The sequence below is a fragment of the Grampus griseus genome, assembly GCF_964374135.1.
Source record: "Grampus griseus genome assembly, chromosome: 7".
NCBI classification, from domain to species: domain Eukaryota; kingdom Metazoa; phylum Chordata; class Mammalia; order Artiodactyla; family Delphinidae; genus Grampus; species Grampus griseus.
This window is the reverse complement of record NC_139001.1, coordinates 14,357,902-14,502,080: the sequence shown is the minus strand read 5'-3', so window position 1 is coordinate 14,502,080 and position 144,179 is coordinate 14,357,902. Positions and strand designations below refer to the sequence as shown.

The 144,179-nt window shown below is 40.2% G+C and overlaps 1 protein-coding gene and 1 pseudogene across 2 annotated transcripts; both read right to left on the bottom strand.

Annotated features, from left to right (window-relative positions):
* Nucleotides 1-48,933: 48,933 nt before the first annotated feature.
* LOC309824972 (proteasome subunit alpha type-2-like) lies at nucleotides 48,934-49,644 on the bottom strand (annotated as a pseudogene). Its single transcript has one exon. The product of its transcript is annotated as a proteasome subunit alpha type-2-like (transcript).
* A 40,234-nt stretch (nucleotides 49,645-89,878) lies between these two features.
* On the bottom strand, nucleotides 89,879-141,742 carry AP1S3 (adaptor related protein complex 1 subunit sigma 3). The gene is made up of 5 exons (XM_082658948.1): nucleotides 141,625-141,742; nucleotides 106,354-106,532; nucleotides 104,380-104,488; nucleotides 95,346-95,483; nucleotides 89,879-90,226 (listed from the first exon to the last, which is right to left on the bottom strand). Exons 1-5 carry the CDS (start codon nucleotides 141,625-141,627, stop codon nucleotides 90,191-90,193), a joined length of 465 nt encoding a protein of 154 aa, XP_082515074.1. The 5' UTR covers nucleotides 141,628-141,742; the 3' UTR covers nucleotides 89,879-90,190.
* Nucleotides 141,743-144,179: the final 2,437 nt, after the last annotated feature.

Below are 144,179 nucleotides of genomic sequence, written 5' to 3'. Positions count from 1 at the left end.
CAATGTTCTATGTAAATTACATCTCAATAAACATGGACAGGGAAATTATAGCTCTTGAGGCTACGGTTCACTTTGACATCATAACTGCAACTCTCATTCCCTCCTCCACCTCTCACTCCAGATTGCCCTCATCCTCAGCCAACACCTTTGTCAAGTGGCTCATGGTCGGGGGCGGGGGGGGGGGCGGGCGGGGAGGCGGGGGGACATGACCCAAACCCTCATATGTAAGGAATGAAGCAGCACAGTTTTCACTACAGGGTTTCTGCTTTGCTTCCTGAAGGAAACATTATTTTAATACTTTCCTGCCCTTCTCTGTCACTGCCCACTTTCCCTTGCCCACTTTGAGGAGTAAATAATAAAACTGGAGTCTGGGGAGAGCCTTACATTCACTGGACCGTGGTAGCCAGTGGGTTATCTGTGACTGCTGCATTGAACATCACTCAGTGCTGGGCCCTCTCTTATCTCTTTGACTCTCCCACCATCTTGGACTTGTCCACAGTTCGAGAAAGGTAAGTGTTAGCATGTCTAGTCTTATATCCATTTCAGTTATGCTCAGCTTTGTTGCGCTATGGTAAAAGGCAGCACCAAAATTTCAGTGGCTCAATGAAAGTTGATTGCTTTCGCACCCAAGTCTGCTGTGGGTGTGGGACACTCTCCAAGGTCACTGTTTTCCAAGTGGTGGCTCTGAATTCCAGGCTGCTTCAGTCTTGTGGCATCTCTACCCTGTACAAACTTCAAGGTTTATCACAACAGGGGCAGACAGTGCTAGAGAGCTGCCAGGCATCAAGATGGTCAGTGAAGACAACGACTCAAACTGAAAGTATCAAGCCTTTATTCACTTGCTGTGATACTATAAGCAAGAGGACTGACAGGAAAGGGGGAAAGGGCGTCAGCTTCCATGCCTATGATGGTCCATTTTTCCCCAGGGCACAGCACCAGGCTAAGGACAAATGACAGGCATCACAGATTGGAGGGAAGGAGAAGATCCCAGAACAAAAGTCTCCTGCTGTTTTTTGGACCCAGGGGCTGGGGGGAGGAAGAGAAGGAAGGGCTAGAAGAGGAGAAGTATTGAGTCGGAGTGGCTAAGATGTCCTGAAGCCCCAACTCTTTTTGGAGGCCTCCAAATGAGGTGCCTCAGCTTGGAATGCAGATATGCATAAAGAGCAGACCAGCTGGGGGTTGAGAACCTTAGTTCCTTCAGACACTGCCGTGCACCAAGTCTGATGTGAGGAGGGCAGCTTCCCCACATCCACAAGGCCTGCTGGGTAAAGCCTTTGCAGTTGTCTATATTTGTTCACCCTGCCCAAGGAGGTGCATTATGACTAAGGAAGAGCAGTTCAGATTTCTGAAAAGAAACTGAAACTACTTAATAGCAAACTATCATCTGTGTCCACTCATTCTGTCCCCATTATGCCTCCTGCACAGGAAGAACAGAAGTGTCGACACAGAACTCATCCAAACAGCCTCCAGATGTATAATCTTTTTACAAATTTTCTGGGGAAATAATCCATCTTCCAGTCTAATTAGACATGAAGCAAGAAATAATGAAACACAGATACAGAGGGTATTGAGTTGATGAGAAGGCCCCTTTGCTTAAAAGAATACCTGCATAGATCAATCAAATGGAAATGATCTTGTTACACTACACTGAGATCAACAGCGTCTTCTGAGGTTCTTATTTTCTCTCTCTACCCTTCTCTAAATTCTTTTGCTTTTAATTCTTCATTTTCCCCCCTTTTTACAGCAGAAGATAGCCATATTTCTAAGGTTTAGGGGAGAAAAAAAACATTTCCCATTTCAGAAGAAAGTGCTGCAGGTGGGGAAAAAAATGTTTACTGCAGTAACTCAGTTATGTTGTTCAGCAATTTATGTTCCTTTTGCAGAAAATCTTAGCTTTCCATGACACAAAATATTAGGGGTGTAACTATGTTAAAAATGGAACTACATGTAGAAAAATCCCTAGAGGCTATTTTACCAACATATTAACCAGCTTTGTCTTTGGATGATGAGATTTCAAGTGATTTCCTACGCTAATTGTGCCAGGTTCCTTAGAATGATTTACACTTTATTCTATTGGGACCCATCTGGTAAGATGTCTGAGAAATGAGTTTCTCTTCAAGCTTCCCCTTTGACCTTGAATTCTCTCTTCCTCTCTTTTTTTCTTTCAGCTTTATTGAGGTGTAATGGACAAATAAAATTGTAATATATTTAAAGTGCACAATATAATGATTTGATATACATATAACTTGTGAAAGGAGTCCCACTTTTGAGCTAATTAACACATCTGTCACTACACATATATATTCTTTTTATTTAATTTATTTAAGTAATAAAAAGCAGTTTACCCATTTCTCCCACCTCTGGCAACCACCAATCTATTCTCTGTATCTATGAACTTGGTTTCATTTGTTGTTAGATTCCACATATTAGAGAGATCATGCGGTATTTTTCTTACTCTGTCTGACTTAATTCACTTAGCATAGTACCCCCGAGGTCTGGCCATGTGTCGCACACAAATGGCAAGATTTCATTCTTTTTTGTGGCTGGGTAATATTCCATTATTATCCATTACTATTTCTTTATCTATTTGTCCACTGATGGACGCTTAGGTTATTTCCATATCTTAGCTATTTTAAATAATGCAGCAATGAACATGCAGATGCAGATATCTTACCAAGTTAGTGTTTTCATTTTCTTCGGATAAATACCCAGAAGTGGAATTGCTGGATCATACAGTAGTTCTACTTTTTATTTTTTGAGGACTTTCAATACTGTCTTTCATACTGGCTGAACACATTTACATTCCCACCTAGAGTGGAAGTCACAAATAGCAAAACACAAATAGCAAAACTCCTATTCAAAATGACATAAGCAGGTGTTCCCTTTTCTTCATGTCCTTGCCAACACTTACAATTCTCAGAGGGAAATGCTCCATACATAGCTGTACATTTGGTACATCTATGGGAGGAAGACAATTCAGGAGCCTCCTATGTTACATCTTGGTCTGAGGTCAACCAAATCCTCTCTTAATATCTGAGGAGTCCTCATTCTTTCAAACCAAAATAAATGTGTTTATTATAGTCGGGCCAGAATTTCAGTTATTGGTAGAAAGAAGAGTTTCTACAACTATTTAGCCCTCCTCGTTACTAAAATTGCAACTACCATATTTTTATTATGAACTGAATGTGTCCCCCCAAAACTGCATATGTTAAAGCACTAACCTCCATGTGACTCTCTTTGGAGATAGGGTTTTTAAGAGGTAAGCCATTTTAAATGAGGTCATAAATGCAGGGCCCTAATTTGATAGGACTAATACCCTTATCAGAAGAAACCCAAGAGAACTGCCCCCTCTGCCTCACCTCACAGGCACACTAAAGAAAGACCATGCGAGAGCACGTCAAGAAGGTGGCCATCTGCAAGCTGGGAACAGAGCTCTAGAGCCAGATCAGGCCATTTCTTGATCTCGGACTTCTCAGACTCCAGAATTGTAAGAAAATTAATTTCTGATATTTGAGCCACCCAGTATATGGTATTTTGTTATTGCTGCCTAAGCAGACTAAAACAAATTGTTTTTACTTTTATTTTTTCTTTTGTCTTTTTAAATTTTTCTTCAAGGAGTATGCATTTCTTCTGTGGAGGTTATTAGTTCTGTTCATTGAATACTTCTGGCTGTCTGCTTTCTGAGCCACAGAGCATCGCTCTCTTTTATCTCCTTTGACATTAAGCACAGCCATGAGAGTTTATATGGCCAACAAAAAGAGCCTGACCATGATATACTTCTTCATTCTCTTCCCCTAGCTGGGGTGACCCTGGAACCTGGAAGCACATGATGTTAACATAGTGTTTCTAACATCCAGGGTCTTTGAGTGACTATGACTAGTGGAGACTTTCTATACAATGGTCATTGATTGAGAAATAAATCTATGATTTCTGGTTATTTGTTTCTGCTGCATAGCATAGCCTATCCTGACTGATATAGCTTCTAAATAAATAAATAAATAAATAAATAAATAAAATAATAAATTAATAAATAAATAAAATAATAAATAAATAAATAAATAAAAAATAAATAAATAAATAAATAAAATAAACCTTTTATAATGTAAATAATATCTACTTCTTCATGGAATTAGACTTTACTTAGAACAAATTAAGCCATGTCAGTTGTCATCTACCTTGTGGGGTCAATGAACACTAACCTATCTCCCCAGCCCAAATACTTGATATATTGCTCTGTTGTCAATTATTAGTAATTTTATTCTTTTGAAGCCAGGTATTTCTATCACTTTATATCCCCTTGCTAAATGATCATACCCATAAGAATGATAACTCATTAAGAAATTTTTTATCAGGAGTAGCTTAACATGAATACAATCTGGGATCATTTATTGTAGATAACTAAATTCTTCAAGGACAGGAGACAGGTGAGGACATTAGGTAAGTTGCACAGTGGACAGTTTTGGACATTAAGGGCATGAATCTTCTGGAAATAAAAAGTGAAAGGTTTTTAAAAGACAGCTAGAACGTCTTCACAATATTACTCAGAGAAGACTCCAAGACACTCCAAGAGTGTAGTGAGTGCTTTTATCTGTGCGAAATTATTTTCTTATAAATTAGAAAAGGCTGGAGGAAGAAATGGAGTATGAAATGCACCGATTAAAAGAAGAAAGATGGACAGCAGTGGGAAAATGAAAGTGCTTCTATATGTCACAAGGTATAGTTACAGGGCCCTCGTCAGAAACACAACTTCCCTCTGAATTCAGCATTCCTTGTTATACACACAGTATGAATAAAATATCGGGCACTATTTCCAGAAGAATAATCTGTTATAAAAATGGTAACAGTGAAAGAAATGGGGACAGCAGGAGCAGTCAGGCAATTATACTATGAATGCTGTAACACATATTTTTCCATTAAAAGTCAACGTCCCACACAAATGCACTGCTTCACAGTAACTATTCTGTTTTGTAGTTTCTGTGAATCGAGCTTGGGCTATGAAGTGTGTAAGAGTGAACAACAGTGTGTCTTGCTAATTACCATCTTGTCCAGTTGGCTTGGAGTCTGGGTGGAAATATACTGTTTGTAGCTCCCTATTAAAAGCTCTTCTCCCCACCAATGTTTTCTAAAATATACCGTTTTCTTCTTTATTTCCAAAACATATGAAAGGTGACAAGATACTCTTGCCTCTCTCACTTCTGCTGACAAGATTCCATACTAAACCGTTTGTAGGGATACTCACAGTTACTAAAATAAAGAACCAAATGGATCTTCAAATATGACACTGTTAGGAAAATCCCAAAGTATCTGAATAAGTTCAGGTCCTCTCCTCTCTCCAGTTTCTCCATCTTTCTCACTCCACTACGCCTAAGGCATTATCTCTTTGACTTCTTTGTGACTTCCAGGCCAAGAGCCCTTCCATTCTCTCAGCCCTCTCCTGTCATCATTTCCTTCCCTCTCCATTTTAGACTGCAGGGTCCATCACCTCAAGCAGGATCTAGCCAATATCCTCAATGTCTTTTGTACCACTACCTTTCCAATGTGCTCATCTTGTGTATCAAATAGCAAAACTCCTATTCAAAATGACATAAGCAGTAAGGTAATTCTCTCACATAACAAGAAGGTCACTAGCTCAATTATGTTAACAAGGACCCAGTTCTACCTTTGAACCCTGCATCCTTATATGTCACCCTGCCTGCGGGCAAGACAGCATCCCAAGGTAGAAAAGTGACCATCTCTTCCTTCTCTCTCTTTTTAGAAGTAAGAAAACATTTTCCTGTCTGCGGAATCCACCTCATTGCTTAGAATTCATCACATGCTCATGCCTTTGCCCAAATCAGTCATTGACAAGGACCACCATGGTTGGTTGAGACTAATCAGGACCAGCCTCCCTTGAAGAATATGTCTAAAGTGAGGAGAGTGGTCACCTAAACAAAAACAGGGCTCTGTTAGCAAGGAGGAAGGGAGAATAGTGAGTATGATAGAAGCAGTTAATCATGTCTGAATTTTAGTGCAGTCTCACCGTTCACCTCTCCTATAGCCTGACCACTAGGCTCTGCTGACAGAACCATGCAGCACGTATAAGGAATGCTCATTCATGCCATTTTGACGGGTTGGGCACTCATACCTCCTGACAGTTCATTCAGTCATGTTTTCCCAGAGGGGATAGTGTAATCTTCCATGGCATTCCATACCCTAACGCTCACATCTCCCTCTCACTCTCTGAAAATTACAGGGGAAATTGGTACCATCAGACAAGAGCTCCATGAATTTTCTAAACCTATTCTGCAAACGTACTTACATCTGCCCCGAGCTGGTCTTCCTTCCTGTGACAATGGAAAAGTTGTTCCTGATCTTAAATACAGTGAACCCTTTTACCTCTATTACCGATCCTGTCCCTTCTCTCTTTAGCCTTCTGCCAGTATGCCCCCTTGCTACCCTATTTTCAATCTCCCCTTCACTACCAACTTAATCCTAATAATATGTGATTCCATCAGCATGCTCATCTCTAGCCATTTTCTTTAAAAGAAAAATTCCCCCTTTACCTTACATCCCTACCCACTTCCATGCTCTCTGTGTTCTCTCCGTCACAGGCAAACTTCCTGAAAGAGTAGTCTCCACTTCCTGTCTCTTCTTCCTTGTCTCCAATCACACCCCAAACCATTAAACCTGGCATCTATGCTCATCATGCCTCTAAAACAGCCTCACCGTGCTTACTAACAACCCCCTCATCACTTAACTCAAGTCACCCTCCAGGCCATTTCCCACTTGACATCTTGGCAGCATTCGCCACACTATTGTTCACTCCACTGTCGTTTCCTTTCTGCTTCACAGGTTGTTCCTACATCCTCTGTCCATCCCTGTGGTACTGGGGGATCTCAGGCTTCTTGCAGAGTTCTCTTGTTATATTATAGATAAACTTCCTGGGAGATACCACTTATTCTAATGCTCTCAGTGATCATCTGGGTGGTATGTAGCTGAGTGCATTATGGAATAGACTATCTGGGCTTAATTCTAGATTTTACCATTATTTATGGTAAGCATTATTTATGTAACTTAGGCAAGTTACTTAACCTCTGTAAGCCTCAATTTCTGTATTTGTTTGAAAGGGATAATAGTATTTACCTTGTAGAGCTGTTATGAAAAAAGAGATAATGAATATAAAGCACTTAACAATGCTTGTATGTAGTAAGCCCTCCAATGGTAATTTTTATTATTAATTTAATTATGCTGATGACTTTCAAACTGCTTGTTTGATCCAAATGTCTTCTAAAATTCAGGACCATTTATTCAATAGCGTATTCAGTAACTTGACAGTGTCTCATGGGCCACTCTAACTCAAGATATCAGAAACTAAAATGATCATAATTTTCTTTAATAGATTTTTATTGGAGTATAATTGCTTCACAACACTGTGTTAGTTTCTGTTGTACACCAAAGTGAATCAGCCATATGTATACACATGTCCCCATATCCCCTCCCCCTTGAGCCTCCCTCCCATCCTCCCTATCCCACCCCTCTAGGTCATCGCAAAGCACCGAGTTGATCTCCCTGTGCTCTGCTGCTTCCCACTAGCTATTTTACATTGGTAGTGTATATATGTCAATGCTACTCTCAGTTCACCACAGCCTCCCCCTTCCACCCCGTCTCCTCAAGTCCATTTTCTATGTCTATCTCTTTATTCCTGCCCTGCAACTAGGTTCATCGGTACCATTTTTTTTTTTAAGATTCCATATATATGCATTAGCATACGGTATTTGTTTTTCTCTTTCTGCTTTACTTCACTCTGTATGATGACTCTAGGTCCATCCACCTCACTACAAATAACTCAATTTCATTTCTTTTTATGGCTGAGTAATATTCCATTGTATATATGTGCCACATCTTCTTTATCCATTCATCTGTCGATCGACACTTAGGTTGGTTCCATGTCCTGGCTACTGCAAATAGTGCTGCAATGAACATTGTGGTACATGTCTCTTCTTGAATTATGGTTTTCTCAGGGTATATGCCCAGTAGTGGGATTGAAATCATAAGTTTTTGTATTTTAAAAAATAAAAACTATATAAATAAAATAAAAATAATTTTTAAAAAGCCTTAAAAAAATCATGTGGTTTAAAATAATCATCTTCCTTCCCATTGCCAAATATGTACCTCTTCACATTCCTTGAGAATGGCAACCTCATCCTTGGGATTGTCCAAGTCAGAGGTGTGAGATGCATCCCTGAGTCCTCCTACTCTTTGACCTATTCCAAATCCTCTGCCATCCACCTCCTGAGTCCCTCTCCACCTTTCCCATCATCACTGCCACCACCCTGGCTCAAACCATTATCTCTCACTTGGGTGCCTGCTGCAGAGCCTTGTAAACATCCATTCTTCACTTTGAAGTCCGAATGTTCATCTTATAACATCACTCTGATGTGAGTGTCTCACATCCCCTTCCTCCTTAGCCCTTCCCTGCTCTGCCCTCATCTTCCAGCCTTTACGAGGTTTTTTGTTTCTCAAGTATTCTGTGTTTGTTATGGCCTCCTCAACTCACATGACACTCTTTGTCTTCCTCAGCCCCTATCTTATGCCTACTCTTACTTCACATCTCCACTTAACTCCCATTTCCTCTGGATGTCCTCCCTCACCCCCACCCCCTGACTATACACACCCTGAGTCAGATGGTCCTGCCATTTGCCGCAAAATTACCAAGTATTCTTCCTTTTCAAGGCATGGATAATTTAACTTCCTTACTAGGAAACATCAGTGAGAGCAAAGTCCTTGTTCACCATGACATCCCCGCCATCTACTACTGGGTTGGGCAATTCAGAGAACTTGTTCAATGAGTGAGTGTATTTTCCTTCACCTTTTTTAAAATTTTCATCCTGCTTCCTTTTCATTCCTCAAACCCAGAATACTCAGTTCTTTTATGTTATTCCTACCCACATACTTCCTAGAAATGTTTCTTTCATCAAATTCTCTATCCTTTTAGTTCCCAAACCAGTCTAACACTAGAATCATCACAGAGCTGTTCACAAACAATCTTTCCTGGTCCTGCTCATAGACCTACCCAATCAGAACCTTCAGGATGTTAGAGTTTTAAAATATCCCAGGTGATTTTGATGACTACCCGGTATTGAGAACCCCTGCTGTATATAATTTCAATAAGGCCTGGCTTACGGATGAGTGTTTCTGGACATAGAATTGCTCAGTCAGACTAACTAATCCAAAGTGAGATACTAATGAATTAGTGTGATATCTTTCCCAGGGGATCTAAAACAACATAGTGCTTTATTCTAATTAAAGCCACTGTTTCTGAAAGCCCCTCAAAATCTAAATTTAATGGAGATATTTTGGGGCAGGTTGGTGGGTATTATTACACTCAACAATATTTATCTGAGCAACTCTGGTGTCTTTATTTCTGGGCCAGTCAGTCAGAAATAGAAATATACAAGGTGTGGAGTTTACATTGTAGGGGGAGGACAGTGACATGTACATGGGCAGGTATGCTATATGGTGAAAAGACCAGAGGAAGTATGAAACCTCCATGGAACATAGAAGTGCTATTTGGGCTGAGCCTTGAAAGGTAGGTAGTACTTAATATGTGGATTTAGGATAAAGAGTATTCGAGGCAATAATAAGGACATGAACAAAGGTCAGGGCAGTAGAAGAGCATGTTCAGGAAATAGGGAACTTCTAGATCTAATTGGAACATGGAGGAAGGAGTGGAAGTGACGTGGAATGCAGTCTATAACAGATGGGAAATGAGATGAGATAGTTAGATTGGAGTTAGGTTAGGGTGGGCCTTGAATGCTGAACCAAGGACTTAATTCTGTAAATGCAATGGGGAAACATTAAAATTTGGTGTTTTGAGGGGTAGGGGTAAATATGGGGCTATTGTAATCAGATATTTTTTTACTCAGCAAAACATGTTGAGTGCCAGCTATGTACGACATTACTCTGGGTGTTGGGCCAGTGGTGATGAACAAGACAAAATGTCTGTTACATTACAGAGTATATCAGGAACTCTAGCTTGGAGGAGGTAAACACTAGGATTACTGAGCAGATCACTGCAATGGTTTACCTACTAGACAGTCAAGATCTGAACTAGGGTTGAGAAAACAGATAAGAAAGTGAAATAACGGATTGGTGTTTTAAGAATTCTTAGAGAAATTTGCAATCAGTCAAAACCAAACTGTTCAATGTTTCCCTAAAGAGGACATTGGAATTGATTACTATAGACCTTAACTGTTGACGCTCCGAGCCAGAGACTATTATTCTAGTGGTAACAGATATAATTACTGAAGTTATGAACTTTCGTTCATATGTTTCATGTTCATATGTTTCGTTCGTATGTTTCAAACATAACTTTCGTTTTCTCTGAACAAAGACAAAAATTAATAACACTTCGCTTTCTTTTTGGAAGTTATGGAACTTATCCCTCTTTTAGGCTGCTCTAGTGGATGGGCACTAAGACACCTAAGAATAAAAATGCTCACTATAGCCTAGTTTTTTACACTAGGTAGGTGATTTTTTTTTTTTGCAATTAACAATGAAAGAATGTCTTTCATTATCATATACTCTAATCCTTAGAGTGAAAGTTCACACATGCTCACACACAAAATATGGAATATGGGTCATTTTTAAAGATCTGACTTTAGGTAGAGATGCTGATTACTTCAAAATGAATCATCTCAGTAGATCTGATTACAACTCTGCTACTAGTGTCTATGTAATCTCAGTAGAAAATTAGTAATGAACCTGAATAACTTGACCTGAGCATACTTTAAGTTTCCACTTTATGATTTATTTATTTATTATTGGCCACACCATGTGGCTTGAAGGATCTTAGTTCCCCAAACAGGGATCAAATCCACGCCCCCTGCAGTGGACATGAGGAGCTCTATCCACTGGACCACCAGGGAATTCTCTTAAATTTCCACTTTAAAATGTTTAAGCCAACTCATCAAAAAGACAAGAGATAACAAATGCTGGCAAATATGTGGAGAAAAGGGAATCCTTGTGCACCGTCGGTGGGATTGTAAATTGGTGCAGCCACTATGGAAAATAGTACGGAGGATCCTCAAAAAATTAAAAACAGAACTATCGTATGATCCAGCAATTCCACTTCCAGGAACATAGCCAAAGGAAACAAAAACACTATGTTGAAGAGATATCCACACCTCCATGTTCATAGCAGCATTATTTACAATAGCCAACACATGGAAATAAACTAAGAGTCCATGGACGAATAAATAGGTAAAGAAGTTGTGATATTTATACAATGGAGTATTATTCAACCATTAAAAAAGGACGCCCTGCGATTTGTCACTTGGGACAACACGGTTGGATCTTGAGAACATTATACTAAATGAAACAAGTCAGACAGAGAAAGACAAATACTCTATGATCTTACTTACACATGAGCTCCAAAAAACAAATAAGCAAACTCATAGAAAAAGAGAGCAGATTTGTGCTTACTGGAGGCAGGGGTGGGGTGGGGAAATTAAATGAAGGTGGTCAAAGGTACAAACTTCCAATTATAGCATAAATAATTGCTAGGGGTGTAACGTACAATGTGATAACTATAGTTAACATCATTGGATGGTACATTTGAAAGTTGTTAAGAGGCTCAATCCTAAGAGTTCTCATCACAAGGAAAAAAACTTTTTTTCTGTTTTTTGGCACCTAAATGAGATGATGGATGTTCACTAAACATATTGTGGCCATCATTTCATAATAAATGTTAGTCAAATCATTATACTGTACATCTTAAGCTTATACAGTGCTGTATGTTAATTATATCTCAATAAAACCAGAAAACTTAGATTGAGAAAAATAAAATAAAATGTTTGGGCCAAAATGTAAAAGGCGTAAGTGTATACAATTTGCTATATATGAATGATAAAGGTGAGAACTGTCTCAGAAACCCTATGCATGCTGATTTAATAACCAAATACATCAATATTCTGTAATAACTTAAATGGGAAAAGAACTTGAAAAAGAATAGATACATGTATATGTATAACTGAATCACTTTGCTGTACACCTGAAACTAACACAACATTGTTAATCAACTATATTCCAATATAAATTAAAAAATAAACAAATAACCAAATACAAATCCATCATATAATCAACCCTTGCTAAGTGGTTAGTAGGTACACAGCCCTGGGCTAGACTCTCATTCAGCAATGTCTCTGCAATGGGCAGAGAAGCCAATGACTCCATGAAGTCTCCACTTCAGCTCAGCATACATCTGTTGAGTGTCTCCTCTGCTCAAGTGCAAAAGTACACCTTCCTTTCCAACCATTTTAATAACAAAATCCATTCTGGCATTGATTAAAAGTTCCAGTCACTCTCTAGAAGAAGATTAGCATGACTCAACATTATTCCAAACATTTATCTAATTAACCTTTTTCCCAAGCAAGCTAGTTAAGAATATGGGGCACATTTGTTTGAACACAGGATTATCCAACATGTTCTAACAGGTCTTTGCAAAGCACTATAGCTTAATAAGATGGTCTTACAAGACAAATTTCCTAATAGTTTCAGAACAGTGTGAGCAAATCTCAGAGAACAATCTGGATTTTTCAGATAGATATAGCCGTTTTAAGCTGAATGAACATCTGAGTTAGGTACTATTTTTATCCCCATGTTACTGATGAGGAAACAGATGCAAGGAGGGTTAAGTATCTTTCCCAAAGTCATAACTTGCTTACTTTACATAAGATGTGACACCTTGAGAAAACTGTGTAGCCCTCCTCACCTTTAGGTGCATTTGCTATAAAAAAAAAATGTGATATAGTTGTAACTGAATAAAGGACCAAGAATGTAAAAGCCTTCAGGGGAAGTGAACCATCTTTCTCCCTCATTCAAGTAAGTGCAGATAATTCAGAGATCCATGGGAGAAAAGAGCAAAACTTGGAAAACACATTCAGCTAATCTTTCTCTGGTCTTTGAAAAACATCAGCAACACTTCACCCCTGTCACTGTACAGCTGGTTGAGACTGACTCAGAGTTCTTGGTTGCATTTATTGTGGGAATGGAATCACATTTCTTTAAAACAGAAAGTTGAGTGACTTTGAAGAAGAAATGCAATCTAACCTCTAATTAACAAAAGAAGATTTGCCTGCAATGCCAGGGATCTGAAGAACAAACAGAATAAATTTGCATATTGATTGAATGAGCACAACTCTACCAAATGGGAGAAAATATTCCCCAAAAAGGCAAAAACCATTTTTTTAATCATCCAAGCTCAGTGCATGGCATTGGTAGACTCTAAAAAGTTCATGTGCCACAGGGATCACAGACAACATACTCAATATTGCAGGCACTGAGTGTGGTCAAACAACCAGAATAAGAACATGATAGTATTAGAAAAGAGGGAGCCTGAGACAATGAGAAGAGAGATGAAGAAAATGTCAGTCCTGGAGGCTGTAGATATAAAGTACCACCAGCCTTTTCCTTTTCCAAGGACAGAAGACATCAGGGGACATTTCACCTGTAAAGATTCACACAGCAAAAAATGAAATGCATGGGGAAAAATATTTTAAAGAGTTTTTGTGTAAAGTACTTGCTACCATAATGGGGGGGGGGAGGGAAGGAAAATTAATGAAGAGGAGGAAATAATCTGATAAAAACAAACAGGGGCTTCCCTGGTGGCACAGTGGTTGAGAGTCCGCCTGCCGATGCAGGGGACACAGGTTTGTGCCCCAGTCTGGGAAGATCCCACATGCCGCGGAGCGGCTGGGCCCATGAGCCATGGCCGCTGAGCCTGCACGTCCGGAGCCTGTGCTCCGCAACGGGAGAGGCCACAACAGTGAGAGGCCCGTGAACTGCAAAACAAAACCAAAAACAAACAAACAAACAAAAAAAACACAGGTAATGTTGAGAGATATACCCCTGGAATTCTTTGGCTTGCAAAATGCTTCTCAGTTATTAGGCAAGACACCCCACAGAAATAATTAATTTGGTACACATGTAGTTCCCTTTGCTCTGTGTGTCCCTGGTCCCTTCTTTTGCTTGGCAAACTTCACTTTCTTCAAGACTCTGCTCAGACATTATTATTATTATATATTATAATATATATTATATATTATTATTATCAATTATTATTATTATTCTCTCAGCACACTGTTGGTTTGCACCCTCAAGAGTTCCGCAGGTGAAATTCAAAACTGGCCCCTGCACACAGAGGGCAAGGAGAGACCAAAGAAAGAGGCAGACAGCTCCCGACTGGTAGGTAGTAGATTTAATAAACAAAGGAACTTATATATGAATCTTGTCTTGGGCAGCTGCAACACAAGTAGATCTCTGCACCTGTTCTACAGAATCCTAGGACTTTAGAGAGAGGCCTTAATGGGGTTCAGCCAGGTATTCAGTCCAGATGGTAGTAACAGCACCTCTACTAATCTCCTGGTAGACTTGTATTTCAATATTCGTTTCTGTGGTTATCTGGCTGTGAGCTCGTTAAAAGCCAAGACTTGCCTTAGAAATGTTTGCATTCTCATTGCATACATATCATATTTCTTCTCACACAGTATGAGTTCAACAACTGTTTGTGAATTATGGTGGCAATTCTTTTAAGAACACAACATTTATTATAAGAAATGAGAGTATGGATTAGGAACCAAGATGGCAGAGTAGAAGGACGTGCTCTCACTCCCTCTTGTGAGAACACCAGAATCACAACTAGCTGCTGGACAATCATCAACAGGAAGACACTGGAACTCACCAAAAAAGATACCCCACATCCAAAGACAAAGGAGAAACCACAATGAGACGATACAAGGGGCGCAATCACAGTAAAATCAAATCCCATAAATGCTGGGTGGGTGACTCACAGACGGGAGAACACTTATACCACAGAAGTCCACCCACTGGAGTGAAGGTTCTAAGCCCCACGTCAGGTTCCCAACCTGGGGGTCCGGCAACGGGAGGAGGAATTCTAGAGAATCAGACTTTGAAGACTAGTGGGATTTGACTGCAGGACTTCAACAGGAATGGGGGAAACAGAGACTCCACTCTTGGAGGGCACACACAAAGTAGTGTGTACATCAGGACCCAGAGGAAGGAGCAGTGACCCCAGGGGAGACTGAACCAGACCTACCTGCTAGTGTTGGAGGGTCTCCACCTGCAGAGGCAGGTGGTGGATGTTGCTCACCGTAGGGACAAGGACACTGGCAGCAGAAGTTCTGGGAAGTACTCCTTGGCATGAGCCCTCCCAGAGTCTGCCATTAGCCCCACCAAAGAGACCTGGTAGGCTCCAGTGTTGGGTTGCCTCAGGCCAAACAACCAACAGGGAGGAAAACCAGTCCCACCCATCAACAGTCAAGTGGATTAAAGTTTTACTGAGCTCTGCCCACTAGAGCAACAGTCAGCTCTACCCACCACCAGTCCCTCCTATCAGGAAACTTGCACAAGCCTCTTAGATAGACTCATCCACCAGAGGTCAGATAACAGAAGCAAGAAGAATTACAATCCTGCAGCCTGTGGAACAAAGACCACATTCACAGAAAGATAGACAAGATGAAAAGGCAGAGGGCTATGTACCAGATGAAGGAACAAGATAAAACCCCAGAAAAACAACTAAATGAAGTGGAGATAGGCAACCTTCCAGAAAAAGAATTCAGAATAATGATAGTGAAGATGATCCAGGACCTCAGAAAAGAATGGAGGCAAAGATCAAGAAGATGCAAGAAATGTTTAACAAAGACCTAGAAGAATTAAAGAACAAACAAACAGAGATGAACAATACAATAACTGAAATGAAAACTACACTAGAAGGAATAAATAACAGAACAGCTGAGGCAGAAGAACGGATAAGTGACCTGGAAGACAGAATGGTGGAATTCACTGCTGCGGAACAGAATAAAGAAAAAGGAATGAAAAGAAATGCAGACAGCCTAAGAGACCACTGGGACAACATTAAACGCAACAACATTCACATTATAGGGGTCCCAAAAGGAGAAGAGAGAGAGAAAGGGCCTGAGAAAATACTTGAATAGATTAGAGTCGAAAATTTCCCTAACATGGGAAAGGAAATAGCCACCCAAGTCCAGGAAGTTCAGAGAGTCCCATACAGGATAAACCCAAAGAGAAACACACCAAGACACATAGTAATCAAACTGGCAAAAATTAAAGACAAAGAAAAATTATTGAAAGTAGCAAGGAAAAAATGACAAATAACATGCAAGAGGACTCCCATAATGTTAATTGCTGATTTCTCAGCAGAAAATCTACAAGTCAGAAGGGAGTGGCACGATATACTTAAAGTGATGAAAGGGAAGAACCTACAACCAAGATTACTCTACCCAGCAAGGATCTCATTCAGATTCAATGGAGAAATCAAAAGCTTTACATACAAGCAAAAGCTAAGAGAATTCAGCACCACCAAACCAGCTCTACAACAAATGCTAAAGGAACTTCTCTAAGTGGGAAACACAAGAGAAGAAAAGGACCTACAAAGCAAACCCAAAACAATTAAGAAAATGGTCATAGGAACATATATATCGATAATTACCTTAAACATGAATGGATTAAATGCTCCAACCAAAAGACACAGGCTTGCTGAACGGATACAAAAACAAGACCCATATATATGCTGTCTACAAGACACTCACTTCAGACCTAGGGACACATACAGACTGAAAGTGAGGGAATGGAAAAAGATATTCCATACAAACGGAAATCAAAAGAAAGCTAGAGTAGCAATACTCATATCAGATAAAATAGACTTTAAAATAAAGAATGTTAAAAGAGACAAGGAAGGACACTACATAATGATCAAGGGATCAATCCAAGAAGATATAACAATTATAAATATATATGCACCCAACATAGGAGCACCTCAATACATAAGGCAAGTGCTAACAGCTATAAAAGAGGAAATTGACAGTAACACAATAATAGTGGGGGACTTTAACACCTCTCTTACACCAATGGAGATCATCCAAAATGAAAATATATAAGACAACAGAAGCTTTAAATGACACAATAGACCAGACAGATTTAATTGATATTTATAGGACATTCCATCCCAAAACAGCAGATTACAATTTCTTCTCAAGTGCACACGGAACAGTCTCTAGGATAGATCACATCTTGGGTCACAAATCAAGCCTCAGTAAATTTAAGAAAATTGAAATCATATCCAGCATCTTTACTAACCACAGTGCTATGAGATTAGAGATGAATTACAGGGGGAAAAAACATAAAAAACATAAACACATGGAGGCTAAACAATACATTACTAAATAACCAAGACATCACTGAAGAAATCAAAGAGGAAATCAAAAAATACCTAGAGACAAATGACAATGAAAACACGACGATCCAAAACCTAAGGCATGCAGCAAAAGCAGTTCTAAGAGGGAAATTTATAGCTATACAAGCCTACCTCAAGAAACAAGAAAAATCTCAAGTAAACAATCTAACCTTACACCTAAGGGAACTAGAGAAAGAAGAACAAACAAAACACAAAGTTAGCAGAAGGAAAGAAATCATAAAGATCAGAGCAGAAATAAATGAAATAGAAACAAAGAAAACAATAGCAAAGATCACTAAAACTAAAAGCTGGTTCTTTGAGAAGATAAACAAAATTGATAAACCATTAGCCAGACTCATCAAGAAAAAGAGGGAGAGGACTCATGTCAATAAAATTAGAAATGAAAAAGGAGAAGTTAAAACAAACACCGCAGAAATACAAACCATCTTAATAGACTACTACAAGCAACTCTATGCCAGTAAAATGGACAACCTGGAAGAAATGGACAAATTCTTAGAAAGGTAAAACCTTCCAAGACTGAAACAGGAAGAAATAGAAAATATGAACAGACCAATCACAAATAATGAAATTGAAACTGTGATTAAAAATCTTCCAACAAACAAAAGTCCAGGATCAGATAGCTTCACAGGTGAATTCTATCAAACATTTAGAGAAGCACTAACACCCATCCTTCTCAAATGCTTCCAAAAAATTGCAGAGGAAGGAACACTCCTAAATTCATTCTATGAGGCCACAATCACCCTGATACCAAAACCAGACAAAGATACTACAAAAAAAGAAAATTACAGACCAATATCACTGATGAATATGGATGAAAAAATTCTCAACAAAATACTAGCAAACAGAAACCAGCAACACATTAAAAGGATCATACACCATGATCAAGTGGGATTTATCCCAGGGACACAAGGATTCTTCAATATATGCAAATCAACCAATGTGATACACCATATTAACAAATCGAAGAAGAAAAACCATATAATCATCTCAATAGATGCAGAAAAAGCTTTTGACAAAATTCAACATCTATTTACGATAAAAACTCTCCAGAACGTGGGCACAGAGGGGACCTACCTCAACATAAAAAAGGCTGTATATGACAAACCCACAGCAAACATCATTCTCAATGGTGAAAAACTGAAAGCATTTACACTAGAATCAGGAAAAGGCAAGGATGTCCACTCTCACCACTCTTATTCAACATAGTTTTGGACGTCCTAGACACAGCAATCAGGGAAGAAAAAGAAATAAAAGGAATACGAATTGCAAAAGAAGAAGTAAAACTGTCACTATTTGGCAATGACATGATACTATACATACAGAGTCCTAAAGATGCCACCAGAAAACTACTAGAACTAATCACTGTATTTCATAAGGTTGCAGGATGCAAAATTAATGCACAGAAATCCCTGGCATTCCTATACACCAACAATGAAAAGTCAGAAAGAGAAATTAAAGAAACACTCCCATTCACCATTGCAACAAAAAGAATAAAATACCTAGGAATAAATCTGCCTAAGGAGGTGAAAGACTTCTCCTCAGAAAACTATAAAACACTGATGAAAGAAATCAAAGATGACATAAACAGATGGAGAAATATACCACGTTCTTGGATTGGAAGAATCAATATTGCGAAAATGTCTATACTACCTACAGCAACCGACAGATTCAATGCAATCCCTATCAAACTACCAATGGCATTCTTCACAGAATTAGAACAGAAAATCTTACAATTCATATGGAAACAGAAAAGACCCCAAAGGGCCAAAGCAACCTTTAGAAAGAAAAACAAAGCTGGAGGAATCAGGCTCCCCGACTTCAAAGTATACCACAAAGCTACAGTAACCAAGACAGTATGGTACTAGAACAAAAACAGAAATATAGATCAATGATACAGGATAGAATTCCCAGAGATAAACTCATGCACATATGGGCACATAATTTATGACAACGGAGGCAAGAATATACAATGGAGAAAAGACAGCCTTTTCAGTAAGTGGTGCTGGGAAAACTGCACAGCTACATGTAAAAGAATGAAATTTGAATACTCCCTAACACAATACACAAAAATAAACTCAAAATGGATTAGAGACCTAAATGTAAGACCAGACACTATAAAACTCTTAGAGGAAAACATAGGCAGAACACTCTATGATATACATCACAGCAAGATCCTTTTTGACCCACCTCTTAGAGAAATGGAAATCAAAACAAAAATAAACAAATAGGACCTAACGAAACTTAAAACCTTTTGTACAGCAAAGGAAACCATAAACAAGACAAAAAGACAACCCTCAGAATGGGAGAAAATATTTGCAAATGAAGCAACTGACAAAGGATTAATGTCCAATATTTATAAGCCACTCATGCAGCTCAATTTCAAAAAAAACAAACAACCCAATCCAAAAATGGGCAGAAGACTTAAATAGACATTTCTCCAAAGAAGATATACAGATTTCCAACAAACACATGAAAGGATGCTCAACGTCACTAATCATTAGAGAAATGCAAATCAAAACTACAGTGAGGTATCACCTCACTCCAGTCAGAATGGCTACCCTCAAAAAATCTACAAACAATAAATGCTGGAGAGGGTGTGGAGAAAAGGGAACCCTCTTACACTGTTGGTGGGAATGTAAATTGATACAGCCACTATAGAGAACAGTATGAAGGTTCTGTAAAAAAATTAAAAATAGAGCTACCATATGACCCAGAAATCCCACTACTGGGCATACACCTTGAGAAAACCATAATTAAAAAGACTCATGTACCACAATGTTCATTGCAGCTCTTTTTACAATAGCCAGGACATGGAAGCAACCTAAGTGTCCATCGACAGATGAATGGATAAAGAAGATGTGGCACATATATACAATGGAATATTACTCAGCCATAAAAAGAAATGAAATTGAATTATTTGTAGTGAGGTGGATGGACCTAGAGACTGTCATACAAAGTGAAGTAAGTCAGAAAGAGAAAGACAAATACCGTATGCTAACACATATATATAGAATCTAAAAAAGAAAAAAAAGAATATTTCTGAAGAACCTAGGAGTAGGACAGGAATAAAGACACAGACGTAGAGAATGGACTTGAGGACACAAGGAAGGGGAAGTGTAAGCTGGGATAAAGTGAGACAGTGGCATGGACTTATATATAGTACCAAATGTAAAATAGATAGCTAGTGGGAAGCAGCCGCATAGCACAGGGAGATCAGTTTGGTGCTTTGTGACCATCTAGAGGGGTGGGATATGGAGGGTTGGAGGGAGACACAAGAGGGAGGAGATATGGGGATATATGTATATGTATAGCTGATTCATTTTGTTATAAAGCAGAAACTAACACACTATTGTAAAGCAATTATACTCCAATGAAGATGTTAAAATAAAGAATGAAATTAGGACACTACCTAACACCATACACAAAAATAAACTCCAAATGGATTGCAGACTTAAATGTAAGACCAGACACTATAAAACTTTGAGGAAAACATAGGAAAAGCACTCTTTGACATAAACCACAGCAAGATCTTTTTTGACCCACCTCCTAGAGTAACAGAAATAAAAACAAAAATAAACAAATGGGACTTAATTAAACTTAAAATCTTTTGCACAGCAAAGGAAACCATAAACATGACAAAAAGACAACCCTCAGAATCAGAGAAAATATTTACAAATGAAACAACAGACAACTGATTAATCTCCAAAATATAAAAACAGCTCATGGAACTGAATATCAAAAAAATAATCCAGTTAAACTATGGGCGGAAGACCTAAATAGACATTTAACCAAGGAAGACATACAGATGGCCAAGGGACACATGAAAAGATGCTCAGCATCACTGATCATTAAAGAAATGCAAATCAAATCTACAATGAGGTATCACCTCATGACAGTTAGAATGGCCATTATCAAAAAAGCTAGAAACAATAAATGCTGGAAAGGGTGTGGTGAAAAGGGAACCCTCCTATGCTATTGGTGGGAATGTTAATTTATACAAGCACTATGGAAAACAGTACGGAGGTTCCTTAAAAAACTAAAAATAGAACTACTATATGACCCAGAAATCCCACTACTGGGCATATATCCTAAGAAAACCATAATTCAAAAGGAGTCATGTACCACAATGTTCATTGCAGCTCTATTTACAATAGCCAGGACATGGAACCAGCCTAAATGTCCATCGACTGATGAATGGATAAAGAAGATGTGACACATATATACAATGGAATATTACTCAGCCATAAAAAGAAACAAAATTGAGTTATTTGTAGTGAGGTCGATGGACCTAGAGTCTGTCATACAGAGTGAAGTAAGTCAGAAAGAGAAAAATAAATGCCGTGTGCTAATGCATATATATGGAATCTAAAAAAAAAAAAGAAAAAAATGGTACTGATGAACCTAGTTGCAGGGCAGGAATAAAGAGGTAGACATAGAGAGTGGACTTGATGACATGGGGTGGGAGGGCAAAGCTGGGGCGAAGTGAGAGTAGCATCGACATATATACACTACCGAATGTAAAATAGTTGGCTGGTGGGAAGCAGCAGCATAGCACAGGGAGATCGGCTTGGTGCTTTGTGATGACCTAGAGGGGTGGGATAGGGAGGATGGGAGGGAGACTCAAGAGGGAGGGGATATGGGGACATGTGTATGCATATGGCTGATTCACTTTGTTGTACAACAGAAACTAACATGGCATTGTGAAGCAATTATACTCCAATAAAGAACTATTTTTTTAAAATGACCCAGATTATAGATTAAAATACAAATTCCTTGAGTCCATCAGGGAATCTACATATTTTAAAAGTGCCCCAGCTTTTAAAAATTAATGGAAAGTCAATTTGGAAACACTGACTTAGGAAGTAAAAATGTCACAAATCAACTTTTGGTAAACTAATCTGTAACTATTTAATGACTTTTCAGAAAAAAAAATCAAAGTCTGTGGACTCCATAATGACATATAAGGGTTAACGCTCTTCATTACGAACTAATTAGGCTAACTGCCTTCTCAGAAATCTAGATTTGAATATACTATAAACAGTTACAGTTTATTCCCACATGACTAATGCTACGGTTGGAGTTTAATCAGCACTTCCATTATGCTCTCAAATTCAACCTTCAAGTTCAGGCAATCTTTCTGGGCAAAAGCATTAGCAAAGTTGCAGATTGTAATCATGTCCTGCCCAAGAGTTTCTCAACTTTCAGTGACAACATGACCTAGTGCCAATAGTACTGGGAGAATTGAAGACATAGGTCAGTGATTCCCACTGGGCCCTTCTTTTTCTCCAGAATGGGAATCACCCAGGACCACCAGGGACAGCTTTGAAATCTGCATTTCCACAAACCACACAAGGTAATTCTGATGTGAGAACACTGCTCAAGATTCTATTTTCAACCTTGTCACTAAATGTATTGGCCAGCATATACAAAGTACATAATCTCTCATGTCTTGATTTGCCAATCTATATATCAGAATAGTGACATTTGAACCTTTCTGCTAGGAATACTGGAGAGATAACATTAGTGAATTACATTTAAAAATTGAAACTGAAGATTATGTTTAAAAGAGTAGCATAACCGGTTTAGCATTAGAAGAATCTGGATACAAAACTCAGTCTACTGCTTACTCACTGAACTTGCATCTCAAATTCATATCTGCAAAAAGGAGATAATAATGCCAACCTCATAGAATTATATGAGATTAAAGAAGATATTATATGCAAAGTGCTAGTCTCATGATTGTCACATTGTGGATACTAAAAAGAAAATGTAGATGTTACTAAGGAGGAGAAGAGCTACAAATCTGGTGGGTTTTTGTCAAGTAAGAGTAAGAAATAAAATTATGTTGTCATAGCCACTAATATTTTGGGAATGTTTGTTACCCACTGCATATAACTAGCCCCTCCTGATTGATACAAAAGTCAATTGATGGTAGAGTGTTTTGCTTTTAAACAAAGGAACCACGAAGTAGGTACAGCTTTCTTTATGAACTTTGGTCACTCTGTATAAAAAACTCTTTAAGCAATGAACCATCTGCAAGGAAGTTACACACTGATCTTCTGCTTATAAATATCACTTGCAGAGGCAAACATGAAGAGCCCCGGCAGGAATACACCTCTTGCCAGATGTTAAGTTTCACATTTAACCAGACGCCCTGTTTTTATTTTCCAGCTGCAATTCGTTTCTCACGCTCATGAGGATGAGATCTTGAGACACCACAGAAGCAAGCCTCTCTCAGTGGAGAGTTTGCCTCTACCCAGGGATCCCAGACTCTCTAGAAAGCATTCTATTTGCTCAGATCCATCAATGCTGCTACTGTGTGAGACACCAGCAGCCCACTCTCCACTTGTTTACCGCCCTGACAGCTCTCAACCGTTCCTCCCTGAGGTGGGGAGGACCCCTTGAGTCTTGTCAACATCTGTCACGGATGAGGAGTTTGCATGGGAAGACACTACCTGACGTGTGTCAGGAGAGAAAAGTAGTGATAAGAAACCACCAGGAGTGTAGCATAAAGCCTATCATTGTTACAGATGAACACCAGTTAGGAAAACAGAGCAGAGGGGTTGAAAGGACACAGAATTTGGAGTCAAAAATCCGAGATTTGAAACCCAGCTCCTCCAGTCCTACCAGTAATATACTTAACATTTGTCGAGCACTCTCTAAGCACATTACATGCATCATCTCACTTAACCTTCACAATTACACATGAGATGGATTCTATTGTATCATTACCCTGGTTTTCTAGACTGGGGAACTGAGAAAAAATGAGGTGTACTGAAAACGAAAGTGCTGCTTTCAGTTCATCAAACAATTCCTCTATTTTTAAACTCCTATAATGGTCAATTCTTCTGTACATCTGCCAACTATATTCACGGAGACAGGATTCTGAAATGTCTGTGTAATTAATTTCTGGTACAATCAAGGGACAGTGGGTCGGTTAGGAAATATCTCCTGCCAAGCAGAGCAGTGACATTTACTAAAGGTGAGATGTAAGACAGCAGTGTGTGAGTATTAGATAGAATTCGGCAGAACTGGACTACAGTTAATAAGGCTACATCATCTACAGGCTAAAGAGAGTTGGTCAGTTTCTTCACACTGGGTTAAATGAGCATTTCCTCAGATATTTTCCTCCAAAAATGTTCCATGTAGATTAAAAATAATTTAAATAGCTCTAGACATCTTACCCTACCCATTTGAAACCTTCAACAGCTCAGTACCCAAAGGAAAATGTCCATAACCCTAAACAAGGAACCACAGGTCTTCACAATCTTCCCCAAACATACCCCTCAGCCACCCTTTATCTTCCCCCCAAGCACACACACTGACCCTAGGTCACAGGACCTCGTACCTCTGTTACCAGAACATGCCTTTCCCTCCACGTCTTTGTTCATGCTGTTCCCTCTACCAATTATACCTTTTTCCTAACCATTGTCTGTCAAAACAATATCCATGTGCATTAGTGTGCTAGGACTGCTGTAACAAAGTGTCACGAACTGGGTGGCTAAAAGACCAGAAATTTATTGTCTCACGATTCTGGAAGCTAGGAGTCTAAGATCAAAGTGTTGGCTGGGTTTGTTCCTCCTGATGACTATGAGGGAGAATCTGGTCCATGCCTCTCCCCAGCTTCTGGTGGTGTTCTGGTCATTTTTGGCACTCCTTGCCTCGTAGATGACTCATTCCAATCCCTGCCTTCATGTTCCCATTACATTCTCCGGGTGCGTCAGTGTCCAAATCTCCCCTTTTTATCAGGACACCAATCAAAGTGGTTTCGAGACCAACCCCACCCTAGTTTGACTTCATCTTAACTAATTACATCTGCAACCACCCTATTTCCAAATAAGTTTACGTTTTGAGGTACCAAGGCTAAGGGCTTTAACATAGGAATTTGGGGGAATACAATTCAACCCATAACACAATGGTTCAATTCTTACATCAAAAACTACCACTTCATTTAAAAATGCTCCCCCTCAAAAAAACAAATCCTCAAGTTCCAAGGCAAGATGTAAGTTCCTCTCCTCTGAATTTACAAGGTTGATTCACACTGAATGACTTTCAAATGTCTTATGGTACATCATACACTTCTGTGTTTCCTAGTTGTTCACCATGTATGTTTTTCTCCTGAAGGTAAGATGGATGTCTTGTTGATCTTCATATTCTCTTCATGAATAATACCTCATCCGTGTTTGCAGTATAGAATTTTAATCTCCTCTTCATTCTTGTGTAGTCACTTTTTCATTCCTGTTTTTCTACCAAGAAGCCACACCCCAGGGGGGGTTCATTCCCTGGCAACATACATCACCACAGAGCTGAGCTGGTGACATACATGAAGTAACCACATTCCTTAACATTTTAGCTGATGTTTGAGAAGCCTTACCATAGCAGCACAGACATTTCTCACAAATAAAGCCACTTGGTCCAGAACACCAGGCTAGTGTCTTACACAGGTAATTATACACGTGTTTAAATTCTTGCTCTACTAGCAGAATGCCACTAGACTTATCATAAAGAATTTGACATATTTAACCTGCTAAACCTGCAGCTGAAGACAAGAGCCTCTTCAGATTCCAAGGAGCCTGTGTTGTGTGGCTTTTTCTAGTTCACACTAGTAGCATCTCAGACAACTAGGGGGTTTATAGGTAAGGATTGCAGAGGATTCCAGAGACTACTACTTCTAACGTTATTTCCGTTCCCTGAAAAAAATACACATTTAATCACAGCATGTACATAAATATTAATAAGTTTATGCTCATGCAAATGATGTAATACCTTAAAAGCAGCATTTAAATGCCTGCACCTAAAGCCAGTATATAAAAGACAAGAAAGACTGATCTATTTGAGATTCCTTACCTTATACTCTTTATTTCTTGCATATCTGTTGTTATTTATCTTATCTAAGGTTGCCAGCCTGTTTTACTCTCTCCTCTCTACCCATTCCTTTCATAGATTTCCAAGAGCCAGCATGGAGAGGATGGGATGTCTTTCTGCTACCCCATCTGTCTCTGGCTTCACTCTTTGTACAAGAAGCTTGTTAATCAGGAGAATCTTCAATATAAGTCAGTGATTCTCATCCCTGACTGCATATTAGAATCACCTTGGGAGATTTAAATGATTCTGATCTCTCAACCCCAAATTTTCTGATTTAATTAGTTGTGAAAAGGGTCCATGCACAAGCATTGCTTGGATATTTCTGAAGAGCTTCCCAGTGATTCTACCATTCAGCCAGTTTAAGAATCGCTGAATTAACTTTAGCCTGTCTCTCAAAACCACTCTTTCTGAATGTGTGATCCACAGACTTCCTGCATCAGAGTCATCTGGGAAGATTATTAAAAAGGTAAATTTCTAGGTCTTATCCCAAACCTACTGAATCAGAATCCGTGGGACTGAGGCCCAGAAATCTGCTTTCAACAAGTTTTAAATGATTTGGAAAACTTGAAAATGACTGTTCTAAAACAGTAGTTTCCCAATTCCTTTTTCTGGGGCTTGTTTTTGGTCAATTTTTGTCACTCAAAGGTAAGACCTATGACATGCCATGATACACACTACTGGCTGGCTGACCCAGTAGCCAATCCTAGCCTGGTTCTCCCACTTGCCTTCCAATGTAGATGCCAGAAAAGCTGAATATTCACTTTTGTAGGATCTCTCTCAGCTACTAGAAATATGATGTCACCATGACCCAGTATGGCAAATAACTCACAAGGGAGACCTGCTAGCGTGACTGGGAAACTCTTGTTTCTTTATAAGAAGGACTTGTATAAGCTACATAGTCCTGGCTTCACCTCTTCCCTGTTCTTTCTGCACCTTTGAAACTGGATGTGACGCCATCTTCTGACCACGGAGGAGCAAGAGAAAAGACAAAAGACCAGCACACTATGGCTGAAGAAGTAAAACAATGGAATGACGCTGGCTTGTTGATATCATTAAGAAGTCCACAAATGATTCCAGCATTCCTAACTGATAAAGGACTTTCCTCCATAATCCATTCCACAGAAGAACCACATTCAAAGAAGCATGATGCATTAGAAGTCTCAATTTTTATTCCTTTTCAAGCATTAATATTGTCCAAGAATTAGTCTACAAAACCTAATATATAAACACTTGTACCACAGTCTCCACCTCCACTTCCACCCTGTCTAATCTTGGAGGTCTTTCATTCTACTGCCTCCCATCTCAAAAACAGAACTATCTTACCCAAGTCATCTTGCTTCACCTTGAGGTCCCTTGAGTCCTTCTTTCCTCCTCATAATGCTCTGTCCTCTCTCGGAGGACAGAGTACATTCACTGGTTATTTTCTTACTCCCCTAAGAGAATGGGAGGAGCAAGAAGAATTCAAGAAGGGTACAGAGGGCTTCCCTGGTGGCGCAGTGGTTGAGAGTCCGCCTGCCGATGCAGGGGACGCAGGTTCGTGCACCGGTCCGGGAAGATCCCACATGCCACGGAGCGGCTGGGCCCGTGAGCCGTGGCCGCTGAGCCTGCGCGTCCGGAGCCTGTGCTCCGCAACGGGAGAGGCCACAACAGTGAGAGGCCCGTGTACCGCAGGAAAAAAAAAAAAAAAGAAGGATGAAGGATACAGAGAGTGGAGAAGCTATGGACACTTCATTTTAATGATTTTTAACCCCTCACACAAAGAAACCTAAAATGTAAAAACGGCATAGGCTTAGAATTTTTAAGACTGAAGACACACACCAGTCAGAATGGCCATCATCAAAAACTCTACAAACAATAAAGACCCAGCTCCACTCAATGACTAGCAAGCGACAGTGCTGGACACCCTATGCCAAACAACTACCAAGACAGGAACACAACCCCACCCATTAGCATAGAGGCTGCCTAAAATAATAATAGGGTCACAAACACCCCAAAACATACCACTGGACATGATCCTGTGCACCAGAAAGACAAGAGCCAGCCTCATCCACCAGAACACAGGCACCAGTCCCCTCCACCAGGAAGTCTACAAAACCCACTGAACCAACCTTACCGACTGGGAGCAGATACCAAAAACATTGGGAACTACAAACCTGCAGCCTACAAAAAGCAGACCCCAAACACAGTAAGTTAAGCAAAATGAGAAGACAGAGAAACACACAGTAGAGGAAGGAGCAAGGCAAAAACCCGCCAGACCTAACAAATGAAGAGTAAATAGGCAGTCTACCTGAAAAAGAATTCAGAGTAATGATAGTAAAGATGATCCAAAATCTTGGAAATAGAATGGAGAAAATACAAGAAATGTTTAACAAGGACCTAGAAGAACTAAAGAACAAACAAATAGAGATGAACAACACAATAAATGAAATTTAAAACTCTCTAGAAGGGGCTTCCCTGGTGGCGCAGTGTTTGAGAGTCCGCCTGCCGATGCAGGGGACACGGGTTCATGCCCTGGTCCAGGAAGACCCCACATGCCATGGAGCGGCTGGGCCCGTGAGCCATGGCCGCTGAGCCTGCGCGTCCGGAGCCTGTGCTCCACAATGGGAGAGGCCACAACAGTGAGAGGCCCGTGAACCGCAAAAAAAAAAAAAAAAAAAATTTCTAGAAGGAATCAATAGCAGAATCACTGAGGCAGAAGAATGGATAAGTGACCTGGAAGATAAAATAGTGGAAACAACTACCACAGAGCACAATAAACAAAAAAGAATGAAAAGAATTGAGGACAATCTCAGAAACCTCTGGGACAACATTAAACACAACAACATTTGAATCATAGGGGTCCCAGAAGATGAAGAGAAAAAAAAACGGGCTGAGAAGATACTTGAAGAGATTATAGTTGAAAGCTTATGTAATATGGGTAAGGAAATAGTCAATCAAGTCCAGGAAGCACAGAAAGTCCCATAGAGGATAAATCCAAAGAGAAACACGTCAAGACATATATTAATCAAACTATCAAAAATTAAATATGAAGAAAAAATATTAAAAGCAGCCAGGGAAAACAACAAATAACATACAAGGGAATCCCCATAAAGTTAACAGCTGATCTTTCAGCAGAAATTCTGCAAGCCAGAAGGGAGTGGCAGGACATATTTAAAGTGATGAAAGGGAAAAAAATAAAACCAAGATTACTCTACCCAGCAAGGATCGCATTCAGATTCGACCGAGAAATTAAAAGCTTTACAGACAAGCAAAAGCTAAGAGAATTCAGCACCACCAAACCAGCTTTACAACAAATGCTAAAGGACCTTCTCTAGGCAGGAAACACGAGAGAAGGAAAAGAATTACAATAACAAACCCAAAACAATTCAGAAAATGGTAATAAAAACATACATACCGATAATTACCTTAAGTAAGAATGGATTAAATGATTCAACCAAAAGACATAGACTGGCTGAATGGATACAAAAACAAGACCTGTATATATGCTGTCTACAAGAGACCCACTTCAGACCTAGGGACACATACAGACTGAAAGTGAGGGGCTGGAAAAAGATATTCCATGGAAGTCAAAGAAAAGCTGTAGTAGCAATTCTCATATCAGACAAAACAGACTTTAAAATAAAGACTGTTACAAGAGACAAAGAAAGACACTACATAATGATCAAGGGATCGATCCAAGAAGAAGATATAACAATTGTAAACATTTATGCACCCAACATAGGAGCACCTCAATAAATAAGGCAAATGCTAGCAGCCATAAAAGGGGAAACTGACAGTAACACAATCATAGTAGGGGACTTTAACACCCCACTTTCACCAATGGACAGATCATCCAAAATGAAAATAAATAAGAAAAAACAACCTTTAAATGATACATTAAACAAGAGGGACTTAATTGATATTTATAGGACATTCCATCCAAACACAATGGAATGCACTTTCTTCTCAAGTGCTCATAGAACATTCTCCAGGATAGATCATATCTTGGGTCACAAATCAAGCCTTGGTAAATTTAAGAAAATTGAAATCATATCAAGTATCTTTTCTGACCACAATGCTGTGAGACTAGGTATCAATTACAGGAAAAAATCTGTAAAAAATACAAATACGTGGAGGCTAAACAATACACTACTAAATAACAAAGAGATCACTGAAGAAATCAAAGAGGAAATCAAAAAATTCCTAGAAACAAATAACAATGAAAACACAACAACCCAAAACCTATGGGATGCAACAAAAGCAGTTCTAAGAGGGAAGTTTATAGCAACAAAATTCTACCTAGAAACAAGAAACATCTCAAATAAACAACTTAATTTTACACCTAAAGCAATTACAGAAAGACGAACAAAAAACCCCAACGTTGGCAGAAGGAAAGAAATCATAAAGATAGGATAAGAAATAAATGAAAAAGAAATGAAGGAAATGATAGCAAAAATCAGGAAAACAAAAGCTGGTTCCTTGAGAAGTTAAACAAAATTGATAAACAATTAGTCAGACTCATCAAGAAAAAAAGGAAGAAGACTAAAATCAATAGAAATAGAAATGAAAAAGGAGAAGTAACAACTGACACTGCAGAACTACAAAGGATCATGAGAGATTACTACAAGAAACTATATGCCAATAAAATGGACAACCTGGAAGAAATGGACAAATTTTTAGAAAAACACAACCTTCCGATACTGAACCAGGAAGAAATAGAAAATACAAACAGACCAATCACAAGCACTAAAATTGAAACTGTGATTAAAAATCTTCCAACAGGGCTTCACTGGTGACTCAGTGGTTGAGAGTCCGACTGCTGATGCAGGGGACATGGGTCTGTGCCCCGGTCCGGGAGGATCCCACATGCCGCGAAGCGGCTGGGCCCGTGAGCCATGGCCACTGAGCCTGTGCGTCCGGAGCAAAACTTTCCAACAAACAAATATCCAGGACAAGATGGCTTCAAAGGAGAATTCTATCAAACATTTAGAGAAGAGCTAACACCTATACTTCTCAAATTCTTTCAAAATACAGCTGACGGAGGAACACTCCAAAACTCATTCTACAAGGCCACCATCACCCTGATACCAAAACCAGACAAAGATATCACAAAAGAAGAAAACTACAGACCAATATCACTGATGAACATAGATGTAAATATCCTCAACAAAATACTAGCAAACAGAATCCAACAGTCCATTCAAAGGATCATACACCATGATGAAGTGGGGTTTATCCCAGGAATGCAAAGATTCTTCAATATACACAAATGAATCAACATGATAAATCATATTAATGAATTGAAGGACAAAAACCATATGATCATATTAATAGATGCAGAAAAAGCTTTCGACAAATTTCAACACTGATTTATAATACAAACCCTCCAGAAAGTAGGCATAGATGGAACTTACCTCTACATAGTAAAGGTCATATATGACAAACCCACAGCCAACATCATTCTCAATGGTGGAAAACTGAAACCATTTACACTAAGATCAGGAGCACGACAAGGTTGCCCACTCTCACTACTATTATTCAACATAGTTCTGGGAGTTTTAGCCACAACAATCAGAGAAGAAAATGAAATAAAAGGAATCCAAATTGGAAAAGAAGAAGTAAAGCTGTCACTGTTTGCAGATGACATGATACTATACATAGAGAATCCTAAAGATGTTACCAGAAAACTACTAGAGCTAATCAATGAATTTGGTAAAGTAGCAGGATACAAAATTAATGTACAGAAATCTCTTGCATGCCTATACACTAATGATGAAAAATCTGAAAGAGAAATTAAGGAAACATTCTCATTTACCATTGCAATAAAAAAAATATGATACCTAGGAATAAACCAACCTTAGGAGACAAAAGACCTGTATGCAGAAAATTATAAGACACTGATGAAAGAAATTAAAGATGATACAAACAGATGGAGAGATATACCATGTTCTTGGATTGGAAAAATCAACATTGTGAAAATGACTCTACTACCCAAAGCAATCTACAGATTCAATGCAATCCCTATCAAACTACCACTGGCATTTTTCACAGAACAAGAACAAAAAAATTCACAATTTGTATGGAAACACAAAAGACCCTGAATAGCCAAAGCAATCTTGAGAACGAAAAATGGAGCTGGAGGAATCAGTCTCCCTGACTTCAGACTATACTACAAAGCTACAGTAATCAAGACAGTATGGTACTGGCACAAAAAAAGAAATATAGATCAATGGAACAGGATAGAAAGCCCAGAGATAAACCCACGCACATACAGTCACCTTATTTTTTGATAAAGGAGGCAAGAATATACAATGGAGAAAAGACAGCCTCTTCAATAAGTGGTGCTGGGAAAACTGGACAGCTACATGTAAAAGAATGAAATTAGAACACTCCCTAACACCGTACACAAAAATAAACTCAAAATGGATTAAAGACCTAAATGTAAGGCCAGACAGTATAAAAACTCTTAGAGGAAAACATAGGCAGAACACTCTATGACATAAATCACAGCAAGATCCTTTTTGACCCACTTACTAGAGAAATGGATATAAAAACAAAAATAAACAAATGGGACCTAATGAAACTTAAAATATTTTGCACAGCAAAGGAAACCATAAATAAGATGAAAAAACAACCCTCAGAATGGGAGAAAATATTTGCAAACAAAGCAACTGACAGAGGATTAATCTCCAAAATTTACAAGTAGCTCATACAGCTTAACATCAAAAAAACAAACAACCCAATCCAAAAATGGGCAGAAGACCTAAATAGACATTTCTCCAAAGAAGACAGACTCATTTCCAAGAAACACATGAAAGTATGCTCAACATCACTAATCATTAGAGAAATGCAAATCAAAACTACAATGAGGTATCACCTCACACAAGTCGGAATGGCCATCATCAAAACAATCTACAAAAGATAAATGCTGGAGAGGGTGTGGAGAAAAGGGAACCCTCTTGCACTGTTGGTGGGAATGTAAATTGATACAGCCACTATGGAGAACAGTATGAAGGTTCCTTAAAAAACTAAAAATAGAACTACCATACGACCCAGCAATCCCATTACTGGGCATATACCCTGAGAAAACCATAATTCAAAAAGGCTCATGTACCACAATGTTCATTGCAGCTCTCTTTATAATAGCCAGGACATGGAAACAACCTAAGTGTCCAACAATAAATGAATGGATAAAGAAGATGTGGCACATATATAAAATGGAATATTACTCAGCCATGAAACGAAATGAAATTGAGTTATTTGTAGTGAGGTGGATGGACCTAGAGACTGTCATACAGAGTGAAGTAAGTCATAAAGAGAAAAACAAATACCGTATGCTAACAAATATATATGGAATGTAAAAAAAAAAAATTTGTTCTGAAGAACCTAGGGGCAGGACAGGACTACAGACGCAGATATCGAGAATGGACTTGAGGACATGGGGAGGGGGAAGGGTAAACTGGGACGAAGTGAGAGAATGGCATGGACATATATACTACCAAATGTAAAGTAGATAGCTAGTGGGAAGTAGCTGCATAGCACACGGAGATCAGCTTGGTGCTTTGTGTCCACCTAGAGTGGTGGAATAGGGAGGGTGGGAGGAAGACGCAAGAGGGAGGAGATATGGGGATATATGTATACGTATAGCTGATTTACTTGGTTATACAGCAGAAACTAACACACCATTTTAAAGCAATTATACTCCAATAAAGATGTTAAAAATAAATAAAGAAAAATTAAAAGTACTAAATGCAGAGCATAATTTCCATAGCTAAAAAATGTCATTAGTACCAGTTATTAGTTCATCTATTTTAGTAAAATGATTCTCCTTAGAAACTGATTTTCCTTCGTTAAACATGCCGAACCCAAATAAAATTGAGGGATTATAATTACCAGGAGAAGGAAAGATCAACTGCTTGATAGTGTTCCATAGGCTGTCCTTTTCATTTCTTCCTTGTGAATCATATGAACTTTAGTGAGATCTCACACCCATGTTTTTCATTAAGGAACAGGTAATACATTTAGCTTTCTTTTTATGACTCAGTCTAGAGAACACTATGATCTGGCCCCTGGGGTTTTGAAATAAATAAACTACTCCCTCATCAATATTGAGATAACCTCAGAGAAGCTGAGAGATAGGTTTTACTCAGCATAGGAAAAAACCAGTACATTTCACAAATACATATATATATATATACATACATACATACATACATATACAGCACGGTGATAGAAGTTGTCTGCCAAGGTGTGTGACACAACACCCACCTGGGCTTGCAGGTCAGGAGGGTAATTCTCTCTGACACAGTAGCTTCCAGGGTCAACTCTGAGAGGGAGGCTAAGGACTGATTTATCACCTGCATTGGGAGTACTGATTCCCACTGCTCTCCTGATTCAGGCAGTAAATCACCTATACGTTTTGTACCCACATTATCATTTGAGGCACAATTTGATTCTAACTACAAAGGGAGCAATACTTCGGACTCGGTGGGGGTGAGGGGCCGGGATCTGTCTCCTTCATTGGTGGGGCAACATATGTATAGCCCCCCATCCCCATAACCAACTATATACCTTCCTTTTATTTCACAGTCTTGCTTTTCCTAAAATATTCTCAGCATAGCCTTCCCTGTTGAGTTAACACATTACTTTTTTTTTAATAGCTTTATTGAGGTACAATTGATATACAAAAAAACTGCATATATTTAATGTATACAACTTGATGAGTTTAAACATATGCATATACCTGTGAGACCATCACTACGATTAAGGTAATAAACATATCTCTCAACTTCAAAAGACTCCTCCTGCCCCTCTGTGGTTTTTTTCTTTGTTATTTTGTGTGTGTGTGGTAAATACACTTAACATGAGATCTACCCTCTTAACAAAAGTTTTAAGTGCACAATACAGTGTTGTTAACTTTAGGCAACATATTATTATAAAAATATTGTTGAAAAGGAGCTACATTTGCAGAGTGTGCTCAAGGAGAAAGACTGTTTATCCTGCTCTTCCCCTAGCAGTGCTTCTTCTTGTCATTAACAGATTTTAAATGGTCACTAAATACTGTCATCACTGTCCTAAAGAAGGAGAAACTATAGGATGTATTCTTTAAAATGACTTTGTATGGACTCTTGGAACAAACTGAGATCTAAGCTATATGGACCCAAAGTCTTATCCTTTCCCAGATGTTATTTCTTACCTCCAAATGACATTCATTCAGATGAAGAAGGCAGGTTTTTTTGTTCATTACAAACAAGTACAAATACTGTTAGAAAACGTCCCAATCTATTCTTAGCACCTTTTGAAGTCTCTCAATTTCATAAAATCGAGCACACATTGTTTCTACTCTTTCCTGGTCATTCAACCAAATTTTCTCTAAGGTCTCTTCCTCTCCAGCACAGGAAATGGAGATTGACTCAGTCTGCACATACATACAAAGCTAATGTCTTTATCATCCTGACTACAATACAAGAACCAATTTAAGTTATCTACGTCTCAGACTCCTGTCTCTGTGTTTTGAATCCAGCCACCTTGTCCTCTTAGGAATGGCTTTATTATCCCACCTCAGCAACTAGCCCTTCTCCCTGGTAGAGGGGCATTAAGATGTGACAGGGGAGGAAATTATTGTTTTGATGCAGAAGCTAAATCCAGGAAAGAGTGGGGTAATTGTCAGGTAACTTGAGGTGGGTAACAATTGAAAGGGAGTGGATTTTTGACTCAGTTGTAAAACTTGACCTCAATTATGGGAAAATTTCAAATCAATTCCAAGCACAAAGTTAGTTTACTTGGATTGTGTTAGAGGCAGAAAAGGGGATGTGAAAGTTAGAGAAAGTTTAAAGGAGGACAAGTATGTAAGAAAGGAAAATGAGGAGAAAGAGGCTGAACCATCCAATTAATGTTTAATGATAACTCATGGTGCTGCCCATGAGTCACTTAATATATTGTTGACAGAAAATGAAGATGTATTTAGATACCTCCCTACCTATTTAAAAAGAACATAAGGTACTTTGGAGCTCATCATGAGACGTTTTGCGTGGATATGATGAACAAAGATGAGCTATGACTCAGTGACTAACTAGAGGAAATGAGTCATAGGATGGAGTATGTAGCTGTTTGAGCTTCTGCACCAAAATCAGCCAATATGACATTCAGTTTGTAAACTTACTGAACACTATTACTATGGTTAATATATTCATTTATCAACATAACATGCATTTCTTGATCCTGTAACTTGAGATCCAACTTTATAATTGTTTTCTCTCAAGAGTCAAGAGATTTTTACTTTCTTTTGTTCTTTTTTTTCCAAGTAAACATCTGCATTGATCATGGAATTTATTCAAATTACAGGAAACTCATAAATACAATGAAATAATCTATGCTCTCTTCCTGTGGGGCATAACAATTCATATGTATTAAAAAGAAGCCCATCATGGCAGCTATGTCACAACCGCATCATAAAATATACAACCTCAGGGTCTAGAAAATGATTCATAATTTATCCAATGAAATACAAAATACCAAATTTTTCATGTTAAAGGAAAAGATGGTCTTAAATTTCTGTTGCATTTGGTTCTCTTATATTCATCCAAACACTTGGATTCATATTCATAATGAATAAACATCTCTTTTTAAAGCAAAGTGAGACCCTGAAGATAGAACATATTTTCTTTTTTTCCAGCATTACTGAAGTATAATTGACAAATAGAATTGTACATAAAGTGTACAACTTGAGGAATTGATAAATGTGTATTATGTATCGATAGTCATAATCAAGTTAACACAACCACCCCTGCACAAAGCTATGCTGTGTGTGCGTGTGTGTGTGTGTATGTGTATGGTGAGAATGTTTAAGATCTACTCTCTTAGCAAATTTCAGTACAGTATTATTAACAACAGTAACCATGCTGTACATTAGATCTCCAGAACTTATTCATAACTGGAAGTCTGTACCCTTTGACCAACATCTCCCCACTTCCCCTCCCCCACCTCTGACAACCACCATTCTACTCTGATTTATGAGCTTGACCTTTTTTTAAGATTCCATATATGAATATGATCATATAGTATTTTTCTTTCTCCGTCTGGTTGATTTCACTTATAATGTCCTCCAGGTTTATACATGTTGTCACAAATGGCAGATTTGCTTTTTTTCTGGCTAAATAATATTTCATTGTATATAATCATACCACATTTTCTTTATCCATTCATCTGTCAAGACAATGAGGTTACTTCCATATCTTGGCTATGTGAATAATGCTGCAACGAGCACAGAAGTGCATGTTTTCTTCAGATATAAACTCAGAAGTGAGTTTGCTGGATCTTATGGTTGTTAAATTTTTTATATTTTGAGGAACCTCTGTACTGTTTTCCATTATTGTTGCACCAGTTTACATTCCCACCAACAGTGCACAAGGGTTCCCTTGTCTCTACATCCTCGACAACACTTGCTTATTTCTTGGTTTTTTGATAACAGCCATCCTAGCAGGTGTGAGGTGATGTCTCATTGTGGTTTTGATTTGTACTTCCCTAACGATTAGTGATGTTGAGCACATTGTTATGTATGTGTTGGCCATTTTTATGTCTTCTTTTGAGCAATGTCTATTCAGGTTATTTGCTAATTTGGATTACTTGGGGGTTTTGTTTGTTTGTTTGTTTGTTTGTTTTGCTATTGAGTTTGAGTGCCTTATACATTTTGGATATTAACCCCTTAACAGATGTATGGTTTGCAAATATTTTCTGCTATTCTATAGGTTGTCTTTGAATTTTGTTGATTGTTTCCTTTGCTGTGCGGAAGATTTTAAGTTTGATATAGCCTCACTTTATTTTTGCTTTTGCTGCATATGTCAAGGAGATTTATCCCTATGTTTTCTTCTGGGATTTTTATGGTTTTAGCCTTACATTTAAGTCTTTAATTCATTATGAGTTAATTTTTGTGAGTGGTGTAAGATAGGGGTCCAGTTTCATTCTTCAGCATATGGCTGTCCAGTTTTCCTAACACCATTTATTGCAGAGACTGTCCTTTTCCCATTGTGTGTTCTTGGAGCTCTTGTCAAAGATTAGTTGACCATGTATGGGGTTTTATTTCCAGGCTCTCTATTCTGTCCCATTGACCTATGTGTCTGTTTTTAATCCTGGTACCATACTATTTTAATTACTATAGCTTTGTAATATAGTTTGAAATCAGGACGTGTGATGCCTCCAGCTTTGTTCCTCTTTCTCAAGATTGCTTTGGCTATCCAGGGTCTTTGTGGTTCCATATGAGTTTTAGAACTATTTTTTCTATTTCTGTGAAAAATGCCATTGGGATTTTGATAGGGATTTCATGAAATCTCTAGATTGCTTTGGGTAGTATGGATATTTTAACAATATTAATTCTTCCAACCGTGAACGCAGGAAATTTTTCCCCTTATTTTTGTCTTTTCCAATTTCTTTTATCCATGTTATACTTTCCAGTGTACAGGTTTTTCACTTCCTTTGTTAAATTTATTCCTAAGTATTTCATTCTTTTTGGTGATATTAAGGAGGTTGTTTTCTTAATTTCTCTTTCAGATAACTCATTGTTAGTATATAGAAACACAACTGGTTTTATATATTTACTTTGTACCCTGCAACTTTACTGAATTTGTTTATTAGTTCTAACAGTTTTTTGGTGGACTCTTTGGGGTTTTCTATATATAAGATCATGTCATCTGCAAACAGAGACAGTTTCACTTCTTCCTTTCCTATTTGGAAGCTTTTTATTTCTTTGCCTTGCCTAATTGCTCTAGCTAGGACTTACAACACTGTGTGAGTAAATGTGGTGAGAGTGGGCACCTTTGTCTTGTTCCTGATCTTAGAGGAAATGTTTCCAACTTTTCACTGTTGAGTGAGCTTTTCATATGTGGACTTTATTATGTTGAGGTACATTCCTTCTATACCTAATTTGTTGAATTTCTATCATGAAAGGATGTTGAATTTTGTCAAATGCTTTTTCTGCATCTATTGAAATGATCATATGATTTTTGCCTTTTATACTGTTAATATGATATATTATCAAATTTATTGATTTGTTTATATAGAATCATCCCTGTATCCCAAGCCCAAATCCCACTTGAATCCTTTCAACATGCTATTGAATCTGTTTTCTAATATTTTGTAAAGTGTTTTGAATGTATGTTCATCAAAGATATTGCCTGTAATTTTCTCTGCTTGTAACGTCCTTATCTGGCTTTGTTATGATGTTAATGCCAGCCTCATAAAATGAGTTAGGAAGTTTTCCCTCCCCTTCAGTTTTGGGAAGTTCAAGAAGGATTGGTGTTACTTCTTTAAATTTTTAGCAAAATTCACCCAGGAAGCCATCTGATCCTGGGCTTTTCTTTGTTTGGAGACCTTTAATTACTGATTCAATCTTACTAGTGATTGGTCTTTTCAGATTTTCTATTTCTTATGGTTCACTCTTGGTAGGTTGTATGTTTCTAGGAATTTTTCCATTTCTTCTAGGTTATCCAATTTGTTGGTGTGTAATTGTTCATAGCAGTCTCTTATGATCCTTTGTATTTCTGTGATATCAGTTGTAATATCTCCTCTTTCACTTCTAATTTTATTTGAGTCATCTCTCCTTTTTTCTTAGTCAGTTTAGCTACAGGTTTGTCAACTTTATTTTCTTAAAAAAACAGCACTTAGGGCTTCCCTGGTGGCGCAGTGGTTGAGAGTCCGCCTGCCAATGCAGGGGACACTGGTTCACGCCCCAGTCCGGGAAGATCCCACATGCCGCAAAGCGGCTGGGCCTGTGAGCCATGGCCGCTGAGCCTGCGCGTCCGGAGCCTGTGCTCCGCAACGGGAGAGGCCACAACAGTGAGAGGCCGCGTACCACAGAAAAAAATAAATAAATAAATAAAATAAAATAAAATAAAATAAAAACAGCACTTTGTTTCACTGATCTTTTCTGCTGTTTTTCTAGTCTGTATTTCATTTATTTCTGCTCTGATCTTTATTATTTCCTTCCTTCTGTTAATTTTGGGCTTAGTGTATTCTTCTTTTTCTAGTTCCTCAAGATGTAAATGTAGGTTGTTTATCTGAGATCTTTATTTTCTCTTAATGTAAGCCTTTTTCACTATAAACTTCCCTCTGATAACTGCTTTTGCTGTGTTTCATAAGTTTTGGTATGTTGTGTTTCCATTTTTCTTTTTTTTAAGATACTTTTTGATTTTCCTTTTGATTTCTTCTTGACTCTTTGTTCAGAAGGGTGCTATTTTATTCCACATATCTGTGAATTTTCCAGTTTTCCTCCTGATTTCTAGTTTTATGCAATTGTGATCAGAAAACATACTTGATATTTCAATCTTCTTAAATTTGTTAAGTCTTGTTTTGTGACCTAAAATATGGTCTATCCTGGAGAATGTTCTCTGTGTGTTCAAGAAGAATGTATATCAATGTTACTGTTGAATGGAATGTTCTTTAATGTCTGCTAGGTCCATTTAGTCTAAGTGTCATTTAAGACCAGTGTTTCCTTACTAAATGTCTGTCTAGATGATCTATCCATTGTTGACAGTAGGGTATTTAAGTTCCCTACTATTACTGCATCACCGTCTATTTTTATCTTCAGATTTGTTAGCATTTGCTTAATACATTTGGGTACTCTAATGTTTGGTGCATATGTATTTACAATTTTTATATCCTGTTGTGGAATTGACGCCTCTGTCATTATGTAATAACCTGTTTTCTCTTTTGTTACAACTTTTTATTTAAAGGCTATTTTTCCAATGTAAGTATAGCTACCCCTACTCTCTTTTAGTTTCCATTTACATGGAATATATTTTTCCATCCCTTCACTTTCACCCAATGTCTGTTCTTAAAGGTGAAGTGAGTCTTGTAGGAAACATATAGTTGGGTCCTTTTTAAATCCATTCAGCCATTCTCTGTGTTTTGACTGGATAAATAATTTATTTACATTTAAAGTAATTATTGATAGGTAAGGACTTACTATAGTCATCTTATTATTATCCTTGTCTTGTTATTTGTCTTCTTGGCTTCAATATGCAACATCATATATTGAATATATACACATTTATTTAAAATATTTGATCAATCATCATTACCTAAAGGTGTTGGCAGGATGTACAAATTACTTTTGATAGGTAGAAAATCAAATAGCTGCTCAAGATTTTTATTTTCCATTCCTGATCTCCATGGCTTGACATCTCCTGAGAAATGTAACCTCATCTGGTGTAGAAAAAAAAATGATAATGACCCAAAGATTCACTAATTTAAATCAGGAATTGGCAAATTGGCATTTTCTATAAGTGATCAGATAGTAAATATCTTAAGTTTAGTGGGTTTTACAGCCTCTGTCACAGCCTCTGTCACAACTTCTCTGCTGTTGTAACACAAAAGTAGCTATAGACTGTATTTAAAAGAATGGACCTTGCTGTGTTCCAATAAAACTTTATCTACAAAAACATGTGGTAAGTCAAATATGGCCATAGACATAGTTTTTCTGACCCTTATCTAAATTATCACAGGTGATTTTATATGTCCTACTCTTCCTTAATCAGGTAGTAATGAGAAAATGAAAAATATAAAACAGTAAAATTTAGTCATCAGAATCATCCATAGGACTTTAGTTCTCAGAGAATAACATGACAAACATCGTTTCCTCCATATTTAACTGATAGTAACGTCTTGAACTAGTGGATGGGTTCAAAGTATACTTTGGCAAGATAACCAACAGCAAATAGGACTCGCTAATGTAAGAGAGGAATCAGTGATGACTCCAAACTTCTCAGCATAAGTAAATGGTGATGCCATTTATTAAAATAAGAAAGACTAGGTAGGAATATACTTGTGGCTGGGGTTAGAATTAAAATTCTAGATTGGAATGTTGATTTTGAAATGTCTATAAAACATCAAAGTAGAACTGCCAGGTAGGCTGTTGAATGTACTCAGAAAAGAGGTTTTTGACTAAAAAGATAAATTTGGGAGTCATCAACTCATAGATGGCATTTAAAGCCATAGAAATGGATGAAATTAGGCAGAGGATGTAAAAAGAGAAAGTAAGACAAGGAAAGATCTTGATGTACTTTCTGAATCATCCAAGAAAGAACTAATCACATTCAGCATAGTTAACTAGTGCTAAGAGGATTTTATTGTACTCCCAATCTTGGTGAATCTATAATATGTGAGTGGCAAAAAACCCACTTTTCTATTCCCCAAATAATTTTTTTTCAAATGTATTGGATCACATAACCTTTCTCCAAGAACTGTCTTGGCGTACATGCTCATCTAAACAAAATTTGAGAAATGCTTATAATTGTGATTAGTGTAATATATTTAATATAGCTTTTTTTTGTTTTTTAGTCACACAGTGTGGTATGCAGGATCTTAGTTCCCCGACCAGGGATTGAACCCATGCCCCTGCAGTATAAATGCAGAGCCCTAACCACTGGATCACCAGGGAATTCCCATAATATAACATTTTTTAATAAATTGATTTTCTTATACACATCACCTATTTTTTTCTAGTCAAAGGGATAATACTAGCCTTCACAGCATGAAGAAAAGCTGCTGATTTCAAATAATCTCTGCAATTCAGACTTGCACTGCATTTTTATTTCTATCTATATAACATACTAAATGCACTCTCTCTTGTGGTGTTACCTGCCCAGAGAGATAGGTAAATTCCCTGCGGTTTAATAATGTGAAGAGAACAAAAAAGAGTGGATACTTTCTGTCATCTGCTCAAACATTTTATCCTTCACACGTACAAGACCACTCCCAATTTTTAGGAAGGTAATAGGAAAAGGAAAAGGGAATAATAGGTGAGAGAAGAACAAGAGTGCTCAAGACAATGAATTTATTGCAAACAGCCATTCCATTTTCTGGAGAATGGGGAAAGAGGTGGAGTAGTTCTACTTTCAGTATGGTTGAGTGGCTCCTATCAGACGAACCCTCCAGTAAATAACAACTACAAACTCTGGACAAGGTATAAAACAATTAACTGAAGGTACTGAAGGGTGAACAGAAGCAGGCAGAAAATGGAGTCAATATTTGTAAAAAGAGAATGGCACTAGGTAAAATTTTAGTTTTATAACTTTCTAATGGATGGGAGTCTTTTTTTTTTTTTCTTTTTTTGATGGATGGGAGTCTTAAGGATAAAAGAACTGAATTGAAGTTTGAGCTGCCACCTACTGCAGGAGAGACAAAAATTTTCTATTTCAGTACAGCCAAGTGACCAGCCTGATTTTTTTTTTTAAAAATCAATATTCTTCAAAGGAACATAATAGAATCAAGAGTTTCTACAACACATTCTTCACAATGTCCAGGATATAATACAAAATTTCTCAACATATAAATAAATAGAAAAACATGGCCCATTCTCAAGAGAAAAGACAATATAATATAGACCAGTTCTGAGATGACTCTGATGTTGACATTAGCAGATTAGGATTTTAAAGCAGCTACTATAATTATGCCCAAGGATGTAAAGGAAAATATTCTCATAGTGTGTGAAAATTAGGACATCTCAGCAGAAAAATAAAAACTATAAAGGAATCAAATATAATTTCTTCACCTAGAACATGCTATATATGAAATTAAAGTGTTACCAGATGGACTTAACATCAGAGTGGAGACGATAGAGGAAAGATCAGCCAACTGGAAACTAGATCAGTGGACGTGATCCCATCTAAAGACAAGTAGAGGGACTTCCCTGATGGTCCAGTGGTAAGGAATCTGCCTTCCAATGCAGGAGATGCGGGTTCAATCCCTGGTCAGGGAACTAAGATCCCACATGCTGTGGGGCAACTACTGAGTTCGCACACCTCAATGAGAGAGCCCACTTGCCACAAAATACAGAGCCCACTCACATTGTAGCCTGCGTGCCACAACAAAGAGACCATGTGCCACAACTAAGACCCAACACAGCCAAAAAAATAAATTAAATAATAAAATAAATATTTTTAAAAAACAAAGACAAGTAGAAAAGAAGATTGAAAATATGAAAGGAACAGAGCCTCAGGGACTTGTGGGACAATATCAAAAGGCCTACTATATGTGTAATTGGAGTCCCAGAATGAGTGAAGAGAAAGTATGGGGTAGAAAAAATTTTTGAAAAAATTTTCAATTTCAATAGGTGAATTGTTTTCAAATTTGGTTAAAGTAATAAATTTACAGTGAACACCAAGCAGAATTAATGCAAAAACAACTACTCCTATACCCATCATAATCAATCTGGTGAAAACCAAAGAGAAAATCTTAACAGTAGACAAAGAAAAATAACACATTACACACAAAGGAAAAAGAATCACTGACTTCTCATCAGAAACAATGATTTTTAAAGTGCTGAAATGTTTTTTTAAATAGTGAATGCAAAATTGTATCTCCAGCAAAATTATCCCTCAAAAATCAAGATCAAATACGGACATTTTCAAATAAGAGAAAACTAAGATTTCATGGCCTGCAGACCTACACTGCCAAAAATGGTAAAGTTCTTCAGGCTGAAGGGAATGGAAACCTAAATCTTCAGGAAGAAATGAAGAGTATTAAAATTGAAAAATATATGCAAATATGTAAGAGATTATTTTTCTCTTAAATTTAAAAATACATATTGACTATTTAAAGAACCACATTGATCCAAATATTTGAAGATAGACAGGATTTTTCACTTTTCATCTAAATGTTATCGAGCTTAGATCTTACAAGGTCATCAAATTTGTCCTGGCATGAAACTGACATTTGAACATAATAGTTATTATTTTCTGAAATTAAATATATGTTTTCTATCAACATTTACTTGTCACATTCATTCTATTTGCATTTTTTTCTCCCCTTTATAGAGAAATGTGTCTGGAGTTAATAAGCTTAGCAAGCTTCTAGCCTAATAGGATTATTCTCAGAACATCTCTTTTGAAAGGGAGACATTTCCTAATGGACTTTCTTTTAAAGAGATTTCTGAGTTGTGAATCAATGATAAATAATGAACACACTCCTGTGTAGTTAGAACTCCTAGGTCCCAGAATATGTACTTTATACATTGACTCTGCTGACATTAAAGTTAAAATAAAGATCGAAACATGTTCAGATAAGAGTAAAATTCTTAGAGGAAAACAATAAAATTTATACCCCCTGGAAAAGAATTATAATGTACAATTCCTCCAAAAAGCAAAGTGTAATTAAAAAATTAAGTTAAAAATGCATTCAAATGCTGGTGGACAGAAGAAGGAAATTATGTACTATTTAAAATCTTGAGCAAAACTATCCAAAATAAAGTCATCAAAATCATATTATATTCAGAATCTTTTCCTAGTTTCTAGAGGTAAACAAAAAAAATATATTTTCCCAGTTCTTGCATTTGCCTGCTGGACATTTGTTCTCAGTGCGCTGACAATGCCTCAGTATCTATGTATCAGCAGTTAAAGTCATCTTCTGTCTTGAAACGTTTTCTCTCCTAACTTCTCACTCCCTAGTATCACCATTGTCATTGTCTCTGAAGTTCCAAACTTAAAAAGGAGGCTTGGTTTCCTCTTACCTCTCATAAAAGGATTGACCATGTCCTGACTATTTTTTAATTGCAAAGTATCTCTAAACTAACCTTTTATTTCCCTTGCCCCTGCCTCCAATCTAATTCAGGATACAGAATATGTCACTTTTCACCAAGAAACCTGGATTTGGGGATAAAGAATACAGAGGTGAAAAAGATATTGTCCAGGCCTTAAATTAACTGGTATGTATTGAGCATTTAAATTAATTCATCTAATCTTACTACAACTCTATGAGGGAAACATTATTATTACCCTAACTTTAGAGAAGACTAATATAGAGAGAAATTAAGTAACTTGTCCAGGTAACGCATCTATGTACAGTAGGCCTAGACTGAAGCCAAGTCAAAGTATAAGTCTTAACCAATACAAGTGTTGCCTTCCAGGGTCAGGTACTCAGGTCATAAGGTAACCTGACGGCATCACCATGCCTTTACTCCAGGACAAGTCCTCTCCAATCAATTAAGTTCAACGTGCCAAAACACGTTAGTCATAGAAATTTGTTCCATGGATCAATACCTGTTTTCTTCTGTTATATTCACCCTCAGCTTTAGAGGAAAGATAAAGATGGAATCTATCTAGCTAATTGGCAATATTTTCTTGTGTTAGGGGACCAATCTATCCTATATCCCAGTGGGTTCAGCTTCTGCTGGGTTGGCCCTAATTATTTATCGCTTCCCTGCTCTCAGTCGCTAAGGTCACTCCTATCCAGAAGAAGAAGCATAAGATACAAACAAATTTTTTTAACTTTTTATGTTATATTGGAATATAGTTGATTAACAATGTTGTGATAGTTTCAGGTGTACAGCAAAGTGATTCAGTTATACGTATACATGTATCTATTCTTTTTCCATTTAGGTTGTTACATAATATTGAGCAGAGTACAGTATAGGTCCTTGTTGGTTATCCATTTTAAATAAGATGCAAAAATTTTAAAGCAGCTGGAGTTTAAAAGTGTCCCTGCCAGACCTGGAAGAAGATAAAAGAACCGTTGCTGCTGAAAACGCCAGTACCGCCAATAGAAAGCTATTCTTCCATGATCCTGAAGATACAGAAAGAGAAGAGCTGGAGAGGGAGAGGAGAATTTATGGGGTTGCCAAGGCTGCCAACATAACTGGAAATTTTTCCATTGCATTTTGGGATGCACTTTCTGAGTATGAAATCCATCTTCAATTGTGCAGGAGGCCTGTGGTGGAGGAACTCTCTTCCCCTCTAAATCTGTTTATCCTATTAGCACAGATTAGGAAGAGGGTCCCAGAGACTGGGCTAGGATAGCCTGGAGGTCAAGGGGGACTTGCTCCATATGGGATCCCAGGAGCAGAACATTTCGTCCAACCATCTATTCATCAGCTCCACAACGAGTGTCTGCAAGCAGCTTTCGGCCAGAGCCACGGCTTAAGGGGCCATACTCTTGGGAGAAACTGGCAGGATCTGAGCTTTTAGCCTGTCAAAATCCATACTGGCTGGCACAAGAACAGAGATTCCTTTTAAAATTGAACATGTCAGCCAAATTAATCCTATTAAACTCTAAATGACCCTCCATTGAGGAAAGCACGTTAAGAAGATTGTTGCTATGTTACAATTCCTTCTCTACCGTAGAAATCTTCTTAGGAAAAGAGAATTTTTTGAAATGTCATAGAATGTCAGAGGTAGAGGTAATCTTGAAAGACTATAGACTGCCTTAGTAATCATCCCATGCAACCATTTTATTTTACAAATGCTTGGCATAAGGAGAAAGAAAATTCATCAAAGTATGTGAATCACCTAAGGTTTTTTCCTTAATTGAAACATAAAATACATATAATATATTATATCTATAATTTGGTGTATGAAATAAAATAATAAATTCTGATGATTTTTAGTCCCTTAAAATAAATCTCAGTATAATCTAATCCAAAGCCTCTTCTAAGGATAACTTGAAATACCACTCGTTGATGCAAATGTCTACTCTGGCCAGACTGATCTTCTCTCCACCATTAGAATAAGCCTTACAAAGCATTTCTTTCTGAGCTCTAACCCACTCTTGATATATTTTCACAGATTGAGTCCACTGTCTTTGCCCCTGTATTACTATACATATCTTGACTTCCTTCTTCCCTGTGGACTTAATTCTAGGTTGAACTTTTAACATGGTAGAAAGTTCTCAAACTGCAGGTTTGGGGCTTCCAGTGTCAATCAGACTTTAGGAAAAACAAGCAAAGTCCAGCATGAGATAGACTATTGCCAACCATCACTAATAGTAACATTACGGCTAATAGGTAGAGAGTGCTTAGTAAGTGTGAGACAACTTAGTAAGAGAATTACCTCATTATCATGGCACCTGATTTTATCTGGAGGTTGGTGATATTAAACTCTCCATATTTCCTACAAAGAAAGAGGCTCAGGGACTTCCCTGGTGGCACAGTGGTTAAGAATCTGCCTGCCAATGCAGGGGACAAGGGTTCGAGCCCTGGTCCAGGAAGATCCCACACGCCGTGGAGCAACTTAGTGCATGTGCCACAACTACTGAGCCTGTGCTCTAGAGCCCACGAGCCACAACTACTGAGCCCACACGCCACAACTACTGAAGCCCGCACACCTAGAGCCTTTGCTCCGCAGTAAGAGAAGTCACCGCAATGAGAAGCCTGGGCACCGCAATGAAGAGTAGCCCCTGCTCGTCTCAACTAGAGAAAGCCTACGTGCAGCAACAAAGACCCAACACAGTCAAAAATTACTAATTAATTATTAATTAATTAATTTTTTAAAAAGAAAGAGACTCAGAATTAGGAAATTCTCCCAAGGTCACATAATTAGAAATAGTAGAACCAGAATTTTAATCCTAGCAGTCTGATATCAGAGTCCTCTCTCTTAACCACTATGCAAACCTGCCTATAAACCTATGATGGACCATAGTGAGAGACAAAGCTGGGAATTAATTTGTGATTAGATTTATTGGGAGGCTTCAAATTTTGTGCTACAGGGCTGAATATAAGAGGGACACCTAACCCAGCTTGGGGGGAGTTCCAGGAAAATTTCATAAATGAGTTTCCTTCAGAGCTGAGTTTTGAACAAAAAGTAGGAGTCACACACTATGGCAGAGGTGTTCTCTAATCAGTGGGAAGACCATTGAGGAAAGAATGGAGGTATAAAAGGGTGTGGGGCACTTTTTTTAAACAATTTTTTATGATTTACGTGTCATTTTAAAAATATCAGTCCATTAAACTATGTAGAAATAAGTATGCAAAAAGTTGACAAGACAAAGTATAATTTAGATATGTTTGAGTAGACAGATTGTCTGAAATTCTGGATTTTTCAGTCACTTTATTATTATGCTAGGGCAGCTAAGTAATCCTTAACTTCAGCTGGAGTAAGACTTGTAAACCTGGCTTCACTGAAGATTCCAACTTCTATGTAATCTTCTGTCCTTTGCCCTTCCAAACTTTCCTTTAGGATTAATTTGACTGTATGAGTGGCATCTTCAAGTTCCAGATCTTGGTTATGTCTTTTCTCAAGGAAAGATTTCCTATTCACATAGTTCTTTCCCATTGATGTGACTTTCCAGGCAAAGTAAGGTCCAGATGGATCTGACTGAAATAAATATGGTCATCCCTCATTCCAACCACAAATAGTTAAAAAAAAAAAAACCTCCAAGTGGAGGCACACCACCTGACTGGGTGTATTCTTGCATCACAGAAGTTAAGCTCTGTACTAGCAGAGTTGTGAGAATGGTTTCTCAGTAAACAAGATAGATTGCTGAAGTAGTTCTCCAGCTCTGTGCACCGGCACTCTGAGATCTGGACTTACGCCACCGTACACCAAACCTCTATGCTTGGTCATCACTTCCACTTTGTGCACACTTCACTCATCTTACAGAATGGATTTCTGTTTCTTCTCAGTTGCTGATACCACACCATTTGCATCTATAATTCCCACTGAAGCGGCCCCTCCAGCTACAGCAGACAAAGCATATTCAATCTGGACAAGTTTTAGATACAGGCTGAATGCGGTCAGCGAAAAGCTATAAATGTGCCCCACCATCTTTACCTGGAGATCCCTTTTTTGTCGTTTATAGCAGCTTTATTCATAATTGCCAAAAACTAGAAACAACTCACATGCCCACTCATCAGTGAGGAAAGCAGAGTGAGTTCACTGATTGTTGAGTAGGCAGTTGGTGGGTATCAAAGGATAACATTAAAAACTCCCAAACCAGATAGTGAAGATTAAATAATAAAACAGAGGAATGGAGGCCTTTCAAAAAGATAACAGTGCAAAAGTAACTACTAGAAAAGTAAAACCTTCCTAAATATCAAAGGGAAAAAAAATTAAAGAAAAAAACACATCACATAAAGAAACATGGAAAACAGTACAGTACATAGAAAATAATTTGAAAAAGTTAAGACCAAACACAAAAACCCATCAATAAGTGGACTTAACTCACCTATTAAAAGAAATAAATCTCAATTATATTCACAGAGCAAGATCTAACTTTATGCTGTATTCAAGGGACACATGTAAAACAAAGCGATTCAGAGGTTTAAATGAAATGAGCAAAAATATACTAGGAAAATATAAATAATAAGAAAGCAAGTTTTCAGATTCTGATGTCTCAAATAAATAGAATTCAAGCCAAAATTCATTAAAGATAACTAAGGTCCATATAAATACTGTTTTAAAATTCACAAAAAAGATCAAACATCTCTGAGCATCAAAGCACTAAGGTCGAAGCTAGTTTTATTAAGCAAAACCACAGGAGATGCAAAGAGAAAAGGAAACATACTAATAATAGATTTCCACTCTCAGTACAAGATAAATCAATAGACAATAAATAAATATATAGAAGACCTAAATAACATATTTAATAAGATAGCTCTTACAGACCTATACTGAACTTTAACCCTGATAATAGAAAGCATATTTTCTTCTCAGGAACACATAGTCTATTTACAAAAGTGATCAAATATTAGGTCACAGGGGAAACAATAGTAAGTTGCATAAGACAGAAAAATAACTCTCTGATGACAATGCAATAAAACCAGTAATTATTAATAAAGTATTTTTTAAAAAGCTGAAAGACCCTTCCTCCTGGAAATTTGAAAGCTGCTATTTAACTGGCACAGGCCAGAGGAGACTAAGGAGATATGACAACTAAATGTAATGTGATCCCCTGGATTGGATCTTGGAACAGAAAGAACATTAATGGAAAATTGAAAAATCCAAATACAGTCTGGAGTATAGTTCACAGTACAGTGTACCAATATTGGTTCTCAGTTTTGACAGATGTACCATGATAACCTAAGATATTAACAACAGAGGAAATTGGTTGAAGACTATGTGGGAACTCTGTATTATCTTTGCAACAGTTCTGTAAATATGAAATCATTCCAAAACAAAAAGTTTGTTTTAAAATTTTTCAATTGAAAAACACTGCTATCAAATAGCTATTAAGTACAAAGAGCTTTATAACCGAAATAACAGAACTTCTAAAAATTATTATATTATTTTTGACTCAGATATTTATTATTCTCTAAGACATGACCAATGGGCCTACTTATCATTCATAAAACCTCCAAAAATCTATTAAACTTTCTAATGTCTGTACACTGAAATCAGTATTACAAGCCATATTATTAAAGAATTATGATAGCAAAACTGAGTGCTTGAGAGATTTTGACATAGAGCCTAATATATAGGTAAGAGAAGCCAAAGACTCACCGTTCCTCATTAATCTTTATAATTGGTTGAAACACTAGAATTCAGAATCTGTGGGATAAATTTAAATCTGTTAAGAGAGGAAAATTCGAAGCCTTAAATACTTTATCAATACAAGAAAATATTTTTTTAAAGCTAAACTCCCAACTCATAAAAGCCAAAAAAACCCACCACCACTACAACAAAAAATAAACCATGGGCTTCCCTGGTGGTGCAGTGGTTAAGAATCCGCCTGCCAATGCAGGGAATACAGGTTCAAGCCCTGCTCTGGGAAGATCCCACATGCCACAGAGTGACTAAGCCCATGCACCACAACTACTGAGCCCGTGAGCCACAACTACTGAAGCCTGCACATCTAGAGTCTGTGCTCTGCAACAAGAGAAGCCACTGCAATGAGAAGCCTGCGCACCGCAACAAAGAGTAGCCCTTGCTCGCCACAACTAGAGAGAACCTACGCACTGCAACAAAGTTCCAACACAGCCAAAAATAAATTAAATAAAATAAATAAATTTTTTAAAAGCTTTAAAATAAATAAATAAACCAAAATATAAGATAAGGAAATAAATAATAACTATAAAAACAGAAATAATGAGGGAGATGACAGAAAAGCAGCATATCTAATTAGTAAGACAAAATATTAATTTTTAAACAGTAACAAAATGAATAGAACACTAACTTAATTGTAGGAGAAAGCACAAATACACAAAATTAATGCATTGGGGGAAATAATCACTGAAATAGAAGACTTTTAAAATAAGATTAATTTGCAGACCTCTATACAAATACATTTGAAAAATTAGATGAAATGGATAATTATGTAGGAAAATAGTTTTCCAAAACTGACTCATTAGATAGAGAGTTCAAAGAGATATATTGCTGTAGAAGAAATATAGAAAGTTTATAAATTGCTTGTATAAATTAAAATAAAAAGAACAAAAAAAAAACTTTTGAAAAATTAAAAAGGTGAATTCTAGACTCCCCACCTATTCTGAAGTTCTTCATTTTGATTCATTTTATTTTTTTCCTGGTACTCTCTTCTGCCATTTCCCTCCATATTTTTCAGCTTGGACACTGGTTCAGAAAGAATTTTCTCATCTAAATTTCTCTTTTTTGGCTTCAATTCATATTAGAAGATCTTCCAGTAACTTCATCAATAATGTAATTTCAGTTTATTGGTCTTACATCTAATCCCAAATGGCAAATATAACTTTCATATGCCCTTCTGAAAATCTTATTGTTGCTTAAAATATTAATTTGTTAAAGGCTGGAAAAAATTCAAATTCCAAACAAGAGACTTGGCTTTACATTTGAAATAGGTCTCTTCCCAATTGGACTTGATCAATGTCTTACGAACTGTCTTTGAATTCAAACCTGTCATGTTTCCCTCTGAACTCCTCCTAGAGGTACCATCTGATCTCTCCCCTCAGAAGCATTTCTCCTTCTCATAAACTGTCACTTGAGTGAGTAAACAAGTTTCTTTTTGGCATTTCCTCACTTTTGCCATCATTGTGATATTGGGTGTTTTTCTCTGAATTCCATCAGCCCTAGTGGAAATCACTGGCATGAACGATCAAAACCATTTATGTGGTTCACAATGAATTAAAGTAATTCTTATTTTAATGGGAATAATAAAGTACTGAATGACCTTTGTTATCAAATGATAAAAAATATTGTTATTGATTATTCTTTGATTATTTGATTATTCTTTGATTATTCTTTCTTTTGAGTTTGAGTATTTTTTTGTTGAGCCAGACTCTTAAGAAATAATGTTGGGGCTTCCCTGGTGACGCAGTGGTTGAGAGTCCGCCTGCCGATGTAGGGGACACAGGTTCGTGCCCCGGTCCGGGAAGATCCCACATGCCGCGGAGCGGCTGGGCCCGTGAGCCATGGCCGCTAAGCCTGCGCATCCGGAGCCTGTGCTCCGCAACGGGAGAGGCCACAACTGTGAGAGGCCCGCGTACCGTAAACAAAAAACAAAACAAAACAAAACAAAACAAGAAATAATGTTAATTGGACCGGTGCTATTTTTTCATTTATATGTTTCATGCTGTCAGCAGAACTTAAAATTTTAAAGAAAATCAAGCTTTTCTTCTAGAGGAGTTATAATGAATGCACAGATAACTCTGTATAAGATTCAGTTGAGACTGTGTCTTTTTAGCTGCAAAGAGGAAAATACAATTATTTATCATTTTTTCTTAAATATTCTCAACAGAATAAAAAATTAAAGATGCTAGAAAGTGTCCTGGTTTCATCTTTCACTCCCCTCTGCTATCTCTCTTCAATTTCCTTCTTTCTGTGACTTCTCTTTTCTTTTAGAGCTTAAGACAAATTTTGTTTTTCATCATTATCTTGGGTTAAGTTCTGTTGGGAAAGAAATGAGAAGCATAGGAGTTGATAAGCATAAAAATTCAATTCAAATAAAACTGGCTTTTGCATTTTTCAGTCTTCAAATAAGAGTCACAGTTAGGTTTGAGAGGGGCGTTCATTCTGCTGCAGTATTGATACCCACTTCTTATTCAGTAAGTATATCCTGTGTGCCAACCACTGGGAAGGGGTGTTGCTGGACTCTGGGGATAAAATGGTGAGAAAAACAAGACAGAAACCTGACCTCACAAAGTATAGAATCAAGTCAGAAGGTTAATTAAATAATCATGTAAATTAATGTAAGTTTGGAGCATGCTAGAAAGGAAAGGTAGGTGTCGTGATGAGCACATATTACAGGGAGATCTGGAGCATTCCATCAAGGTCAGATGAGGCTTCCCTGAGGAAATGGCATTGTGCTTGAGAGTTGAAGATGGCTGGTAACTAGGCATGGGGTAGAGGATGAGCAGAGTATTTGGGTAGGGGAATGGACTGCATGAACCTTCTGCAGAAGGTTGGTGTAATAGGAGCCGTAAGAAGTGCTTCATAATATAACGTCACAGTGATGCATCCGTCATTTTGAGGGAAAAAATAGAAAACTGGGTCACAGTACTTAGCACAGAATAAGTACTAAATAAACTTGGGCTTCTATTATTATCATTTTCCATTTCAACATGCCAACTCCCACCTCTCTCCACAGCTGCAGCTCTCCCAGCCTGCTTCCAAACAGCTTCCGAGGATGACAGAACTGTACTCTCAGCCCCCAGGCGAGAACCCCTTGCGATGCGTATTCTAAATTCTGTGACATAGCAGAAGTCTTCCTTGAATACATAAAGTTAATGTATTGTTCATTTAGCAAATACGTGTTAAGCAAGTATGTGATTAACAATAAAGACAGCTAACATTTGCTGAGGATGTACTCTTGGACCAGGGATATCTTATGAGTTGTGAGCTCTTCAGAACAATTTTATGAGGCAGGAACTTTTGTGGCCACCATTTAGCAATGGAGGACAGAGAGGTTAAATAATTTCTCCAGGGCCACATACCTAGAAAGTGGCAAGGCTGGACTTGGAATGCAAGAAATCTGTCTCCAGGATGTGAGAGCTCCATACTGCCTCTTTGAAGACAGACAAGTCATTTGCTCACCTAGAGCTTACAACCTACTTGGAAAGAGGCAGGGAGGTGGTGGAAATTCAATAAACAAGTAAATGAATAAGCTGGATAATTGCCATTTGTGATTAGTTTTACAAAGCAATTAAACTGAGTGATGTGATGAATAGGGATTAAGGGTGGGCAGGGGAACACTGATTTAGAAAGAGTATTCAGAGATGACTTCTTGAGGAAGGGGCCTTAGAACTGATACTTAAAACATGGAAAAGAGACAGCTCTGTGAAAAGGGGAAAGATTCCCAGCAGAGGAAATAGCAGGTGCAAAGATCTTAAGGTAGGTCAAGATTGGTGCATGGGAGGACTAAAGGAAGCCAGAGCAAGAAGATGAAAGAGGAGGGAGATAAACCAGATCATGTAAGACCCTGCTGCCATGATGGGAGGTTTGAATGTCACCTGAAAAACGATGGGAAGCCAGTGGACATTTTAAAACAAGAACCGGGGTAAAAAGATCTGGTTAATATTTTTAGAGTTTCACATTAACTTTCGCAGTGGAGAATAGATTATAGGAGTCAAGAATGAAAGAAGAGGGCTTCCCTGGTGGTGCAGTTGTTAAGAATCTGCCTGCCAATGCAGGGGACATGGGTTTGAGCCCTGGTCCGGGAAGATCCCACATGCCTCGGAGCAACTAAGCCCGTGCACCACAACTACTAAGCTTGAGCTCTAGAGCCCATGAGCCACAACTACTGAGCCCACGTGACACAACTACTGAAGCCCGCGTGCCTAGAGCCCGTGCTCTGCAACAAGAGAAGACACCACAATGAAAAGCCCGTGCACTGCAATGAAGAGTGGCCCCCGCTCATGGCAAGTAGAGAAGGCTGCACGCAGCAATGAAGACCCAACGTAGCCAAAAATAAATAATAAATAAATTTTTTTAAAAAAATGAAAGAAGAGAGACCAATTCAGAGCTACTGCTGTCAATCCATTGAGAAGTGGCGATGGTTTACATTAGAGTATTGACATTGGACATGGAGAGATGGAAATAAAGATATAAATTTAAAGTCTTACTCATGAATTGGATGTAGAGAATGAGGCCAGGGAAACCAAAGATGACTCTTAGACATTGGCTTAAATAACTACAAATGGCGGTCCCTCCTAAGGGAGACAAGCAAAGAGCAATTTGGGAACAAAAGTCATGAGCTCCACTTTGAATATGAAGACTCAAATACCAATCAGATCTTCAAGTAAAGGTGTAAAGCACAAAGTTGTATATGCAGTTGGACCCTAGGGCTAGAGAAAGAAATGTAAGAGTCATCGACATGTATGGTCTACAAAGCCATAGAGATCCCCCAAGAGGGTAAAGAAGAGAAGAAGGCTTAGACCATAGTTCCTCGGTACACTGGCTAGTTCACCATCCCTTTCTGGGTCTCAGATTCCCCACCAGTTCAATGGAAGCAAAGCAATAATGATACATTCTGTCTCAGGCTGAAGGAATTCCTTTTATTCATTCTTGATCATTCCTCTACATTGCTGGCGAGTAAGGAGATATTTTTATTCTTTTCCCTAACAGGTTCTCAAATAGGTTGAAAGATTGATGAGGGCTTTGGAGCAAAACAAAGAATGATTCTTAGAACACAGTTCAATTTTCCTTCCACTGAATGTGGCCTGCAGATAAAGCTCCAGAAAAGTCCTTATTCATTTTCCTTTCAGAATGTTTATGATAATGGAGCCAGGGATGGTATTAACTTCTTTATGTAAACCTGATGAACCTGAATGACATTCCATGGCTCTAAGGAGTAAAGAGGCACAAACCTCTGTATTTAAACCACATAATCATACCTGAAAACTCAGTTTCAGCACCAAGATTTACAAGGACCAAGCAGATGCTTTTGTCAGTCAATCAACAAGTATTTACTGTGTGCCCTTAGGGTGCCTGGTAGTGGGTGAGACTGTTTTTGTGAGCGAGCAAGTGGGTTCTCTGCTTTGAAAACAGAAATTTAATCTCTTTTTCATCCAAGCATTTCCCTTCAGCTTTTCCAATATGCCCTTTTTTGTGAATGACTAACAGAATAGCTCCTGCAAAGGCAGCCTGCAAATCCCAGGCAGAGGCCCCGAGTGGAAAGATGACTCATCTGCACCTGACATCAAAGCCTCTGCTCCTTTCAGAGGAGTAGGAAGAGAATGGTAATGGCCTGGGTAAAATGACCCAGATGCCCTCATGAGTCTGTGTGGGTCGTGACGGCTTACTCCTCCCCCGCCTGATGATGATTTCAACCCAAAGAAAGTTTAAGCTGTGAAAGCACCAACTTCATTGTCAAGTTGACTGGAAAATTAAAAACAGGAGTTTTTCTTCCTGTCGAGTAAGAGCCAATCTTTGTTGTTAGTTTTTTTCTCTTTGGAAAGTGCTGAAGGAATGCAGTCCCTTTTCATAGTGTGTTTTGTATTGATTTGTGTCTTAGCTCAGGCTACTATATCAAATACCACCAACTGGATGGCTTAAACAACAGACGTTTATTTCTGGGATATCCAAGGTCAAAGTGCCAGGAGATTCGCTGTCTGACCAAGACCACCTTTCTGGTTTGCAGATGGCTGCCTTCTTGCTATATCCTCATGTGATGGAAAGAGAGAGAGCTCTGGTCTCTTCCTCGTTTTATAAGGACACTAATCCCACCTGGGGTTTCACCATCATGACTTCATCTAAGCCTGATGAAGGTCCAAAGGCCTCACCTCTGAACACCATCACACTGGGGGTTAGGGCATCAACGTATGAATTTGGGAGGGACACAAACATGCAGTAAATAATAATTTACTTACAACATATTAAAAGTGATCATTTCCAGTTTGCCTTTTACTTCCTGATTTCCAAGGACTTTACCAGGTTATGCACAGAGCCATTCCACTATTTAATCACACTTATTCAAACAGAGGTTCAAGTGCACCAAGTAACCCCTGGGTCACAGTTCAACAAAGCTCTGACAGTCGTCAAAAAAGTCAAACAAATGTGCCCCTGGAAACTTTCTGGCCATGTCACAGTTCAGCCCCCTTTGATATTGGTCCTGGGGGCTCCCACCCAGGCTCTGTCATTGTTTAGTCCCCTGGGTCATCTGATCTATTCTAAATCCTTCTCTTCTTTCCAGGGAAACTAGATATCTAATTAACAGATCAAGCCTAAATTGATGATTGTTAATGGGTTACTTGGTCTTCCTCTGAAATCTCCATTCAAGTAACCGTCCACTCCAGCACCCACAGATCACTTGATTCTCTGAATTTCTATTTCATAAAGGTCTTTGCCACGCCTTTCAGCCTTTTTTGATACACTACTAAGTTTTCATTGTACCTTATAGTTTGTTTTGTGGCTCTTGAGAGAGGTAAACTTACTTTATCGTCATCCTAATTTTTCTTTTGTTCTTTTACTCAGAGCACCCATCACAATGCTTTGCACTAAAAGTTCACCCAATAAGAGTTTTTGAGGTTAAATATAATTTACATGATGGTGGCCTCTGGAACTACAGTCTAATGGCATAAATCTAACAGCAGCATTTCAGATATTATAGTAAGTGGGTAAGAAAGATAATTCAGGGTAAGAAGGACTTTTGGGACCTCTTAACATATCCACATATACACTATGGATGTGGGAAACTAATTAATTTGATGCTAGTCCTGCCCCAGTTTAGGCCTCAGTGTAACATCGTCACCCAAATTCACACAGGACTGATTAGTAACGGAAAACCAGTTGTTAACATTATGAGAGAAGGACCTAGCCTATGCACGACAACACTAGCAGAGGACATTTCCTAGAGTACAAGTTTGCTAAGGAAAGCAAATTACAACAAAAAGTAGATGCCTGATGAATATCGGAAAAGAGTTAAACAGATATTCTCAACAAGCTTTGGAAAGCTGATGAAGTGCCCTGTCCTTCTTTAGACGGATAAAATTTTGGTCTCTTGAAATTGGAACCCCAATCTCTGGGAAATGCCTAGAGTCACCAAGACCAATTCTTGTTCTCTGACTCCTTTTTCTAAAGTTTACGTAAATCTGTATCTTCTGAACTCTATATCTGCATTTTATTTCAAAACTCTCTTCCTTTCCCCCTGTCTTTAGGGGGGTCATTGCTGTGCTGGTTGTTACTATTATCACTCTCATGGAGACCCTGACTAATAGACCCCTGAGGAACATCTGCCTGGTAGCCTCTAACCCTTTGTATTCAATGTTCAATCTGGAATGTCCCAAGTTTGGGTGTGTGTCTAGAAAGTGAATCAGTTATAGGAGTTCATCCTAAAGAGATCCAAACTCTTGGCATCTACTGGGGAAAAAAGGAAGAATCATAAATAATTACTAGAGTATATACATAACTGATTCACTTTGCTGTACAGTAGAAACTAACAACATTGTAAAGCAACTACACTCTAACAAAAATTTTTAAAAATAATAATAATAAATAAAACCACATATCATAATATCATTAAAAATACTGCAATTTTTCAATTCACATTCAAAAAACAATAGTATTCTAGCTATATTCATATATCATCCACGTAAGTATCTTCATCATAAAAAAAATATTATTAGAGATCAGAAAAAGGTGGTTCATGGTTATTATACGGGAAATCTTTAGGGAAAGAGCAGGCTCAGAATGAAGCATGTGATAAGTGCAGGAGGAATAAAGGCACTTATATTTTAACTCTATAAAATCAATGTGTGATGGTGGAATAATAATCTCAAGGTTTAATAATGTGAGTAATGTCACAGCTTGTGATAAAGCTGAGATTTGAACTAAGTTCTTGTCTGGCTCAGATGCTTCTCTATATTTCCCACCATGTGCTGGGCCCGTGGGTTGCTGCCTCTCACCTCCAGGAATCAGTCACTATATTTCTATTGACTTTCTACTTGTTTTCTGTAGGCATTTCATCTCTGCCAACATCGATGCTAAAGTGGAATAAAAATGAGCTATATCTGCATGAAATATATCCTACATTTTCTTGAATATTACCTCATCTTATATATTTATTTCTTCATCCCATTCCTGAAATACATCAAGTCGAATAAATTTCCCAATATGGTAAGTATAAACTGATGTTCCAACAGCCTTGAATGAACCTTCATTTTCTGTCCAACAATAGTTCCTACTGTTATTTCTCTCGTTCTTCCATTGGTGGAAGATTTGAATGTCAGTAACTCCGCAGGGCCACCACTTCCCCAACCCCCAAGTTCTGAAACTCATCAGAGGCCCAGGCCCAGCTCTGGAATATTCCTCGTCCAAGATTCTAGGTTCCAATAACTCCAACCTCTTTCCTCTTTTCCGTAAGACTGTGAACTACCTCTGTGACACATGATGATTCCCTTTTAGCCTTTTCAACCTTCCATCCTGTCCAACAAATTCTTTATATTAAATTCTTTCTGCTAAAATGATGGATATCTGTTTTCATGACTGAATCCTAACGGATACAATTATTGATACCAGAAATTGAAGTTCTTTCCCACTCACTGACTCACATTTGCTTTAGTAAGGTACCTAAAGTAACTGGTATTTCCTGTTCACCTAAGTCCAATGGGCACAATGTCATTGATGTTGTAGACTAGTGTATTATTTTTTGGACTATCAAGATGATCAACATCTCTACATACTACATTGTGGCAGACAGTAAGAGAGTGAACACAACCCTGAGCCTATACTAAGAAGATATACTTTTGGGCCTGTCAGGTAAAAGCAAACTACGTCTGGTAGTCCTTGCAAATTGGCATAGGGACAAAAGCAGTTGTGAGGTCAGTCACTGCATACCAAGCACCAGAGGCTTTCTGGTTTGCTTCAGTAAAGATACTACATTTGGAACAGAGGCTACAATTGGAGTCACCATCTGATTAAGTTTATAATAATCCACAGGCATTCTCTCACACCTCTCTTCCTTCTGCATAAGCCAAATAGGCAAGAAAAATGTGGATATAATAGACTTTACCACCCCTGTGTTTATAAGTCTTTGAGGTCATTTTGTGAAAGGCTTAGGGAAAGACTTAGAGTATATAGCTGTGATTCTGTGTGTGTGTGTGTGTGTGAGTGTGTGTGTGTGTTTAAACCAATCAGTAATGATATTTTCTCAGCACTACTATGTATCAGGCACTGAGCAAAGGATGAAAAGATAATGAGACAAGAGGGCTGCCCTCAAGGAGTGTTTTTTTCTGGAAGAGGCAGTCCAGTAGAAGTACATGTACACAGATAAACTGTAATACAATCATTAAGAGGGTATGATGATGTACAAAATTAAGTGATGCGGGACTACTTTATATAAGAAGAAAGCTACCATTTATAGAAAAGATCCTTGAGAAGGCTGTAGATACATTATTTTGGAATTGTCTTGAAGCCAGTGTTAGTAGTATAATCCAGGTCTTCTTGATACAGTAGGATAGTGAGCAGGATTCATTTTCTTTTTTTAAATTAAAAATTTTTTAATTTTCTAAACTCTGTCTAATGAACTTACACTTGTTTTATAATTTGAATAAATCTTGTTTAAAAATCCTCTCAGGGAATTCCCTGGTGGTCCAGTGGTTAGGACTCCACACTTCCATTGCAGGGGGCATGGGTTTTGATCCCAGGTCAGGGAGCTAAGATCCCACAAACCATGCAGCATGGCCAAAAAATAAAATAAAATAAAGTAAGATTTAAAAAATAAAGAAATAAGATCCTCTCAAAAGAAAGCCCTATCCTATTTAATAGCTACACAATAATCCTCCTTCATATGTAGTCCCCAAAGCCAGACATAAGTAATGGTGGTAATAATGTGATGATGATAATCCAGTTTCACTACTTACTTACCAGCTGTGTGATCTTGTACTCTCTGATTGTTTCCTCACATGTTAAATGGAAATGATAAGAATATCTACTTAATAAGACTGTTGTAAGAATTAAATGCACAAAGAAATACAAAGCCCCTAGAAAAGTGTGTTCCACATAGTAAGAGCTCAGTAAATAGTAGCAATAATAACAACAGCAACAAAATAATTGCAACTAGCATCTACTGATCACTCACTGTATACCAGGCACTGTGCTAACCATCTCAGTGGATAATGTCATTTGCTCTCCCAGCCAGATGTAACTAATGAAGATGAGATTTTAATTTCAACTGCCTTAGTGACCCACATTCACAGTCTTGAATTAGAAAATTGTGCACAGGTATGAATAATTCATTACTCCATTAGCTACTCATGTCTATAATTCTTTTCAGTCTTTCTACTTAGAAAACAATAGGACAGATCACATCGTCACACCACGACCTTGGACGTTTTCCCAAAACTGAACAAAAGCTTTGGACTCTTTCAAGGCAACACAGACTTGCTTTTACAACTTGCCCTTTGGAATAGGGACTGACTTCAGCATGGCCCTTGGTTAGCAATCTCACTGCCAAGTGATCTAATTACTGTTGTGGTTGTATTTACACTCGTTTAATGAGGCTTCAGTGACCCAAGAAGGAGGAGGAGGGGGAAAGGGGGGAAAGGGAGGAAAGAGAGAAAAGAGAGGGAGGAAGGAAGGAAGGAAGGAAGGAAAGAAAGAAGGAAGGGAGGGAGGGAGGGAAAAAAAGAAGGAAGGAGGGAAGAAGGAAGGGAGAAAGGAAGAATGAAAGAAAGAAAGAGAAAGAAGAGAGAGAGAGAAGGAAGGGAGAAAGGAAGAAAAGGAGGGAGAAAAATGACAAAAACAAACAAACGAAATCAGCTTTGAATATGTTCTGCACTGCAAGTCACAGGTGGAGGTATTTTTTAACCTTAAATAAGGATATCTTTAATAAAATGCTTCTTGCTCCCAGTTTATCCAGATAAAACCAGATTAAAAGAGACAGGCTCAAATGGGAGCTAGATGGAAACCCTGAGATAAACTTTTGGCAATCTCTCTTAAAAAATTGCCTGGGGCTTTTGAAGCTATATTTAGTCTTCTGAATTCAAGTCCACATCATAAATACAGTAACTAAGAGGAGCCTGATGTACCTGATACGCAGGCTGCTGAGTGTCTTTGAGGGGTATAATTCTCACATCAACACCAGTTATTCTTATTTTTCTTATTTTTCTGTGTCATTCCCTCTTCAGGGACAATTTTAAGTCATCTGTGGGTAGACAGTTCAGCCAACTAAAAGTAACTTTTTCAATTTTTATAAAATAGATCCTATACAATAAAACAAATGAACATAAGGGCACCTTATTCTCCTTTTTGGGGGTATTTTTCTCTCTATTTGCATCCTCCCTTAGCATAATAGACAAACTCACTCATCCCGGAAAAGACTGTGTGCTGAGTACATACTCATCCCTTCAGAAAATATTTAGCATCCATTGCCATATACGAAGCCTTGGTGCTAAACTCTAGGGGTAAAAGGACAACCAACACAGAGCCCATGGTCTCCAGGAACTTATTGTCTAGAGATGAATACAGATAAACAGACAAGCAGCATGAAAGTGCTAAGCCAGGGATGTACTAGAGAGTAAAGAAGTACCAAGCCTGAGTATATGAGTGCATTACTACTGAGTAGGGGGAATCAGAGGAGGCCTCCTGAGGGTAACATACAGGCTGAGGTAGAAGGAATTTAGTATCAGTCCTTTATTCAACAAATATTTATTGAGCCACTTATCTGCACAACCTTAGGGATACAGTAATGAATAAGACAGAACCCCTGCCCTCAGGCAGTTTATTGAGAGAGACTGACAATAAATAAGTAGATAATAAATATATACTATCACTTTAGGTACTGATAACTGCTAAAAGAAACTAAAGCAAGGTAAGGAAATAGAAAGAATTTCTGAAGAGATATAAGTAAGGTAATAATATAAATAAATAAATTTATTTTATTAAAAAAAATAATTAAAATAGAAAATGATGAAACAGTCAGGAACAACCACTTTGAGTAGGACACATTCAAATATAAATGAGTAAAGTGAGGAAGTCAGACAGTTGGCGCTTTTTTTTAACATTCTTTTTTTTGTGTTTTTTTTTGCGTTACTCGGGCCTGTCACTGCTGTGGCCTCTCCCGTTGCGGAGCACAGGCTGCGGACGCACAGGCTCAGCGGCCATGGCTCACGGGCCCAGCCGCTCCGCAGCATGTGCGATCCTCCCGGACCGGGGCACAAACCCGTGTCCCCTGCATCGGCAGGCAGAGTCTCAACCACTGTGCCACCAGGGAAGCCCCTTTTTTTTTAATTGAAGTACAGATGATGTACAATATTATATAAGTTACAGGTAAACAATATAGTGATTCACAATTTTTAAAAGTTATACTCCATTTATAGTTCTTATAAAATGTTGGCTATATTCCCTGTGTTGTACAATAACAGATAATTGGCTCTTTATTGACAAATGGTGCCTATAACAAACAAGCATGGAACCTCTGTGGAATATGGCACTGAGCTTGTGTTGCCCACATGTCCAGGGGGCTTAGCGGGGTGTCTGCTGATCTTGGCTGGGCTCCATCACAAATCAGGGGTGAAAGCCAATATGGTCACAGTAAACCAAAGGGGAGAGCAACCTGAAGGTAGAGATGTTGGGTTGAGCCAGGTTCATGCAGATGATGATAAAGAGTTTGAACTTGATATATGTGTGATGGGAAGCTTCTGGAGGCTTTTGAAAAAAGAAGTGCCATGATGTGATTATTATTTCAGAAAGCTCACTTACTGTTACAGGATGAACTGTAGTAAAGCAAGAATGGAAATGGCCAGCTTAAGGACCTTTATGATCTCCAGGCAATAAATTTTGGTGGCTTGACAGACTCAGATATAGAGAACAAACTAGTGGTTACCAGTGGGGAAGGGAGGGAAGGGCTATATAGGGGTGGGGGAGGGGGTACAAAATATTGGGTGTAAGATGGGCTCAAGGATGTATTGTACAACCCAGGGAATATAGCCAATATTTTGTAATAATTTGTAAATGGAAAGTAACCTTTAAAAGTTGTATAAAATTTTTTTAAAAATTTGGTGGCTTGAACTAGGGTAGTAAAGGCAGAGGTGACAAAAATAGTCTGAATTTTTAAAAGCTTCTGAAGAGACAATTGACAGGTCTCAGAGGTAAGCTGGAGGTGAGGGAGAGGGATAAGCAAAGTCTAGAAGCAGATTCTGCAGGCTGGACTCACCAGTCAGCCCCACAGCAACATAGATTGGGTCCCCTTCTTAGCCCCTCTGACAGTTGTCCAGAGAGGTGACATTGCCCCTCTCCTCCACTCTGACAGGGGGCATCAGCAGATTAGACATAAAGCAGAGTGGCCCTCACCCCTGATTGCCAGTGGGAACACTGAATCCACACCCAGCAGGCTCAGGGTCAGCAGTCTTGGGATTAAACCCTGTCTCTACAGTCTCTGCAAAACTACTTCACTTCTTGAGTCTCAACTTCCTCTTTACAACGGAAGTAATGACTGACAGCAGCAAGTGCTGGCAAAGATGTGGAGCAACAGGAACTCTCATTCATTGCTGGTGGGAACGCAAAATGGTGCAGACAGTTTGGAAGACAATCTGGCAGTTTCATAAAAAGCTAACATACTCTTACTATACAATCTAGCAATCACACTCCTTGGCGTTTACCCAAAGGAGATGAAAATATAAGTCCACATAAAAACCTGCACATGGATATTTATAGCAGCTTTACTCATAATTGCCAGAACTTGGAAGCAACCAAAATGTCCTTCAGTCAATAAATGGATAAATAAATTCCAGACAATGGAATATCATTCAGCATTAAAAAGAAATGAGCTATCAAGCCATGAAGTCATGGAGGAAACTTAAATACAAATTACTAAGTGAAAGGAGCCAATCTGAAAAAGCTATATACTGTATGAGTATGTAGACAAAACTACAGAGAAAGTAAAAAGATCGGTGGTTGCCAGGACTGGGGTAGAAGCAGAGCACAGAGGACCTTCACGGCAGTGAAAATATTCTGCATGGTATTCTAATGATGGATGGATGTCTTTATAAATTTGTCCAGGACCACAGAATGTATAACACCAAGAGTGAAGCCTTAAGTAAATCATGGACTTTGAGTAATTATGATGTGTTGATGTAGGTTCATCCTTGGTTAAAAAAAGAAAAAGGTACCATTCTGGTGAGTGATGTTGATAATGGGGGAGGCCATGCATGTGCTGGGGTAGGGAGTATATGGAAAACATCTATACCTCCTTTGATATTTTATTGTAAACCTAAAAATGCCTAAAACGTAAGAAAATTAAATGGGGGTAATAATGTCCACTTTGTAGTGTTCTTGAACACTAAGAGGGAAGACTGTGTGGACAAGCACCTACCATGGTGTGACCCTCTCCCCATTGGAGCATCAACTTTACATGAAGCAAAGGCAGCGTCCTCCATGAAGCATTAGTTCTCTGGGTTGTGAATAAGTACTTTCTGGAAAAAATGTTTCTATCACTCAAATACAATTAGGAAACACCAAATTAAAAGGTCTCTTTGCAGTAGGAGTTTCCCAAGCCTCCAATGGGCTCAGATGTACTGTGACTCTCCATGAGGGAGGAGAGACTGCAAAATTTCTGAATGTTTCTAAAGCATTTTTCATCACAGGACCTTATGTTCTTGAGTATCTCCTGCAGAGACTTGGATGTTTCACACCTAGGGGAAGAGCGGGGTAAAAGCAGAGTAGTCCAAGGACCCCCTAGTAAATACTCAGGAGAAAAAACCATTAACCCACTCACCTTCTCTGCAGGGAAGTGGGTATGATGAGGTCCAGTCTCAGACTTCAAGCTGCTGGGAAGGGTGGTTCGGAGGAGTGGACTCTGAGGCCAATTCCAAGAGGTCAAATACCAGGGAAGGTTCTGGAGCCATACGGAACTGGGAAGAGAATGCAAGCAAGGAACCTGTGGTCAGAGGTCAGAGATCAGAGTTGGAAAACCCCACCTCTACGGGCCCCAAAGCTGGGGGTAACAAAAGAAAAGAGGGAATACGGAGCCAGGGATGAGCACAGGTCGACAGAGAGGGAGCGATGTTCTGTCATGGCTCAAGGCAAACCTTGTGACTATGGAATTGTGACCCTGTGATCCCCTGATCTCTGGCTTAGCCTGTTCTATTTGAGCTGGGGCAGGGCCTCTCAGAGGCAAGGGCTGCTTAGATGGTTGGGATGTTTGCATGGATTTGCCAACGGGACAGAAATGGGTCACTTTGCACCAAGGTGGGGTACCTCTGCTGGAGCAGCAAACATGGAGAGGCCCCTTGGAGAAGGTTGCAGGCAGGGAGGCACTCCAAGCAGGAGTCTGCAGAGAAGAGCCAGGGATGGGCCGCATGGTGAATGGCTTCTCAGTGTTGCACAGGCTTAGCTTGAGCCCCCAGCGATTTCTCTCACTCTAGCTCAGAAGTCCACGGAGGACCCTGTGCAGGATCCTGTGTATCTCCAAGGACATCCAGAACTTGGAAGCACCCGAAAGACACAACCACATTCCTCTCTTGCCCTCCTCCTTCTGGTCAAACTTCCATTCTTCCATTTTGAGCACATTCTTGGCCAATCTAGGAAAAGGCAGGAGTCCATTTTTAAAAACACTGCGAGCCAGGAATTTGACCTTTCACTCAGCTGTTTCTTTGGCAAAGTTCCTCGACACATTTATCATCTACCCACTCACCAGCATCCTGGACCAATTCACTTTCTGACTGCAGTGTGGCTGTCTCAGAAGAATGTCTGTCACTGCAACAGCTGAATTCCACTCATTCAAGTACCCATAACTGGGTTTAGCTGACATTTGTTGAGGACTTTCTGATTGTTAGGCATTGAACCAAGATCTTACAAGCTTTACTTCATTTAATTCCCACAACAACCTTCAACAAAAAGGGGATTTTTTTTCCCCTCAGTTTCACTGATGAAAAAATTGAGAAGTTAGGCAAAACACAAGGTCCCACAGAGAATAAGTGGCAGAGCTGGGATTCAAACCCAGCTCCAGCTTGAATATTAAATATGTTAACTATGACATCGAATAAGGAATTCTAGTCTAAACATGGCATTGAATAAGGAATTCTGGTCTAACTTCAGCACTAAACAAAATATCTGGAGATGTGGGTTCCAGCTCCAACTCTGCAATTCGCTATCCAATAGGAAAGTCACTTGCTGAAAATAAATTTATTTTAAACTTATTCAAAAGCTTTTCAATTATAATAAAGACATGGGGTATGGGAAAGTGTTATGGGTGAGAGAGCTAGATTGCAACTTAACTGGAGTGATCAACAAAGAACTCTCTGAGGAGGTGACATGTAGGTAGTAAGTTCCAAACATGCAACATTTCAGAAGAAAGCAAGAGCTTATCACATGTTGGAGGTGCAGTTACATGGGGCGTACTGTGATCACTGAGGTAGAGAGACTGGGACAAGACCTCGTTCCACTCCAAGGAGTTTGGACATTATCTTACTGGCACCAGGGGACCACGGCAGGGTTTAGAGTAACAAAGGGAAAAGTATCTTAGCTGTGCTTTGCTCAGTCCCAAAGAAATCACTGGCACAGGACCTGAGTTAGAAAATTCCTCTCAAATTCTTCATTGGAAAGACTAAAACAATCAATGTCTCTTTCCCTGAAAAACGGCAAACATTGTGAACTATATCTGATGTTTTTCAACAGAACAAAAATGTGACCATGATTATATTCCTGGTCAAGGCTGTGAAGACAGACTTTTACAGAAATAACCACAAAAGCCACAGGAAATGAGATACATGTAACAAACCTTACAGTATCTGGTTTCAGAAAGACATAAATCAATTAAAGAGCATAAGAATCCCACGCACCCACAGCATACTCTGTGGAAACGTGGAGGAAGGGGTCCTGAGAGATGCTGGGAAAAGGAGAAGCTTCTTTAAGAGAAAATGAAGAATAGAGTGTCCTGAGCTTGAACACCTCTCCAAGTAAACTGTGCAACCCTGGTCACCTCCTTGTTACAAGGGTCCTAAAAGCCAGAGCACAGGTATCAGGAGCTGTCAGGTCTATTCCTTAAGTTCAAGGCAGAACATCCTCAAATTTTTAAATGTGCAGTTTATCCGACATCTGCGTTGAGCACTTAGGAGTGAGAAGACGTGGGTGAGCCATGGCAATCCATCGAGCCTTCCTAAGACAGACAAAATTCACAATCCCAGACCCGTGGCCCTCACTAGCCATCACTTAATTGGTGGTAAAACACCCTCACGTGAATTACTTAATCGTCACATAACTATCCCTCTATCCTAGGACCAACAGATCTAAATCTATCCATTTAGATTGGTCCTAATCTTTTCAACTATTGCAAAACTATTGCACAGATCATCCTTGTTCAAGTACATGCTCCGTATTTTGGATGATTCCTTAAGTAAGATCTGGAATAGGCAAATTTACGGTGGAAAGGGCCAGACAGCAAAAATGTTAGGCTTTGTGGGGCATGCAGTCTTCCTCCTCCTTTTTTGCTCTTTCCTCTTTTAATATTTCTTTAAAACTGCACATCCCTCCTTACCTGGCTGGTCATACAAAAAGAGTCCTTGGGTTGGATTTGGCCCATGGACCAGTTTGCCAACCCCTGCATTACATTCTCAAAATTCCTGGGTTAAAAGATATGATCAGGGCTTCCCTGGTGGCGCAGTGGTTGAGAGTCCGCCTGCCGATGCAGGGGACACGGGTTCGTGCCCCAGTCCGGGAAGATCCCACATGCCGCGGAGCGGTTGGGCCCGTGAGCCATGGCCGCTGAGCCTGCGCGTCCGGAGCCTGTGCTCCGCAACGGGAGAGGCCACAACAGTGAGAGGCCCACGTACCACAAGAAAAAAAAAAAAAAAAAAAGATATGATCATTAAAATGTTATTTACATGCATTAACATTGCTTCTTCAGCAACGTATGCTGTTCACCTGCGGCATCCAACGTTGGGTGTCATGTTTAATTTTCATTCTTTTTTTGCTAAATATCACTTGAATTTTCATTAAAGAAATTTTGCCAGAAATTCTTATCATTTCAATTTTACTAAAACTTTTTTAAGAGTTTGGAAATGGAGCCCATGGCCCCAGAAAAATAAAATGCCTCCTTATACCTTTCTTTTAACTGTACCGTGGGGAGGCAGCCTAACCATATCATAGAAGGTACCGTTTCACATCAGGCCCTCAACACACTGAGGATATTATGCTCCAAGGCTAGCCTGTGGCCTTTCCAAGCTATGTAAAAATTAGCTTTTCATTTGGGAATTATCCTGAATATGTCAAAGGAAGAGACTATTTTAAACCTAGAGTTTGCCTATGATTAAAGCTCGTCTTGTGTCAAATTTGTCCTCTTGGCCTCAGGGGTGATATTAGTCTCACACTTGCTTTGTCCAGTGAAACAAGAAATTCGTCCTGACCCCCATCACAGCTGCAGACAGGAGCCCAGGAAGGACCCCACGGGGAGAGGGGGAGAAGGAAGACCACCATGTTTGCCTTAAAGGAATCCTCTTCTTTGAATTCAATATGTAAGAACTGGTATTCAAGTGCAATTTCTGTAATCTCTAATTTCTGTAAACTCACAGGATGCTCTAGTTTTCTTCCATGAAGCTATTTTAGGCAAAACAAACCATCTCCCCAACATCAGAGTTGGGATAGCTCTTCTGCCGCTTATCAGATTGATCTCAGATGGCCTGGACTGGCAGTAGCTTGAAGCAGCATCTCAGTTCCCTGACCAGAGATTGAAGCCAGGCCACAGCAGTGAGAGCACTGAATCCTAACCACTAGACCATGAGGGCCAGTGGCTAGTGACAAGGCCCTGGCTTGTCTGCTTTGTAGAAATGAATTTCAACAAAGAGATGGAAAGTAGTGAAGCAAGTAATGTGCTTCATAGGAGGAAAAAGAGTATAGTACTTGTGGATAGACACACAGGCGGGTTCAGAGAGAGAGTCACACCTCCATAGTAGTTTGTATCACTTCCGGGTTTCCTCTGGCCAATTATCTTGCTTTGCCTGGCTCTGAGTCCGCATTTGGTTTATCTCAAGGTCCTCCCCGTGTGCGTGTGCATCTCTTAGCCAAGATGGATTCCAGCCCAGAGCGAGGCCTGTGGGAAGGTTGACACCACCTATTATAGGGTGGTTCCCCCTCCCTTTTCGGCCCCCCGAGGAACCTTTCTGCACAAGTATAGTCAGGAAGTTCTCCTTGACCTCAAGAATGAGAAATATGTGCTCTGTTTATCTCTTATCTGGGCAGGACTCAGCTCCTCCTTCCCCCCACCCCACCATTGTCTTTATCTTGGAGTGTCTGTCTACAGAGGACAGACTTCACTACTCAGCCTGGGGCCTATCTATCTCCTGCCTCGAGATGATCCAGAAGAGAAACCAACACCAGCATTGACTAAGCACTTTCGAAGTCACACAGCTGGTGTGTGCCTGAATCCTGAAGTTCCAGGTCCAAAACCCACCTTACTAATCAATTCAGAGGTTCTAGGTACTGATTTCAAGAGTTTATGAAATGCAATACGTAAAGAGATTCCCCAGTCTTAGAAGCTGAGACAGACCCACCTCTCCCCTTGCTCCCATGCAGGTCTGCCTTTCCTGATCCTCAGAAGGACCAGTCCCAGCAAGGCTGATGGACAACCTTCCCCGGGCAGAGTTAGAACCCCAAGTCTGCAAAATTGTCAGTTCTACATATTACCTTTTCTTCACCTCATCTTTTTCCCTTGGCAACATGGAGATGCATCCAATGTCAGAAGAAATAGAGCTAAGAGTCTTTCCCCAGCCAGTTCAACTCTGGCTCTAACTATGTAATCCCGGTAAAGAGGAGAGACCCAAACTCCTCACGGGACCCACTACACTCTGCCCCCAAAACACCTTCCCTGGCTTTCCCCTTATTGGTCTCCATAATTATTTGTTTTCAATACCATACTTCTAAGTAATAGCATCTGACTAAGGTTGTTGTCGGGGGTCCGCAAGACCAACCTCAGGCTCGATAATTCGCTAGGACTCACGAGTCTCAGAAGCTATGAGGCACAGTTACAGTTTATGGCAGTAAAATTATAGAAAATAGAATCAGCAAAGGGAAAAGGGATGTGGGGCAAAGTCCAAGAGAAACCAGGCACAAGCTTCCATGTGTCCCCTCTTGGTGGTGTTGAAACAGGAGGGAAAGGGGCAGGGCACAACTTTTAAAAGAATGACTTGGCCCAAGGACACGACATAAACTGATTAGAACAAAACAGGTCCAAGATGGCAGACGAGTCGATTTCCACTAGACCTTGAACCTCAGTATATGCTCACTGTAACACATCAAGAAGCTAAATGACACACCCACCCACTCCATGACAGTTCCAAGGCTGGCCATAAAGGTCAAAAAGTGGGCAGTGGGGCTTCCGGGAAGATGGCGGAAGAGTAAGATGCTGAGATCAACTTCCTCCCCACAGATACACCAGAAATACATCTACACGTGGAACAACTCCTACAGAACACCTACTGAACGCTGGCAGAAGACCTCAGACCTCCCAAAAGGCAAGAAACTCCCCACGTACCTGGGTAGGGCAAAAGAAAAAAGAATAAACAGAGACAAAAGGATAGGGACGGGACCTGCACCAGTGGCATGGAGCCGTGAAGGGGGAAAAGTTTCCACACACTAGAAGCCCTTTCGCAGGCGGAGACTGCGGGTGGCAGAGGGGGAAAGCTTCGGAGCCGCGGAGGAGAGCGCAGCCACACGGGTGCGGAGGGCAAAGCGGAGAGATTCCCGCACAGAGAGTCGGGGTCGACCGGCGCTCGCCGAGAGGCTTGTCTGCTCACCCGCCGGGGCGGGCGGGGCTGGGAGCTGAGGCTCGGGCTTCAGTCGGAGCGCCGGGAGAGGACTGGGGTTGGCGGCGTGAACACAGCCTGCAGGGGGTTAGTGCACCACGGCTAGCCGGGAGGGAGTCCGGAGAAAAGTCTGGAACGGCCTACGAGGCAAGAGACTTTTTCTTCCCTCTTTGTTTCCCGGTGCGCGAGGAGAGGGGATTAAGAGCGCTGCTTAAAGGAGCTCCAGAGACGGGCGCGAGCCGCGGCTAAAAGCGCGGACCCCAGAGACGGGCATGAGACGCTAAGGCTGCTGCTGCCGCCACCAAGAAGCCTGTGTGCGAGCACAGGTCACTCTCCACACCCCCCTTCTGGGGAGACTGTGCAGCCCGCCACTGCCAGGGTCCTGGGATCCAGGAACAACTTCCCCGGAAGAACGCACGGCGCGCCTCAGGCTGGTGCAACGTCACGCCGGCCTGTGCCGCCGCAGGCCCGCCCCGCACTCCGTGCCCCTCCCTCCCCCCCGGCCTGAGTGAGCCAGAGCCCCGGTATCCGCGGCTCCTTTAACCCCGTCCTGTCTGAGCGAAGAACAGACGCCCTCCGGCAACCTACACGCAGAGGCGGGGCCAAATCCAAAGCTGAGCCCCGGGAACGGTGAGAACAAAGAAGAGAAAGGGAAATCTCCCCCAGCAGCCTCAGGAGCAGCGGATTAAAGCTCCACAATCAACTTGATGTACCCTGCATCTGTGGAATACATGAATAGAAAACGAGTCATCCCAAATTAAGGAGGTGGACTTTGAGAGCAAGATTTATGATTTTTTCCCCTTTTCCTCTTTTTGTGAGTGTGTATGTGTATGCTTCTGTGTGAGATTTTGTCTGCATAGGGTTGCTTCCACCATTTGTCCTAAGGGTCTATCCGTCCGTTTTTTTGTTTTTAATTTTTTTCTCTTAATATTTTTTTAATTTTATTAACTTTATTATATCTTATCTTACTTTAATTTATTTTACTTTATCTTCTTTCTTTCTTTTTTTCCTTCCTTCCCTCCTTCCTTCCTTCCTTCCTCCCTCCCTCCCTCCCTCTCTCCTTTCTTTCTTACTTTCTACTTCTACTAAATCTTTCTTTCTACTTTTTCTCCCTTTTATTCTGAGCCGTGTGGATGAAAGGCTCTTGGTGCTGCAGTCAGGAGTCAGTGCTGTGCCTCTGAGGTGGGAGAGCCAACGTCAGGACACTGGTCCACAAGAGACCTCCCAGCTCCACTTAATATCAAATGGTGAAAATCTCCCAGAGATCTCCATCTCAACACTAACACCCAGCTTCATGCAACGACCAGCAAGCTATAGTGCTGGACATCCTATGCCAAACAACTAGCAAGACAGGAACACAACCCCACGCATTAGCAGAGAGGCTGCCTAAAATCATAATAAGTCCACAGGCACCCCAAAGCACACCACCAGATGTGGACCTGCCCACCAGAAAGACAAGATCCAGCCTCATCCACCAGAACACAGGCACTAGTCCCCTCCACCAGGAAGCCTACACAACCCACTGAACCAACCTTAGCCACTGGGGACAGACACCAAAAACAACGGGAACTGCGGACCTGCAGCCTGAAAAAAGGAGACCCCAAACACAGTAAGATAAGCAAAATGAGAAGACAGAAAAACACACAGCAGATGAAGGAGCAAGATAACAACTCACCAGACCTAACAAATGAAGAGGAAATAGGCAGTCTACCTGAAAAAGAATTCAGAATAATGATAGTAAAGTTGATCCAAAATCTTGGAAATAGAATAGACAAAATGCAAGAAACATTTAACATGGACCTAGAAGAACTAAAGATGAAACCAACAATGATGAACAACACAATAAATAAAATGAAAAATACTCTAGATGGGATCAATAGCAGAATAACTGAGGCAGAAGAACGGATAAGTGACCTGAAAGATAAAATAGTGGAAATAAATACTGCAGAGCAGAATAAAGAAAAAAGAATGAAAAGAACTGAGGACAGTCTCAGAGACCTCTGGGATAACATTGAATGCACCAACATTCGAATTATAGGGGTTCCAGAAGAAGAAGAGAAAAAGAAAGGGACTGAGAAAATATTTGAAGAGATTATAGTTGAAAACTTCCCTAATATGGGAAAGGAAAGAGTTAAGTCCAGGAAGCACAGAGTCCCATACAGGATAAATCCAAGGAGAAATATGCCAAGATACATATTAATCAAACTGTCAAAAATTAAATACAAAGAAAACATACTAAAAGCAGCAAGGGAAAAATAACACACAAGGGAATCCCCATAAGGTTAACAGCTGATCTTTCAGCAGAAACTCTGCAAGCCAGAAGGGAGTGACAGGACATATTTAAAGTGATGAAGGGGAAAAACCTGCAACCAAGATTGCTCTACCCAGCAAGGATCTCATTCAGATTTGATGGAGAAATTAAAACCTTTACAGACAAGCAAAAGCTGAGAGAGTTCAGCACCACCAAACCAGCTCTACAGCAACTGCTAAAGGAACTTCTCTAGGCAAGAAACACCAGAGAAGGAAAAGACCTACAATAATGAACCCAAAACAATTAAGAAAATGGGAATAGGAACATACGTATCGATAATTACCTTAAATGTAAATGGACTAAATGCTCCCACCAAAAGACACAGATTGGCTGAATGGATACAAAAACAAGACCCATATATTTGCTGTCTACAAGAGACCCACTTCAGACATAGAGACACATATAGACTGAAAGTAAGGGGATGGAAAAAGATATTCCATGCAAATGGAAACCAAAAGAAAGCTGGAGTAGCAATTCTCATATCAGACAAAATAGACTTTAAAATAAAGACTACTAGAAGAGACAAAGAAGGACACTACATAATGATCAAGGGATCAATCCAAGAAGAAGATATAAAAATTGTAAATGTTTATGCAGCCAACATAGGAGCACCTCAATACATAAGGCAAATACTAACAGCCATAAAAGGGGAAATCGACAGTAACACATTCATAGTAAGGGATTTTAACACCCCACTTTCACCAATGGACAGATCATCCAAAACGAAAATAAATAAGGAAACACAAGCTTTAAATGATACATTAAACAAGATGGACTTAATTGATATTTATAGGACATTCCATCCAAAAACAACAGAATACACATTTTTCTCAAGTGCCCATGGAACATTCTCCAGGATAGATCATACCTTGGGTCACTAATCAAGCCTTGGTAAATTTAAGAAAATTGAAATTGTATCAAGTATCTTTTCCGGCCACAACGCTATGAGACTAGATATCAATTACAGGAAAAGATCTGTAAAAAATACAAACACATGGAGGCTAAACAATACACTACTTAATAACGAAGTGATCACTGAAGAAATCAAAGAGGAAATTAAAAAATACCTAGAAACAAATGACAATGGAGACACGACAACCCAAAACCTATGGGATGCAGCAAGAGCAGTTCTAAGAGGGAAGTTTATAGCAATACAATCCTACCTTAAGAAACAGGAGACATCTCGAATAAACAACCTAACCTTGCACCTAAAGCAATTAGAGAAAGAAGAACAAAAAACCCCCAAAGTTAGCAGAAGGAACGAAGTCATAAAAATCAGATCAGAAATAAATGAAAAAGAAATGAAGGAAACGATAGCAAATCAATAAAACTAAAAGCTGGTTCTTTGAGAAGATAAACAAAATTGATAAACCATTAGCCAGACTCATCAAGAGAAAAAGGGAGAAGACTCAAATCAATAGAATTAGAAATGAAAAAGGAGAAATAACAAATGACACTGCAGAAATACAAAAGATCATGAGAGATTACTACAAGCAACTCTATGCCAATAAAATGGACAGCCTGGAAGAAATGGACAAATTCTTATAAATGCACAACCTGCCAAGCCCGAATCAGGGAGTAATAGAAAATATGAACAGACCAATCACAAGCACTGAAATTGAAACTGTGATTAAAAATCTTCCAATAAAAAAAGCCCAGGACCAGATGACTTCACAGGTGAATTCTATCAAACATTTAGAGAAGAGCTAACACCTATACTTCTCAAACTCTTCCAAAATATAGCACAGGGAGGAACATTCTCAAACTCATTCTATGAGGCCACCATCACCCTGATACCAAAACCAGACAAGGATGTCACAAAGAAAGAAAACTACAGGCCAATATCACTGATGAACATAGATGCAAAAATCCTCAACAAAATACTAGCAAACAGAATCCAATAGCACATTAAACAGATCATACACCATGATCAAGTGGGGTTTATTCCAAGAATGCAAGGTTTCTTCAATATATGCAAATCAATCAATGTGATACACCATATTAACAAATTGAAGGAGAAAAACCGTATGATCATCTCAATAGATGCAGAGAAAGCTTTCGACAAAATTCAACATCCATTTATGATAAAAACCCTGCAAAACATAGGCATAGAGGGAACTTTCCTCAACATAATAAAGGCCATATATGACAAACCCACAGCCAACATCGTCCTCAATGGTGAAAAACTGAAAGCATTTCCACTAAGATCAGGAACAAGACAAGGTTGCCCACTCTCACCACTCTTAATTCAACATAGTTTTGGAAGTTTTAGCCACAGAAATCAGAGAAGAAAAGGAAATAAAAGGAATCCAAATTGGAAAAGAAGAAGTAAAGCTGTCACTGTTTGCAGATGACATGATACTATACATAGAGAATCCTAAAGATGCTACCAGAAAACTACTAGAGCTAATCAATGAATTTGGTAAAGTAGCAGGATACAAAATTAATGCACAGAAATCTCTTGCATTCCTATACACTAATGATGAAAAATCTGAAAGTGAAATCAAGAAAACACTCCCATTTACCATTGCAACAAAAAGAATAAAATATCTAGGAATAAACCTACCTAAGGAGACAAAAGACCTGTATGCAGAAAATTATAAGACACTGATGAAAGAAATTAAAGATGATACAAATAGATGGAGAGATATACCATGTTCTTGGATTGGAAGAATCAACATTGTGAAAATGACTCTACTACCCAAAGCAATCTTCAGATTCAAGGCAATCCCTATCAAGCTACCAATGGCATTTTTCACAGAACTAGAACAAAAATTTTCACAATTTGTATGGAAACACAAAAGACCCCGAATAGCCAAAGCAATCTTGAGAACGAAAAATGGAGCTGGAGGAATCAGGCTCCCTGACTTCAGACTATACTACAAAGCTACAGTAATCAAGACAGTATGGTACTGGCACAAAAACAGAAAGATCAGTGGAACAGGATAGAAAGCCCAGAGATAAACCCATGCACATATGGTCACCTTATCTTTGATAAAGGATGCAGGAATGTACAGTGGAGAAAAGACAGCCTCTTCAATAATTGGTGCTGGGAAAACTGGACAGGTACATGTATAAGTATGAGATTACATCACTCCCTAACACCATACACAAAAATAAGCTCAAAATGGATTAAAGACCTAAATGTAAGGCCAGAAACTATCAAACTCTTAGAGGAAAACATAGGCAGAACACTCTATGACATAAATCACAGCAAGATCCTTTCTGACCCACCTCCAAGAGAAATGGAAATAAAAGCAAAAAGAAACAAATGGGACCTAATGAAACTTCAAAGCTTTTGCACAGCAAAGGAAACCATAAACAAGACCAAAAGACAACCCTCAGAATGGGAGAAAATATTTGCAAATGAAGCAACTGACAAAGGATTAATCTCCAAAATTTATAAGCAGCTCATGCAGCTCAATAACAAAAAAACAAACAACCCAATCCAAAAATGAGCAGAAGATGTGAATAGACATTTCTCCAAAGAAGATATACAGACTGCTAACAAACACATGAAAGAATGCTCAACACCATTAATCATTAGAGAAATGCAAATCAAAACTACAATGAGATATCATCTCACACTATTCAGAATGGCCATCATCAAAAAGTCTGGAAACAATAAATGCTGGAGAGGGTGTGGAGAAAACAGAACCCTCTTGCACTGTTGGTGGGAATGTAAATTGATACAGCCACTGTGGAGAACAGTATGGAGGTTCATTAAAATATTACAAATAGAACTACAATATGACCCCGCAATCCCACTATTGGGCATATACCCTGAGAAAACCATAATTCAAAAAGAGTCATGTACCAAAATGTTCATTGCAGCTCTATTTACAATAGCCCGGAGATGGAAACAACCTAAGTGTCCATCATCGGATGAATGGATAAAGAAGATGTGGGACATATATACAATGGAATATTACTCAGCCATAAAAAGAAATGAAATTGAGCTATTTGTAATGAGGTGGATAGACCTAGAGTCTGTCATACAGAGTGAAGTAAGTCAGAAATAGAAAGACAAATACCATATTCTAACACATATATATGGAATTTAAGGAAAAAAATGTCATGAAGAACCTAGGGGTTAGACAGGAATAAAGACACAGACCTACTAGAGAATGGACTTGAGGATATGGGGAGGGGGAAGGGTATGCTGTGACAAAGTGAGAGAGAGGCATGGACATATATACACTACCAAATGTAAGGTAGATAGCTAGTGGGAAGCAGCCCCATAGCACACGGAGATCAGCTCGGTGCTTTGTAACCACCTAGAGGGGCGGGATAGGGAGGGTGAGAGGGAGGGAGATGCAAGAGGGAAGAGACATGGGAACATATGTATGTGTATAACTGATTCACTTTGTTATAAAGCAGAAACTAACACACCATTTTAAAGCAATTATACTCCAATAAAGATGTAAAAAAAAAAAAAAGTGGGCAGTGGCCCAATTCCTGGAAATCCCCACCCCTTCCCCAAAATAGCTGGAATACTCCTCCCACTCATTAGCCTATGAAATGACCCACCCCTATAAAAGCTGACTACCCCATACCCTGGTGCCACTCTCACCTTCTGAGATGGCCCACACTCTGTCTGCGGAGTGTGTTTCTCTCTAAATAAATCCACTTCTTACCTATCACTTTGTCTCTCACTGAATTCTTTTTCTTCAATATGTAGTGTAATATTTTATTGAGGTATAATTGATATATAACATTATATTAGTTTTGGATACAACATATTGATTCAATATTTGTATGTATTGCACAATGATTATCACGATAACTCTAGTTAATATCCCTCTCACTGAATTCTTTCCGTGATGAGACATCAAGAACTTGAGCTTCATTAAGTCCTGTTACCAGGTGTGTGATCTCAGTTAGAGAACCATGGGTTCAAGACCCAATCTGAGTTGCACGGTTACAGTGTCACATGGGAATATGCTTAATTCTCCCAGCAGCCATGTGCACAAAACATGCTAAGTGCTGCCAACTGGGGATGCTCACCGGGCCTTGGTATCCAGGAGTTCTACCGCGGATCAGTCCTGAAGGTGGGTAGAGCCCATGTGACTGATCTCAGGTACTCAGACTTCAGCCCCAACCCAGAGTTAAAAAAAAAAAAATAGGTGTTTACCATCAATCACATTGTCAGGATAAACTGTCACACTGCAGTAGCATGGCCCATCCCTCAGGCATAAAAAACACTCTTATCAGGCAGAACATTCCAAGGGCTCAGAGGTTACCTCCCTAGGGCCAGCCAGCTGGAGGCAGGTTTTTATTTAGAATGTGCTGGGTCTGAGCAACCCAGACCTGCTGAATTAACCCTTTCCTGTACTAGTTGTGATCTGAGAAAAAGATGGATCCCCTCAAATGCTTTTTTTGGAATAAAAAAGGACAATGGAACCAATCCAATCCTCATGGATTCAGTGGAAACCCCATGACCAAGGTTTTAACTTTAACTTCCACCTGAAGTTCAAAAGTATTTATTTATGTAACAAACATGAAGTAGGTATCTTGATAGCAATAATGAAGCTCACAGCTTCTGCCCTGAAGACACTCGCAATCTTGAGGGAGAGGCACCCTGTTGTCAACATGTTATCATGTATCTCTGAGCCACAATGTTCTCTGCTCCTGTAGCATCTGATGTCATCCACTAATGCTGGGGAAGAGGCAATGGGGGAAGTTTCACAGGAGCTGACACCTGAACTGAGGCCCAGGTGGTGGCCAAGAATTGCCAGGTCAACAGTGAGCAGGGTACCCTCAAGGCAGGAAAGGAAAAGGTAGGATTTCCAAACCAAGGGTACAGCACTTGTATTAGAGACAGAGAGCTCAGTGTATTGGGGGTTTCTGGACTATCATATAAATAATGAGGACTTTTCTAAGTCCTCTCTCTAAGGTCAACTTTGTAAGGCTAGTTTTTACTGGGTAGTTTATGGCAGTTTGCCAACATTTTTTACATCATAGCACTCATAAAAAATAATCCAACTTGGCTCTCAGGCCTCCTTGACAATTTTTGCTCATTCTAAATTCTTACGCTACTATTTTTCATCTATTAACAGGAGCATGAGATGAGAGAATCAATACATGGAGAACCTTTACATTTACCAACACAAAATAACTTATTCTCTTTTATGCTGCCTGTCCTTCCTTACCTGCTCATCTGTTCTAAATTTTTAAAAGAAACTACCTTTCTTGTCCCTTATAAGTAATATCTTAGCTAGGTCTAGTGTGAATTGTAATTTATTGGTGGTTCCCATTCCCATGGCAAATACCACCTTCTGCTATAGTAAGCTTCTTTGAAAGCTGTTTTTCCATTTCTGTTTACCAATGTGCCTTCATACCTTTGTTTTCACATCACTTGCATCTGTACAGATCTCACATGGTATCTAAAAAGCAATTCAACTCATTTTTGGAGCAGAGGGCAAAGGAAGGCTGAAGAGACAGAGAGGAATTAGCACATCACTACTTTCTACTCCATGAGTTAGAAAAAAAATAATCAGAAAGGGAAGTTGCATTCTAACAAAAAGCCAACCCCTATAATAATCACGTAGAAGAGTCATACAGTGTCCATGTGACACAGTTAAAAACACAAAAGAGTGTACACCTTTGGGTAGAAGCGAACCATATATGTGTATTTTTAGGAGGCTGTTCTTCTTTGTACAACCACATCAACAAAACCCTCGGGTTCTCTCACCTTGCTGGTAAGAGCTGATGATGGGTTTGCCACCCAGATGAATGGCTTCAACATAAAAGCTCAGTGTCACTCACATAAAAGATATTGAATTAAGGCTGACCTGGAAATGTGATAGCTTAACTGCTAGTCCCAACTCACTTGTGTTCTTTTCTTGTTTCTTCTTTCTCAAGAAAATAAATATATCTTTATGGTACCACCACTAAGTGCTCAGTTTTAAACTTGGTCACTTTACTATCACAGGAACAACTGCAGCCAATTAGGTGCCATATTGAATTTAGTTTTTTGTCATCCAGTTTCATTTAGCAAACATTTATTGATATTTTACTGAGTGTCAGGCACTGATACGATTTCTGGGGACCCAGCTGCAGACAGAAGTGCAGCAGTGTCACCTGAAGTTTTGGGAGCCTGTCGTGCTTAAGAAATACAAGATTTTTATGCTATTTCTTATTTATTTGTTTGTTTGTTTATTTAGGCTGCGCTGGGTCTTAGTTGAGGCACGTGGGATCTTCGTTGTGGCATGTGGGCTCTTAGTTGCAGCAAGCACATGGGATCTAGTTCCCTGTTGGACCACCAGGGAAGTTCCTAATTTCTGAACTCAAGACAAGAGATAGTATATCTTGATCAAAAATAAACTATACTGGTGATCCTCTAGAAATGAGCAGACTGCTTGCTGGTCTAATGAATTTCTTTCTTTTTTTTTTTTTTTAATGAATTTCTTAAAGTACTTCAAAAACATTCCAATCCGGGAGTGTTAAGGAAAATATACCTTTTTTATTTTTATTTTTTTTTTAGCCACACCATGCGGGTTGTGGGATCTTAGTTCCCCGACCAGGGTTTGAACCCAGGCCCACGGCAGTGAAAGCCCCGAGTCCTAACCACTGGATCACCAGGGAATCGCCAAAAAACATACCTTTTTTGGGGGGGGGTGTTTCAGATTCTGGTTTGATATCTATAGGTTTCCTCCATTATCCGAAAGCAGGGTGTCCTATGAAACATTTCGTAAGCCAAAATGGTATGAAAGCAGATAAAGCACAGAGGCTTATAGACACAGTTCAAAGCTATGGCGGCTTGAGGCTGAGATGCTGACTGTAGCTCCTGGGGAAGGAGCTTGGTAGCGCCAGTCTCCTGTTCAGGGTGCCCGCTGCCTTTATAATGGCTCCCCGCAAAACACAAACTGAACCCTATTTCATTTTCTGCTTTTTTGTAAAATCAAAAATCCTCTTCAGATTTCTTTTGGTTATCGAAAACAGGTACTAATACAGGTCTTTTGTAAAAGCCAAGGGGCGTAAAGCAAACTTCCGAAAAGTAAGGAATAACTATAAGAGAAATTGTGTCAGTGAATATAAGACTTTAACAGGTCCTTTAGGAGATTCAGAAAAGCAATCTTTCTCTCTCTGTCTCTCACTCACACACATACACACATAAACACATACACACACACACACACACCTGGCTCTCAAGGATTGTTCATGTCAGCAAGAGATAGGGCATGTATATAAATATTTATAATACTAAAAATAATAAGTACCCTGGGAGGTACTAATGTAAAACAAAGGGGTTTTAGAGGGGGAAGGAAGGCTGGAATAAGAGAGGAGTCATGAAAGTGACACTTGAGCTGGGTATTAAAGAATCTGGACATAGGGAGGGGGTAAATAACATTTCAGGTAAAAGGAAAAAGTAGAACAAGCAACAGCCAAGAAGAGTAATACATCGACCTGTGAAAGGATGGGATATGTGACTTAGAATTCAGATGATGGAAGGTCTCAAAAGCCAGACTAAGAAGCTGCATCAGCAACCACAAAAGCAAGGTAAACATTTAGTACAGGGTAACAAGTGTGCAAATCTGTGAGGTGGGCAGGTATAGTGGTGGAGACTGCAGAAGTCAGCAGTGCACACCCTCCAGCTTCAGTTGATTATTGCATGCAGATGTGCAGGCCCTAAGTGGCCAATTCTTACAATTTTTCAAGAGAAGGGGGAAAAAAATCTAAGTTTTATATAAAATCACAAAATTGATTCCATTTTTCATACAGTGAGGGCCAAACAAAATTTGTATGCAGGCTCAGGGTAGCTTGTGGTACCCAATTTGTACCTCTACAAAACTGACTTCTTGTGTGGATAGTAACATTATCTTTCTACTTCTCAGGAGCCTCAATTCTTTTTTTTTTTTAAATAAACTTATTTAGTTGTTTTTTTTTTTTTTTTTGCGGTACGCGGGCCTCTCACCGTCGCGGCCTCTCCCGTTGCGGAGCACAGACTCCGGACGCGCAGGCTCAGCGGCCATGGCCCACGGGCCCAGCCGCTCCGCGGCACGTGGGATCTTCCCGGACCGGGGCACGAACCCGCATCCCCTGCATCGGCAGGCGGACTCTCAACCACTGCGCCACCAGGGAAGCCCAGTTGTTGTTTTTTTTTTAATTTTAATTTTTGGCTGTTTTGGGTCTTCGTTGCTGTGAATGGGCTTTCTCTAGTTGCAGCGACTGGGGTCTACTCTTCATTGCAGTGCACAAGCTTCTCATTGCGGTGGCTTCTCTTGCTGTGGAGAACGAGCTTTAGGCATGCGGGCTTCAGTAGTTGTGGCATGTGGGCTCAGTAGTTGTGGCTCGTGGGCCCTAGAGCACAGGCTCATTAATTGTGGCGCACGAGCTTAGTTGCTCTGCAGCATGTGGGATCTTCCCAGACCAGGACTTGAACCCGTGTCCCCTGCATTGGCAGGTGGATTCTTAACTGCTGTGCCACCAGGGAAGTCCCTCAGCATCCTCAATTCTCTCAATCAGATTTATTATCTGATTACCTCTTCTACATAATTAGTGTGTATTAACGCTAAAGGGTGCTATGTTTTTCCATTCTCTGAAGAAAATCTTGATTAAACATATCCTGATCCCACTGATGTTAGCCCATGATTGTTTCACGTGTCAGGGTAGGTTCACTGCTGTAACCAACAAATCCAGGAGTTCAGGGTCTTAACATCATAGTTTACTTCTGTCACACGTTTACTTCTGTCCAGTGTGACTATTCCTGCTTGGTTGGCTTTCCTGACAGCCGTTTTTAGGTTCCTTCCATCTCATGGCTCTCTGCCTTCTCTGGATCCTAGAGTATTTTCCTTTGGCTATAAACCAGGAAAGACAGAATGGAGGGTCACACGTGAGAGTGCTTTAAGAGTCAGACCTGCAGTTGGGCATATGTTACTTGGACCCACATGCCACTGGTTATGATTCCATTATGGATAAACCAAACTTCAAGAAGGGTGGGAAGTTAAGTCTAGCTGTAAACCCAGCAGGAAACAGGAAATGGCCTGGTAAGCAAACATCTGGTCTCTATCATATTTTCCAAGCAGTGCTCTGGTTTCATCCAGCACTGGCTCCTTGACTCAGAACTACATGTGAAGGTCTTACTTCATAGTTAGGTATAAACAAGGTTGAAATGACAAGCTTTAGCTGAATGCAAGAAATGTCACATAATTCAATGACTTTTCTAGATCATTAGTCCCTTTTATTCACATTAGCCAAAAAATGTATTGCCCTTCTGTTCTCTCCTTTCACCTAAAACACGTAAGATATTCTACCTCCAAAAATCAACAATGCAACCTTGGTGATTCACTCTTTATCTGTATTCCAAGAGCAGCTCTTCTTTCTACTCCTATAATGGCACCTTTCATCTAAAGTGCACTCAATATACTTCACTTGTATCATTTAAAAGGGTGAAAAATATGCTTGAATGTCATTAGGCTTTTATTTCATACCAGGAAACAAGCTCATCAAATACTTTCATGAGGTAACACCTTTGATCAAGGCAAGATTTAATTAAGCAAATGATCAGCACTGGGACCTGATTAAAACATAAATGTCAATGTAATGATTATTCTTTCCTCTTCTGTATAATGAGTGGTTCAGGCTAGCTCACTTCCATGATCCCATCTGATTCTGACATTCCATCCATTCCAAAGAGCAAGTTCATGAACCTTGTCAGTGGTACATTCAGGACAAGCATGAAGGCTCCCAATCCCTAGTCCATTTTGATGCTCTAAACATCATCATGACACTTAGTCTTATGCCTCAGAACATCCCTACCAGAGAGAAAACCCACTTGCTTGCTCTGAGACTGATGGATGAAAATCATATACAGAAGTTTAAAAAATGATAAGCAATTATTTCTCATCGATTCAAAAGTTCACAAGAGTTGAACTTATATTTGAATAGCATTTGGATAGCTGCCTCAGAAAAATTCCTAAATTCAGTAATTATGCTCATACGATTTTGAATACAGAAAGCACAGAGAACTGATAGGACGTAAATAAAATATACACACATGTAACACTTCCAGATGAGTTAGTCTGATTTTTACTTTATGATTTATCATTCTTGAACTTCTTTGTGTGTAGGTAAAAAATTTTAATTTTCTTCCAACTTAATTTGTTCTCTGCTCTTACATTTTTAACGAAGTGTTCAACTAATAGCGGAAGTATGTACACATCATTTTCTTTACAACTATTACTATCATAACATTAGACATTTTAAGTAGAACATAATTGATTTTGTCCATTTTTCTTATTATGTGCCTTGGTTTATTCACTCATCCATCCATCGTTTCAGTTTTAGCTTTTAATATAATTAGCCAAATTCTGACCCAATAAAAGGGCATTAAAATTTGGCTTCAAGAAATAAAAAGGCTTATTTCTAAAAACAGGAAAATATAATCAATCCTTTAAATACAGATTCTCCAAAATTATTTAATCCTACATAAATGAAAGTAATGTTTATAATTTAAGACATTTTTAGACGTTTATTAAAGGGAAATTAATATTTTAATACTTCCAACACTGACTGCATTCATTTTCAAAATTATATTTTTATAATTTTAAAATTTTTTTGTACCATTCTTAAAAACAAATTATTTTTTAAACAATTTTCGACCATAAACCCCTTACAAGTCCGTTAGTTTTTTTTCTTCACATTTATATAGTCTCAAATTTTAGATATTTTTCCACTGTAGAGGAAAAATTTTATTAAAACTGGAGCCTTCACAAATTCAACAGATTTCTCTCCCTACAAAAATCAGTATAAAAGAGAGTTTGAAATCACTATTAAAGCAGCATGAGGATTATCTCACATTTGGAACCAAGTGTTCTCATAATTTTTCCTCTTCTTCAGTCTAAATGTCTTATTTACTTCAAAATATTATCAAGTAAACTATGCTGGCGTCTTTCTACTAAACAACCACTTTACACAAGATTAACATTTTAAACATGCACAAGTGTAAAATAAGAAGCAGAGTTCTCTTATAAATTATAGCAATATCAGGTGTAGCTCAGTTATAAGATCATGCTAACAACGGCAAAAGCCCACATTAACTCACACAATTGCATAAATGCTCTCTTTACCACCCTCCATGGAAACACTCACTATTTTCCAAAGGAATGAGTAAAAATTACCACTTTGGAATAATACTATTAGTTAAACAAAGGACATGTCAACCACATGAAAACAACTCTATCTAATCTAGAAGACGGTTAAGTCTACCCTTGTTAGGAACTATGCTGTTAAGCCCTGAAGGGAAATGCTTAGAACATTCAATAAGGATTAAAAAAAAAAAATTTAATGACCCTCCCTTCACAAATTATTGAAAGAGTCATTGGCTTGCTTACTCACATTCCAGAGCATCTACTGAACTTAATTTAAAATTGCAGGAACCATGTGAAAAAAATGTATTAACACTTACCAATAAAGTTTATTGATTAAAACTTAGAAAAGTAAAGTTAAAGACAGTTCTGAGTGATATTGCATGGGTATTATAATACAAATCCTAAAGAATTACGAGCTGCAGAAGAACATCTGTTGTATGTTTGATGAAAATACTTTATACTATTTCAGAAGACCTGATATGGGAAAAAGTTTGAATTAACAATTCACTTGGGCTTCGCTGGTAGTGCAGTGGTTAAGAATCCTCCCGCCAGTGCAGGAGACACAGGTTCGAGCCCTGGTCCGGGAAGATCCCACATGCCGCGGAGCAACTAAGCCCGTGCGCCACAATTAATGAGCCTGCGCTCTACAGCCCGCAAACCACAATTATTGCGCCTGCATGCCACAGCTACTTAAGCCCACACGCCTAGAGCCTGTGCTCAGAAACAAGAGCAGCCACCGCAATGAGAAGCCCACACACCGCAACAAAGAGTAGCCCCCACTCTCCACAACTAGAGAAAGCCTGAGCGCAGCAACGAAGATCCAATGCAGCCAAAAATAAATAAATTTTTACAAAATTCACTTGAGTTATCATAAGAAATGTCAACTTTACATTTGTTAATGAACGAAAAGGAGTTAGTAGATTTAAAGGGTGGTTGAGTCATTAACTACATGTAAAGAGATCAGATTATCAAAATGTGGGTGAATGGTGAGAAAAAAGCCAATAGGAGCAGAACAATAAATTCTCTTCTCTCATTTGCTGTCACCTGCTTATGAAGTTCCACCTTGATAGGTAATTGTCTAGAAAATGAACAGGTTATATTAGAAGGACTTCACCAAGAATTATGGGTAGCAATTTCAAGCATAAAATCTGATTTAAAAAATATATATATATTCATAAAAACATGCTCAAGTTCCTCAATAAAAAACTAAAAAAATGAAGAGGTTATATTAGAAGGACGTCAACAAGAATTATGGATAGCAATTTCAAGCATAAAATCTGATTTAAAAAAATTATATTCATAAAAACACGCTGAAGTTCCTCAATAAAAAACTTTAAAAAATTTTATTTGCAAGTTTTTATACAAGTTTAATATTTATTATCTTTCCTTTCCCTTGGTGGTTTTATTACAATTATATGATATAAAGAAAACATAATGACAATTATATGACATAAAGAAAACATAATGATTATTTTCACCAAAGTCCATGTAAGATGTCCCCCAAATCCCTCAAATTTACCCCAGAGTGCCATATCATTATGTTCACACCATGTGTGCTGCTGACATAAAGTCTGAGGAGCCCCCGCTATAACTAGACAGTGTCTAATATGGAATTCCCCAGAATATGTGGAGTACATTTGAATGAGATTCAATCAATACCTTCATCCAAAAATGGTGGAGAGCTTCAAAAGAACCAGAAAAACTTACATCAATTTACATAAAGTTTATACAATGGTTTTTAAAATAAAGAGTTCTGCCATATTAAAAAAAAAAAAGGCTAAAGCACAAAATCAAAGATCTAAAGTAAACAAAGTGATAAAAATGACAAACTTCAACCTGATGCCCTAATTGTAAATACATGATTAATCTGAGGAAATATTAGATATTAAAAGCCCCATAATTACTTCATATACTAACCTGAAGTTTTTCCTTTTAATAATGGTTATATTTTGGAGTTGGTCAATTTTTCCTCATGTTCTTCCACTCTTGTCTTGCCATCTTTCCCTAAATATGTCCGGCACGATGAATCAAAGAGGACATTTTCCCCTCATGTTGGATTCCCCAACAGCAAGCACACTCTTCTCTTAGGAAGAAGACTAGAAGGTCCCTAACCACTGCAACATGATGACGTTTGACCTCAAAACTAACATTGAAAATGCACAGGTAAGACATCAAAAGCAGGGCACCAGACAGAACAGTACAAGCTATTTCCCTAGAATGTCTGATCACTTCTACCACCTGGTTATATAGAACTTTCCAGGAAGCATGAATGCGACATAGTCACCATAGTAACAGTCAGCAGCAAATATTTTCTTTGGGAGATGAGGAAAGAAAAAGGAGGCAAGGCACCTACTATATAGGTTGCAATAATATTAAATGCTCCAAGTAAGCCTAATAGACAATGTCTTCAAATATATTAGATATACATGAAAACATACTGGAAACAAAAATCTCTCAAGCAACTAAGGGTGCTTGTAACATAGAAGATTATTAAAATAGTAGTATTAATAAGTATTATTGCTACTGTTATTCATCTTTATTATACTATTTTTATAGTAAGGGAAGTTATAGACACTTTTTCAGATGTCTCAAAACCTTAATAAATACATAGAGTTTGTACAAAACACAACCTTATTGGAATGCCCCTTATATTCAATTAAAAGGTAAAATTAAAACCTCAGCCTAGATAGCAGCTTCCAAGGCATCAAAAACACTTAAGGCCTATACTATCTTTGGTTGTTGTCCTTAATTCCAGCCCTGAAAAATTAATGAATTCAGGACATTAAAATCAGATACACTGTATCTGGACTGAAATTACAGTATTAAGTGTATTTAAAATGTCTAACATCATGTATGAATGCTGAACTATTAACATAATTTTGAATCATTATACAATTTAAAAAGCTAAACATTTAGAAAAAGTATTATTGATATAAGATATACTTTACATTCAAAATCATGGATTATGACAATATAGTTTACACCCTGTCAGTAGAGGACCAAATGCAACAAAACACATTGCAATAAATTTATTTAAATTAGCTCAAAAATATGACATGGAGTTAAAACACTGCAAACAAACATTCAGCCTATTGAGCAATGAAGCAGTTGTTTTAACATCCAAGTAGTCATATACAGTATAATACAGACATGAATAATGATAAATATATTATGTTAAACAATAATTTTTGCTAATTAACAGAAAAATCCCTTTTAAGTTATTTTTGGCATGGTGCCAGAGGCTCTGTCAAATAACTGGATGCAAGGCACTGCTTATTTACAGGTTCACAACATGTAGCACTTGGAGTCTTCAAGTAGATGCATGGTTAAAACGTAGGCTTGTTCATGTATTCTTCCATTGTCTGAAAGAGAACCATATATAAGAGTAATTTTCCCTTAAACCACATCCTTTAGCAGACTGTGAAAATTCTTCATTCTCTTACTCATTTATTTTGCCATTAGAAGAAAGAAGTTTTTGTTTTTGTTTTTGTTTTGGCTGCACCACACAGCTTGTGGGATCTTAGTTCTCTGACCAGGGATTGAACCCAGGCCCACAGCAGTAAAAGTCCAGAGTCCTAACCACTGAACCACCAGGGAATTCCCGAAAAGAAGTTTTTGAAGTGTACATGGTCATAAATCTTTGCATTCTAATCAAGAAAGGTGGTTCAAAGTTTGAGTATAATTTGTATACACATCCATATGGCTGGAATTAAATAACTTTCAACAGAGAAATGGCTAAACTTGACCATAAAAGGAATGTCTGATAAGAGAAATGCTAAAGCAACAGCTGCGAAGCTATCACTGTTGACTTCAGAAAAATGTGCCTGCTAAAATAACCATGAGGACTACCTCCAGACACAGGTATTAGAGAAATTTGTATAACGTATGTATCGTTACATACATACATAACATGTGTATCATTACAGATACAGAACATCTTATTGCCAAGACATAAGGGATAAACAGACCGTAATTCTTAAGAATTTCTTTCATGTAGTTTGAAAAGGCTTTCCTCCAAAGTACATAAATTATGTTTCTTCATCCTCCTCATAACTTACCAAGTTTGCTAACATGCCACAAGGCCCTAATTTTTTCCCAGTACTTTAAAAAAATGTTTAAATGGATTCACAACCACAGGCAGAGTTCAAAGTTACAGTCATGATGCAAGCCCTTTATTATGCATGATGGATGGACTTCCTCTTCTACCCTCTCCTGTTATAAACATATGTTTGTGTAACAAGGTCCCTGGGTTGAATCAATCAGGGAGCTCAAGGGGCCAGCCTTTGGTAACACCCCTACCTCTTACATGGAAGTCACAGCGCAACCAGCAATGCTTAACCTGTTCTTAAGCTTGAACCTCAGGAGATGTGATTCACGTGCACCTGCCAGGGAAGACATGGACCAGCGTTGCCCAAAGAGACCGAGATCATGGCTAAGCAAGACTGCTCAGAAGATACTAGGGTTAGAAATCAGGTTTTCTGACTGTGTTCACCAGCTCTACTTCAAACTCCAGTCTTCCTCTGCTGAAAATACTTGTGGTCCATTATCCACACTTTCTTATAAAGCTCTTACACCTCCTGGATGAGCACTGGCCAAGAGAAGCCCACACCTTAAGACCTCTGCCCTGTCTCTCCTCTTACAGATACTGCCCATGTCTGTCAACTTGGCAGGGGTATCACATTGGCCAGGGGCCCATGACTATTTCTTGTCACCTAGACTTTAGCCCATTTAAAAGAGTATACAAAATTACAAATATAAAATTGGGTATGAATTTACTTAGAATGAGAAAAAAATGAGAGTAGATTACAAATTTTTTTTAATTACAAATATCGGGGCTTCCCTGGTGGTGCAGTGGTTGAGAGTCCACCTGCCGATGCAGGGGACACGGGTTCATGCCCCGGTCCGGGAAGATCCCACATGCCGCAGAGCGGCTGGGCCCGTGAGCCATGGCCGCTGGGCCTGCGTGTCCGGAGCCTGTGCTCCGCAACGGGAGAGGCCACAACAGTGAGAGGTCCGCGTACCGCAAAAAAAAAAAAATTACAAATATCACAAAATCCAGAACAATAGCAGAATGGTTTCATTCACTAAGTGCCTGACACACTTCTATAACATCTTACATATTCATTAGATGGCCACAAATTCTTTGCAGCTGAGCTATCTTACCTTTGCAAATTTGACCATATGAGCCTGCAGCCTTAGACGGGATCTGGGCCAGGAAAGGTCCTGGAGTTGTCACTTCACTGGCTTCACAGTTCATTGGTCTCTAGCTATTGGCACTGCTTCACACCACCGGATAAGTCAACCTGCCTGAGACTGCACGGGCTGCCCTTTCTGAGCTGTGCTGTTACGTAGAGTTACATGAGCCAATGACATATGAGGTTGGTACTTTCTTGGGCTTGCCCCTTTAAAGGTTGGAACAGACATTTAAGGCTGGCACAAACTTAAAGATGTCTGCCCTAGCCTTTCACAAGAGGACTAGGGTATCTTGGGACCCCAGTTATCTATCCAGCACAGCAGTGTTTCTTGTGCATTCAACACTATGCATGCTACGAGTTTTTATTGCATTTTAACCTGGTTAAACCACAATGCAATAGCTGTTTAACATGGTTTGTGCTTTTAAGGGTGACAGTATTGGGGTGCACCTAGCCGGGTCTCAGGAATCCGCACATACACATATGAGGTATCCTATTGCTTGATCTAATGAGGTACCATTTGACCCTCCCTTCTTAACTTGCTTTCTTATTCTGTGGTCGGAACATCTTCTGTTTGTCGCCCCCACTGGTGATCCCAAGAATTGCAACCTCTGTATTTAAGGATCACTACCTTATTTCAGAGTTTCTTTTTCCTTCTAATCATTTTTGCACCATTGTCCACAGGTACCTTCAAAATAAGGTACCTCTTAAAGTCATCCCCAACCAATTAAACTGTTCCTTTCTTTCCATATTATCAACGTCTAGCCCCGGTACACTCAGAATAAGCTCTGAGCATTTAGGGCTTTAAGACTACGTATCTGCTTACTAAAAATGTAGAGACAGTTTTTTTATTCTAAAAAAGTTTTATTGGGTAGAGGTCAGGGAAGAGTTCAGGGCCTACTCTGAGATTTTCAGTTGTGCTAAAAGTAAAAGCAATATTACAAAGGCCTCCCTTAAACTTAAGCAACTGAGTTTGTATTCAATACAAATACATGCTCAGGTCCAAAGGACAGGGAAAAAAGAAAGCAATCATTTTTTCTCTTTATGCAATTATATTACTTGTGCCTATTCATATGCTCAACTGCTCTGACCAGATACACAAAGCAAACCATATATACAAAGTCAATTTTTCAACCAGCTCCCCAGATGTTCATTGACTTAGCTGAAGTACCAGATCCCAAGAGAACACTGGTAACACTGTTTCTATTTGGCAGGTGTTGTGAATTCAGTGAAAGATTAGAGGGCAGTCATGATACTGCCTGCTCACTATGGGGACACGGCAGCTAAATGGAGGGTCCCCGAGACCCACCTATCAAGACCTTCCACTCAATCACCAGCGACACCAGGGAATGACCAATTAATGTTTAATTGTGAAAGGCCTCTCTCTTGAAATAGCAGGCAATACCTGTTTCCCAGATTTAAATGGAACTAGAAGCACCAGATAACCCACAAGCCCTTTAAAATTCTACTTCCTACAAAGGGGAAATTCAAAATAACCCAGGTGTATCTTGGCCCTAATTCAAGGAGCTTTAATTACTGAAGTGCCCAAGACCCTGTTCAATCCTGTTTCTCCTATAACGTGATTCCACAGTAAGGACCCTGAGGATAGAATTATAAATAACCCGCTGGCATATTTTAAGAAAGGTAATGGAGAATTTCCAAACCACTGATTTCTCAAGTACCTTGTAAAATTCCCTTCCTGTGTCATTTGGAGACAGCCAAGTGAACATCAGAAAGTTTAAATGCATTTTTTTGAGGTGATAACACATCTAGAAATAAATGCATCAGCTTCCTAACAGGCAAGCACAGAGGCTCAGGGGTACCCTGTATCTTTCTCGGTATCCATTCACCTGAGGACTGGTTCCCTAGATGGGCAGGAGCTAGTAATCAGCTCAAAGATGTGCCAAAACTGTTGCTCGCAAGTCATGTCTAATGTTTTAGTCACTGAAGCAGGCTCTTATTTCCAAACAGCAGCAAGAATGGCTTTAATGCCAATTTTTAAAAGACACTTGATAATGCTCTGGAATCTTCTGACCAGCTATCATGAAAATAGAAAGATAGATTCAATGATGCTGTGAGAAGGAGAACCTAGAGGTGGCAGAGCTGGGGTAGAAACCAGGTCGGCAAAGGCATGCTTGAGCAGGGGCTGATCAGATCATCTCATTTGCGAGGGCAAAGTTCAGTTGGGTGAAGCACCCTTTCTCACAGTGCCCACGGGAGGACTGAAGGGGTTAATGTAGGTACGTTCCGATATTAGGGACAATGCAAATCTGGACTGTTATCTACAAGAAAAGCCCCAGTGTATTTTATATAAGTATCACAGAGTCAGGAACATGACCAAATGGCTGCTGCAGGGCCCATTTATCCCTTGACAAGCAAGCCACAGAATTCCCAATTTATTTATGCAAATAAGAGCACACGTACAGCCTCCCAGGAAGGTAGGAAATTTTAATTAATATGATGATCGCCATCTTCAATAATAAAGCTCTAGTATCCCTGGCAAGTAAAATAATGATGTATTACTATTCTCCTCCTTTCCCAGGGCAGCACAGATATTTTAATGAAAGGCTTTTTATACCTCCCATAAAATTATTCTTGAAAAGAATAGCACCAAGTATGTAATCCCTTGTCGATAGTGTGGTATCCTCACTGAAAAGCTCAGACATGAAGAGCAAAGACTCTGGAGCCCAATTACCTGGGTTCAAATCTCTATTCCATGCTTACTAGCTGTGTGACGTTGAGCAGTCATTAAACCTCTCTGTGTCTTAGTTTACTCATCTTTAAAATGAGGGTAACAATATACCTACCTCTTAGAGTTGCTGTGATAATTAAATAAGTTAATACACGTAACTTACTTAGAAACTGCACCCTGGGACTTCCCCGGTGGTCCAGTGGTAAAGAATCCTTCCAATGCAGGGGACTCGGGTTCGATCCCTGGTCGAGGAACTAAGATCCCACACGCCATGCGGCAACTAAGCCTGTGCGCCACAACTACCGAGGCTGCGCGTCTCAACTAGAGCCCGCGTGCTGCAAACTACAGAGCCCATGCGCTCTGGAGCGCACATGCCACAACAAAAGATCCCGCATGCTGCAACTAAGATCCAATGCAGCCGAAAATTTTAAAAATAAAATAAAAATTAAAAAATAAAGAATTTACCTTAAAAATAAAAACTGTACCCAGCACAGAGTAAACACCCAGTAAGTGTCAGTCAGTCTATCACCACTACCACCATCGCCATCACAGCACCACCATCATCTTTTCCCAGGGCATGAGAAACTGTGTACTGACCTCCTGTAACATATCAGAATCCTCAATGGCTTTAACAGCAGATTTCTTGGATGTTTCCTGAATTTCTCCACCGATTATAAACTCATCCAGGATAAAATAAGCCTTTTCAAAATTAAAGATAATATCTAGCTCGCAGACCTGGTAAGACAAAAATGAATATTTTGATAAACTTGCAGTAGTATCAGGGGAAACATGGGCCAGTGATTCAAGCTTTTCAACAGTGACACCCATGTGGCACACCAAAGATAAAAATATCGGATGGTATTTTAAAGCCAGAAAAGTAGAACTATGGAAATCCAGGCCCTGAATAAAAGTAAAACCACATTCTATTAAAGCTGAGCATGTCCTTAGATAATACTGTTTAATGTCACAACGGGAAATTTGAGACTCAGTCCAGGAGTGAAGCTGCCCAGCTCACCTCTCCGTCCGCACAGATAAAAGCTGAGCCGCCACTGCATTTCAGACACGAGGGCAGTGCTTCGTTGCTCCGGCCCTCTGGTCTGTAAATTTGGCTCCTAGCTTTAAAACTCTCAGAAGCTCATTCTTCAGAGGCAAATTAGCTCAATTGTGTTATTTTTTCTCAAAATTATGTCCCAGGCCGGTGCTTCTCAAACTACAGAGTATATCCCAATCACCCAGAAAGCTCATTGAAACACACACTACTGGGCCCTACCCTGGAGTTTCCGATTCAGTAGGTCTGGGTAAAGCCCGACAGTTTGAACTTCTCATGGGTTCCCAGGTGATGCTAATGATTTGGTGTGGGGACCACACGTCGAGAACCGCTACCACTGTCACAGACCAAAGCAGAGTCTGATAGATTTGGTTAAATGTAGCAAGTAGCAAGACCACTCCCCATAATGCAAATAAGGCTCAATTCCAATGTTTCAACCAGACAGCCACTCAGGCACCATCCCGGCTGTTTCCCTTCTCACATATTCCTCAACTCTCGCTTTCCATACCTTACGGAAGGTCTGCTCACTGAAAGTTTTCAGTCCTCTCCCACCTTGATGGCTCAGCGGCATCTGATACACTTCACCCAACCCTTGCTTGAAAATCTGCTCTTGCTTACGCCCTGATGTTGGCAATACCACTCAGTGCCCGTTTTCCTCCTCCATCTCTGATGGTCCTTCTCAGGTTCCTTGGATGATTTATCTCCCCCCCCAGAAACTTGCATTCATTTAAGAAGTATTTACAAAATGCTTGGGACACATCAATCGGCAAAACAAACATCTCTGCAGCAGGTTGCTTACATTCTAGGGACCCACCTTCTTCCTAAAGACTGGTGCTTCCCAAGAGAGCCTCTTCTCTTTGCAACACATACATTCTCCTAGATAATCTCATTGACGCTCTACAGCTGGGTCTTCCATGCAGGTGGCTTAACGAAGTGAGATCTTTATCTAGGGCTGATCTCTCTCTGCAGCGCTAATCCAATATTTTCATCCACTGACCAGAAATTTCTGCCTGGATATTCCTCAGTCTACATCCCCGTATTCCAAACTGAATCAAGCATATTCTTTTCCCTTTAGTCCCTGTTTTGCTTAGTAGCTGCAAGCTCTATCTCGTGGCTCAATCTAATTCATTCTACAGTTCAGCTTAAGTTCCCCTCCCTCTCATTCCTCTCTCCCCCTTGATCTCATGCCTCTCAAATTTGATCACCAATTTCTATGGATTCCATCTTGTAAATAAACCCCTAACCTCTTGTCCATTTTCGCCGCTACTCAGGCCTGCAACGTCTCTCACTTGGGGTGCTGCAGTGACTTTCTAGGTGGTGTCTACCCACGTGAGGCCAATGACCACTAGCACTTTGCTAAAATGCTGATCTGGGTCCTTTCCTGGGTGAGGTCTTCTGTTCAGGACAGTTCTGATTCCTCAGCATGGCATGTAGGAATCTTCACAGCCCAGCTCTCTGGCTTCCTGTGCTGGTACCCACACCATGCTAAAGCTACACATTCCACAAACGCACCCCTTTCTTTCATGCCTTTACCCTTCGCACATTCCAGAAATTCCTGGAATGTTCCAAATGTCTTTTCCTTTATTCTGCTGGCAAAATCAGACTCATTTTTCAAGGCCAAATTCAAAAGGTATGAGCACAATGATTCCCCCAAATCCTCTTTTCTCACATAGAGATTCTGCATCACTTCCTTCGTGTTCTCTTACATCTTGTGTGCCCAAGTATACGCTTACTTATCAATCACTTCCCCTTGTAGTGTGAGCTCAGGTACAGAAATTGTCTTAGTCATCCATATACCTCTGGAACCTGGCACATAGCAGGATGCAATAAATGTTCTCAGGATAAATGAGTGAGTCGGCCACCATACAGGCCTTATTTTTATGATGCTGGGGACGAATCGCTTCCCAGATCGACAATCCTATGACTTGACATACAATGGATGTCAATATTTTAACAAATTGCTCCATATACTTAGGATTTAGGTCAATAGACTTGCAGACTCTCCAAGGAAAATGGTTTATATTGACAGATCCAACTGAATCTAGAAGCATAAGAACAAATAAGTACAAAACCACTGTGATAAATGGCCGCCTAAGAAGAACTAATCTAATGAATCTGCAAAGGGCATGGTCTCTTCATTCATTAGAAAACAGCATCAAATCAACAAGTGTGTGTGTGTGTGTGTGTGTGTGTGTGTGTGTGTGTATACACACACACACACAGCTAATTTCCCCCTCCCTACAGGGTCTGTCTCTTTCTCTCTCTCTCTCCACACATACACATACACACACATATATGTGTAAAACCAGTTGAAAATAAGAGTCTATTCACTGGGACATGATACTATAATCCAGGACTTCCCCAGAACTTTAGGGTTCCCTCTGGAGAACAACCATCAGAAAAAGGATGGCATCATAAAAGGAAATATTCTCAGCTTATAAACCCTTTTATTTCTAGAACACTCACTCCAGAAATTTGAATGAGACTAGAAGTGAGCTTCCCAGGCAAAAAGGTAGAGATCAGAGTACAGGTTAAAAGTACAACAATGGATTGGGAATAATATTTGCAACATATATAACAGAAAGGAAAGCATAGTCTCCGTGATATAGAAAGGATTCTCACGAATCCCTGAGACAAACACCACAACATAAAAAATCAAAGAAAGGCTGTCAAGAAGCAATTAATAGACAAGGCAAGAAATGCAAAAGGCCAATGCACACCTAATAATATATACAGCCTCACTAGTAATCAGAAAAATGCAAATTGAATTAATGACCATCTGACTATTAAGAAGAGATAATATCCATTCCTGGTTAAGCGTATGGATACACAGGTACTCGCACTCACTGTTGGTGGAATTTGTAAATTTTACAAGCATTTTGAAGGCTCAAACTGTAGTGTCCATCAGTTTTAAATGAACAAATCCTTTGAGCCAATAATTCCGCAAGGAATTTATTCCTATGCTATACCCAAACCAGGGCATAATAATATATATTAATAATAAGGATGATGCCAGCATCATTTATAATAAAAATTGGAAACAACTCAAAAATCCAGCCATAATGGAATTGCTTAAATAAAGTATGGTCTACCCCTATTGTGTATCGTATTATATACCATGGGAATTCCATGCATAAAGTTGGAAAGAATGAAGTAGATTTCCATGGATAGACATGGAAATAGCTCTAAGATAGACTGGTAAGGGGAACAAAAGAAAGTTGCAGAATAATATATATAATACAATATCATTTTTTTATTTAAAAAACTGTATATGTCTAGAAGGATATGTAAAAATATGTATTATTTTGCAATTTTAAACAATATAGATAAACAGAAAGAAAGCACAGTAGATTAGACATTCATGCACATTAAAGAAGGTACAAGAAGTAAGCAGTTACCAGAGATCAGAAGAGGTGGGAAGTCAGGATTTATAGTAGCAAGAGCTGGGGAACCCCAGAGTTCAAGGAAGGTGTAGACCAGGAATCCAGGACAGACAGGAACCTCATGAGAAGAAACGAGCAACCAGAATCCTGCAAAATGAACTTGACAGATACTAATGCAAGTTCTCTGGGAACTTCTCATACCCCACTCTCCACTCTCCTAGCAGCAAGCCATCCCCAAGGCTGTAGGGCTCGCCAATGGCCACGGGGCAATTAATTTACTGCACCTAGTTTCAAGGGGTAGGGATAAGGGATAAGGTTAGGTAATATGCAAAGCCAGACACACACACACACACACACACACACACACACCCCTTGATTATACAGTTACTATCTCCAGATCATAAGGGAAATGGCTACACAAGTTCTACTGGCCGAATAGAGAATGTTAAAAACAAGCAAGTCATTCATATACAGCAACTTCAAAATACTATTCTATTTGCTATTGAGTCTAACCCCGAGGGGTTATTGTACCTGAGAGTAAGAAGAGAAAACACCTCAGAACCTGAGACATAATGTAGATTTCTTCAGCTACTGTCTAATTACTCAAATACTACTTCTAATTCTACCTTCAGGGCGCTGCCCCAGTATATCAGAAATGTACCCTTGATGCTCAGATGACTGCACTCCATCTAATTACGCAAAAGCACATGGCTTCTGTGTTAATAAACACATGAGCCTCTTTCCTTATTTTTTCTCATTTTCTCATGTCTCTCTATTCTGGAAGAAAGCTTATAAAAGGAAAAACACAGTGGTAATTTAATGTTACTTTTGATCTCCTAGCCTTGTGTTTACTACAATTTTACTATAATTTGGCTTGAGGGACTTCTGTTATAGCATAATACATGGTATAGTGAGATTATTTCTGGCATTTAAATAACTAAATCTTTTTGGATAGAATTTAAGAAGGACCTTCCCTTACTGAATTCTGTTCTAAAGTAAGTACAAAAAGTTCAAGTTACGTACAGCAAATGCATAAAAGGATGTATAAAATAATAATGCAAAGTACAGTTACATAGCAATTGACAGTTTATAAGTATTGTTAATTATACTGTCTTTGATCCTCATGATAGCCCCCATGACATTAGCAGAGTAAATATTTCTATTCAACTTTTTGAATATCATTTTTCTTATCTGTGAAATAGAGATCTATGATGAGTCAAATCATGGGTTTGTTGAGAAAGCCAGCTGACACCAGGATCCAGCAGGACATAGAGCACCCCTCCCCTGACAACAAGAAAACTCCCTGAATCAAGACAGAACCTCTCAGGCTTCCCTGGTGGTGCAGTGGCTGACAGTCTGCCTGCCAATGCAGGGGACACGGGTTCGTGCCCCGGTCCAGGAGCCCACATGCCGCAGAGCGGCTGGGCCCCGTGAGCCATGGCCGCTGAGCCTGCGCATCTGGAGCCTGTGCTCCGCAATGGGAGAGGCCACAGCAGTGAGAGGCCCGCATACTGCAAAAACACAAACAAAAAAAAAGACAGAACCTCTCCAGCACAGCGACCTCTGCACCGTCCGGGTGCATCAGTAAAACCTCACATAACAGCCTGTAATGGGAAAATATGGCAGGTGTCGAAGTCCTCAAACTGACCCTTATCTACTCTGAGACTCTGAGGCATTGCCTCTTAGCCTCTATAAACTGGGCTTCATGCTGCCTCCTGAAGACCGAAAGATTAACTAGTTAATCCTTGTAAATCTCCTGGGAATTGAAAAGTGCTAAAAATAAATAAATAAATAAATTAGGAGCCAGGGATTTGGATTTATCTGTCGTAGGAAGGTAATATTTTCTAGTCTTACGAGAAACTCAGTACAGAGTTTTTTCCTGGGATAACATAAGGGCAAAATTCAAGGAAACCTTCAGGATTAACACAAGAGCAAAAGAAAACCAAAGAGAAAGATATCATTCCTGAGACAATAAGAATTGTCATAAGAATGTCATAAGAATCAGTATTGCTGGGCTTACTCATCACAGTTAATTAATAAGAATTGAACATGTACTGGGCACAGAGGCTTGAACTGCTCTTAGCTTAATGAAAGATTCACTGAACTTTTTTAGTGAATTAAATTTTGGTCCATGACAAAGACAGAGCTTCTAAAGGTATGCCAAAACAGGATGAAAAATTAATAATATTAGAGAAATAGGAATGCATCCTGATTCTGCTGACACTTTAACTGGGCTTAGAATTAGGGAAGTTGATTCAGATTCCCTTGAGAAAGCAGTGTGTTCTGAAATATCTGATATTTGGTCAGATAAGATTGAGAGAAAATTCAATCCCAATTCACATGATCACAGTTGGATAAATCTAAGAAAACACAACAGGTCAAACCGGAGTGCGGAAATGAGGGGGGAAAGGCAGGCTATGGGAATCTCTGGGCCTCAGGAGAACTCTTACAGGGCTTTGCTAAAGGCCAAGTCTGCAGTTTATTTCAAAAGAATGTACTGCAATGTCAGAATTCCTCTGAAAAACTGAAAGCATAAAATTAAATAATCTCAGGTTTGAAAACTTGCCACTATATATTTGCAAATCTCTCTTTAAAAAAATGAAAATAAACTTGGTGAACCAGGAGAGAGCAAAAGAAAAATGGTCTTTTTTTTGGCGGTACGCGGACCTCTCACTGCTGTGGCCTCTCCCGTTGCGGAGCACAGGCTCCAGATGCACAGGCTCAGCGGCCATGGCTCACGGGCCCAGCCGCTCCGGGGCATGTGGGATCCTCCCGGACCGGGGCACGAACCCGTGTCCCCTGCATCGGCAGGCGGACTCTCAACCACTGCGCCACCAGGGAAGCCCTGTCTTATTATTTCTATACGCTGACCAACAAACTGAAATCTCTGAAGCAATATTTAGGTCTTACAACATAACTTACAAAGACAAAAAAAAAAAAAAAAAAAAGAAGAAGAATCAAAGAGAGGGAGGGAAAATTATTTCAGAAACCTTTCAGGTACTCATCCTTGTGAAAACTGTTGCAACAAACCTGACAAAACCTTAACCAATACTTCAACTGCTGTTCAATCCATTATATAGAATACAGTACAGAAAACTCTTCGGAAAGCAAATTCTCTTAACAGCATTTAATAAAAAACTTCAGAGGGCTTCCCTGGTGGTTCAGTGATTGAGAGTCCACCTGCCGATGCAGGGGACACGGGTTCGTGCCCTGGTCCAGGAAGATCCCACATGCCGCGGAGTGGCTGGGCCCGTGAGCCATGGCCACTGAGCCTGCGCATCCGGAGCCTGTGCTCCTCAATGGGAGAAGCCACAACAGTGAGAGCCCCGCGTACCGCAAAAAAGAAAAAAAAAAAAAAATCGTTAGTGAGCCAGGAAATAGGGAAGAGAGTATTACTGAGAAGAAAACATTTTCCTAATCCACTGATTCATTTCTTGAGACTGTGAACTAGATAAAATATTTCTGGAACATTCTCTAAAATCTGGCCCAGAGCTGGTTCCAAGGGCTGAAAAAACGAACAAATAAGTCCCAGGTCATGATCTCGAGATACTCGCAATTTGGTGGTCAGGCAAATCCTGTACAAGTTGAGGATAATACAAGGCTGCTCCACGTTGCTGGAGCACTGGATATGTCAGGGATAAAAAGACAGAGAAGTGAGAAGGCTGGAGCAGTGGTCTGGGACCAACGTTTACAATGAGTAAATGCCAAGCTAAGAAATTTGAATTGTATTCATTAAAGATGGAGGAGAGTGACCGAATGTCACCAGAGATCTGTGCATTGGAAGGACAATGCTAACAAACAGGCCAGGAAAGGCAAGCAGAGATGAGCCCAGAGGCAGAAAGGGGGAGAGATGAGGTTTAAAGGAAAAGCAAAACTGTAATCCCAAGTAAAACTATACTAGTGAGAGTGAAAGGAGATGAATTTTCATCCAATTTGAATAGACAGAGGCAGACTTAAGTAAAGGGGGGAGAAATATGTAAGGAACACCGTCCTTCTGCGTTGAGAGATCCTAGGATGTCATAATTTCAAGCACACGACTGAACAGGTTTTCAGAAGCTAATTTTCAGTTCGTGTCACGTTAAGACTGAGGTGAGCGTGAGAAGCCCAGTGAACAGCGTCATCAGCAAAGTGAAGAAGAGTCATCTGGTGATGGATTTCCAGGAGACAGAGTCTAGTAGACACACAGGAGAGGAGAAAGAAGGAGCAGGAGGGCATATAGAGGGCAGGGGGAGGGAGGGAGCTGGGGAAGAGACCAAGTTGGGGCCTTCAAAAACACAGGATGGGGCTTCCCCGGTGGCGCAGTGGTTGAGAGTCCGCCTGCCGATGCAGAGGACACGGGTTCGTGCCCCAGTCCGGGAAGATCCCACATGCCGTGGAGCGGCTGGGCCCGTGAGCCATGGCCGCTGAGCCTGCGTGTCTGGAGCCTGTGCTCCACAACAGGAGAGGCCACAGCAGTGAGAGGCCCGCGTACCGCAAAAAAAAAAAACACAAAAAAACAAAACAACAGGATGAGAATTAGCAGAACTCAGTGTCAGGGCAAAATAAAGAGGAGCGGATTTAAAGAAAGCATTGCACTGAGCAAGGGTCCAGTGCTGCAGAGAGGTTAAGGCAGGTGAAGATTAAAGCAGCATCGCTGGTGTTGACCATTATGATTTCCCTGGAGGAGTAAAGGTGAAGCCAAGCCGTAAGCTGCCGCAGAGTGAATGTGTTCTGGGGACCAGGGCACCTCGTAGAGTGTATTGCTTGGCAGTAAACGCATGGAGATTGAATAGCAATGTGAAGGAAAAGGATTTTGGTTTTGTTTGTCTGGTGTTGTTTTTTTTTCTTATGTATAAATAATATTAAAGAACCCTTGGAGCTTAGTAAAAGAAGCCAGAGAGAGGACAAAAAGGCACAACAGAAAAGAGAAGACAGTCAGTGGGGAGTAAAGGACAAAATATCAAGGAATCCTTCACAATTAAATTCTAGTGTCTAGCGTGGCTGTGGTCTGGACATACACACACCACCTTCCTCTGGAAAGCTCTGGATCTTCCATTTACTAAGAATTACAGGAAAGGGGGAAAGCGTTGCATTCTGATTCTCGGCGCAAATGCAGTTCATATTTTAGACTTGAGAGAGAGAAGGAATATGAAAACAGATAGAACTGAAGTCGGAGCTGGGGTGGAGACGGACTCATTCTACAGACCAGGACACCACTTACATTTCCAAAGTATTTGTCCAGCAACTCCACATAACGATGCACAGTCTCTAGTGTCAAGAGCTCATTGTCCTGATTTTCTACTGCACAGCAAAAATATAAACTAGCATACCTTGAAAAGAAAAGAAGATAACATAAAATATAATGACACATTACACAACCTGAAGATGGTTTTTTCCATGAATATGCAGTTACCGCTTCCTCTCCAGGGATTCTTCCTGTCCACATCCAAGAGGGAAATCATTATTCATCATATCCAATAGCCTCCCCAAATGTAAAATAGAATATGTAAAAAATATGGTGGGGATTGGGTTATTTCTGTTAATTATGTGAAAGGTCCTCAAAACTTTACCTTAAGGAGCTGTGATCAGGGGACACAGAGTCCTTTGACCCATGGGAATCAGGGTGCCTGTTCATGCCCCTCCCTGGATTGTGAATTGTCCTTTCTAAACTCCAGAGCCCCGACCAAGGGGCCCATGGGCCCACGTGCCCACCCTCTTACTTCATACTGTAGTGTGTCTCTTCATACTGTACTGATAGTGTGTCTTACTTCATACTGTACTGTAGTGTGCCTCCCATCCTCAGCTTATCAAGTCCTCCCCCCGTCATGTGTGTTTCTTCTGCCTAATACCCTCCTCACCCCATACACGTGGCTCACTCCTCCTTCTCCTGTAGCTCGGAGCTCGGATGTCCTTTCCTCCAGGAAATCTCTGTCCTCTCTGACTGCACTGGAGGCCCCTGGTATGCATTCCTGTGCCTCCTTCACAGAGCATCCAGAGCTCTTCATTCCGTATTTCATGGCCTGTCTCTCCCCCACTAAATCAATGGCTTCCCAAAGGCAGGTACTGAGTCTGCGTTGTTGACCCAGTAGTTATAGATAGCTGTCGAGAGAACTGCTGAAGCCTATTCTTCAGGTAATGGTTTAAATCACAATTGAACCCCAAGTTGTAGAAACCAGGCAGAGAGTAGGGACAAGCCTTTTGTCGGCAAGGATTTCCTGGGACTCTGTCTTTCTATCCCTGGGATGCTTATTGCTATAAGGGCCTTTGCTGACGTCTCCCACGATGCTAGTACGAAAAGTTTTGACCTTGGGCCCAGCAAGAGAAGCTTGGTCCAGGCACTTCCTGGTAATTTACTCCACTGAATACAGCCTTTGATGTTACCTCTGTCTTTCCCCTTCCAGTTTTATAAACACACCTTGTGAGAGCCTTTCTAATGTGTGTTTTCCCTCTGAAAGTTGCAGTATGATGTTGGATGCAGGGCCAGATCGGCTGTGTTCTGGTCCTGGTTTAGGCATCAGTTATCTGGGTCTTTATGAGCAAAATGACTTTACCTCTCAGGGCCTTAGTTTCCTCACCTAGAAATTGAGGTCCCTTTCTAGTATGGTCTTGCCATGGCAAGTAGGTACAGTAAAGAGAGGATATACAGTCTTTAAAGTCAGAAAAATCTGGATTTGAATCCTGGCTCTGCTGATTACCACTCAATTACTGTGACTGGGGACTAATTACTTAAACTCTCTGCAGCTTCAGTTTCCTCATCTGCAAACGTGAATAATAAAGAGCTGCCCATCTCTCTATCATGTTAACCTTTTTTCTATAGCATTTGTTACTAACTGAAACTGTTTTGTTTGCTTAACAGATGAATAAGTTCCAAGAGAGCAGGAATGCTCTGTGTCTTGTTTGCTACCGTACGCACAGTCATTAGAACAGCGCTGGAAATACAATAGATGCTCATAATTTCCTGAATGCATGTGTACATTATCAACACATAAATTAAGTATCTAGAATCCGTCCTGGCATATGGAAAGCCTTTCAATAAATGAGAGTTCTCTTCTATTTAGTCTACTGGTACAAACGTTTGGCCTCCAGCCTTCAAAGATTTCAGTAAATGATAGAATTGGTGTTGCAATCTAAAATGCTCAGGACTCAACAAACCAAAGAGTAATAAGAAATTCAGTTCTCATGAAGTTACTCACACCTTTTATAAACAAGTTTTAGCTCCTTCCAGTCAACAAAACTGCTTGTCCTCTGACCACGAGAGAGAATAATCTGAACAATTTCCCGGGTGATCTTTTTCCTTTCCTTGTCAGGGAGAGTAGTGTACCATTTCTGCAGCCGTAATTTCCCTTGTCGACTGAAGAGCAATATGAAATGAATCTAGAACAAATAAAGGGAGAGAAAAAAAACAGAATTTGGTCAGCCAAATCATTCTACCATAGATATTAAAATACAGCAGCAGGGTTTACAAAGGATTATTCTGAACCGAGGAAAAAAATAATTACCAGCATGAAAACTATCCCCTCTGACAATTACATTTAACCCCAAAACAACAAAGAAATGCACACACCACAAACATAGCTTATTTATACTATAGGAGAGAGATAAGTTTTCTTTTACGAGTCACAAACTCATAGTGAGAAAAAATATATCAAGGCAGAATAGAACTCTTTTGAGAAAATATTAAATTCTTCCTTCACAAGCCAAAAAAAAGTTAAAACCAGTAGAAAGATTTACTTTAAAAATTATACTCTTGCTTCATATCACAAGTATAGAAACCAAATGATAATATAGACATAAAGAAGAGAAGTAAGGGAAGGAAATAAGGATGAAGCAAGGGGGAAAAGTGAGAAAACTAGAAGGGGACCATATTCTAATTTTTTAATAAAAATTATATATATATTTCAGGTGTACAACATGATGGCTTGGTATACACATACATGGTGAAGTGATTACTATAGTCAAGCTAATTAACATGTTATCTCCTCACACAGTTCTCAGTTTTTGTGTATGATGACAGCACCTGAAATATACTCTCTTAGCAAATTTCCTGCATTCAATATAGTATCATAAACTATAGTCAGCATGCTGTACACCAGATCTCTAGATTCAGTCATCTTACATAACTGCAACTTTGTTCCCATTGACCAACATCTCCCCATTTCTCCCACCTCCCCATCCCTTGTAACCACTGTTCTACTCTCTGCTTCTGTGAGTTTGATGTTTTTAGATTCCACATATAAGTAAGATCATGTAGTATCTGTCTTTCTGTGCCTGTCTTATTTCATTTAGCATGATGTCTTCTAGGTTCATCCACATTGTTACAAATTACAGGATTTCCTTCTTTCTAAGGCTGAATAATATTCCATTGTATGTGCATGTACGTATGTATACACATACACACAGCATACTTTCTTTATCCATTCATCTGTCAATGGACACTCAGGTTGATTACATGTCTTAGCTATTGTGAATAACACTGCAATGAACATGGGAGTGCAGATATCTCTTTGAGAAACTGATTTCATTTCCTTTGGAAATATACCCAGAAGTAAGATTTCGCTTGGAAATATACCCAAAAGTACTATCATATGGTATTGCTATTTTTTTTTTTTTTTTTTTTTTGCGGTATGTGGGCCTCTCACTGTTGTGGCCTCTCCTGTTGCGGAGCACAGCCTCCGGATGCGCAGGCTCAGTGGCCATGGCTCACGGGCCCAGCCGCTGCGCGGCATGTGGGATCTTCCCGGACCAGGGCACGAACCCGTGTCCCCTGCATCGGCAGGCGGACTCTCAACCACTGCGCCACCGGGGAAGCCCGGTTTTGCTATTTTTTAATTGTGTGAGGGACCTCCATACTATTTTCCATAATGGCTGTCCCAATTTACATTCCCACAAACAGTGTGCAAGGGTTCCCTTTTCTTCACACCTTCACCAACACTTATCTCCTATCTTTTTGATAACAGCCATTCTAACAGGTATAAGATGATGTTTCATTGTGGTTTTGATTGGCATTTCCCTGATGATTAGTGATATTGAGCATATTTTCATATACCTGTTGGTCATTGGTATGTCTTCTTTGGAGATATGTCTATCCAGGTCTTTTGCCCATTTTTTTTTAAATTGGATAATTTGTTTTCTTGCTATTGACTTGTTTGAATTCCTTATACATTTTGGGTATTAACCCCTTAACAGATGTATGGTTTGCAAAAATTTTCTTCTATTCCATAAGTTGTCTCTTTACTTTGTTGTCTCCTTTGCTGTGCAGAGGCTTTTTAGTTTGATGCAATCCCATTTGTCTAGTTTTGCTTTTGTTGCTTGTGCTTCTAGAGTCGTATCCAAAATATCATTGCCCAGATCAACGTCAATGTCAATATCAATGTCAAGAAGTGTTTTCCGTAGGTTTTCTTCTAATAGTTTTACAGTTTCAGGCCTTACATTTACGTCTTTAATCATTCTAAGTTGATTTTTGTACGTGAAGTGAGATAATGGCCCAATTTCATTCTTCTGTGTGTGGATGTTAGTTTTCCCAACATCATTTATTAAAGAGACGGTCCTTGTCCCACTGGGCATTCTTGGCACCTTTCTCAAAGTTCAAACTAAGTCTCAAATGTAAGCTCTTTACTCCACCTTGTGGGATACCTGGCTGAGAGTTTTAGAGTCAACCATCTCAAGATACAGTTGGGCATCACAATAAATGTTTACAATTTAAATAGTGTGTTGACCACATTAGGAAGAAACCTGATTTTATTTTCAATTAAGTTTCAAAGTGTGTATTTGAAATGCACATTCCTATTTCAATGAATTTTGAAAGCTTTACATGAATAGAAGACGCTGTAGAAATTTACTGTGGAGCCTGGGAGGTACGGAAGATTTGTTTTTCAGAAATTGTCAGATGGTCTGATCTTTATTTTACGAGATTAAGTTTTCTCAATCCACAGTATGAGAAGATCAAGTTTAGAATCATAATTTATTCTGTCACGTGTTTGTTTTGTTTTAAAAAAAATAAAATTCATTATTGAGGTTAATTGTATCATGGAGGGAACAATATATACTAGGAGCCAAAATAATTACAATTTTAAAACTTTCTACAAATAAAATATTCAACTCTTTTTATTAAAGAGAGTTGGCTCTTAATGTCACAGCACAAATCATACAAACTCATCCAAAGACCAACAGAAACCAGGCTCTTTCCTCAGAGCATCCCCTACCCCAACATATAGAATTTGAGGTCTTCTTAATAAACTACATTCTTTCTTAGAAAGGAAACATCTGTTAATAAGGACTTGAAAACCAAGACATGGCAAGTGAAAAGAAAGCAAGTTAAAAAGCCCTGCTCAACTAGCAGCTTTAAGAAAAATCACCCTCAGTCCAGAATTGTAAGCATCTGCTTAGAACAGAGCATTTTCTTAAATACACATTTCACTATCAGCACAGGTATAGATAATTCAATAATGAAACACAGCTACCGCTTTCTAAGAATCATATTGAGAAAGGTATTTTTTGCTTCCAAGAAGAGATCATCATAAAAGTGACATTCTATGGACTTGAGGATGTGGGGAGGGGGAAGGGTGAGCTGTGACAGGGCGAGAGAGAGGCATGGACATATATACACTACCAAACGTAAGGTAGGTAGCTAATGGGAAGCAGCCGCATAGCACAGGGATATCGGCTTGGTGCTTTGTGACCGCCTGGAGGGGTGGGATAGGGAGGGTGGGAGGGAGGGAGACGCAAGAGGGAAGAGATATGGGAACATATGTATATGTGTAACTGATTCACTTTGTTATAAAGCGGAAACTAACACACCATTGTAAAGCAATTATACCCCAATAAAGATGTTTTAAAAAAAAAGTGACATTCTCAAAGTACACAATTGAATGGGAATAGAATAATAATAATAAAACCTCAGGATCTTGAGAACAAGGTTCAGCTTTGGATTATCACCAGTGGCTAAGACTATTCGATCCCATTTCTAGTGACTGGTCAGACCTTTGCTAGAGAAATGAAATCCACACATTTTCTTGGTGTTTACTTTGCACTTCCTGTCAGAAAATTTTCTTCTTCACATCTAACCTAAATCTTTTCTGTTACAATTTAAACTGATTTTCCCTGATTTTATCCACAGAGCAGATTAAAAGACAATATATCACTACCCTCGAAATAATAAGAAACTCTTCAAATACTTGAAGACAGACTTTAAAGTGTATCTGGAGTCCTTTCTTTCCAGAAGAAATTACCCTGGTTTCATGTCTTCTTATTGGTTCTATTATCAGATTTCAAAACCATCATTGTTACAATTCCTCCAGGATTACTTCATAGATAAACGTCACTTTTAATTTATGGAGCTCAGATCAAGGAGCTCCAGTGAGTGGCTGGAACTATTGCTGCGTTTAATTATGGATTACTTTCTATTCCTTCTAGTGCAACTTTCCCTCAAGATCAAGTGCCTGCCTTCTTAAACGGCTCAACAAGGTAGAAAATAAACAAATAACCCTTTTTCATTCTAACAATGAATTCAAAGAGAAAAGATGATCAGGAACATAATACACACATCCATGAAGCGATTTAAAATACAAAAATGTGTTTCAAATTCAAAAGAAGTAACAAACAGGTTCAAGTTTATCCAGTAATTGCATTGCATAAGACAGTGCTGACAGACTTTATTCTCTCAAGTTCTGCTCTGGGGGGGAAGTGTAGCTCGCTCCTGTGTGTCTGGTGTCTGTTGCCTCTCCAGAGTTAACAGTGTAGCGTGAGAAAACTGGCGGAATGAACTGTAGTGATTCACAGGAGTTCATCACCTCGAGCAATTAATTGTATCCAATTTATCAGTTTAGTCATTCAAGGCATATTTGGATAATATGTTTCAAGAGGTTAATCAAATACCATTTTTGATTAGCATTAGCTTGAGAGTATGAGAAACAGGCAATTGGGAGGGTTTGGATTTTTTTCCCAATATTTACAAAGAGCCAAGTTCAACTCAAGTTGATGTCATAAACAAACTTCAACTGACCTCAGAACACCCAGGCATTTTGTTTCAGTAACAGTGCTGGCAAGAAAGGAATAATGGAGAGGCTGATTGGTAATCCTCTTCTGGGAAATGCCAACTCCAGAAACAACCATAACATCCAACGAACTGTGATGGGCAAGCCTGAATTCTTACATTTGGCCCAAATGCTCTGGCCTTAGGTAGGCATCTGATTTCACCGAGCTCTCCCCTCCCTCATTCAAGGTTAACCTGAGACAATAGCAGAGGAAATAATCACATTGGCAGCTGAATTAATTGTATTTTAGAGACCTTAGAGCACAGATCATTTATTCACGCAACGCCTATTTACCGAGTGCCTACTCTGTGCACTATGAACCTACAACGTAAAACTTGGTTCTTTACCTTGAAGCGCTTTTAATCGTGATAAAGAATACAAAAACAAAAACCCAAAGTAAACATACTGAATTAAACCACAGGGCTTTATCTCCTCTACCTCCCAAAATGCCACTAAAATGACAATAGTAGAATTTTCTTAAATGCATTAACCCTCAAAGACTAGGAGAATGACAGGGGTTGTGATAGCAGCCAAGAGATTTCAACAAATCTTTGGAAGATGGAAGGAGACAGAAGAGTGATGACTAACCTAGCAAAATAAGGAAAATCGTAGCTTAAGAGGCAGATTACAAAGACAAACCAGCCACGCTCCCAGAGAAAGCCTGAGGGCAGCACTTGTGGGTACCATGGCTCCACAAAGCTCTAAAAACAGGGACACTGGCTAAAGGTCTACCTACAGAGTGGTTGGCATGGACCACCTGTGGCATTTCCAGGGGATTACAGCTAAGTGAGAACACTGACGCGTGTGTACACACATAGCACACATGCACATACACACACTCCTCAGTAAGTTCCCAGCTGCTTTACTCAAGGGCGCAGAAATGTAGTGGAGGTCATGCAGTTGAAGCACCTCTTAGCTCGGCTTCCTCTGGCCCCCAGTCAGTAATGGACAGCAAGCAGCTGTCAATGATGACCCAAACAAGGCGCGGTTTACTCAACCTGAGAAGCTCAAATTCGTGCAATGCCATATGTCTTCTCTACTTAAGGCTCTCAGAGATCTTACCGTAAGAAGAAATATTTAGAGACACCTGCAACCCTCCTGGATCTTAAACGTAATTCAGAGCCTGCAAAGCTATCTATGTATCTTCACTAAGAAAGAAACATGTTCCTGCACCTCTACCACCAAATTTGTTGTATAAAAAAACCCATCTCCTAATCCGGAAATGGAATGATTCCTCTCTGGAGACACTGAATGGCAGAGAAAAGACCTCTAGGTACTAACAACGGAGCTTTCCAGGCCACTGACGATGCCCTCAGAACTGCCTATTAGCATCTTAGAACCCACTTTTAAATATGAGCAGAGGCCAAGGATTACCAGACATTTGAGAATAGTCTCGAATGTCAAAGGAAGAGACTGAAAAAAACAAATAGAAAAAAAGTAAGCACTGGATACAGTAAGAAAGCATGTAGCAGGACAAACTGTTAACACACACACACATACACACGAACATGAATATGCTCAGAGTTCAAAGAAGATGGAGTTCCTATATCAATAAAACAAAAACAGCATTCTATTGGGGGAAAAAGAGAGAAAACTCTTGCAAATTAAAAAGTATGGTAACCAAAATAAAGTCAGAGGATTCTCCAAGAGATCGGAACAAACAGAAAAACAGATGGAAAATTAGAGGAAAAAATAAAACTATTAAGGAGTCAACCCAGAAGGTGCAAAATCCAGAGAGTTACAACAGAGATAACGGAGAGGAAGAACTAAGGGTTTGCATGCCACAACTAAGGAGCCCACATGCCGCAACGAGGAGCCCATGTGCCACAACTAAGGAGCCCACCTGCCGCAACTAAGACCCAGCACAACCAAATAAATAAAGAAATAAAAATTTAAAAAAAACAAAGCAAAACAAAAGAGCATTGGACTCCTCACCTGCATTTGTTGGAAGACTACACGCCTACACCCAAACAAATTATCAATCGCGTGAAAGAGGGGAAGTGACCTTTGAATTTTCATACTTGCAAAGACTAAAAATAAAGAGAGAAAGATAAAGAAATTTGCACTCAGTATATCTTTCTTAGGAAGCCGCTGTAAGACGTCTCTGAGCAAAGCGTAGAAAAGAGTTAGATATGGTTACCTAGGGCACAGGGAACCCAAAGCAAAATGATGCTGAAAGGAAAGGCCAGAGTGAGTATAAAAAATAAATTTATTTAAAAAAAAACATATTCTGAGATATTTTCCCTTCTCCCTCCTAATATTAAACTCTGAAATTTAGAGGGAAAAATCCTTAAATACGTTAACTATTCTAAACTATCAGTTTTGAGCTCTCATTTGATTTTATCTGAGGCAGTTTTAGTTTTCAACCTGTACCAGTTCATGAATAAGAGTGCCATTAGTTTACTAGCTTCCAGGTGGAATAATACATTTTATGTCCTGATTTTACTTCAAGCACATAACATTTGACCAGAATTTTACTGTTCCTAATATAATTTTTAAAAAGAGAGAATGGATTAAAAAGTTTTTGCAGATTCTGTACCTATCCTTCATGTACTAACAATTCACTATACATCCCCCTTAGCTATCACCTGTGCAGCTAAGACGTTCACCTCTGAAACTTCTTTTCATACCATGGGTTTCTCAATTCTCTTATCATTTTGCATGTTTCTTCCTGGATCATGTCTAACTCCACTTTTTGCTCATAACAGGGACTTAGTAAATATTGGTGGAAGTGTTGAATTTTGAGAAACGGCAACCAGCCCTGCATTAATATTCTGAGTAGAGAACTGGGTTTTCTATAAGGGTTAGAGAACACTGCGGTTTGGGGTTTTATTGGGATCATATACTTGTAACTGGGATTACTTTTCTCCAGATGCAATAAACTCAACTCTCCCTTGTTGTATTTGCCAGACCTTCTGGCAGCTTATCCTGTCCGGCTTAACAGTTCTCTGGCCAGAAGAGCTTAATAGCATTTAAAAACCAAGAGCTCCAGCTGCCCTATTCTCTCTGCTAGATCAGTTGTAAAAAATGTTACCCACAACTGGTCTGGGCACTCATTCCTTCGGGGTCCCACAGTTTATACTTGCACGTAGGAATGATCCCTTTAACAATGAGCCTGATTTCCTTCCTCTAAGCCTGCTCAGAAAGCGACAAGACCAACCCTCCAAGGTTGCTGCCTCTCGTGCATCTCCCTTTGGTCGGAACCCCAATCAGAGGGGTTTCCAGAATGTAGAGAGAAGGGATATCCACTGCTTCTTCACCAGCCTCATGTAGTCACCTTCGCATTGGGCTCCAGTTCCCTCTTCCACAGCCAAGTTTCCTTCTCTCTAAAAAGGTCATTTGCTTAAGCTTCTAGTGATCTACCTTTATTATAGATGTTACCAGCATGCCCCAGGTGGAAATAAGAAGATGATGTCAGACCACAAAGTTTCCCAGAAGTCATGTACTCGTGTTCTTAGGACAAAGGTTCATTGACAACTGGCTAGACCTCTAACTTAGTGACCCTTTGAAACAAACTAGTTGCGTGCTGGAAATTTTTTTTTTTTTTTTTGGCCATACCACACGGCTTACAGGATCTTAGTTCCCCAACCAGGGATTGAAACCAGGCCCCTGGCAGTGAAAGCACTGAATCCTAACCACTGGATCACCAGGGAGTTCCCTGGAAATTTAAATTTTAGTTTTTCCAAACTCGTTATATGCCACCCAGTCCAAATGGTGTACCTCCACCACTGTTTCAGATTTGATCCAGGACATGCTGTGCGTTTACCAGTAGGCCAACCCAAATTGGATTCAGGACATGAAGGGCATTTATCACTAGGCCAGGCCTTGGCCAGGGCTGGGGGGCAGTAGAGCAGGTTGGTTGTTATGTGGGAAGACTCTGGTGATAGGCAGCTTTTGAGAGTTTGCATTTGAATCCTGGTTCTGTCATTTGTGAGCTAAGTGGACTTGGAAAAGTTACCTGACCTCTCTGGTCCTCAGTCTCATCATCTATAAAATAGGGATGACAACAGTCATGACCTCAGTAATGTAGAGGATACGATGATATCACACGTCTACCTTTTAGTGAGGAGCCTAGCACAGAGTGAGCTCTCAATAAATACTTGCTATGGCTAATGACTCATCCAGGAGTCAGCCCAGCCCATTTACAATCCCATTTATCTTCACTGAGGCAAGCAAAAAATTCCCTGCTTCCACCTTTGGAATCACTCCATGTCTACCCCATCACTTTCCCACTAATTGGTCCCCACATTCTGATGGAAAGTGTCTGTGACAGCCATTTCATAGGTACCCAGAAAGGCATTCTGCTGTTTCTTTGGATAATAAACCATCCAATTTCTAGCTGATTTGCTACCTTGCCTTCTCAGTCACTCTGTCTCATCAACCACCTTCTCAAAGCTTAAATAAGGAGTTCAGTCCAGAGATAGCCTAAACGTGCAGGTAGCCCTTTAGGGTTCCTTTCTTTCTTTGGACGGCTGACCAGTGGTATTCTGATCATGTATTTGTTAATTCTCTCCAAGTTCCCTGTAAGGTGTTTACTTGGGGGTTCCTCATCTTTTCACTTGTGTGTCTGTGTATGGCTCTAGTTTCTTTTTCTATATTGAGTAACAACAGGTGTTCAGGTTTTTCACCTTCCCTCCTGACTCTTTGTTTAAACTGCATCACACTTCTGTGGTGGGTCACGCTCACCCTTTCCCCACCTGTTTCTCTTTCACGGGCCAACAGGGCTCAGTGGGAATTCCAGGGCAGGTGTGGCACTGAATCAGCTGTCAACTCCCCTCTCTGGGCCTCATCTCCTCCTCTAAGAAACAGGAGAGCAGGGTCACGTATTCAAATACCTTTCACAGGCTGGCAGCGGCAGGCAACATTTTCAATGCGGGTGAGGGTTCCGTATGCAAAGGGGGTGGAAGACACAAAGTCAAACTGTAAATCACAAGTTCCAACTGAAGGGACAGCCTCAACTCAGCCATAGGAAGGTACTGCCAAGAAAAACATTCAGCCAGTATTGCCAGGCCTTCAGATTTTTTTTTTTTTCCCCAGAAGAAGCCTGAAACCTGGATGATTATGTGAAATACTGGGATTGTTTTAATATTCGCAATCAATAGGAATAATGATAACAAAACCCTGTGCAAGCCAAACAAGGCGCATTGTGAGTGGCTGTGGTCTGTGAGCTGCATGCGGGCGGCAGGCCTCATTTGAAACTGCTGAATTAAATGACAGCTGAAGCGCCTTATTTCACGAATGCCTTTCTACAGCTTTATTGCCTTCAGATTTCCCCATTTTTTTGTGGTTTCTGAATCTACCTGTTTGAGGAAGTGGCCCTCAGACCCCAGAAGCTTGCTTCCACCTCTCAGCCTAATATTACTGTTGAAACTGTTCTCAGATCAGGGTCTCCTGTTAACTCTTATTCATCAAAATTTTTAACTTTTTTTTTTTCTCCTCAAGATTTCCAGCTCAGGGTTCTGCTTGCACAGTACAGGAAGAGAAAATGTAGAGAGAGAAGTAAAAGCTACACGATCTCAGGATCTCGTTTTGGGCTTATTATGTCAACTTTCTTCCTGAGATAAAACGTTGAAAAGCTGCCACATCGGCCAGTGTGTTTCCAATCCTTTCCCAGTCCTTGCACACCATCTGGTGGCAGAACTATCTATTTATAACAAGTGCAATGCTCAGTGAAGAAGGAAAAGTAGTGAATTGGGTGAAGAAGAAAGAGTTAGGAAGAGTCCAGTAAGAGGGACAGCAAGAGAAAAAAGAAAAAAAAAGGAAATGAGATGGAAAAAAAAGTCATGAGTAAGTCACAAATTAAAAAGTCAACTGCTGAGAATTAGCTCGAGGCCATTTATGTAAAGCTTTAAAGATGTTTCTAAAATTGTCTGTTATCAATCTGCTTGTATTGCACAGTAATGTTTATTGGAAGAAAGGAAGGAAGCTAAGAAAGAAGGATGGAGAGATGATAGCTATACAAAAAGGACAGAATAAGCAGCCTGTTAGGGGTTCAATTGCATCACCCAAAGATTCATATGTTGACATGCGTCCTAACTCCAGCACCTCAGAATGTGACCTTGGTCACTGCAGATGTAATAAGTTAAGATGAGCTCATACTACAGTAGGGTGGGCCCCTAATTCAATATGACGCATGTCATTATAAAAAACGGAAATTTGGACAAGACATGCACACAGAAAGAACACCACGTGAAGATAAAAGCAGATCGAAGTGATGCAGCAGAAGTCAAGGAACACCAAAGACTGGCAGCAAAGCACCAGAAGCTAGAAGAGAAGCATGGAACAGACTGTCTCTCAGAATCCTCAGAAGGAATCAGCCCTGCTGAAACCTTGATTTTGGACTTCCAGCCTCCACAACTGTGAAACTATACATTTCTATTGTTTAAACCGCTCAGTGTGTGGTACTTTGTTACAACAGCCCTGATATACAGCTTGTCTCTGGCTTTTCATTTTGTCTTTTTTTTTTTTTAAATCTCAAAATCACCACCATTGTTTTCTGTCATTACAATTCAATATCATAAAACTAAATCATCGGGACTTCCCTGGTGGCGCAGTGGTTAAGAATCCACCTGCCAATGCCTGGGACACAGGTTCGAGCCCTGGCCTGGGAAGACCCCACATGCTGCGGAGTAACTAAGCCCGTGCGCCACAACTACTGAGCCTGTGCTCTAGAGCCCGCGAGCCACAACTACTGAAGCCCGCACGCCTAGAGCCCGTGCTCCGCAACAAGAGAAGCGACCGCAATGAGAAGTCCGCGCACCGCAACGAAGAGTAGCCCCCGCTCACCGCAACTAGAGAAAGCCTGCGCACAGCAACAACACCCAACGCAGCCAAAAATAAATAAATAAATTTATTAAAAAAAAAAAAAGATCATCTCAATAGATGCAGAAAAAGCTTTTTAAAAGAATCATCTACATTCCAGAGATAAAGTCAGCAGATTCCATTCAACTTAGCAAATATTTATTCAGTGTCTACCCTAGTGAGGTATTTGAAATGACATAACCACTCATTCCTGGACTCACAAAAGGCTAATAACATTAGAAAGGACAGCAGAGCTGATTTGGTGTAAACCTCATCTTAAGACAGAGAGCTGGCGACTTGACCCTCGGTTGGGTACTTAGCAAGTGGCAGAGTTAAGACGATCTCCCCGCTCCCAGCCCAAGGCTCTTTGCACTTGGCACCTTAAATCAGTTTTTTCCGGCAAAGCTAATTAACTACTACTTTTTTTCCCATTTATGCAAATAATTACAATAGGCAAGTCTTATGCTAATCCCAGAGACCTATTTACAATGACTGGCATGTGTTGAACACGTGCCAACACCATGCTAAGCACATTACATGCAGTACCTCATTTAACCCTCATTAAAACTGTAAGATGTAGATACTATTATTACCCTCATTTGATTGGTAAGGAAACTGGGTCCCAGGAAAGTTAAGTACCTTGCTCTGAGTTAATCAGCAAGAAGGAGGTTCCAGAGGTGGGCTTTGGTTCTGGAGCCCACTTTTTAAATTGCTCTGCAACATCACCTCGTGGGGAGACAGCACAGATACAGACCGGCACCAATGAGGCTGGATTCACCCACTTCTAAAGTCAATATGATATTGACCATCTTTATAACCAGAAGGTAGTCCTTGAAGCTCTCCCTGCCTTATCCAATACCAAGAGCTTCTGTAACAATTTTAAAAATGAGCAGGAAGGGCCAAAAGGTCTGTACTTATAGAAATCAAAATAAGAGAAATAAATATTCAACTGAAGATAATAATGACATTAGGACTGAATCACTCTGAGTCACTACTATTAAACACACCGCAGCAGTGACATCAAGATGGGTAGAGGAAGTATTAAGCGAAGTCTATTGGACTGGAAACTTTTTTGCTAGCAGAGGAAGATCATCTAAAGCCATCTATGCAGTTTAGCTAGATCCAACATGGGCCTGTATCGCTTCTCATATAAATGGGAGCAATGAGGAACTTGAACTTGGGAAAAATTTGCATGGATAGCTCTACTCAGGGTCTGTAACATTATTGAGAGGGAAGGCCATTACTTCCTATGAGGTGATAACTAAAACAGGGCCTGCATTGGTAGGGAAGTCCCTGTACCTAACAGAAATGGGGTAGGAGGTAGGGAGGATGATGGCAAGAAAAGAGAGGAAGAAGGTACAGCTGCTGCCTGCTAGGCTTGCTTTCTTATTGCAAATTCACAGAATTTTACCTTTCTTCCTTTCTTTCCTTCTTTCACGTATTCATTCAGCAAGTATTTACTGAATATCTACTATATGCCAAGTACTGTGTCAAGAGATGAGGATACCACCAAGAGCAGAACAGAAAAGTTCCTACCCTCATGGGGCACACATTCTAACAGAGGGAGATGGACAACTAAACAGTATGAATTCTATCCGAGCCCGATGCGTTAAAGCACAAGTAGCACAAAGAACTATGGGAAAATAAAATAACCTTGTCTAACAGTCAGGGAACCCTTGGGGAAGTGATCTTCAAGATAGGATCTGAAAGATGAAGAGGATCAGGCAAATGGAAACAGGGAAAGGAAAGGGTAGAGCTAAGTAAGAATGACCAGACAGAGGGAACAGTGGACAGGAAAGCCACAGGAAGGAAAGGCGATGGCATCTTCTGCAAACTGAGGACAGCACATGTGGCTGGTTGACTGGAGAGGAAGAGTGGGGAGAAATGGCACAGGAGAGATGGCAGAGGCAAACAGAAGGAGGGTCTTGTAAGCCAGGGTAAGGAACTTGGACTTTAGTCTAAGGGAAAGGGGAATAAAGAAGCCCAAGAATGGAGTAAGACATGCAATAGATGACAACAGTGGCCTCCATCACTGTAGCAGTGAGGATGGAGAGAAGTTAAAGGAGTCGAAGCTATTTAAGTAGTAGAACCAGTGGGACTTGGTTAGCTGTGGGTGTGAGAGGGAGAGAAGGGTCAAGGATAATTCCCAAGAGTGGCAGCAAATTTTCTGAGCCAGGGAACCCAGGAAGAGTAGGAGATAAACCACCAAAGAGGAGGGGGCAGTCATGGCGGTGGCAACAGGCTTGGAGACTCAACCAGGTCATGCTTCAAGATCCTCTGGAATGTAGAGACTGTTCTCCAGCAGAGGCTTAGAATAGAGTTAAGTTTAAAATCACTGGCTCTAATCCCATGCTTTTAAATAAAGAAACTGAGGCACAGAGATGGGAAATGATTCACCAAGACCACAAAGGAAGTGAGTAAAATCAGATGTAGTAACCAGCCCATGTCCACCACCCTACAGTGCTTCTCGTGAAGTAAGAGTCAAACTTTTTACCCCTTCCCATGACCTCCCTAGAGCCAATCTGTACAACCTGGAGAGAAAGACAGCATTAGTTATATCCTGTGTTGCTTATCTATTTCTTTTTAAATTTTGGATTCACTAAAGAAGAACATTTCAAAATGTCTCAGGAAGAAAGAAATAATACTATGTCGATTGGGAGTGTCTCAGTACTTCACAATAATGAACCACTTTCCAATAATAAACCATGTAATCAGCAATGCTTCTATGCAGGGTCCCAATCAATGTTATTTTAACATGTAAAAAAAATTCATAGTGATTTTTGCTAGATTGTTATAGCCATTTCAAAGGTTTTCAAAATAAGGACAAATAAAAGTATTTTCTTATAAAACACAATGTAAAAATTACTTACGGTCTTTTGCCTTTTTGATTCCCAGTAATGAATCCCATTTTTAAAAAATAATTTCCAAAATCATAAATTACATTCTTAAGCAATAATGTGAACTATGTTAAAGAACAGTAGCTCTTACAGAATTTGAACCAAAAAACCACACAAATCCCAAATGCAGCAAAGACAAACTGTTTTCCTCTATTGAACCTCAGTGTCAAGTAAATTAAGAGTTTCATCAATGGTTTCAAAAAGGAGCATTTTTTTTTAAGTGTTTAGTCCTCTCCACCATCCACAGTTCTCAAAAGAAATATCTTTCTGCAATATAGATAATCCAGAAATATTTTGGAAAAATTAAGCATTTTTTATAGATGAAACTGCAATAAATAAGCACCTACATCCTTGGCTATATAAACCAGTATATGCTAGAACCAAAGTAAGATGGTTTTCCAGTTATAGCAATCTACTTAATTGTGTTAAAGTCTGAACATTTCCATCAATCAAAATTTCTGTATTGGTTGACGGTTCAGACCAACCTTTTTCTATGACTACTTGAACCCTGTTTAGGGTAACTTTAAACTGCAATGATGTTATCAAATGCAAATAAACACATCAGCAGTCAAGTTTTTTCTTCGTGTAAATCACTGGTACTCACTGAAGACAAACCACCCCAACTCCAAGATCTATCCTCAAACAATTCACTTATCAGTCTTCTTCTTTTAGAAAGCTAAAGCTTTATTCAAAGTTGAATGCAACCAGTTAATTTTTAAAATTTATATCCAAAGTGATCAAGAGGCACCAAAATGGCATGCAAAAATGAGAGACTGTTAATAAGGTTTATAATGCCCCCATTTCATGGTGCAAGTTTAGTGTCACTAAATGTTACTGCTCGGCATTCCATACGTAAGTGCTTTCATTTCATGCAGTAATTAATTGGTTTTACCCTATTAGCATGGCACCTAGCATGAGGGTACAAGTGACAGGTCAGACTCAAAGAAAATTGCTCTTAAGAAGTCCCAGGATGGCAGGTCACTGATTATCTGGTTTGAAAATTAGGTATCCAAAAAATACTTAATAATGAGTACAATTTTCCTGACCTTTGAAAGGTGGAATGGATAGCACAAATGTGGAGTGTAAGGATGTCTATTCAAACTTAAGTAGAATGTTGATTTTGACCCAACCTACCCTGCATCTCCCCTTTTCCATAGGCTGAATTATGGCCCTTTAACAAAAAAACAATGTGTGATGAGAGTCAGGTAAAGCTAGACGTGGAGAACCTCCCAATTGACGCCTAGGTTCATGCCCCTAAATTTAGGTCCCACCCATGACTCTAGCATGACACAGCAGCCAGTGGCTGAGCACACATCCCAAACCCAAATTAGTGGCTGCAAATCTACACTGCCAACACGGAGGTGGAACCACTAATTATCTCCACAATGTACTCTCAAGTAAGCATGCGTGCTTTGCCAATGCCATAATCACCTTTCTTCCAGTTTTCCCGGTCCCTGATTCCAAACTAGGGGAGGTTGGAAAAGACAAGACTCTTCTGGATCAAATGAAAGGAAGGGGAGTTTCTAAAGTAAGGATATTAATGGTAAAATTTACAAATTGCATTTGTATGTACATCCATCTTGAATACTGAATCTTAGGTAAAGTCTTAATTTTGCAGCAGTGTTGTAGGGAATGGGCACTTTGTTTCTAGTTAGTTGAAAACCACCTTCAACTAACAGCTAAAATTACACAGGCATTAAGCTCATATGTGTACAAGTCAAGTAAAATGAACCTGTGAGAAAACATTCCTGGAGAAACAAGTGAAGTAAGAATCTGCCTCTGAATGGCCGGCAAAGAAAAAGCCAATGTTGAACAGAAGCCTTTAAATACGTCAGTGGGCATAGGAAGTAGGAAATAGTGACCATTACAGCTTTAACATATGTTGATGTACAATTTTCCAAAATACTTCTGAAGATTGTGCCTTTATATTTACAATATATGGTGCTACACTTCTGGTGTCAAGACAAAATTATTTAGTCTCAGAGTTCATTCCGCTCGGATACTTTAGATGTGTATTTAATACCATTCCAAATTACTTTAACAAATATATGCTTAATACCTCGTTGTCATTCAGAGCCACATCTAACTTCCTATACTTCTAAAAAAAAGTATTTTGGTTTCTCACAGGTTGCTCCTCGACCTATTTTGCTTTGAAGTCTCAGAGAGGGTTTTCTTTTCCCCTTTTGCTTTACTTGTTTCACCCAAGTAATACACATAATTGAGTTACAATTTTTTTCAGAACTTTTGCAAACGATGGCGAATCGGAGGTTAAATTTGAATACTTTCTGTGCCTTCACTAGTTTGAGTATACCAGAAACCTCCATTTCTAACACTGATCAAGTACAGAATCAAATGTTACAGGAGAGTTGGTGGTACTAAGTAAAGGTTTTAACAAATGAGAGACAGAGAAAAATGTCAAACTTTTAACTTCTAGAAAAACAAAAATAAAGACAAACTTGAGTACAGACACTAGAAAAACTGCATAGCTCTCTAGCAGGTATGCTTGCCAAGTTAAAAAGAAACCAGACAGGTTCCAACTGAGTGGATGCTTTCACTTTTCAAAGTGCCAAACCCAAATAATCCCTCCTCGTAATCACGCCAGTAAATGCAAAATGCACGTCTTGTGAAATTCATGGTCATATTTCAGTTTTTGGTATAAGGGAAGAATTATTTTTATATCATTTTAGCTGTATATATTTTCATATCATTTAGCTGATTGTTTTTATATAATTTTATGTCCTTTAGCTGTATTTTATATCATTTTAGCTGCATATCATTTTAGATTTCCCTTTTTTCTTTTCTTATTTTTGGAAGTAAACTTTATACTTTCACTATTCAGAATATATGTAAATACTTATATATAGATATATAATATATATATGCTGAGATATTGTTCATGTTTACTTTTTATAGTATTTGAAGAAAAAAGTAATAGTATAAACAACATTGCAGTGGTTCTCCCAAGGCATCATTTCAGGTGGTTTTTATTTTCTTCTTCACGTTTCTGGTGTTTTCTCCAAGTTTTCTATAATAATTATGTATTAGTCACAATTTTTAAAAAATTTAAGTTACAATTCCTAGGGAAATATAGAATATAGTAGCTAATCCAACACAGGAAGGGAAGAACTGGGCTTTCCGGAATGCTGGATAGCTAGAGGCAGTGGTATTACTCAGGGACACCGGAGCAAGGACTCTGCCACACACCCCAGCCCAGGCCCCAACACACTCCAGCCAAGAAAATATGGCTTTGTGGATGTTTGGCTTACGTCAAGAAAGAGACTAATACTTGTAAGAATTTCCTTAATCAGAAATGAAGAAATCGGTAACATAAATTCTTCCCAATGGCAAGATAAGGCCTGAGAACACAAGAAGGTGACATAGGTAGCAAGGGCTTCAAGGATTTGGAGAAGCCCATCTTGTCACCCTGTCATCACCAGCAGCTGCTAACCAACATCATCCCTGAGGGCCCCGGGAAGCCAGGCTGAGGAGTACTGCTTCTTCTCCTCCCTGTGTAGCCCCATCCCTTTGGATGAGTTTTAAATTCTGGGTTAATTAATGGGGATTTACTGCTACATGGAAGGGGGATTTTTTTTTTTTTTTTTTTTTTTTGGTCATTCCATAGGCCGCTGGAAGCATTACAGAAGGAAGGACTCTTTCCAATCACTTTTCATTTGAAAGTTGTATGATGTATAAGTTCTCATTTTAAATGACATCTTTTCATTAATGCAGACCTAAATAGGCCCCTACATTTTGATTCTTTGATGGCAAATCAACTAGAATGCACTAGAATCATGAACTAGAAAACAATGCAGCTAAATTTCCTTGGAAATATTCAATATTTTCTTTTCAATAAATGTTGACAGGCTGCTGAAGTTTTAGGAGAGCTCATTAGGAAGAGCATAACAGTTACTCCCACCATTGCTCCCTTACCATCTGTTCTTAATTCCGCAGCCAGATCGACTGTAGGTCAGAGCAGGTCATTCCCCTCCTCAAACCCTTCTCTCCAAGCAAGCGCCAAGTCCTTACCATGACCTGCACGAGGCCTTACTCCACATGCCCCTCTCTACCCCTGAGGTCATCATCTACTCCTGCCCTCTGCGCAATGCTCCCTTCCCCCAAATATCTGCTTGCCTCACTCCCTCACCTCCATCAAGTCTATTAAAAAATCTGCTTCTCAGTAAGGCCTACCCTGAACACTCTGTATAAAATGCGCCACTCTCACTACGCTACCTCAACACTCCTACTACTGAACGCCACTCCATTACTTTTCACAGTATTTTTTTTTTTTTTTTTTTGCGGTACGCGGGCCTCTCACTGTTGGGGCCTCTCCCGTTGCGGAGCACAGGCTCCGGACGCGCAGGCTCAGCGGCCATGGCTCACGGGGCAACTGAGGGACAGAGATGTTAAGTAACTTGTCCAAGGTCACACAGCTATAGTTGATAGAATTGGGCTTGGAAGCCAGGAAGGTTGGCAGCAGATCCCCAACTCTGAATAACTTTTACCAACTATAGCCCTGTTTGGAGGACACAGCCTGGCTAAGCCCACTCTGACACAGCCCCTGCATGCCTCTTGTAAGCCATTTTCCAAAATATGGACACTATGAGTGCTAATGTGTGGGACAGCAAAGACAGACAAATCAGCCTCGGAATCGGAGGTAACCCCACTGAATGAAATTTAGAATCATGCATTACTCAGACCGTCACAGAAAAAACCCAATGGGTCTGAAAGAGGCATTCTTTATGTGGCTATAAGCTTGTATCCCACTACCAGTTCAAGATCCTGGCATACACAGTGAATCAATAAAGTTTTATAAATCCTTAAAGTATTTTGCAAAAGGCAAAACGGAAGTGCACAGAATTTTATGAACACTGCATATATTATCTTGTTAGGCATAAGGTTTGAAAAGGTGCCACAATACTTACAGCCTTATTTGGCCACTTCTTTGTTTTGTCACATGTTTAGACTATGGAAGTGGCCTGGGCTTTGTGCCCTCTCTGCCTCCCAGCCTCTAACCCCCTGTGGCTCTCATTGCCAGGAAGACTGCGCTGACCAAGTCAGAGAAAAATCACAGGGAAGAGACCGCGGTGGACACAGCTGGCATTATTGAGTATCCCACCCTCTGTTCTTTGTTTCGTCCGTTAACAATGGTAAGCAGCTGTTTTCTGCCTTTCATTTTCTGTTCTGCTCTGTTTAATTCACAGCCTAGGAGCAGAGACCATGCCCATCAGTACCGAGCTTAACAAAGAGGCAGAAACGACAAAGGGCTGGCCTTTCTGCTTCTCAGACATCACCTAATTCTGAAACTGAATACGCTTGGAAGCTAACATTTAAACCATCCCTGGCCGCCCTCTAGGCCACAATAATCAGGGGCATGTGGCCAAGACAGGTTTTCCAATGACCCTACCAAATAGCACAAATAAAATTCTCACTGATCATGTAAACAGCCACCATTTGCGAATATGTAGTCTCACGTTTCAAATATAGTTGTACTTCAATCAAAACGAGGCTTGTACGTTAAACAAAAAAATACTAAGACTGTATAGGAGATTTCAGGCTGACAATAATAACAAAGACCCAATCTTTATTTTTATTTTTTTTTATTATTTTTTTTTTTTTGCGGTACGCGGGCCTCTCACCGCTATGGCCTCTCCCGCTGCGGAGCACAGGCTCCGGACGCGCAGGCCCAGCGGCCGTGGCTCACGGGCCCAGCTGCTCCGCAGCATGTGGGATCTTCCCGGACCGGGGCACGAACCCGTGTCCCCTGCATCGGCAGGCGGACTCTCAACCACTGCGCCACCAGGGAAGCCCAATCTTTATTTTAAATGAATGTGATTTCGTTTTTGATTTGGACTTTTGGACTTTTAATTCATTCTACCAATAGGATAGATAAAGTTAGGAAAACAATACCGTTGATTCTGAAAGTAAATATCAACGTTCTATAAACCACATTGGAAAACCTTTGAGAATCTTTTGCTATAAAACCAGGACATTCATTGGTTCTCCTTAGTTGGTAAATTTCAGTTGTGGCCTCCAGTGTAGGACACATTTTCTTTGAGAGGAAGAGTCTGAAGGAACTCATTCTGGAAGAAACCATCCAGGGTTGATTTTGGATGTAATTCAAGGAAAGCAGAGACTGGGTTAAATTCTAGACAGATCCAAGTAATGATTCGTCAGGGTCTGACTCAACTCTCAGATAACAATCACTTTCCCTCTTAAGTTTATGAACTAACTTCAAATTCCTAAGGACTGTGGTAGAAACAAGCCTAAAATGAATATTGCATAGATTTGTGAAACCAACCTAACATGTGAACCTTGTAAGAAAAACTAAGGCAATGGGTCCTAGTTGACTAAAATCTAAAATTTTTTACATTCCACAGCAAATAGTCCAAGCGCATAAACCATTCTTATTTATACATTATTCTGCATTCCATAGAACACAATATTACTAGAATGAACTTTGTCATCAGCTAGCTTAATTGGTTAAATTAGGAATGTAAGTAATATATTCAATGATAAATCTCCAGGACAAATAATAGATGATTATTTTTTCCATCCTCATGCATTTGAAAAAACTACTTCAACTGGTCACTTGTCAAAAGCAAATCAACAGATCAGATGGCCCTTTTTGCACAAAGCCAGGGTTCCAGGCATGAACACGCAGCATTGCTAAAAGAAGCAGGAAATGTAAGTAGTCAAAAGCCATCACCATCAGGACAACCACCAGCAAGGAACAGATAGTGAGTGTTCATTTGAGGGCATGGATAGATGCACCATAATACCTACATTAATGACTGAGCTGTAAGGCTAGTAAACGGCAGAGAAGGATTCCAACACAGATCTGACTGTAAAGCCTGAGGTCTTCCCATTATCCACACATCAGTCCTTCCCACAATCAAAGGCAGTCTTCAGGGCTTCCCTGGTGGCGCAGTGGTTGAGAGTCCGCCTGCCGATGCAGGGGACACGGGTTCGTGCCCCGGTCCGGGAGGATCCCACGTGCCACGGAGCGGCTGGGCCCGTGAGCCATGACCGCTGGGCCTGCGCATCCGGAGCCTGTGCTCCACAACGGGAGAGGCCACAACAGTGAGAGGCCCGCGTACCACAAAAAAAAAAAAAAAAAAAAAAACTACGCTGTTCATATGTGCACAGTGTAGACGGGACTGCTTTCCACTACATGAGTCTTTTGAGTCTGTGTTGCATAACACTAGGCTCAACAATACTGCAGACTGTTGACAAATGACTGCATGCAATCCCCAGAACTTGGCAATTAAAATAAAATAGTCCATAGGCAGCGTGATTAGCCCTCTGCAGAAGACATGTTCCAATCAACACAACCACGGTGTGGTCAGAGGATGACATGGCTGGAATGACAACCAGAAGGTGGCTCCAGGATCTGCTCCACAGGAGCCTGTCTGAAGAAAGGACAGCAGTGGTCTGCTTAGAGTCCTTGAAAAAGAAGACAGTTTGGAAGAATCTGTGAACACATCTCCAGGGGCAAAGGTGCCCTCGTCTGGCCTCTGTGATTATCTGCGGTTGACTTCTTTACCTCAAGTGGAGACAGATGCAACAGCTATGAGTTATATGACACTAGAGACATTGTCACCGGCCTACCAACTCTCACTACTCGGGTCCTAAGCCCCCCAAAACTCTTCTGGTCATCATCTAACTGCTCAGGGGGCCTTTCCTCCAGGAAGATGCAAATCTGCTGACCAACTAAAATGAATGCAGTGTTCCACACGACAATTATATTAATCAGTAGAAATGGCCCGCTGCATGGCAGGCACAATGTTGGTATGTTTATATGCATTATATTGTTTAAGCCACATATCGAGGCAATGTACCAACATGAAAGACAATAATAATAATAATAAATTAAGTTTCTGACACTTAAAAGACATTCCCGGAGTCATCAAGCTAGAGATGGCAGGGCTAAGTGTTGAATTCAGGTAGCGTTCTATAGCTTTACAAGAAATGTCCAAGGTCTAAGGATAATCTGGAAGAGAAAGGTAGACTTGTTGGTAGACTTCCTAAAAGTATATTTTGGATTTATAAGCATTGCTCTAAGGACAAAGTGCAGAAATTTTAGCAGATTTCCAAAAGGATTCTTATCCCAGAAAACTTTAAGAATCACCAGCTGCTTTGAAGAGGACATTATTTAAGAGATATGGGAACATATGTATAACTGATTCACTTTGTTATAAAGCAGAAACTAACACACCATTGTAAAGCAATTATACTCCAATAAAGATGTAAAAAAAAAAAGATAAAGGATATTAAAAAAATAGTCACAGATTTAAGCTTCAGTCATGGAGAAATAGTTTAAATATATTTTAATTGCCAACAAAGTAATTTCAGGGCAGTTACATGATAGTGAGTCTGGCCTTCTGCTCAAATCTCATTATATAACCCCTTTCTGGGCTCTCTATTCTTATAGCGTGATGAGACTAAGGCTGGGCAGTAAATAAACGCGCACCGGCTAGAGTGCACCCGTTCTCTACCTGGCAGTTTCCGGCTCCCTACACAGCTCAGGGAACACCAGACAACACCCAGCACTGGCCTGGCCCATCTTGGGTTCATGGCAATCAGCCGTGCGCAGGCTGAAGATGGTTGACATCTTCAAGTCTGAAAACTTGTTTCTTTTTCATTAGACCTGACAAATAGTATGACTTTTTTAAGGGGAGGATGTGACAGATATTTTGGGGTCACTTTTGTGGGAAATAATCATTCTTTACGTCATCCAGCAGAGAAAAAACAGGCAATGAAAGAAAAGCACACTCTATTTTTCTCAGTTCTTTCCCTTGCCTAACATTTTAAATGCTTATTTAAAATTCAGAAATCTAACCTAATTTTAGCAATGTATAACTACAATATAAACTGTAAAGTCATCAGCACCCATAAATAAATATGGCAGTTGGCAGTAAAACTGATGTTTAATTATAAATCTTTCAAGGATATTACCAAAAAAATACCACTCCAAGATGCTTTGGTCTATTCTATCTCAATAAAACTGGGAAGAAAAAAGAAGCTTTGGAAAGAAAAGTTCTATTCTGGTTGTGATTATTTCACAGTTAATTAAAAAAGGATTTGTGCCTTTTTTTTTTTTTTTGGTCACTTTTTCAAGGTCCAAAATTTTTAGCTTCCGTGTCTAAGACTGTAGTACAGAATATAATTCTAAATTGGAAGTGTATTATGGAAGCATTCATGTTGTAAATATTTGCTAAAAACATAATGATTATTGCAGTTAGTTATCTTAAATATTCTGTTCTTGAGCTCTTACTGATAAAACACAATTGTCCTCACTGGTTATAAAAAGGAGCTCAGAAAAATGAGATTTAAAAGCTGACTTTGTTTAAAAGTCTTGACATAATTCTTTTTAGAAAGATTTAGTGGGGTCTTTAAAATATCAATGTTTTGATCCCAAAACTGACTTACGTGCAGCAGAGATGGCGCTAACGCAAATTTTATTGGCATAATGTTTGCTAAGCAGCTGCTCCAAAAACTACATCCTATCATGATTTAAAAGGCTTTTTTTTTTTTTTTTTTTCAGTACGCAGGCCTCTCACTGCTGTGGTCTCTCGCGTTGCGGAGCACAGGCTCCGGACGCGCAGGCTCAGCGGCCATGGCTCACGTGCCCAGCCGCTCCGCGGCATGTGGGATCTTCCTGGACCGGGGCACGAACCCGTGTCCCCTGCATCGGCAGGCGGACTCTGCGCCACCAGGGAAGCCCTAAAAGGCATTTTTGATATTGATTTTACTAATAAATATGGATCAACATCAGTTAATCAGACAAGCCCATTATTACAAAGCAAGTCACTTTAAAAAGGTTTTTTCTCAGACCAAAAGTTATTTGTCTTACAATTGACACAGGATAAGTCTTTTACCAAATGCTTTACACAGGAGCAAGAGTTGAAGTTTTCACATTGGTCCATTATGTTTTAAAATATTTTATTCTTCAATAAGTTTAATGGTTTGAATTTTAACAAGCAATGACATATAGCTGCTCAATAAATAAATATATTTGGCCTGAATTTCCTTAAAAAAATGACTATGGGTGTTAACTGGACTTATTGCAGTGATCATTTCACAATATATACATATACTGAATCGTTATATTAGTTACACCTGAAACTAATATAATGTTATATGTCAGTTATATCTCAAAAAAAACTTTTTTTATAGCAATTTGGCATTGCCCCAACACCCAAGCTCATGATCAGGAGGTTCGTCTCAATAAAGAGGAAATAAAAAAGAAAAAATTATGCAAGATAAATTCAAGTTTTTCTGAGATATGGGTGTGGTTGTTCAACTTACCTACTATAAAAGAAAATGAACATAAAACTTTAAAGTTCACTTTAAAATCTTTCTGAACAGAAAACAAAAAAGCCAGACCTTCCTGAACTGTCCTCCCAACAAATGACAGGGAGAAAATCTCCTCTGTCATTCAACAGCCTCCACCAACGACTCCACTTTTTCTCGGGAACTAGGTTTCTGCGTGTGTATGTTTCCCAAACTGATTCCCAGATGCAGCCACGCCAATCTGCTTGCAGGCCCTGAAACACGCCTTGTTAGAGCGCATCTCACACCCCATTCCTCATCCCTCTCCCATGCCCAAAATATACTCCTCACCCAACCAAGTCTATAACATCCTTTCAGAATCTCTCATAAAATGTACACGTCCCCATGTACCCTATCCCATCCCAGCTACATCTCTATTTTCGATATTCTTGAAAGAAACGTGCAAGTTGTACTGTTTCTGTTTTCCCTCCCTGTGGGATAAGAAGCATACTCATTTCTGTCTCCTTTATATCCCTTAATAATCTCCAATTCCGGGTACAGACCACACAGTGGGTATTCAGTAAATGTGTACCTATAGCAAAATAATAATGCTGTGCTTCTTTTATACCTGACTTGATTGAAGCCAAAAGTGCACTTAAACCTGTGCCTACACACACACACAAATAGATGCGTGAGCAATGCAGCGATTCGACGTAAAGTTCCATGAGCTCTGTTGGTATGGCCTTCCTGGTACGTGACAACCCCACCTGCAAGCTGCACTTACGAGGAGCCCAGCTCCTGATCAACAGCAACACAAGGACATAGGGCTCAACAGTTCAGCGTCAGGCTTGCCCTGCTTCTGGATCTGACACGTGCAGAAAATAAGGTACATTGGGTTTGGAGAGGCATATGACTTTCTTGTAGCTGATTACAGACTGTGAGAGCCAGAAAGGATTTTTAAGGTTCTCTCTCACCTCAAGTGACAGCTGAAGACTGGCCCCGGGAAGTTAGGTAACATGGTAAATAAAGGTCATGGTTACTGGCATAGCTGGGTACAGGACCCGGATCCCCTTATCTTCCAGTCTAGCAATCCTTCCAAGCATCATGCTCCTCTTTCTAGTGATGTCTGTCTTCGGCTGCTATTAAAATAAGCTTTCCTTTTCAAAACATTCATTAGAGTGATGGAGGAAGGTAACAGCAATTGTTTCTTAGAGATACACAAGGAAACTAGCCCACTCAGAGACAAAACACACGCACACATCCCTAAACACACCTGCAACTTCAGTAACATTGTTTCTTGGCTGCTAAGAAGGCAGCCCATCTCCAAAACTATGCAGCTGAGTGAAGTGAGGCTTCTCCGGACTCTGGACAAGCCTCAAGCTACTTTTGACCCATTTCCCCAAATGCTTAAGTAAGATATTAATTTTTTTTAACTCTAAAATAAAAAGTTTGTCCTTTTTCGTTATCTGTAAAGTCAGTGAGAAATGTCATTCCTGATAATACTGGATAAAGAATTTCTTAGTGGGGTTGACTGGAGGGCAGAGTTAGAGATGGGGGAATCAATAAGAAACCAGTTTGGACTTCCCTGATGGCGCAGTGCTTAAGAATCCACCTTCCAATACAGGGGACACGGGTTTGATCCCCTGTCTGTGCGCCACACTACTGAGCCCACATGCCACAACTACTGAAGCCCGTGCACCTAGAGCCCGTGCTCTGCAACAAGAGAAGCCACCGCAATGAGAAGCCTGTGCACCGCAACGAAGAGTAGCCCCCGCACCCGCTCGCCGCAACTAGAGAAAGCCCGTGTGCAGCAGTGAAGACCCAACACAGCCAAAAATATAAATAAATAAATAAATGAAATAAAACTAATTAAGAAAAAAGGTACATCTTTAAAAAAAGAAAGAAAGAAACCAGTTTGTCATGGTAGACCTTCAGCAGGCCCTCCTTCAGGACTTACATTTTCTTAATACCACCTTTCCGTATTGTCTACTTATTAACCCCTTCCCACTCACATACATACCAGACACACACACCCTTTTCTGAAAAGCTGGAGGCAGGGTCACCTGCTCTTCTGGGGCTCAGCCCCACGACTGTCTCTTCCATGAGCCCCTCCCATGTCCTCCTGCATGGAATTCCTGCAGCAATTATGTAATCTGAACGACATACTTCACAGCTTAATTATCTACTCCCATACTCATCTAGGTTTGCTATGCATGTGAGAAATTTCTTCCCAACAACACAAGTTTCTTGTAATCAAGAAACAGATCTCATACTTGTGGGGTTTTCTTTTCTAATAACCTCCTTGGTTAAGAACACAAGGATTAACAAATGAAGAAGAAAAAAAAAACCCTGAAAAGTGATTCATGTACTATTTCTCCATTTATCATTTCATCTGGACAAGGTAATCAACTTAGGGTATATCAACAATAGCTGTTGGTGGTTTAATTTTGTCTTATAGTCAAGATGTCCCTAATTAGGTTTTCTCCTGGAGTCTTTTGAGAGGCAGACTGGCCTTTGGTTCTGTTTCAAATCATTCGAGGAGGAAAAGGTCCTAGAAATAGGGAGCAGAAATTCCAAGCAATTTTCAATTCGCCTTTGAAGTCGAATGAAACCTTAATAACTTGGGACCCCATTCATATTTCATAGTGATGCTTATTTGATCTTTCTTAATGTGAATTTTTTTGTGTCCAGGAACAACTTGCTATGATTACTATGCTAAACTCAGCGCCCTGCATCGTAACGATCACTTAAACGTTTATTAAGAACCTTCCTTTTTCTTCCTATTGCAGCCTATACTCCACACTCATTAAAAATCTGTCCCTAGGACCTTTATACCTTGACAACCATGCCAATGGTTGTGCACAAAATTTAAGAGGTGGGAGATTGCCCATCCATCACACTCTTTGAAAATTCAGGTTCAATCTGACAGACAGACCTGCCTTGTTATATAGTCAAGCCTCCTCTTTTCCCCATAATTTTTTACAAAGATTGTCAACGTAGATTAGATTTTCTGAATTCTTAAAGTATCCAAATCGTGAGGCCAAACAGACTTAGAAAGGTAGGACTCATACACAGGACACTTTGAATTGAGAACCTGACTTCTCACAAAGAAACTGGAGGCAAGCAGTTGTTTCAGAAATAAAAGGAAAACGTTCTATACACACTCTGACTTTAGAATCACATTTTCTTAAATGTGATATTACAATAACCCTTATCTTCTCCCACCTCCCCAATATCTGCAGTCTGTGATATTTTGTTTCTTTGTTTCATCCGTTCAAATAAATTTCTCATTAAAAAAAGAAAAAAATTTAAGAACTATTTTTAAGTTTTTCATTAGCTTTTTCCCATCTCCCTTAAAAATGTCCTGGCTAACATTTATGGAATGTATGCCAGGTGCCAGCCCCCGAGCTAAGGGTTGAACTGGATTGGCTCATTCAATCTTCAGGGAAATTTAGGAAGTGGGCCTGGTTACGAGAGCAAAGAGCAGAGCCTCCCAGATCACAGAGCCTGCACCCAGGAGCCCAGGGCCCTCTGCCTCACCACCACGTCACACCTGTATCCCACATCTGCCTTTAGAAATGAGCACAGGCAGGCTTCCTGAAACGCTGTAGGCATGTCACCTCCACAGGCAACGTGTATCTCAACATTTACACAACAGAGATGTCTCCTCCAACAGCACTTCTGCCTCCCGAGGAAGTTTTGACACTTAAAAGAAACAGTCATCTTTTTCAGGCCTCTTGTAGCCTCACCTGCATAATGAAAAGTTGCTGCCCTGATTTTTTTTTTTCAGGGAAGCCAAGAGAAGCTGGAGGTGGGCAGCAGACACTGAAACTGGGGGCTGAACTATTCAGTCACAATCTGAATCTGGTACCGGGCTTGACTGGTCCTCCCTGACTCTTTCAGGGACAGAACTTCTCAATCTTGCTAGAATGTTCTGCTGTCTACTGAATACAGTGAGGCCAATTCTAGTTCATCTGACAAGCACCTCTGTGCTTTCATGGTTCCGTCCTGTGAAGTGACTAGCAATATTATTTTACCTTTTTACCAAAAGTTTTCAGAGTCGCTGAAGTGAGAAAGATGGATCACATTTTTTTCCCCCTCAGCTAGTCTCGATTCTCATTCAAAAGCAAGGTACAGGGCTTTCCTGGTGGCACAGTGGTTGAGAGCCCACCTGCCAATGCAGGGGACACGGGTTCGAGCCCTGGTCCGGGAAGATTCCACATGCCGCGGAGCGGCTGGGCCCGTGCGCCACAACTACTGAGCCTGCGCTCTGGAGCCTGCAAGCCGCAACTACTGAGCCCACGTGCTACAACTACTAAAGCCCGCACGCCTAGAGCCCGTGCTCCGCAACGAGAAGCCACCGCAATGAGAAGCCCGCGCACGGTAACGAAGAGTAGCCCCCACTCACCGCAACTAGAGAAAGCCCGTGCACAGCAATGAAGACCCAGTGCAGCCAAAAATAAATAAAATAAATAAATTTATTTTTTAAAAAAAGCAAGGTACAAACAGGAGTCCTGGAAGCCTGACCAAGAGCCCAAGTTAAAGAGAATAGAAGAGAGAAAGTGTCTGTGTGTGTACATGTATGTGCACATGTATGTATGTGTACATGCATGTGTGTGTGGACGTATTGTAAGGAAACTTCTGTTTCCATCCCAATTCCAGACACATCCAGGCTTAAGAAGTTACAAAACATAGGGAAAAACAAAGCAGAGTTTTGCTGGAGAAGTAATATAAATGGGAACATTTTTTAAGTCATTTTTCATATAATTTAAAAGGTGCTATGTTCAAATACAAAAAAAACCTGAGATGTCTAATAGAACACACAATAAAAAGTGACTCTTTTTACAACACCAGATGCTTAGAGCCCTTCCCAGAAACAATCACTGTCTCTAGCATACCCTTCTACAAGTTTTCTGTTTATTTGCAGGTTTATCTGTGTCATCATTTTACACAAATTTGTCTAAGCTGACAAATTATACCACACCTGACAATCAGGGCAGACCCAGGAAGAGCTGGGGAAGCCATGGCATCCCGTGCCCAGGGCTCCATTGGGACGTGGACAGAGGCAATGAGAGCAGCGGAAGCACTGACCTAAGGATCTAACCTACAGCAAATGCGGGGAGCGGATACGGCTGAGAACTCCCCATCCAGTCAGAACTGGTTCAGGAAATGACCAAGTACAGTCCAAGCCAGCCGGACGAACGGCCCACGACCTCAGGACAAGAGGGGAAGGGGTGGCAGGGCCTGACGTAGCCACCAGGATCGGCACTGCTTGGGTCCCCATGCCACCTGCCTGGGAACCATCTACAACTTCCATGAAGCAAGAATGAGATGATGACTAACCACTACTTTATAGTATAATCCTCTTCTGTATGCTTGATACAAAATACATATTAAGAAAGTTTAGAGAACTTCCCGCCAAGAACGTGGGCTCCAGGAGAGCAGGAGAGCTTCTGGCTTCTTCAGTACAACCTCTGGGGCCTAGATCCAGGGCTGGCTTTTGTGGACACCAGAGCCCTGGGTTCACAGAGGGAGCACCCCTGATTTAACGCTCTGCTGCCATTGGCTTGAAATTCCCAATAAATTGTGAATGAGGGATCCTACATTTTCATTTTGCACTGGGCACCACAAATGATACAGCCAGTCCTGCCTGGAACACTGCTTGTCATAGGGCAGGTGTCCAATTTATTTGTCAAATGTACACATGAGTGAATTAATGGAAGTTGCCTGAAAACATGGGTCTACAGAACAAACTCAGCCTCCAGGCCAATTCTGGCCCTCCACCTGTTTTGGTAAATAAAGTTTTATTAAAACACAGTCACAGCCATTTGCATCTTGTCCATGGCTGCTTTCACTCTACAGCAGAGAGGTTGAGTAATAGTGACAGAGACTGTAAGGCCCAGAAAGCCTAAAATATTTACAGTCCGGCCCTTCACAGAAAAATGTTTCGGACACCTGCCTTAGAACACTGTCTCAAATTTCTCTTCCCAAATAATTAGAACTGCAGAAAAGGCAGGTAGACTTGTGAGACCTGGAGGGTCAGCCTTAAGCAACTAGCCATAAACGAACTATATCTTAGGTGTTTATCTTTAAAGTTTCTGGGAGGTTTGCCTCTTGGACCCAAATACATTGACGTTTTAATGTAAAAAAAAAAAATTTTTTTTTTTTAGTCTATAATGAGCTGGATGAGTCGTTTTTACCCCTGAAGGTCCCCCCTCGACAAGGGCGAGTATACAAAGGGCAGAAGCACCACAGTTTGTACTGTGGCCTTAGTTCCTCCTCTTAATAGACCCAGTGTAGAAGGAAGGCTAGCATTTAAGTGGCCACTGAACCTTGCCACACACCCATCGCTTCTTACCGGCCCAGAAGCCCTGCTACAGAAGGTCCAACAAGGACATTAAAACTGGAATCCTGCACGCCTATGTTCTTGACTGAATGTAATATAGGTCTACGCCCCATCGCACTGAGGGACTAACAAGTGGTTATATTATTTTTCCCCAGGCAGTTTTCAGAAACTATTTAGAGAGCTATTTCAGAACCCAGCTCTACCTGTTGGGAAGTGTTCAGACTTGGGACTTCGTGGGAGATTTTTTGAAGGCCAGCTTCCTCATAATGGTCAGTGGCATTTCATTTCTAAATGAAACAGTGTGCAGTACCCCCTTTCCACTGTAAAAATTCTTAATTTATCCCACGTTAGCAACCATGCAAGAAGTACATTTTCTCTTGCTAGTCAGAGTGCTGGAGAGACAGTTTAGTACACCCCTGAGAGGATTTCAGGGGTGTTTGCCTCTGATCTCTGCATACATTCTTTTACATCACAGGATCTGGAAAGGGAGCTTCTCCTGGGTAAAGAGCTAGAAAACAATGAATTCCATCAGAGAAAAACAAGATACGTGAGAAAGGGAGGCTGTAAGAGAGGCAAGGGGACTTTCCCTGGTGGCGCAGTGGATAAGACTCCATGCTCCCGGTGCAGAGGGCCCAGGTTCAATCCCTGGCCAGGGAACTAGATCCCACATGCACGCCACAACTAAGAGTTCGCATACCACAACCAAGGAACCCACATGCTGCAACTAAGGAGCCCGTGAGCTGCAACTAAGGAGCCCACGTGCCGCAACTAAGACCTGGTGCAAACAAATAAATAAATAAATATTAAATAAATAAATAATTTAAATACAATGGTGTAGCTGCTGTGGAAAACATTAAAAAAAAAGAGAGAGAGAGAGGCAAGGACAGGCCCCAGGAAAGAAGGAACACCAGTGAAATCTCAGCTCACTCGGAGAATCTCTGTACAGTAACAAGAAAATAAAATTGAAAGAATGATTCATAGAGATGTCAAGGAATGCTAATCTTTGGGGACTCATACAGGAACTTTCTTTATTTGTGTTAGGGGAAGGGGTGACTTTATCCATTATGTCTTCATCCGTAATAAAATAATTCATGGGACCCAAAAGGACAGACATTGGAAACAGTGGGGCAAATACACAATCTGCTGACCACTTCCTGCCAGCTGTTGTCAATAAAATACCACACAAAAATTGTAAGCTGCTGACAGTATTTGTCACAGAAACCAGTAATGGGAACTCAGAAGTAACAACCCTGGGGAGGGGTAAACACAAGTCTCACTGGTGCTGTTGGGAGGCCTGTGGGAAAGGTCTGTTGTGGGTGAACCCTCTTGGGAGAACTGAACACCGCACAGGGTCTCTTCCCAACCCCTCAACCCCACAGTAAGTGCTGGCCAGCAGCCCAGACCACGTCTCAGTGGAGGACGGCGCTCGCTACTGCTGCCATAATAGGCTTCCTCACTCAAGCTGGAATTCAAACCACCAAAATAACAATACACACTAATCACAACTTACTTAAGCGTCAGACAATAAAACTGATATACTGGGTGCTGGAGAGGGGTTCCCAGCAGGATCTCCAGGTTCAGAGTTAGATTATCTCCACCCTCACCCTCTCGGCTTCTCACTGTTCCTACTTCTCTGTAATACAGTGAGATTATGATGAACATGGGAAACTTGGAATTACCCTATTTAGGAAAAGGAAGCATTCATGCTGTTTCTAACATAAATTCAGATAAAGAAATAACTTCACAGTTCAGCTTGGTAAGGTGAATTTACTGTATGGTATTGTAAATTTAAATAGAGAAACATTTCAGATACTTGCTGATTCACTTAAAAATTATAATCAACCTATTACACATTACCAGAAACAACTCTTTGATGAACAGTAACAATATTTTCCAAAGCAAAAAAAAAAATATTAGTGAGAAGAGTGGCACTGTTTTACTTTTTGGCAAATTTCCTTAATGTCTGGCTCAATAGAAGACAGCTGGACTCTGCTACCACTTTTGCATTCACTCTGTTGCACTCTCGCAGGTCACGTTAGCCTTGAGAAAACTTCATGTACAGTCATGTAGGAATGAACGTGTAAAGGGCAAATAATATCTCTACGCTGTTATGAAAATCGTTTTGGCCTTGTGGACCTCTAAAAAGTCTTGGGGGGCTTCCCTGGTGGCGCAGTGGTTGAGAGTCTGCCTGCCGATGCAGGGGACACGGGTTCGTGCCCCAGTCCGGGAGGATCCCACATGCCGCGGAGCGGCTGGGCCCGTGAGCCATGGCCGCTGAGCCTGCATGTCCAGAGTCTGTGCTCCGCAAAAGGAGAGGCCACAGCAGTGAGAGGCCCGCATACCAAAAAAAAAAAAAAAAAAAAGTCTTGGGGACTCCTAAGTGTACCCAGCCCACACTTTGAGAACCACTGCCTCATGAGTTGGGAACAGTTATTATCTCCATTTTACAAATGAGCAAACTGGCATAGAGAGGTCAAGTCATGGTCCAAGGACACATTGTTGGGACAGGTCAGAGCAGATAAAATACAAAGAGCATGATACCCTCATTTGGTTGTTTGTTGCAAGAACTGACTGAGATCATGAAGGTAAAGCGCTGAGCATCCTCCTATCACAGGCACTCAATAACATCAATATTTCCCATTGGGCTAGATCTAGTAGAAAAGCCAGGGAAACCACATTTCTGATCAACTCATCACTTGCCACCAGCAAGAAAACATAAAATTCCACTGCAGGTGTTGTCCAGAGCGTGGACCCTACACAAGCTCTCGGGTTGGAAGATTTTTGCTACTCAGAAACTCCAGGGCCTTACTCCACCTTCCATCAGGCAAAAAATGTGGCGGGCTGCACACATGTTACCTTCTCCCTTGGGAAACCTGAGCAAGCCAGGAGAGCTGCTCCATTATTTACAGCCTCCTTTTTTCATCACGCTATATTTACAAGGAACCCTCAACACACAACAATGGCGCCTCCAGTCTGTGCAGCCAAACCTCTCCTTGGAAAGCGTCTGTGGTCTTCCCATCCAGGGGCTCGGACTCCACTTCTCTCCTTGTCCATCAACTTTCGTAACCCAAATGGCCCTCCTCCTCCTGCCTGTGGAGGGTACTCAAGCCCAGAGTGCAGGTCACTTCTGTTCCTCCTCCGATTGGGAAGTGAGCTCAGCTGGGAAAGTGAAACTCGTGCAGTTCAGGCCACCGCACTTTCAAAACACTACCCTAAGCAGAAGGCAAGAACAAGAGGTGCCTGAAGCTATTGCTTCCATCCAAGTGCAGGCAACCAGGATCTCTCACCTGGAGCACTGCAAACTGGTCTCCCTGTCTCCACTTCCACACCTCCTCACACACGTTATCCCAGGCTGCTCTCCACCAACAGCCAAAGAGATCTTTTAAAAGTATAGAAGGGATAAAGTCAGTTCTCACGCTTAAACCGCTCCCAAGGCTCCCCCACTCAGTGGAAATAAAATCCAAACTCCTTAACTTGGTTTATTAGGACCTGCCTCGTCTGGCCCCTGCCTACCTTTCTCGCTACAAGCAAGGGTTCCTTCTCTCTGGCCTTTGCTCTCTCTGCTCCCACTACCTGCAGAGCTCCCCTAGGACTTCCAACAGCTCAGAGGTCACCTCCTCAAGGAGGCCTTCACTGCCTGCCAGCTCTGCAGCTGCCGCCTCTCCATCCCTCCATCCGGTTGTACTTGAGACTTTAGAGCACTTACTCTCGGAAGTTATCTTCATTTTACTGGTATATTACTCATCTCCCTCCTTCCACATCGTCCTCCTAGAAGGTAAGCCGCCAATAGCAAGGACTCCACCTGTTCCCCGCGACATCTCCAACCGCCTGGCACCGCGCCTGGCACAGACTAAGCGCTCAGCAAACGGTGTAATGAATGAAGCGGCAGTGCCCGAGAGTCCCAAGCTGGCGTCCCTAGCGCCCCGGGCGCATCCGCACCGTCCGGGCGCCGGGACTACAGGCGCGGGCGGGCCGGGGGGCTGGGGGACCGGCGGGGCGGGACGGGGCTGCTCGCCCACCCGGCCGCGCGCCCGGCTCGGCGCAGCAGGTGCCTCCCGGGAGCGCGCACACACACGTCCGCCCTGGTCCGCGCCGCCGCCCCGCTCTCCAGCACTAACCATGGTGGCCGGGCCGCCGCCGCTGTCCCCGCGGGCGAGAGACGAGCGCGGTGGACTCGAGGGCGAGAGGCGAGCGAAGGAGCCGGTGCGGCTGACAGGTGAGGTGCCCGCCTCAGACCATGGCTGCTTCCCACAATGCCCTCGAAGCGAAAGTTTGCAGACTCCTCCCCGCGCCTCTGCCCTCCCTCCCCTCCGGCTCCTACCAGCTCCCTCCCTGTCCCCTTCTCCCGCTCCTCCCTCCTCCTCCTCCTCCCTCCTCCTCCCGCCCCGCCCCGCCCCGCCCCGCCGCAGCTGGCCCCGCCCCGCGCCACGTGGGCTGCCCTAGGTGCGAATACACCTGGGCGCGCGCCTCCCCCTCCAGCCTCTTAGGCCCAGGCGCCGGGAACCAGAGCCCGCGGGATCCGCACTGAGCAGCCCCGCGCGGTGAGCGCCGAGGGGGCTGCTTTCCTGACTCTGCGAGCGAGTGTGTCATTCATTCATCCCACAAACGTTGATCAGACCTGGCTAAGAGATCTCCCGAGACACTTGCGGGAAGTGTCACTGGTTGTCTCATCCTAAACCGTGTAAGGCGGGGAGCGTGTGGCAGATCTGGAACTCTGCTGGCCAGAAGCGATTTCTTGCCTCGGATTTCTTTCTTTTCATATATATATACATATACACACATATTCATGCATTTTATATATATATATATATATATATATATATATATATATATATATATATATATATATATATCTGCAATCCAAGGGCATAGGTCATTTTAAACTGGCCCGGTTTTAAGAGGTCTCTCCTAAGACTGGCGTGGAGCCTCTAATCTCTCTCCTCCCCTTGGTTTTTCTTAAGTCTGGAGTTTCCACCTGGGCCGTTAGGAGTCTCCAAACCCCCAAGTTGTAAGCAGAGTTATGAGTGCATTTTTATGTTCGTTTGGGAGAGTCGTTTTTATCAAATACCTAAAGAGATCTGTGACCCTAAAAAGGTTAAGAACCTTTGCCTGAGTGGTTTCTGGAAGCCAAAATTGGTGAAAATCCTCAGATCCGCCATCTGCGGTGTGGTCCAGCCCAGGTGACCTGGAAATAAGGGAAGCTCCGTCCATCTGTGCATTGATGCCACATTGATCAGTGCTTTCTCTGTGCAGAGTCCTACAGAAGGAGGGTGGGAGATCCAGCTGGGAACAAACAAGCGCTTTCTTCTGAAGCTTATAATCTCTTGTGGCTCAACAAATAATAAACAAATAAATAGATCATTAGAAAGTAATGAGTGCTAAGTAGATGAGAAGATTTCCAAGAAGATGAGTACAGGTTTCTGGGACAGGCACAAGGGAAGCTACATTTATTTAGCTGGGGTGTCAGGGAGAGCCTCCCTCTGAGAAGGTGACATGAGATGTGGAGGTGAGATACCAGTGCACTGAAGGAAAAAAAAAAAAAAAGAGTTGTCCTTCTCAAAAGACCCCAAAGAGAGCCTCTGTGTCTGGAGTTAAGTGAGAGGAGGTCAGAGGGTGGGCAAGAGGGAATGGGTCTTCCCTACCTTAAGGCAACCCATGCACTAAAAGCCACCAAGACAACCCCAGTCTCCAACCTGGAAATTCTCAACTAGAAGATTATTTAAGCAATAATTGAACCCCAGACTATGGGATGATCTGCAATTTACTGTAAATTTAGGAGAGCTGCTTTCTAAACTAATTCTACCCTCAGGGTACATTTTCTTCCTTTTTGGGCATTTTGGCTTCGGTCTAAACTTTGTGCCTCCTCCTTTCTGTCCGACTTCAGGGCAGGGCCCAGCCCTGTCCCACCCACCTTGGCCATTCTGTGAAGCTTCTTCTTTAAGGATTTTGTTGCTAGTGGAAAGAGATGGCAATGCTAAAGGTGAGACTTTAAGCTATAGAAATCTCAATGCTCTTGTCATGACAGTTAAGTAAAAGATAAAAGCAGAAGAAAGTTCCCTTACTGTATGGCCCAGGTTAGGAAAAGCTTGGTTCAAGAATAGGACCATCCTTTGCCTTCCCTCACGACCTTGCTGCGATGGGCAGAGGACACCCTCCTGAGCTTCTGCCCCCTAATGTTCTTCCCTCCAAATTCCCACATCACAGCCAAAATCACCCTCAGGGCAGGACACTTCACATAGGTGGTCTTATCTGGGCTTCAAACAACCTGTAAAAGAGGGGGTGCTGTGCCCACTGTACAGATGAGAGCCTGAGTCTCAGAGGCGGTGAGACCAAGGCAACCATAGACCAGGCTAATGAGGCTGAGCTGAGCCTACAATCAAGGCACCAAGGTGAAACAGGAGGAAAGGAGGCAGGGCACAACCTTTGAAAGAATGACATAGCCCGAGGACATGACATAAACTGATTGGAACCAAATGGGTCCAAGATGGGAGACAAATTGATTTCCACTAGACCTTGAGCTTAAGTATACGCTCACGGTAACACATCAGCACGCTAAATGACATGCCCACAGGCTCCATGACAGTTCCAAGACCGACTATAAGGATCAAAGAGTGGGCGGTGGCCCAATTCCTGGAAATCCCCGCCCCTTCCTGAAATAGCTGGAATACTCCTC

Excerpts from the sequence above, each read along its gene's own strand:
- AP1S3 (XM_082658948.1), bottom strand. Across the intron at positions 104,489-106,353 it reads CTAAAACTTGTTTATAAAAG|GTATGCTAGTTTATATTTTT; the intron begins GTGTGAGTAACT and ends TTTCTTTTCAAG. Across the intron at positions 90,227-95,345 it reads ATTCTGATATGTTACAGGAG|ACAATGGAAGAATACATGAA; the intron begins GTCAGTACACAG and ends GTTCTCTTTCAG.